A 144,179-nucleotide genomic window follows, 5' to 3' on the forward strand; every position below is an offset into this window, starting at 1 on the left:
TGTCTCAAGGCGCTGTACGCATACCGCTGTGGAACCCCTCCTGGCTTTTCCCTGTGAGGCACCCACTTCTGGGCAACCCCCAGGGTGAAGCCAGGCATCCAAGCGCTGTCAGGGACGTTGTGGAGATTAAGCAAGCTATTGCCCAGAGTTACAGAGTGGGACCCATTAATTAGATTAGACACCGAGGCGAGAATTATCTGGTCCAAGGGGATTGAGCCCAAGACCCGCCGAGGCAGGAATTGAACCCTGGTCCTGGGCCAGATCTCTGCATTAGGGTCCCAGCTTTCAGGAACAGGCAGACGTGAATCAGAAAACCACATTTTTTAACACAATTTTGGCATTTTACTGGGACATACCCTATTTTTACTATTTTTTTTGCTTTCAGCCTCCTTCCAGTTAGTCACAGAAATGGGTGTGAAAAAATGCTAGATCCTGGACAGCTAAACATTTCTGAAAAGTAGACAAAATTCGAAATTCAGCAAGGGGTCATGTGTGTAGATCCTTCAAGGTTTTCTTACAGAAAGTAACAGCTAAAATAAAAAAATATTGAAATTGAGGTAAAAAAAGAGCAATTTCTGTCCACGTTTTCTTCAATAACTTTTTTCAGCTATGGCAGATTTTTGAAAGCAATATACCATTACGTCTGCTGGACTATTCTAGTTGCGGTGATATTAGGACTTGTAGGTTCATCAAGAACCCTAGGTACCCAGAGCCAATAAATGAGCTGCACCTTGCAATGGGTTTTCATTGTATATAGGGTATACAGCAATCTATTTGGTGAAATATAATGAGTGAAAAATAGGTGGCAAGGAAACCTTTGTATTTCCAAAATGGGCACAAGATAAGGTGTTGAGAAAAAGTGGTTATTTGCACATCTCAGAATTTTGGGCTCTCCATACTATTATGTGAATTACAGGGCATTTCTGAAATAGACTTCTTTTTTATACACTGTCTTACATTTGGAAGGAAACAATGTAGAGAAAGACAAGGGGCAAAAACACTTGTTCTTCTAGTCTGTGTTCCCCCAAGTCTCCCGATAAAAATGGTAACCCACTTGTGTGGGTAGGCCTAGTGCCCGCGACAGGAAACGCAACATGTACACATCACATTTTTACATTGAAATCTGACGTGTTTTTTGGAAAGTGCCTAGCTGTGGATTTTAGCCTCTATATCAGCCGGCACCTAGGGAAACCTACCAAACCTGTGCATTTTTTAAAACTAGACTCCTCAGGGAATCCACAATGGGTTGACTTGTGGGGCTCTCACCAGGTTCTGTTACCCAGAATCTTTTGCAAACCTCAAAATTAGCAAAAAAATGATTTTTTCCCACATTTCGGTGATAGAAAGTTCTGGAATCTGAGAGGAGCCACAAATTTCCTTCCACTCAGCATTCCCCTAAGCCTCCCAATAAAAATGGTACATGTGGGTAGGCCTAGTCCAGGCAATAGGAAATGCCCCAAAACACAACATGGACACATCACATTTTCCCAAAGCAAACTGACCTGTTTTTGCAAAGTGCCTAGCTGTGGAGTTTGGCCTCTAGCTCAGCCAGCACCTACGGAAACCTAGCAAACCTATACATTTCTGAAACCTAGACACCTAGGGGAATTCAGAATGGAGTGACTTGTGGGACACTCACCAGGTTCTGTTACCTAGAATCCTTTGCAAACCTCAAAATGTGCCAAAAAACACTTTTCTTTTTCCTCACATTTCGGTGATAGAAAGTTCTGGAATCTGAGAGGAGCCACGAATTTCCTTCCTCCCAGCATTTCCCCAAGTCTCCCGATAAAAATGGTACCTCACTTGTGTTGGTAGGCCTAGTGCCCGCTACAGGAAACGCCCCAAAACACTACGTGGACACATCAAAATTATCAATTACAAAACTACCTGTTTTTACAGGGGGGAGGCAACCTGTGTTTTTAGCCCTGGGCTCAGCAGCCATCTAGGGAAACCTACCAAACCCAGACATTTCTGAAAACTAGACACCCAAGGGCGTGGATCTACCAGTGATTTCTTACCCAGAATCCTCTGCAAACCTCAAATTTAGCTAAACAAAAATCACATTTTCCCCACATTTCTGTGTGGGATCACCACACCGGCACAAATTTCCTACAACCCAACGTTCCCCTCAGTCTCCCCATAAAAATGATACCTCACTTGTGTAGGTGGGCCAAGTGCCTATGACAGGGAAGAGCCAAAAACATGTCAAAATTGAGGGGAAACCAAAGCGGGTCCGAAAGGGTAGTTTGAAAAAAAAACACTTTTAGGCTGACAAGTGGGGCAGAATTTTTATCGGTATAGATGTGACAATGCTGGGTGGTAGGAATTTTATGGATTCCTGCAGATTCCAGAAGGTTCCGTTACAAAAATGTGGGAATAATTTGTGATTTCAAGCAAAGCTGGAGGTTTGCAGGACATTGTGGGTAAGAAAATGGTGCGGGTGCATGTAAAGCACACCACCCTCGACTCACCCAGAGTTTTCAGTTGTCTAGGTCTCGTAGATTTTTCTACATGGGAGCATCCCAAAGTACAAAAAGTGCAGCCCTCACCATTCCAAGTGGGATAATTTTGAGAGTTAGACAAGCTCTCATGGCTTAAATCTAAAACCAAAACCCCAAAAAACCAAATGTCCTCTTGCTTGCTATTGGGATAAGATCTTTTAGTGTGCAGGGGGAGCGCTGAAAGACTGTTACCCCCTTCAGTTGTGGTGGGAGCATAACCATGCCCAAACTGGTTGGTAGCCACCACCCCACTATTTTTTTTTTATTCCCTGGCATCTAGTAGGCTTTCTGCCCTCCCAACCCCAGGGAGTGGATTTGGGGTAATTGCCCCATCTTCCCACCGGTGGGCAGAACAACTTTGTCCCCATTTATTTGGGATGAGGGTATGGCCATACCCCCTGTTGGGGGAGGAGGGGTGGTGCCAGGGCGTAATAGTTATGTCCGTGGCGCTCCAGCCCTGCGCCGCAGTACGTAACCATAACGCCCGTGGCACCCAAAAGTTTACAGAAAAAACAATTACATTTTAAAATCTTTCTCATGTTGTGTTCTTACACTTTGTGCAGTTTACATCCCAAATATTTTGAAAGTTCTATGTGTACTTGAAACTTAGAGATAACCCAGTTCAGTGGTCTGGATTTTGCTAAATTACAAAACCATTTTAAGACATGGACAGAGCGGGCAATTGCATTGCACAACCTTGCAAGTGGTCTGGCCACTGCTCACTCTTTACAAGCACGAACAGAGGACCATTGCTCTAGAAGAGTTTGCCAGGTTGGGTTGGTGCTGCTTGTTCAACTACTTGACAAAGCCTCTTCTTTTTCACTCTTCTCTGCAGAGACAACTCCCCAGGTATGCAATACCTTCTGATAGTCTTGGTGAACCCATCATATCTTATTTTAGGAATTGTCCGACCTTGTTTAACAAGCCTTTGAATCAGTTGCCTTGGATCTCCAATTTGATCTCATTTTCATTCTTCTCTTTTATTATTTTTGATTGGTAGTCGGGGTTCCCAGTTCTGAGATAAATGTAGAGTCCCGGAATTACACTCTAGTGCTGTGAGACTACAGACACTTTGTGGGTACCTCATGTCCTGATATTAGGTGTGAGACTGTCGCCCACACCATCTGCTCTGTCTCATTGAAGTTTTTTTAGGTTGAAAGTCCATTGGAGGTTGAGGTGAGTCAGATGTTTTTCTTCTACCTGTTTAAACTAGCATAAGGTTACTTACCTCAATGTTTCCAAAACTGTTGCCATGGGAGTTCAAATGTTTAGAAACATAATCAAAGTGTTGCTGTAATTTTCTTTCCAATCAATCAATCAAACATATTTCTTAAGCGCACTACTCACCCCGTAGGGTCTCAAGGCGCTGGGGGAGAGGGGTTACTGCTCAAAAAGCGATGTTTTGAGGTGCTTTCTGAAGGTTAGGAGGTCCTGGGTCTTGCGTAGGTTGGTGGGGAGGGAGTTCCAGGTCTTGGTGGCGAGGTGGGAGAAGGATCTGCCACCGGAGGTGGTATGTTGGATGCAGGGACTGTAGCGAGGGCGAGGTCAGCAGAGCGGACCTGTCGAGTTGGTTTGTGGAAGTTGATTCGTTTGTTAAGGTAGGCTGGTCCTGTGTCGTGGAGGGCTTTGTGAGCGTGGACAAGGATTTTGAAGATGATCCTCTTGTTGGTGGGCAGCCAGTGTAGGGATCTGAGGTGGGCGGAGATGTGTTCATGGCGGGGAAAGTTGAGGATGAGACGTGCGGCTGCGTTCTGGATTCACTGGAGTTTTCTCTGAAGCTTGGCTGTGGTCCCTGTGTAGAGGGCATTGCTGTAGTCCAGTCTGCTGCTTATGAGGGCGTGAGTGACCGTTCTTCTTGTTTCTAAAGGAGTCCATTTAAAAGTCTTGCGTAGCATGTGAAGGGTGTTGAAGCAGGAGGATGATATGGTGTTGATTTGCTGTGTCATGGAGAGAGATGAGTCCAGTATGATGCCAAGATTGCGTGCGTGGGCGGTGGGTGTTGGGGGGGGGGGGTCCAAGGGTGGTGGGCCACCAACAGTCGTTCAATGCTGTCTTGTTGGGGCCTAAGATGATGATCTTGGTTTCTTCTGAGTTCAATTTGAGGTGGCTTGCTGTCATCCAGTTAGCGATGGCGAGGAGTCCGGTGTGTAGGTTATTCTTGGCAGTAGATGAGTTCCTCGTGAGGGAGATGATGAACTGGGTGTTGTCAGCATTTGAAATGATGGTGAAGCCATGGGGGTGGATGATTTTGGTGAGAGGAGCCATGTAGATATTGAAAATGGTGGGGCTGAGGGAGGATCCTTGGGGGACCCCACAGATGGTCTTGGTGGCTGTAGACCAGAAAGGAGGGAGGCGAACTCTTTGGGTTCTTTCGGAGAGGAAGGAGGTGAGCCAGTCCGGGCCTTTGTGGCAAATTCTGGCGTCGAAGAGGCGTGTGCGGAGGGTTTGGTGGCATACTGTGTCAAAAGCTTCGGAGAGGTCTAGGAGGATGAGGGCGACGGTCTTGCCCTTGTCCAATCTGGTTCTGATGTCGTCTGTACAGGCGATGAGGGCGGTCTTGGTGCTGTGGTTTTTGCAGAATCCAGACTGGGAGACGTTGAGAATGTTGTTGTCTTCTAGGAAGCGAGACAGTTGTATGTTTACTATCTTCTCTATGACCTTTGGTGTGAAGGGGAGTAGAGAGATGGGTCGGTAGTTTGTGAGGTCTTCAGGGTTTGCTTTGGGTTTTTTGAGAAGCGGGTTGACTTCGTTGTGTGTTTCCAAATATCTGGGAAGGTTGTGGTCTTGAAGGAACTGTTGATGACGGCCCGGAGCTGGGGAGCGATGATTTGGCTGGCCTTGTTGAAGCTGTGGTGGGGGCAAGGGTCTGTTGTGGAGCCTGAGTGGATGGAGCTCATGGTTTTGCCGATTTCTTCGTTGTTGGTGGGGGTCCAGGTGTTCAGTAGGATGGTGCGGCAGGATGTAGTGGTGTTGGTTGTGTTGGTGGTGGTGATGGTGGGTGAACACGATGTGAAGCTGTCGTGTATGTCTGCGATCTTGCAGTGGAAGTAGTTGGAGAGGGACTTGCTTGCAGAGGTCTTGGGAGTGTGGAGGGTCGATGGTGCAGGATTTGGGTTGGTTGAGTTCTTTGATGATCGCAAAAAGTTGCTTGCTGTTGTGTGTGTTGTTGTCTATGCGTTCTTTGTAGAAGGATCGTTTGGAGGTCCGGATGAGTTGGTGATGTTTGTATTTGAGGGAAAGATTGGGTAGATTTGGGTAGGGGTCATGGAGTTGATACAGAGAAGGGCATTAATTTACTATTGAACAAGTATGTAATGTGACATCTGAATGTTGTATTCCAGTAGACAATCACAAGAAGACCACAGTGAATAAATAATGCTATGTTAAAAAGGAGAAAATAAATGCACTGATAACATAATGGAGTATGGCCTCAATTGGGTGTGTCTGTAAAACTGACGTTTGTTCTTGAATTATTGTCCTGAATTTTGACCCTTCGACCTGAAATTTTGTCCTGAATTTTGACCCTTTGTCCTGAATGTTTTACAGGCCTGTCCAGAATTTCCCTCACTGCCAGGTGGTCACCCTAGGTCACCGGTACTCAAAGTACGGCCCGCGGGCCGCCAGCGGCCCCACGGACCTAACTTGGCGGCCCGCGACCGCGAGACGCACACCAAACGCAATAAACAATGGCCGCCGTATGTAAACATAGAGGAGGGCCGCGGGAGCATGCTCCCGCGGCCCTCCTCTATGTTTACATACGGCGGCCATTGTTTATTGCGTTGCCCTGACGATCTGTGGAAGCCAAAGCCCCATAAAAGTCAGCGCTTGCAGCTAACTTTTATGGGGCTTTGGTCGTCTGCTTCCTGTCACCGGCTCCACGTCTGCTGCCCGCCTGCCTGCCTGCTGTTCCAGATTTGTGGCATCTTTACAGTGCTTTGAGTCAGGTAAGGCTCTTTGGTTATTTATTTATTTGTTTTTAATGTAGTGTGTGTTACTGGGGTAGGCGTGTGAGCAGATTGCGCTGTGTGTGTGCGCTGTGTGTGTGTTTTACTGGGGTGGGGTGAGAGCAGATGGCGCTGTGTGTGTGCGCGCTGTGTGTGTTACTGGGGTAGGGGTGAGAGCAGATGGCGCTGTGTGTGTGCGCGCTGTGTGTGTTACTGGGGTAGGGGTGAGAGCAGATGGCGCTGTGTGTGTGCGCTGTGTGTGTGTGTTACTGGGGTAGGCGTGAGAGCAGATGGCGCTGTGTGTGTGCGCGCTGTGTGTGTTACTGGGGTAGGCGTGAGAGCAGATGGCGCTGTGTGTGTGCGCTGTGTGTGTGTGTTACTGGGGTAGGCGTGAGAGCAGATGGCGCTGTGTGTGTGCGCTGTGTGTGTGTGTTACTGGGGTAGGCGTGAGAGCAGATGGCGCTGTGTGTGTGCGCGCTGTGTGTGTTACTGGGGTAGGCGTGAGAGCAGATGGCGCTGTGTGTGTGCGCTGTGTGTGTGTGTTACTGGGGTAGGCGTGAGAGCAGATGGCGCTGTGTGTGTGCGCTGTGTGTGTGTGTTACTGGGGTAGGGGTGAGAGCAGATGGCGCTGTGTGCAGATGGCGCTGTGTGTGTTACTGGGGTAGGCGTGAGAGCAGATGGCGCTGTGTGTGTGCGCGCTGTGTGTGTTACTGGGGTGGGGTGAGAGCAGATGGCGCTGTGTGTGTGCGCGCTGTGTGTGTTACTGGGGTAGGCGTGAGAGCAGATGGCGCTGTGTGTGTGCGCTGTGTGTGTGTGTTACTGGGGTAGGCGTGAGAGCAGATGGCGCTGTGTGTGTGCGCTGTGTGTGTGTGTTACTGGGGTAGGGGTGAGAGCAGATGGCGCTGTGTGCAGATGGCGCTGTGTGTGTTACTGGGGTAGGCGTGAGAGCAGATGGCGCTGTGTGTGTGCGCGCTGTGTGTGTTACTGGGGTGGGGTGAGAGCAGATGGCGCTGTGTGTGTGCGCGCTGTGTGTGTTACTGGGGTAGGGGTGAGAGCAGATGGCGCTGTATGTGTGCGCGCTGTGTGTGTTACTGGGGTAGGGGTGAGAGCAGATGGCGCTGTGTGTGTGCGCTGTGTGTGTGTGTTACTGGGGTAGGCGTGAGAGCAGATGGCGCTGTGTGTGTGCGCTGTGTGTGTGTGTTACTGGGGTAGGGGTGAGAGCAGATGGCGCTGTGTGCAGATGGCGCTGTGTGTGTTACTGGGGTAGGCGTGAGAGCAGATGGCGCTGTGTGTGTGCGCGCTGTGTGTGTTACTGGGGTGGGGTGAGAGCAGATGGCGCTGTGTGTGTGCGCGCTGTGTGTGTTACTGGGGTAGGGGTGAGAGCAGATGGCGCTGTATGTGTGCGCGCTGTGTGTGTTACTGGGGTAGGGGTGAGAGCAGATGGCGCTGTGTGTGTGCGCGCTGTGTGTGTTACTGGGGTAGGGGTGAGAGCAGATGGCGCTGTGTGTGTGCGCTGTGTGTGTGTGTTACTGGGGTAGGCGTGAGAGCAGATGGCGCTGTGTGTGTGCGCGCTGTGTGTGTTACTGGGGTAGGCGTGAGAGCAGATGGCGCTGTGTGTGTGCGCTGTGTGTGTGTGTTACTGGGGTAGGCGTGAGAGCAGATGGCGCTGTGTGTGTGCGCTGTGTGTGTGTGTTACTGGGGTAGGCGTGAGAGCAGATGGCGCTGTGTGTGTGCGCGCTGTGTGTGTTACTGGGGTAGGCGTGAGAGCAGATGGCGCTGTGTGTGTGCGCTGTGTGTGTGTGTTACTGGGGTAGGCGTGAGAGCAGATGGCGCTGTGTGTGTGCGCTGTGTGTGTGTGTTACTGGGGTAGGGGTGAGAGCAGATGGCGCTGTGTGGGTGCGCTGTGTGTGTGTGTTACTGGGGTAGGGGTGAGAGCAGATGGCGCTGTATGTGTGCGCGCTGTGTGTGTTACTGGGGTAGGGGTGAGAGCAGATGGCGCTGTGTGTGCGCGCTGTGTGTGTTACTGGGGTAGGGGTGAGAGCAGATGGCGCTGTGTGTGTGCGCTGTGTGTGTGTGTTACTGGGGTAGGGGTGAGAGCAGATGGCGCTGTATGTGTGCGCGCTGTGTGTGTTACTGGGGTAGGGGCATTGTTTTGAAAAAGGGGGTGGGGTGGTTGTTCCCCCTCTAAGCCCCGCCCCCTCTAAGCCCCGCCCCCCGCTGTCACTTCAGTGCGGCCCTCGGCCGCAAACCATACTGCAATTTTGGCCCCCGAGAAAAAGTTTGTGAGTACCCATGCCCTAGGTACAGGGGATGTGTCATGAGGAGGCTCACAAACCCAGCCCTGGCTCTCTTCTACCGGGCATCTGGTCGCCCTCCATCCTGTTTCAAACACTGCCCTTTCCAGTTTTACATAGACAACTACCCTGTGTACAGATTAACATGCTTATTGGCAGAGCATAGTCAGTAACCACCTGCTCTCCGCTTCACCCCGCCCTCTGCGCATCTCCGAGGTTTACGTCTACGCGGCTCCTCCACGCCCCACCCGCCGCTCTCACTTCCGCTGCAGCTGCGCGGCAGGTCTCGTCGTCAGCAGGTGCTGCGACGACGTTTCCGGGCATGAGCTGTCCGCAGGAAGAAGAGGCGGTGTCAGGGGGAGCGTAGTTCTTCCGTGGGTATCTCCCGGCTTCATGCGTGCCAGAACCCTTTCCTTGGAGTTTAATTGCTTAGAATGTTTGCATGGCATGGGCTTAAAGCAGGCCGGGCCCAACACTTCAAGTGTCCTTAATTCAGCCTAAGTGCAGCGTATATCTGTGATATTTGGGCTGGGGTGTCCCTCGTCACGTTTGCCGAGAGGGGTGAGAGCGACTCAACGTTTTATTTTGCATTGTATAGAAGAGTAGCTTCCGTGAGCCTGGAAGTGTACTAGAACTGTAGCCTGTTATCTGCACCAGTGCGTGGTGGTCGGCGTGCTCTTTGATGACAGGTCGGGTATGCTGCTGCCTACTGCTGAGATTCCGCGCGGTTTGGAATAGTTTGAATTTTGTGAGCCTAGCGTCGGAGGCTAAAATTTCTAGTACATTGTCAGGTCAACGGCATATGCAGGTGGTGGTAATCCAGGGCGGTTTAGACTGGCAGGATATGCTGGTCTATACAGGACAGTGGACTAGACTCCAAGTCTTTTCTGGGAGCTGTCCTGTGGTTGTGAGTCTAGCAGTGCCTGCTGGGGATTGTAGTCTGGTGCATAAACGACGGCAGTGCATTCTAGCGTTTGTACTTCAGTCGGTATGGGTATAGTGCATGTTTGGAATAGTGGTCTAGGGCGTGATGTCAGCATTCCATGTCGGTTCAGAGAGCGCAGATAATTCACTCCACACAAGTAAATTGAAGAAGGCTGCTTTATAAGCGCAGGCCTGGGCGTTAAATAACAACACGGTAGGCAAACACCTTACAGACCAAAAACGCATCCTCAAAATGGGGGTGGTTGCACACTACCCCACAGCCCAGCACTCCGTTTGCTTCAATGCATGTATCTGTTCCTGGATTTAGTTCTTCATTAGTCAAGTCCAACAAGTCTGTTTGGGGGTGCTGGAAATTCTGCCCAAAGTCTTCTCAGGTCTTTGTATCACTTGCTGGGCCCAGGTGCATCAACCAGGTGCATCAACCAGAGCATATCTGGTCATTAGCTCAAGTAAGATTTTTCAAACAAAAGGTGGGTGGGCGCACATTGCCTCGCATCCATAATACATATTCTAATTTTGATCACCACCAACCAGGAAAACCATGAGAATGAGTTTGCTTGCCCCTCCTCCCCTCTTTTTAGGCGTCGCCTGCGATAGGGCATTCACTCTCACAAGAGTTATTGTATACAACAAGGAGCTCACAGCTCTCCCATTGCTTATCATTTGTTGGCTACACTGTCACTCTTATTTGCTACCCTCTAATTGGCCAACATGTGCTGGTTTCACTTTCTCTTTTGGATGGAGCATGGACAAGTATTGTTTGCTTCACCTTGATTGCTGTCCTTCCACTGATCACGCTGTGATTGAGGTACTACTTTTATTTTTCTTTCTTGCCTGTCATCATTCTTGAACCTCTTGCTGCTATGTCTTACCATTTAACACACATCAAAGAAGTCGTCCTTTTCTCTTTTAAAACGGATTTTTATTGTGGCAACGTGTTATCTGCTTTTATTGTGACAACAGATGTTATTTACTTCCAAATGTTTTTCACTAAGATATGCACATAGGTGCAGTTTCTTTCTTTTTGTGTGTGTTATTTTTAATCTTTCTCACACATGGGGAGATTAAATGATCTGCTTAGAATCACAGGGGTGTTTGCCGAGACCTAACCAGCACTGGCAAAGCCAGTAGATCTCGCCTTTGAGACTATTGGCTCTGCCATTGCTGCCTTTTGTTCATGCTGTATAGCATGGGCATGGCCACTTTGGCAATGGTTTGTAGCCATGCTGTAAGGCAATGTGGCTGCTTTATAGCCTGGCTAAAATAATAACAATAAAAAAGCAGTAGGATGCATAATGCATCCTATGCCTAGGCACTTAAAAAAGAAAAAAAAAAAAGCACGTTAGCCCTGGCTGTGTCATAGCACTTTATTAAATTTATTTTAGCCACACTGCAAAGCTTCTGAGGTGATGTATAGCATGGAATGGCTACAAAATATTGCCAAAGCCATTAGCTGTCATATTGGCTTTGCAAATGCTTGTTTGATTTTTACCAACTTCATCCTCACAAACGCTCCCCCAAAATCGGTTATCGGCCACAACTTATTCACGTAATAATAATCACCCAACTTGAATACCTGTATCCTATCCTGCCAAAATATTTTTCGATTCTTTTGAACAATGTCAATATGTCTTAAAATATGAATGCCCAAACTGGCACAAAGTTCTCCTTGTTTATCTTCTACATTTGTTTCTCACTTGCACTCGGTTCCCTAGATCCCCTCCAAATGCTTCTTTGTTCAGTCTCTGTCCACAAAACCTGGGTTACTGACCATTCACATCTTTTGGGCAGAAAATATCACTTTTCATGCTTTTTAACAAGTACATGGCTGTTATCTGTAGAAAGTCACTTTCAACTCATGGGGTACCAATAGATGTGGGCAGCCTCTTCCTGCAAAGTATTTTGCTAAACAAAGAAGTAATTGTCCTTCAGGCTTATCCTGCTGCTTCCCCACCAAGAATACCATAACACATGCTTAAAAAATAACAGGTTTCTTGCCGAAAGGCCAGGTCTCTGGTTGCTCTACCATCCAAAGAGCAAATTAATGCATGACAATCCAGACTGATGGGAGCACACAATGGGGCTTTGCCACATAACCTATGACAGTACTAACAAGAAAACATGCCTCCTAACCTTTGTAAAACTTGACTGAGTTAGTGTACTGATCCGGACATACATCTGTTGGATATGCCCCTTTTTGCAGGGTTATCCCCAAATATTGGCACTTTACTACTGCCGACCAGTGCTAACATGCAAGTGCTCTATGTCTAAATGGTATTGGTGATTGGTTTATCCATGATTGGCATATCTGATTTGCCACCAGGTGTATCCAGGGTCTGTAAATCAAATGCTACTTGTGGGCCTGCAGCACTAATTGTGCCACCCACATGAGTGAGTATCCCTGTAAATATGTCTCAGGCCTGCCATTGCAGTGCCTGTGTGTGCAGTTTCCTTCCCATTTAGTACATGTAAGTCACTCCTAAGGTAGACCCAAGGCAGCCGTGGGCAGGGATCAGTGTACTTAAAAGGTAGGATATGTACTGGTGTGTTTTGCATGTCCTGATATTTAAATACTGTTAAATTCGGTTTTCACTATTGCAAGGCCTGTCTCTCCCATAGATAGTGTAATATAGGGATTGCAATTAGATATCTTTTAATTGTAATTTCCAGCAGTTAGAGATATGGAGATTGGGGTCTCTTAACTCACAATTTAAAAATACATATTTTCGTGAAGTTGTTTTTTAAATTGTAAGTTTGAAAATGCCACTTTTAGAATGTGGACATTTCCTTACCTAACCATTCTGTACCTCTGCCTGTCTGTGGAACACACGTCTGGGTCAGAATGACAGTTGGGCTGTTTGTGAATTCTCTCGACAGTCTGACAAAGGGAGCTGAGGTGAGCCCTGCATATCCTGATGGGTCTTCCTCAGCTAGAGTGGTGGGAGGAGCTGACACCTGAATAGGGCTGCGCGCGTCCTTACACAAAGGAGTCTACAACCCCTTGGACTATGTCTGGGGCCAGGGCAGGAAAGGCAGGATCTTGTGCACTACAAATACTTTTTTTGAAGTTTGCCTACTTCAAAGTCAGAAATGGGTACAAGTACTGGACCTTTGACACCACAAAGTTAGTATCCGTATCAACTGAGGACATTTTGCCAGGAAGAAGAGATGGATGCTGTTGGAGGGACTGCCGCTTTGCCTGTTACTTTGCTGTGCTGGCCTGCTGCTTCCTGGGAGTGAAAGGACTGGACTTTGTTTTCTACATCCTGCTTCCAAAGGTTCTTCAAGGACTTGGACTGAGCTTGTCTGCTGTTAAGAAGTCTCAGGGACATCAACAACTTCATCTGCCAGTATCTGGGCTCTCTTGTTGAGAGTCTGGACTTGCCAAGTGGTGCCACATCCAGTTCCTAGACCCTTGGGAGTGAGTTCTGGTATAACCAAGAAGAAACATGCACATTTACTCCAGAGTGACTTCGGAAGCAGTGCTGCTGTCTGACTTTGCATTTCTGCCTGCACTGGAGCCATGGTCCCCGCTGAGTGAACAACCGCGACCAATGCTGCAGAACTGATGCCACCAGAGCACCTTTGAAGTCCTGCCACAGCGTGAGTCCTGAGTGCCTTGTCACTGACATCTGTGACACCCGACTCTGCTGCAGCACCTGTGGGCCCCTTGGTGCGATCATGACACTGCAAAGTGAACGCCTCATGTCTTGAACTTCTGGATTCATTGACCCCGCCTTATCGTAAGGAACCAACGCCACTGAGGCCGCATCACATATCCTGCAACCATAAGGAACCAACGCATTAAATCCCCTGCCTAGCAGTAAAGAATTGACGCTTCACCTCCCCGGTAGCCTCTGAGATAAGCCTGACCGCTTGAGTCAAGTTACCAAGGGGGTGAGCTGGGGTTATCTTAGCTGTGTGGCGCTCTTACCCTGACTAGAGTGAGAGTTCCCACTTGGACAGCGAGAGACCCCATTTCTAACATCTCACAGCATTTGGACTTCCACATGCCTATGCTCTTCACCTTCTCCTCAGACATACCCAAACAAGACGCCTTTGTAGCAGCTCTGGTTCTAAAAGTATGTGTCTCAAAATCATCAGCATTAAGCCCAGTTAAAACTTTCCTCAGGACCTAAATCACTTGAAATTGCTTCAAAGGCAAGCCGTTATCGTGCTGAAATATCCTTCCCTCAGTCGCCTCTCAACTTCAAGAACAACTACCACACAAACCACTGGAAGAGCAATATTGTCCAACAAGCAGCTGCACAGGTGTTAGTGCCTAGAGTGTAAGGATACAGCACTCCACCTCCCAGTGGTCCTATTGCTCAGAGACCATATACCTAGTACCAAAATCCACACATAAAAGGGAGTGCTCAGGTAGTTCAAAGAAATCTCCTTGAGTGTTCAAAAATCTAGTAACGCTAGAACATTTCTTATGAGTCTTATCATATAGAAATACAGCCTTTCTTAAAAATCCAGTGAAGCGGGAACCATGACATTGTGTTTCAGTCCAAAATTGTTTCTTTATTCGAGTAATGATCATTCAGCATCAACCCAACCAATGCGCTTCGTCCCCAGAAGGGACTTCACCAGGGCTGAAAAAAAAAAACCATACATATATGTATAAATTACAAACAATAAGGCAAAAGCAAAAATGTATAAAACAACAACGTGCACACAGTTTACCAAATCCACCTTTATCAAGATACAATAAAACATATCACCCCCTTCATTTAATGTCAACAGAGAAAAGCATTATTATAAAACATCATAAATTTACGCATACCTAACATACTTAATCTCCTAAATAAATATCCATACCCATCTTTTTCAAATGTAACCCATTATTATTTACATCAGGCAATACGTATCATACACATGTTAAACATTTACAATAAACAAGTATACCCATAATGTCCAAATATAGAAATTCAGATTTAGTGTATCCTACACAACCATTAAAACATTCAACACATTTTGTAACATGAGTATTTGTAACTAATACTAGGAATCTTACAATATTCTTTTGAGCTAAAAGAAATACCTAATCTGTCCCTCACTCACTTTTTATTCACTAATTTTTATTTTATGTTTTTAACTGTTTCTCTGTTGATTCTTCTTCTGTAGCTCATGTCAAACAATGCTCATGTTTTATTTTCTGTATTGGGACCTGAGAGATCAGATAGATAACAGGACATACTTTCAGATCCTAGCCTTTTGTAATATAACACATTAATCCACCACTCAGAAGAATCCCAATATCCTAAGGGAGGGTAACTACCTAATAAGTCAACAAGCTCAACAGTAAATAACCCCAGTTTCCTAGATAGGTAGATAACAAATAGGCAACAGGGCATACTTTCAGATCCTGACCTTTCATAATTTGACAAATGAATCCCCCATTCAGATAAAATTCCAATCTCTTAAGGGAGAGTACCTGTCTATTAAGTCAACCAGCGCAACAGTAACTAACCTCAATTTCCCCAAATCAAAGGTTAAAAAGTGAGTCTCCCCACACCCAAAAAAAACACTGTTTCTGGTGCCATATTCTATCAGAGCAATAGCCTGAAAGCAATGACCCCTGGCATGTCCATGTTGCAAAGAAGGACGCAATATCTCCTCTCCACGGAGCCTCCCTGTGTACCCTTCAACATCCTTCCTCAGGCAAAATTCTAACCACTCATAATGCTATAAAATTAAAATTACCAAATCTCTCAGTCCTTACCCACCTGTTAGCCATTTGCCGATTCCAGACCAGAAAGGAAACCGTGAAAATCTAACAACCCAATAGGATAAACACATCATCCAGTGGCCATTCCCCAAAACTGGCATGAAGAATGGCATTACCATTGGATGACCTTACGTTCCAATCAACTGTCATTAGCCTAGAACCACATAACAGAATTGTATTGAGTTCAATCATAGACATCTGGCATGCAGACCAGAGAGGAAACCGTTGGTCTTACTTACTGATTGGGCAATATATTATTCAATCACAAAAGGAGATATCAATGATGCACACTACTGTAGAGAATGACATTTCCATTGGCTGAGGTTAACCTCCAATCAACTGCCATTAGCATAGAACCACATAGCAGAATGGTCTTGAGTTCAAGCACTGACATCTGGCATGCAGACCAGAGAGGAAACCATTGGTCTTGCATCCTGATTGGACAATATACTATCCAATCACAAAAGGAGATATCAATACTGCACATGAGTGACTGTCACCAAAAAAGGAATTACCTTTGCGCCTCCCAAATGAAAAGTAGAAGCTTAAAAAAAGACAGTTTTCTTCCCCGCAACAGACCAAAGGGGAACCTGTTCAAGCCAGCCAAATCATCACTCCCCAGATCCGGGCCGTCATCAACAGCTGCAACCTTCCCAGATATTTGGAAACATGCCGAAGTCAAAGCTCTTCTCAAAAAATCCCAAAGCAGACCCTGAAGACCTCACAAACTACCGACCTATCTATCTACTCCCCTTCCCCGCAAAAGTCATAGAAAAGATAGTAAAACTACAACTCGTTCGCTTCCTAGAAGACAACAACATACTCAACGTCTCCCAGTCTGGATTCTGCAAAAACCACAGCACCGAGACCGCCCTCATCGCCTGTACTGATGACATCAGGACCAGATTGGACAAGGGCAATACCGTCACCCTTATCCTCCTAGACCTCTCTGCACCTTTCGACACCGTATGCCACCAAACCCTTCGCACACGCCTCTTCGACGCCAGAATTCACCACAGAGCCCTGGACTGGCTCACCTCCTTCCTCTACGAAAGAACTCAAAGAGTTCTCCTCCCTCCTTTCCGGTCTACAGCCACCATGACCATCTGTGGGGTTCCCCAAGGATCCTCCCTCAGCCCCACCCTCTTCAATATCTACATAGCTCCACTCGCCAACATCATCCGCCCCCACGGCCTCATAATCATTTCATACCCTGACGACACCGAGCTCATCAGCTCCCTCACGAGGAACCCATCTACCGCCAAGAATAACCTACACGACTCCTCGCCATCGATAACTGGATGACAGCAAGCCACCTCAAATTGAACTATGAAAAAAACGAGATCATCATCTTCGGTCCCAACAAGACAGCATGGAACAACTCTTGGTGGCCCACCACCCTTGGACCACCCCCAACCCCACCACCCACGCAATCTCGGCATCATACTGGACTTATCTCTCTCCATGACTCGGCAAATCAGCGCCATATCATCCTACTGCTTCAACACCCGTTGCATGCTACGCACGACTTTCAAATGGATTCCTTTAGAAAAAACAAGAACGGTCACCCACGCCATCATAAGCAGCAGAGTGGACTACGGCAATGCCCTCTACGCTGGGATCACAGCCAAGCTTCAGAGAAAACTCCAGCGCATCCAGAACACAGCCGCACGTCGCTTCCTCAATCTCCCTCGCCACAAACACATCTCCACCCATCTCAGATCCCTACACTTGCTGCCCATCAACAAAAGGATCATTTTCAAAATCCTTGCCCACGCTCACAAAGCCCTCCACGACACCGGACTGGCCTACCTCAACGAACAAATCAACTTCCACAAACTAACTCGACAGCTCCGCTCCGCCAAGCTTGCCCTCGCTACAGTCCCCTGCATCCAACGCACCACCTCCGGCGGCAGATCCTTCTCCCACCTCGCCACCAAAACCTGGAACTCCCTCCCCACCAACCTACCCAAGACCCAGAACCTCCTAACCTTCAGAAAGCACCTCACAACATGGCTCTTCGAGCTGTGACCCCCAGCACCTTGAGACCCTATCAGGCGAGTAGTGCGCTTAAGAAATTTATTTGATTGATTGATTGATTGATTGTTAATCTAACTACTCAATTAAGTAAAAACCCTTTCCTAGCCAAAGGGCCCTATGTGTTTAATTACCAAACAATAGTGGACCAGAGAGGAGACCGTTAGTCTCGCGTTCTGATTGGGCAACATATTATTCAATCTGATTGGGCAATATATTATCCAATCGCAGAAGGAGAAATCAATACAACACTCGAACCAATGAAGTAACCATCATTAAAGAAGGAATTTCTGTTGTGCCTCCAATATTGACAGTGAAAACAAGCTTACAAAATGTAATGCATCTCATTTTCAACATTCATCCCCCATCTCTACTGCTTTCAATTTGTTACTCCATCTTGCTTCTGCTTGGCGAAGTCTCAATACTAAGCCCCCCTCCCCTCTGGGATCGATCTCAGTTGTTTCTATTCCATGAATTCTAAAAATCAATTGTAGCTTGATGACATTGCTTCATATGCTCTGACAGTGGGGATTTAACATCCTGATGTTTTACTACCCTCCTGCGTTCCACTATCTTAGATTTTAGTGTTCTTTTCGTTCTACCTACATAAATGTTATCATAATTACATACTATGACATATGCTACCAGCTGACTATTGTAATTGATAAGCTGCTGAATAAGGTGTATCCTCTTTGTATTGTAACAAAATCCCTGTGTCCTATTCAGTCCAATTGGACAAATACTATAGTCCCCACAAACATGAAAACGTTTTGTAAGGCCTCGTAGCCAATTGCCACTACGTTCCACAGTAGGTTTGGAAAAATTCTTAGTAACCCTATCCTTTACTATATGATTCCTTGGTAAGTGATAATTGGTTTATCTGTGATATCTCCTGCTAACCCAGAAACAGCAGTAAGTAATGGCAAGTTTTTGTTAAGAATTTTATGTATTTTCATGGTCTCTATTTATGTAGTGACCAGGGCTAATCTGCTATTCCTCTTTCCTCTATTTTTAGCAACTAGCGCATCAGACCTGTCAATTCCAAGAACCCTATTCTCGGCTTGTTCCAATAGGTCTTTGTCATAGCCTCATCTGCACAGTCTAATCTTCAAGTCCTCAAGTCCCTCTTTGAAGTCTCCATCTAGGCTACAATTCCTGCGCAATCTCACAAATACCACACCTTCACAGGGCAGTGCACTTCTTCACCAGATTTTCACAAACTCATTTTCTGCCCCTACTCCCATTGGTTGATCTTATTCTTTTTGTAACCAAATGATAAGCCTATCCTCTTCATTAGCCACATGCTCTGTATTTAAAGTGTTTACCCTTTACCCCCAACATTTCTGAAACCCAACCCAAAATTCACCCACAACATGCAGAGTGCAGACTCACAGTGAGGAAAGCAAAATAAATATGAAGATAAGACATCAGCGATGAGAAATCCCAGAATAGGATGTCTCTTGCTGCAATGCCAGGCTCTCTCCTTCGCCCAGCCTGCTAAAACATATGACTTACTTCACCAGCCACAGGGTCATAGCTCCAAAAGCACTTACCATAGAAATAAATTCCTGCTAGCTTAACCTGATATGGTGACTTTTGAGAAACCTTTATGTATCCGTTCTATGATAAAACAAACAACATTGTCATATCTGTTTACTGGCCCTTCTTTCGTCATAATCCTTTTCTTTGCACGGCTAGACAAAATTCCTTCCATGCCAGCATGTAGGTTTTTGTGGTAGAAGATGCAGCATATCTTTCTACTAACTCCAGCACCCTCATTCCCCAGCTCACAGAGGTCTTGTGGCATGCTGGTCTTCTCCTTGTCTGCTCTGTTGCAAACCCACACAACCAAGGCACTGTGAACGAGACCGGTACATACCATGGTCTGCAAGATAGACTGAATTTAAGTCCACTTAATAAGAAAATCCTTAGCAATCTTAAAACAACTCACTCGTCTTTTGCTTTTTTGTGAATTAACCAATGTCATCACTGCTTGAGTGTCCACATTAAAATAAATCCTCCTGTCACCTAACAAATTTCCCCAACAAAACCATAACAACAACTGGAGGGAAGAAATCTAAAATTCTTTGCTCCTCTTTTGTCTTCAGCCCTCCTCCAGCCAAGATTCTTCAGCCCAGCTACAGTCCCTAAATCCATTGAACCAGACGCGTCTGAACATTTATTTTAATTTGCCACAGCCATTCATTCCATAATAACAAGTTAACGTCATTGAACTCTCTCAAAAACGTAATCCAAACTCTCAAACCCTCACTCCCATTTTGATGAGGCAACATTGCCGAACCACTTAAAAACCTAACTGCCTGCAGAAGGCCCTGCCAGCCTGTACTGCTCTATATGCAAAACTCAGGTGATCAAGCAAAGCTTGAAAGATTGCTTCTTCAAGTAACTGCAGCAGTTTCTCTTCTGTATTGCGGCAGCATGATCTCCACTGGTATAGTGTCTGGCTCAGCACCTAGAAAGGTTAATACCTTCCCAGAACCTTCAATTTTATCTTGAGCCAAAGGTCATGCCCAAATCCTGCATAACGACTTCAAATGCTTGTAAAGCTGCATCACAACCATCTTGATAGTTTCCCAACAAGCAACAACTATCTAAACAATGGGTCACTCTAGAGAAGCCAGACCAAATACTAAAAACCCACTGCAAAAATGGGCTAAACAACTCAAACAGCAAACAAGAAACTTAACATCCCACCAGTAGCATTCTGTCTTCAAAAATGTGCCCTTCAAACTGTAAACGTAATGAAAAATTATCAGGATGAATCCGCAGTAATCTGAAAGCGGACTTAATATCTGACTTTGTTAATTCACCCTCCTCCCGCAATGCCTCACCAGTGTAATGGCATTGTCAACTGATGCACATTTGACCCCAAAGTTCTCTGTTGCAGTAAAATCATTGATAGTCACCCTAAGATGAAGATAAATGATGAATAAATCTAAACTCACTGTTGCTTCTTTGGCACCATTCTTATCAATCAATCAGTCGTGATTTGTAAAGAGCAGCTCATCACCCTGGAGGGTATCAAGGCGCTGTGGGTGGTTGCTGCGAACTGGGAGCTATTCGTCGAAGAGCCAGTTCTAAGTCTTCTTCCTAAAGTCGGGGAGGGCGTGGGTGGTACATAGGCAGGGGTAGGGGTGTGGGGGAGGTCGTTCCATATCTTGGTGGCAAGGTGGGAGAAGGAGCGTCCACTGTAGCAGCTGCGATGGTCTCTGGGTGGAGGATTGGAGCTCCCTGGTGGGATGTAGGGGAAACAGCCAGTTTCTTCATGGGCTAATATGACAAAGGACCCACAATTCTCAATTCTTGCAACTCTTTGCTTAGCTTTTTGTGCACCACGGTTGGATTCAGCAAATTTCAATTCTTTGCCTAAGCCTTGCTTTTGGAGCTTGGCCATACGACTGAAAATGTGCTTTACAACCCCAGTACCATGCTTTTGCATCCCTTTTGCACAGATGCAGCCTGCAGCTTTAGCCAACATGTGTGAGGCATGACTGGATGTTTCCTTCTGCAACTGGCACAATAATGCCTGAACCTATATTGTGCCCTGGTGTAACTCCCTCTATTAAATGACCAACTTACTCTGTTCTGCGACAGCAACTGCCTCCCAAAATCTCCCACCCCAGACTAGACGGGATGCCCATGAAAGGGATAATATATGGCATTGGTTTACCACTAACTGTGTGTAATGATGGCACCAGCTGCATTAGCGCCATCCACTGCAACCATAATTCGCTATCAACTTCCTACTGTTTCTTCTCATGGTTAACCACCATTCGCTCCTTGAACACTTCAATGTACAGCAGCCAAGGGATACTGCCATAATCCATCTGTGTATTTGTATAAATACAGCTTTGCGTAGCATTAACAGTATACACTTGCATATATTGAAAAGGCACATGTCCAGTTCTCTACTGTCATGTGAACCTTAGGTTGCCTACCTAATTTCACTTCTGTTGCTTGAAACCTTCCTTTGCTTGAATTTGCCTGTGGGGCAGTTTGAAAACAGAAATAGTAATTACTCATTCCAATTCTTATCCTTAGTTGTCTGCATTAGTTGCACTCCTAGAGGCACTGTAATGCCTATATAAAGTAATGTCTTTGTTTAGGGCCCTTTTTTAAAGTATTGCCTGGTACCGCAACCACCTTCCCTGTACCCCTTCTTTATTATCATAACTTTTCTTAGATTCTAGTGGTGTAGGTTCTACTTCAGGCTGACCTTCTACTCCTTCCCTTGAGTCAGTGCTTTCCTTCATAACTGTCCTACAATTAATCTTCACCCACTGCAACCGAAACTGGCCACTACACTTTACAGTCCTCTTCTCCTCCACCTGGGGGTGCTGACTATTTACACATACCTGCTTTGAGGGTAAACTGCTCCTTCTTTCCATCTTTAGTACTGTCATCTTCGTCTCCCATTCCACCGTCCTCCATCGACTGCTGTATTTTTGTTGCCTTCAATGTCACGGAGGCTGCCTCTTGACTCCCTCACTTTTGACCAACATCTACAAGCCACCCTGAACTTGGCCAGTATCTGGAGACCACCACCAACTGCCATCACTGGAATTGTGCTGGCACTTCCATCCTGGCCACCCAGCTACACCACCCAAGAGATTACCACCTGGCTGCGACTCTTGGCTGCTCTTCATCTTTCATCTTTGTGCTACTCTTGAGCCTCTAGCCACTCCCAAAGAGTTCCACCTGTTTTCCCACATCCATACTGGCCCTACGATGGGCAGTGAATAAGCTACCACTGCTGTAGCAACCCCTCTAGCCAACAGTCTTTTGGGGCGCTGTAACCAGCCCCTTGCCTGCACTAACACGCCTTGGTTAAATATGTTCTCCCTTACCTCCCCCTGTAGAACTTTTAATGCCTCTACTATCCTCAGCCTAGCACCAAACATTCCCCTCCCCCCTTGGCCTAAGCCCTATTAACTGGCTGCTGCCCAAAATGTATCCCACCAGCCCCATGTGTGGCAACAGCCAAATTGGCTATGCCACACTTCCCTCACAAACAAAAACCCACCTCCACAAGCTCCACCACACTAGCTACCCATTCACCCACTCAATAACCAGAAATAATTTACAGCAGTTTTCAGCCTAGTTATGAATGGCAGTGAGAGTCACAGAGTAGAAGGAAATGGAATAACACTTTATGTTGTAAAATATAGGGTAGCTGTTGGACTAGCAATGCACACTAAGGGTGTGAAGTCTAGTTTTGCAGTTGTCCGTGTGTACTTGAAATTGCAGCCTGGTAGGCATAAGGCTGCAGATGCATGCCAGGAGCTGTTGTTGGTGTTTGAGGTTAACTGTGTATGCTGGGAATTCCATTGTGGTAATTGGTGGTCTAAAACTACATGATGGAACCTGTAATCAGTGGGGTCTGAGATTGGCAATGTGTGCTGTGGTGCGCAACAGTGGCTGTGAGTCTAGCAGTGTTTGCTGGCAGCTGAACTGTGGTTGTGAGTCTAGTGGTGCTTACTGGGGTTGTTACCTGGTGAATGTAAGCCTAGCAGTGTATACTATACTAATTTGTACCTCATTGAGTTTGAACGCAGCAGTCTCAAAAAACCAGGGGCATAAATGGCAATTAAAAAAAAAAAAAAAATCTTCAATGTATTATTTTCCCTTACAGAAAACACTGTTGGCCAGCATGTGTTTTGTGATGTAAGGTTGCTTCATCATGGCCACAATACCAGTGTTTGTACTTTAGTACTAAAAAGACAAGCATTTGCACTGCAATAGGTCTCGCGTTTACTTGAGTTGGAGCTAATGGCATTGTAAATGCATTACTGGACTTTTTTTGCCACATTAATTGGTCAGCCTTGACGCATATTTTGATCCTTTCTGTCACATAATTCCAGTGGCCCTGCATATTACTAAGAGGCTAGTTGGCCTACTGGAATATTTTTTTAAACAAGGCCTTTAAAACACCAACTACTTCCAGGTGCAAAACATATTTACTTGGCAGTTGGTACAGGCGACATTGCCCGCAGGGCAATGAATAAAAAATTGTACTCCAAGAATGAATGCTTACTGGATCACTGTCCCTTTACTACAGTCTGGAGAATCGAACAAAATGCCCCTGGTTTTTCACATGGGTGAGGAGAGCCACCTCACATGATATTAATGATCCTGAGTCAGTTGTGTACTGAAATATTAGTTATAACATATTGACCATTGTACTACATAATCAACTGTAAGCTCTCCACAAGGTGAGTTTTATAAATACAGGCACAAACAGCTCAAGTATCACAGACTCAGACGTGTTTAGTTCATCTAGTCAGGTTTCTGTTTGTATTCGCAGCTTCTATCATGTTATAAAAATAAAACTACAAGTCCTAGAATGAAAAACGGGAACATAAAGTAAATGAGTGAATCACGCCACCCACCGGGGAGCTACACAATTCTATGAATACTACTCCAAGGGTTGGTTGACAGCTTGTATCACATTATAAAAATAAAACTACAAGTTTCAGGATGATTATGTGTGCTGCAAAGAACGTGTACTAAGCAGATCAGAGTGCATAAAATGTCAAAATAACTCTGGCGATTGATATTCTTTTTGGACAGAGAAAGTACTTTTGTCTAGTGGAAGTTTGGACTTATTATAAGGTAGCACAGAGGGTTAATGTTCTTTCTGGAGAGAGAACATACTTTTGTCTAGTGGAAGCTTGGACTCATTATAAGATAGCGTAGAGGGTTGATATGCCTGCTGCAAATACTGTGTGCTAGGCAAATCACAAAGTGCTTATAATGTAAAAATTTCAAAATAACTAAATGGTGATTTATGTTCTTTCTGGGTAGAGAGTGTACTTTTGTCTAGTGGAAGCTTGGAGTCATCATAAGGTAGCGCACAAGGTTAATATGCCTGCTGCAAAAAGTGTACTAAGCAGATTAGAGTGCATTTAATGTAAAAACGATACCGCCGATCGAGTTCAAGCTCTGAGCGCTGTGAGCACCATGGCAGCCAACAGAACGTACTTTTGTCTAGTGGAAGCTTGGAGTCATCATAAAGTAGCGCACAGGGTTATTGGGCCTTCTGCAAACAACATGTACTAGGCAAATCACAAAGTGCACGTAATGTAAAAGTGTCAAAATAACTCTGGTGATTTATGTTCTTTCTAGAGAGAGAGAGAGCGTACTTTTGTCTAGTGGAAGCTTGAAGTCATCATAAGGTAGCGCAGAGAGGTAATATGTCTGCTGCTGCAAAGAACGTGTACTAGGCAAATCACAAAGTGCATGTAATGTATAAATGTCAAAATAACTGGCTATTTTATGTTCTTTCTGGAGAGAGAATGTACTTTTGTCTAGTGGAAGCTTTGAGTCATACGTTAGTGCACAGGGTTGACATGTCTGCTGTAAAGAACGTGTGCTAAGCAGGTCAGAGTGCATATAATGTAAAAACGATACGCAGATCAAGTTCGCACTGTGAGCGCCATGGCAGCCAAGAGAACGTACTTTTGTCTAGTGGAAGCTTGAAGTCATCATAAGGTAGCGCCAGGGTTAATATGCCTGCTGCAAAGAATGTGTACTAGGCAAATCACAAAGTGCATGTAATGTAAAAATGTCAAAATAACTCTGGTGATTTATGTTCTTTCTGGAGAGAGAACATACTTTTGTCTAGTGGAAGCTTGGAGTCATCATAAGGTAGTGCACAGGGTTAATATGCCTGCTGCCAAGAACGTGTACTGAGCAGATCAGAGGGCATATAATGTGAAAATGGTACCACCGATCGAGTTTGCGCTGTGATCGCTGTGAGCCCCATGGCAGCCAAGAGAAAGTACTTTTGTCTAGTGGAAGCTTGGAGTCATCATAAGGTAGTGTACAGGGTTAATATGCCTACTGCAAAGAATGTGTACTAAGCAGATCAGAGTGCATATAATGTAAAAAAAATAAAAAAAACGCCAATCAGGTTCACGCTGTGAGCACCATGGCAGCGCAGACAAAAGAAAAAAGTAGGTCGCCCACCCTGAAGTATATCGGCATCGTGCAATTATCCCTGTAACGGGGTCGGTGTCCAAGGTGGTAACCAAACTGCCCCAAGGCGGGACAAACAGAAAGCATTTACCAATAACATCAAGTGATTTTTGAAAGGCTGGCCAACGAACGAAAGAAAGTGATGGGCGTGCTTAAAAGCCCACAATACTTACAACTGGTCAAAGTGCTTTCCCATTTGAACTAATAAAAACAAGAAAAAAATGGTGTTTTAAAAACTATGCACACAAACACATTGGCACATGTGATTCCAGATTGCATTCCATGATATTCATTTTAAACTAAATGCTTGTAAATGCATATCTCTCTGTATGCCAATACAAATTATACATCGTAACCCTTATCATGATTCAGATATTTCACTCCATAAAATAAGTCTGGTTATATTTCTTGATACCTCCGGGATAGTACCATAACAGTTTATAATCATTCTATACATTTACTTTTATTATTCATGTTTCATAAGTGTTCATCTCTTATCTTTATCTTAATTCGACAGTGATATTACCTCTATCTTTAGGGTTCAGTACCTATTGTTTGATTATAATTCAAACTCATCTATGAATGATGTGAATGCTCCCCCCCCTTCCCTTCCTCACACCTCGCTACACTCTGCCTAGTGCATGAGGCACTATTTTCAGCTCATTCGTCCCTTAAACCTCTCTTAACTTTCTATTGTTCTTTCAATTCGCCATATCACACATTTCAATGTAGAAGTTTGTCTCGTAGTTTTAATAGTTACACCTCATACCATTACTCCTGGTAATCATACTACTGCGCACATGTGGTTTAATAGCGCTGAAACCATCTCTCCACAGTAACAGCACGCTCCATGCTTTATAACTGCTTCCACGCGACCTAACATTAGTCGAAACTGGAATTAGCTTCCCTTAGCAACTCCTCATATCATGTCCGCACAATCTCAAAGCACACAGCTTTTCTGATTTTACCTTTATTTCCCATTTACATATATTCAGACTGCGATCCAGAATTGTGCGTTAGCATCCAATCTATAGTCTAAATTAACTTCTTGTATGAAAAAGACAAAAAGTAGCCAGCTCGTTCTGTCACACCAAAGTCCACTTGCCATCGCCATGTCACTCACTTCTCGATTAGGCTTTTTTCGAAACTCTATAGTCGTCTTCTCAATGACCGATACATGGTAATTACTAAAGCCACATTTCTGCCTTTTAGTATAGAATGTCTTTTCACCTTGAAAATAATAAGTCATATTAAATACAGTGAAAACCCAAAGTGTGAAAAACCTTTCAAAATAGAATTTTCAAACTTTCTATTGTGCTTTCAGAATTATTTATATTCCTGATAAGGTCTCAAACACACTTCAGAATGACTTCTCACCAAGGTTATCCTTCCAGTACCTATCACTATCCTAGCTTTCGTTCGTGACATCACAAACATTTGTAGTCCTCCATAATGTCTCCGACCATCTCACGTTTGACTGGTTGCTAACTAGAGGGAGCATACGTCGGCCCATAGCTGTGATTTGCCCCTTTGGAAATATTACGAAGACAGCACATGCTTGGAATACAGGTATAGACTGTGATTCAAGCATTTCGTTTTGAGATGTACAGAAGCTGGGAGGCCAGTTGTGAATAGTGAAATTCCTGGGATATGGAATAGCACTGCATGTTGTAAAATGTAGGGTGGTTGTTGCTGAGCTGGCAGTGCATGCTAAGGCATGCAGTCTTGTTTTGAGCCTACCAGTGCTTGTTGGGACTTGCAGCCAGTATGCCCGAGGCTTCCACAGTATACAAGGAATTGTAGTCTAGTTGCAAGGCATGCTGGGAGCTGCTCTCCGTATTTGAAGGTAACAGTGCATGGTAGGAATTGTAATTCAGCTCTTCCGAGTCTCGCAGTTTGTGGTGAGAATTGTAGTCTGATGTGTGACTAGCAGTATGTGGTGCCATTTTCTGTCCAATGTCTAAGAAGCAGTGCATGCTAGAAGTTGCAGTCAAACAGCAGAGGTTGGCTTTGCCTGCTGTGAAATGTAATCCGGTGGAAAGAAAGGCTGTTGATGCATTCTGACAATTTTAGGCTGTCCTGGTTGTGTCTGACGAGGGGTTGAGTAAGCAATGCGTGCTGGAACCTCCAGTTCAGCCTGGCTTCGTTGTAGGTGGCAGGACAATGGATTGCTTCAGTAACATGCACACCAAAATATCACTAGAGGATTCCAGTCGCTAGAAGCTGCCTGTTGGTCCCAGACCATCTGTGTGAGATGTCCTCTCTCCCTTGGTGATATCTGGGGTTCTGTGATGTATGCCTTCCCCTTCCTTGCTCTCATTCAGATGATAAGCATGTGTTTGGGATCTGACACGTTCTCTGAAGGCAAGACACAGGCCGGGGGGGGGGGGCTGAATCCTGTACGAAACTCAACGCTTCCTAGTTGCCGGACTTCTACTTTACATAGATTTTCAGGCACCTTTCTACATGAAAACCCAGGAGTATCCATAGAAGGAACTATCAGGCTTTTTAGGACCCTGTTTCTTTTACTGCTCACTGTTAGAACGAAGAGGAGAGACATATCCAGCGATACAAGCTTTTTTCCTAACCACTGAAGTCACAACCACAAGAGGCACAGACATGAGAGATTCTCCTGTCCTGTGCCCAAAGATGTGCCCTCTAATCCTACAAGGCCTCAGTTTATGCTTCTGGACCCTTCTGCTTTGAATGCTATGACTGAAATTAAATAATTCCTGCTCCCACATCTCTATTGAGTGCAACAGCTGGCTATAATTCACCTATGCCAGCCAGTATTCCTTGGATTTTAGGTGACGTTGGGGATATAGTCGTAGGAGGTTCAGTGGATGCTGACGATTTTGTCTCTTGCATGAAGGAAAGTGATTGTACTAACTTACGGGAAAATTTAAATATATAAAATAGGTCCTTTTATGCAGAAGTAACTTATATTAATCACGGACATTGCTTCAGATACTTTGAAAGCTTCATCCCTATGAATGGTTTCAGTGGTGGCAGCTAGATGGGGACCTCCTGATTTTGTACTTGGAAGGAAGAGCCTTGCCAGAAATCTCCTTTCCTAAAACTACCTTTTCTAGGACAGCATCTTTTTGGTCCACATATGGAGGAGTTGGTCAAGCTCGCAGCTTAAAAATCAGGAAACTGGCTATTCCCTTTTTTCTATGCTTTCCGTTTTCATCATGGCAGAAACCTTCCATGGATCCTCTCAGTCCCTTTCTTCTGCAGCCACTTGCGGACATCATTTTAGAGAATCTCCAGGCAAAGGTTATGGATCTTCTCGAGGTTATACCCATTATAGGATGACCACCCGTCTGTAATTTTTTACGAACTGCACCTAATTTCGCCCTGCTGTCCGTTGTCTGTGGTGAAAGGTTTAACGGACAGCATTTGCCTGTAATTTTAGCCTTTCACCTAAAGGAAAAAATGGACAAAATGTAATTGGGACAGATCCGTTTCCCAGCTGGATTGGAAGGCAGGGAGTCTACTGGCCTCAGAGGAGGGGCAGACAGATGAGAAAAGGCCTTCTTGCCAGGGGGTCTCCTCCCCTAAGGAAATGCAAAAGTGCGCAACTGGTAAATCTGCAAATGTAAAGGGGCTTGGAAACCTGTATTGACTTTAATCAAAGGAGTCACTTGAAGCTTTCTGATGACAAAGATATTTTCTTTTAGAGAGGCACTGTAAGGGTGTTGTTCCAAGGTGAGCTGTGGAATGTGTGGTTTTAATGGACTGTTATAAAAAATGTTTGCACTAGGTATAATCTGTACATTAATGAAATTTGTAATTTAGAAGGACTTTTTTATTTAACCTAAATGTATTTGCACATTCTGTAGCAGTCTATATTATGATGTGTGTAATACATTTTTAAAATAAGGACTTACAAATTCACAGTTCTTTCAGGGACCTCAGTGCCTCATAGTACTAACAAACATTGGCAAAGCCAATAGGCCTTATCTACCAATGTGTTTTAGCCATGTTATACGCCAGAGTGTCTGCTTTTCAGCATGACTAAAAGTTACTGGCATAGAGGAGAGAGCAAACTATTGCAGAATATAATGACAAAGAGTGGAGTAGAGTGCTGTACAGTGGAGTGGCAGATAGTGTCTTGTTTAGGAGTAGCATACAATGGAGTTGAGTAGAGTGGCATATATAGTGGGGTGCTATGCAGTGGAGCTGACTGATGTAGAGTGCATTGATGTACGGTTGCAGATATAGTGGTGTAGAGTGAAGTGGCATTTAATGCAGCGACATAGAATTCAGCTGCGTACTGTATAGTGTCATGGAATGCAGAGGCATAGATTAACGTGGTGCACAGTAGATTGTAGGGGTGCAGTGTGGAGTGGCGCAGAGTAGAGTGGCATAGAGTAGAGTGGCATAGAGTAGAGTGGCATAGAGTGCAGCGGAGCAGCATGGAGTAGGGTGACGTACAATAGACTGGCAGTGTGTGCAGTAGCGTAGAGAGCAGCATAGACTATAGTGGCAGAGAGAGAGTGTAGAGTGGTGCAGTGCAGGGTAGAGTATAGTGCTGTAGAGTGCAGTGGCATAGAGTGGAGTGATGCAGAGTAAAGTGGCATAGAGTGCAGTGGTGTAGAGTATATTGGTGTAAAATGCAGTAGTACAGCGTAAAGTGGTGTAGGGTACAGTGGCAGAGAGTGCAATGTTGCAGAGTAGAATGTCAGTGCAGTGGTGTGAAGTAGAGTGGCATAGAAAGCAGTGACGAAGATTACAGTGGTGCAAAGTAGAGTGCAGTGCCGTACAGTGCATTGGCGTAGAGTGCAGTGGTTTAGAGTGCAGTGGCAGAGTGGCATGGGGCAGAGTAGAGTGGCATAGAATGGAGTAGAGTGGCGTACAATAGAGTGGCAGAGAGTGCAGTGGGATAGAGTGCAGAATAGACTCGAGAGGCATAGAGTGCAGTGGTACAGAGTGGAGTGGAGTAGTGTAGAGTGGTGCAGTGTGGAGTTATGCTAATTGGAGTGGTAAAGAGTGCAGAATGCAGTAGTAGATAGTACAGTGATGTAGAGTATAGTGACGGTAAGTGCAGTGTTGCAAAGTAGACTGCCATAGAGTGCAGTGGTCGCATAGTGGAGTAGAGTTGCATAGAGTACAGTGGTGCAAAGTAGAGTGCAGTGGCCTATAGTGCAGCGGCGTAGAGTGCAGTTACGTAGAGTAGATTATTTCAGAGTAGAGGGCAGTGGCATAGAGTGAGATTTGCAGGGTAGAGTGCAGTACCATAGAATGCAGTGGTGTAAAGTAGATTGTTTCACAGTAGAGTGAAGTGGCGTAGAGTGGAGAGGTGCAGGGTAGAGTGGAGTTGCGTAGAGTGGCATAGAGTAAAGTGGTGAAGAGTGCTGTGACGTACAGTGTATTGATGTAGAGTGCAGGGGCATAGAGTTGAGTATTACAGAGTAAAGTGTATTGGCATAGAGTGCAGTGGCATTGAGTGCAGGTTTGCAGAACAGCGTAGAGTGGAGTTGTGCAGAGTAGATTGGTGTTGCCTAGACCGGTATAGGGCGCAGAGGAGCAGAGTGGTGTAGAGAAGAGAGGCATAGTGTGAAGTAGCATAGAGTGCAGTGGCATAGAGTGGTGTGGTTCAGAGTGGAGAAGAGTGCAGTGGCATGGAGTGGTGTAAAGTGAAGCAGTGCAGAGTAGAGTGGGGTATGCATGGTGTGGTAACACGTTCTTGATTGAAATGACCATTAAATTTGCACAGACATACAGTTTTTCAAATAAAACTATACAGTGCACGGACGATGATGTGTGCAAACTGCATCACCTAATGTAAGGATTTGTGTTAATCATATAAAGGTATTTGTTTATAGAACAGTTCAGAATTAACAAAAATATGCTTCACTTGTGCTCCTAATTCTGATACATTCTGAAATCCTTGCCCAGTTTATTTAAATGTCATGTGATAGAAAAAAACTCTTTCCTACCCCCAGTATCAAGCAAGATTGTCGCATAAATCCTCTCACCTTGAAGTCAGAAAAAGTTAAGTAAAAACTGAGTTCCCACCGAAGACAGAGCCTGATATTTGACCTTGTTCTTTAATTACACAGCAAATGTGACAAGATAATGTTAGAAACGGGGTCTTGGTTTTGTCAGTCAGGTTACCCCCTGTCCGAGCAAGGCCCGTGAGGGTAAAAGAGAATCACCCTCAGCTAACCCCTTCTTGCCCCCTTGGTAGCTTGGCACGAGCAGTAGACTTAACTTCAGAGTGCTAGGTGTAAAGTATTTGTACCAACACACAGAGTAACTTAAGGAAATCACTACAAAATCACACAACACAGGTTTAGAAAAATAGAAATTATTTATCTAAACAAAACGAGACCAGAACGACAAAAATCCACAATACACAAGTCAAGTTATCAATTAAAAAGCTAAAAGAGTCTTATTGTAGTTTTAAACACACACTAACACTGTTAGCGTGAAAATGTACCTTGGGTGCATCAAAAATAACCCCGCACGGGTGAGTGTGCGTCAAAAAGGGCTTGCGATGCATCGATTTCACTCACGACCGAGACCTTGCGTTGTTTCTCCTTTCGTCGGGTCGGGCGCGTCATTTCTTCTCTCTGCAGGAGAGCGATGCGTTGATCCGGTCAGCACTCTCGGGTCCAGACAGGCCTTGCGTTGTTTTTACACACCCAGCGGTGTTTGCGTCGGAAATCCAGTCGCACGATGGTCCGAAAACCACACATCGCGGGTTGTGATCTCACCAGCCTCCGTCAGCGATGATGCGTGTCGTTTCTCCAGCTCGTGCGTCTATCCTTCGGTCCCGTTACAGGCGAGCGTTGATTTTCGGCCTCGAAGCCGGCGGCGCGGCGATTTCTCAGCCGCAGATCGGAGTTGCGCCGATCTTTTCCCCGCACGCCATTCTAGGCTGCCAGCTTCTCCTTTCAGGGTCCCAGGAACTGGATGGGCACCACAGGGCAGAGTAGGAGTCTCTCCAGAGACTGCAGGTTCTGGCAGAGAGAAGTCTTTGCTGTCCCTGAGACGTCAAACAACAGGAGGCAAGCTCTAAATCAAGCCCTTGGAGATCTTCACAAGATGGAAGGCACACAAAGTCCAGTCTTTGCCCTCTTACTCTGGCAGAAGCAGCAACTGCAGGATAGCCCCACAAAGCACAGTCACAGACAGGGCAGCTCTTCTTCCTCAGCTCTTCAGTTCTTCTCCAGGCAGAGGTTCCTCTTGGTTTCCAGAAGTGTTCTAAAGTCTGTGGTTTTGGGTGCCCTTCTTATACCCATTTTCTCCTTTGAAGTAGGCCTACTTCAAAGTAAAGTCTCTTTGAATGTGAAATCCTGCCTTGCCCAGGCCAGGCCCCAGATACGCTCCTGGGGGTTGAAGACTGCATTGTATGAGGGCAGGCACAGCCCTTTCAGGTGTGAGTGACCACTCCTCCCCTCCCTCCTAGCACAGATGGCTCATCGGAAAATGCAGACTACACCCCAGCTCCCTTTGTGTCACTGTCTAGTGTGAGGTGCAACTAGCCCAACTGTCAAACTGACCCAGACAGGGAATCCACAAACAGGCAGAGTCACAGAAATGGTTTAAGCAAGAAAACGCTCACTTCCTAAAAACAGCATTTTCAAACACACAGTCTTAAAATCAACTTTACTGAAAGATGTATAATTAAATTGTGAGCTCAGAGACCCAAACCTCCACATGTCCATCCGCTCCCAAAGAGAATCAACACTTTAATCAGATTTAAGGTAGCCCCCATGTTAACCTATGAGAGGGACAGGCCTTGCAACAGTGGAAACAAATTTAGCAATATTTCGCTGTTAGGACATATAAAACACATTACTATATGTCCTACCTTAACCATACACTACATCCTGCCCTTGGGGCTACCTAGGGCCTACCTTAGGGGTGCCTCACATGTAAGAAAAGGGAATGTTTAGGCCTGGCAAGTGGGCACTGTAGGAGGCTGGACTGGCTTGTAGTGAGTACCAAGGGGTACTTACACCTTGCACCAGGCCCAGGTATCCCTTATTAGTGTATAGGGTGTCTAGCAGCTTAGGCTGATAGATAATGGTAGCTTAGAAGAGCAGCTTAGGCTGAACTAGGAGACGAGTGAAGCTCCTACAGTACCACTAGTGTCATATGCACAATATCATAAGAAAACACAATACACAGATACACTAAAAATAAAGGTACTTTATTTTTATGACAATATGCCAAAAGTATCTCAGTGAGTACCCTCAGTATGAGGATAGCAAATATACACAAGATATATGTACACAATACCAAAAATATGCAGTATAGTATTAGAAAACATGTGCAAACAATGTATAGTTACAATAGGATGCAATGGGGACACATAGGGATAGGGGCAACACAAACCATATACTCCAAAAGTGGAATGCGAACCACGAATGGACCCCAAACCTATGTGACCTTGTAGAGGGTCGCTGGGACTGTAAGAAAACAGTGAGGGTTAGAAAAATAGCCCACCCCAAGACCTTGAAAAGTGAGTGCAAAGTGCACTAAAGTTCCCCAAAGAGCACAGAAGTCGTGATAGGGGAATTCTGCAGGAAAGACACAAACCAGCAATGCAACAACAATGGATTTCCAAACGAGGGTACCTGTGGAACAAGGGGACCAAGTCCAAAAGTCACAAGCAAGTCGGAGATGGGCAGATGCCCAGGAAATGCCAGCTGTGGGTGCAAAGAAGCTGCTACTGGACAGTAGAAGCTGAGGATTCTGCAGGAACGACAAAGGCTAGAAACTTCCCCTTTGGAGGATGGATGCCCCACGCCGTGGAGAGTCGTGCAGAAGTGTTTTCCTGAAGAAAGACCGCAAACAAGCCTTGCTACCTGCAAGTCGTGCGGTTAGGGTTTTTGGATGCTGCTGTGGCCCAGGAGGGACCAGGATGTCGCCAATTGCGTCAGGGGACAGAGGGGGCGCCCAGCAGGACGAGGAGCCCTCTCAGAAGCAGGCAGCACCCGCAGAAGTGCCGGAACAGGCACTACGAAGAGGAGTGAAACGGTGCTCACCCGAAGTTACACAAAGGAGTCCCACGTCGCCGGAGGACAACTCAGGAGGTCGTGCAATGCAGGTTAGAGTGCCGTGGACCCAGGCTTGGCTGTGCACAAAGGATTTCCGCCGGAAGTGCACAGAGGCCGGAGTAGCTGCAAAAGATGCGGTTCCCAGCAATGTAGTCTGGCGTGGGGAGGCAAGGACTTACCTCCACCAAACTTGGACTGAAGAGTCACTGGACTGTGGGAGTCACTTGGACAGAGTTGCTGGATTCAAGGGACCTCGCTCGTCGTGCTGAGAGGAGACCCAGGGGACCGGTGATGCAGTTCTTTGGTGCCTGCGGTAGCAGGGGGAAGATTCCGTCGACCCACTGGAGATTTCTTCGGAGCTTCTAGTGCAGAGAGGAGGCAGACTACCCCCACAGCATGCACCACCAGGAAAACAGTCGAGAAGGCGGCAGGATCAGCGTTACAGAGTTGCAGTAGTCGTCTTCGCTACTTTGTTGCAGTTTTGCAGGCTTCCAGCGCGGTCAGCAGTCGATTCCTTGGCAGAAGGTGAAGAGAGAGATGCAGAGGAACTCTGATGAGCTCTTGCATTCGTTATCTAAGGAATTCCCCAAAGCAGAGACCCTAAATAGCCAGAAAAGAGGGTTTGGCTACTTAGGAGAGAAGATAGGCTAGCAACACCTGAAGGAGCCTATCAGGAGGAGTCTCTGACGTCACCTGCTTGCCCTGGACACTCAGAGCAGTCCAGTGTGCCAGCAGCACCTCTGTTTCCAAGATGGCAGAGGTCTGGAGCACACTGGAGGAGCTCTGGGCACCTCCCAGGGGAGGTGCAGGTCAGGGGAGTGGTCACTCCCCTTTCCTTTGTCCAGTTTCGCGCCAGAGCAGGGCTGAGGGGTCCCTGAACCGGTGTAGACTGGCTTATGCAGAAATGGGCACCATGTGTGCCCATGAAAGCATTTCCAGAGGCTGGGGGAGGCTACTCCTCCCCTGCCTTCACACCATTTTCCAAAGGGAGAGGGTGTAACACCCTCTCTCTGAGGAAGTCCTTTGTTCTGCCTTCCTGGGCCAAGCCTGGCTGGACCCCAGGAGGGCAGAAACCTGTCTGAGGGGTTGGCAGCAGCTGCAGTGAAACCCCTGAATAGGCAGTTTGGCTGTACCCGGGTCTGTGCTACAGACCCGTGGGATCATGGGATTGTGCCAACAATGCCAGGATGGCATAGAGGGGGCAATTCCATGATCATAGACATGTTACATGGCCATATTCGGAGTTACCATTGTGAAGCTACACATAGGTAGTGACCTATATGTAGTGCACGCGTGTAATGGTGTCCCCGCACTCACAAAGTCCGGTGAATTGGCCTTGAACAATGTGGGGGCACCTTGGCTAGTGCCAGGGTGCCCACACACTAAGTAACTTAGCACCCAACCTTTACCAGGTAAAGGTTAGACATATAGGTGACTTATAAGTTACTTAAGTGCAGTGTAAAATGGCTGTGAAATAACGTGGACGTTATTTCACTCAGGCTGCAGTGGCAGTCCTGTGTAAGAATTGTCAGAGCTCCCTATGGGTGGCAAAAGAAATGCTGCAGCCCATAGAGATCTCCTGGAACCCCAATACCCTGGGTACCTCAGTACCATATACTAGGGAATTATAAGGGTGTTCGAGTATGCCAATGTAAATTGGTAAAATTGGTCACTAGCCTGTTAGTGACAATTTGAAAGAAATGAGAGAGCATAACCACTGAGGTTCTGGTTAGCAGAGCCTCAGTGAGACAGTTAGTCATAACACAGGTAACAGATACAGGGCACACTTATGAGCACTGGGGCCCTGGCTGGCAGGGACCAAGTGACACATACAACTAAAACAACATAAACAACATATATACAGTGAAATATGGGGGTAACATGCCAGGCAAGATGGTACTTTCCTACACAACCCCCCCCACCCCCCAAACGAAGGACAATAAGACTAGCCATGACCTGCTGAGTCTTCATTGTCTAAGTGGAAATATCTGGAGAGTCCATCTGCATTGGAGTGGGTACTCCCAGGTCTATGTTCCACTGTATATTCCATTCCCTGTAGGGATATAGACCACCTCAACAATTTAGGATTTTCACCTTTCATTTGTTTTAGCCAAAGTAGAGGTTTGTGGTCTGTCTGAACAATGAAGTGAGTGCCAAACAGGTATGGCCTTAACTTCTTCAGTGTCCAGACCACAGCAAAGGCCTCCCTCTCTATGGCAGACCAATGCTTTTCTCTAGGTGGCAACCTCCTGCTGATAAAAGCAACAGGTTGATCCTGGCCCTCAGAATTAAGTTGTGAAAGGACTGCCCCTACCCCTAATTCAGATGCATCAGTTTGGACAATGAATTTTTTGGAGTAACAGGGGCTTTTCAGGACAGGTGCAGAGCACATGGCCTGCTTCAGCTCCTCAAAAGCTTTCTGACAGCTAGCTGTCCACAATACCTTTTTAGGCATTTTCTTGGAGGTGAGGTCATAAAGAGGGGCTGCAATGGAGCCATAGTTCTTAATGAACCTCCTGTAATACCCAGTGAGGCCTAAGAAGGCTCTCACCTGGGTCTGAGTTGTAGGGGGAACCCAATCTATAATAGTTTGGATTTTCCCCTGAAGTGGTGCAATCTGTTCTCCACCAACCAGGTGTCCCAGATAAACCACCTTTCCCTGCCCTATCTGGCACTTTGAAGCCTTGATAGTGAGGCCTGCCTTTTGCAGGGCCTCCAAAACTTTCCATAGGTGGACCAGGTGATCATCCCAACTGGAGCTAAAGACAGCTATATCGTCCAGATATGCTGCACTAAAAGCCTCCAGCCCTTGCAGGACTGTATTCACCAACCTTTGAAAAGTGGCAGGTGCATTTTTCAATCCAAAAGGCATTACTGTGAATTGGTAATGGCCTCCAATGGTTGAAAATGCAGTTTTTGCTTTTGCATCTTCTGATAATTTGATCTGCCAATACCCTGCAGTCAAGTCAAAAGTGCTTAGATACTTGGCAGATGCCAGTGTATCTATTAGCTCATCTGCCCTGGGTATAGGGTGAGCATCAGTTTTGGTTACTTGGTTGAGACCTCTATAGTCTACACAAAACCGCATTTCCTTCTTTCCATCCTTGGAATGAGGTTTTGGTACAAGTACCACAGGAGAGGCCCATGGACTTTCAGAGTGCTCAACCACTCCCAGTTCAAGCATTTTCTGAACTTCTTGTTTTATGCAGTCTCTGACATGGTCAGGCTGCCTATAGATCTTACTTTTCACAGGCAAGCTGTCTCCAGTATCTATAGTGTGCTCACACCAAGAAGTGGTGCCTGGCACAGTAGAGAAGAGTTCAGAAAACTGACCCAGGAGATTTATGCAGTGGTCTTTCTGCTCAGCAGTAAGACAATCTGCCAGTACTACACCTTCCACTAGAGGATCTTGTTCTGTGGAAGAGAAGAGATCAGGGAGAGGGTCACTCTCTTCTTCCTGTCCCTCATCTGTTGCCATGAGCAGGGTGAGATCAGCCCTGTCATAGTAGGGTTTCAGGCGATTGACATGGAGCACCCTAAGGGGACTCCTGGCAGTGCCTAAGTCAACCAAGTAGGTGACTTCTCCCTTCTTTTCAACAATAATGTGGGGTCCACTCCATTTGTCTTGGAGTGCTCTCGGGGCCACAGGCTCCAAGACCCACACTTTCTGCCCTGGTTGGTAGTGAACCAAAACAGCCTTCTGGTCATGCCATTGCTTTTGGAGCTCTTGGCTGGCCTGAAGGTTTTTACTGGCCTTTTTCATGTACTCAGCCATCCTTGATCTGAGGCCAAGTACATAGTCCACTATGTCTTGCTTTGGAGCTTTTAAAGGTTGTTCCCAACCCTCCTTAACAAGTGTTAGAGGACCTCTCACAGGGTGCCCAAATAGGAGTTCAAAGGAGCTGAAGCCCACTCCTTTCTGGGGTACCTCCCTGTAAGCAAAAAGGAGGCATGGTAAAAGGATATCCCATCTCCTGCGGAGTTTTTCAGGGAGTCCCATAATCATGCCTTTGAGAGTTTTGTTAAATCTCTCCACCAGTCCATTTGTTTGTGGATGATAGGGTGTGGTGAACTTGTATGTAACACCACACTCCTTCCACATGGCCTTTAAGTAAGCAGACATGAAATTGCTTCCCCTGTCTGATACCACCTCTTTTGGGAAGCCCACCCTGGAAAAGATTCCCAGGAGGGCCTTTGCCACTGCAGGAGCTGTAGTGGTCCTTAGAGGAATTGCTTCAGGATATCTGGTGGCATGGTCCACTACCACCAAGATAAACCTATTGCCTGAAGCAGTAGGAGGGTCAAGGGGGGCAACTATGTCAACCCCTACCCTTTCAAAGGGAACCCCAACCACAGGCAGTGGGATAAGGGGTGCCTTTGGGGTGCCACCTGTCTTGCCACTGGCTTGACAGGTTTCACAGGACTTACACAATTTCTTTGTGTCCTCTGACATTCTAGGCCAATGAAACAAGGGAACAAGCCTGTCCCAAGTTTTCATTTGCCCCAAATATCCAGCTAGGGGAATGTCGTGGGCTAGAGTTAGGAGGAACTTTCTGTACTCCTGAGGAATCACCAATCTCCTGGCAGCTCCAGGTTTTGGATCCCTTGCTTCAGTGTACAAGAGGTTGTCCTCCCAGTAAAATCTGTGAGAGTCACTGACATCCCCATTAGCTTGTTTGACAGCTTGCTGCCTTAGACCCTCTAGTGTGGGACAGGTTTGCTGTGCCACACTCAGCTCCTCCCTGGCAGGCCCCCTTCACCCAAAAGCTCAGCAGTGTCTGCTTCCAGCTCCTCTGGTGTAGGTTCTGCACAGGGTGGAAATTCTTCTTCCTCAGAAGAAGAATCCACTGTAGAGGGAGGGATAGTAGGTAGTGCTTTACTTCTACTAGCCCTAGCTTTAGGGAGCACTTGGTCCATTCTTCCAGGATCCAAGTCACCCTGTCTTTTTTGCTTTTTGGCCTGAGGCCTTGTCAAAGCAAAAATATGCCCTGGAATGCCCAGCATTGCTGCATGGGCCTCCAACTCCACATCTGACCAAGCTGATGTCTCTAAATCATTTCCAAGTAGACAGTCTACAGGTAAATCTGAGGCAACCACAACTTTCTTTGGACCAGTAACCCCCCCCTCCCCCCCCCAGTTGAGATTTACAACAGCCATGGGGTGGCTAAGTGTGTTGTTGTGAGCATCGGTTACTTGGTACTGGTGACCAAGTAGGTGTTGTTCAGGGTGGACCAGTTTCTCTATTACCATTGTAAGACTGGCACCTGTGTCCCTGTAGGCCTGAACCTCAACACCATTTATTAGGGGTAGTTGCTTGTAGTTATCCATGTTAAGGGGACAAGCAACTAAGGTGGCTAAATCTTTAGCCCCCTCAGAGACTAACACAGCCTCTGTGGTCTCCCTAACAAGACCAAGCCCAACTAAGTTACCAAAAGTGAGCCCAGCTACTCCCTTGGATTGGCTATTAGTAGGTTTGCTCCCACCACCACTGCTATTAGTAGGGACACTAGGTGTAGCAGTAGGGGTTGTAGTGGTAGGAGGCTTGGTGCTTTTCTTTGGACAACTGGGATCTGTTGTCCAATGGCCTTTTATTTTACATAAATAGCACCATGGTTTCTTTCCTTTGTTTTGATTTGAAGAGGATTTGGACCCACCACCCCCACCAGAGTGTTTTTGTGGGCCTGATGAAGACTCGTTTTTAGATTTGTCCCCACCCTTGTCAGAAGACTTACCATCCTTCTTCTTGCCATCTTTGTCACCCCCTGTATGAACTTTTCTGTTCACCCTTGTTCTGACCCATTTGTCTGCCTTCTTTCCCAATTCTTGGGGAGAGGTCAGATCAGAGTCCACCAGGTACTGGTGCAACAAATCAGACACACAGTTATTAAGTATATGCTCTCTCAGGATTAAGTTATACGGGCTTTCATAATCAGTAACTTTACTGCCATGTAACCACCCCTCCAAGGCCTTCACTGAATGGTCAACAAAGTCTACCCAGTCTTGTGAAGACTCCTTTTTGGTTTCTCTGAACTTCATCCTGTATTGTTCAGTGGTTAAGCCATAACCATCTAGGAGTGCATTCTTAAGAACTGCAAAATTATTGGCATCACTTTCTTTCACAGTAAGGAGCCTATCCCTACCCTTTCCACTAAATGATAGCCATAGGATAGCAGCCCACTGACTTTGAGGGACATCTTGTACAACACAGGCCCTCTCAAGTGCAGCAAACCACTTGTTAATGTCATCCCCCTCCTTGTAAGGGGGAACTATCTTGTGGAGATTCCTAGAGTCATGCTCTTTTGCAGGATGACTATGGGGAATACTGCTGCTGCCACCATGGGTTTCTAAACCCAATTTCTGTCTTTCTCTTTCCACCTCTAAGGACTGCCTATCTAAATCCAGCTGTTGCTTCTTGAGCTTCAGTCTGGTTTGTTCCACTCTCAATCTATTGAGCTCCCTTTCTAACACTCTGTCATCAGGGTGGGTGGGTGGGTGGGTGAGGCGAGGCATGTCTAGAGACAGAAGTATGCTGAGATTGAACAGAAGGGGACCTGGCCCTAACAGATGGCACCCTAATAGCTTGACTAACAGAAACAGCACTTCTACTATGATGAGAAGGGATACTCTTACTGTGATGTGAGACAACACTATCAGTATGGTCTGACTCTACATCAGTACCAGCTATGCTAGGTGGCTTGCTAGGGGGCAGGCTTGGAAGTTTCCCTCCCACATCTTTTGCTAGAGGTGCCCTAGAATCAGAGTGGGAACCATCAGCTAACTTTTCAACAGGAGTGCCAGCTCTGGCCTTATCCTGTTCAACAAGCATATTCACCAACAGTTCTCTAGGGGGATTCTTCCCTACACTTAAACCTCTTTCTATGCAGAGACTCCTTGCTCCTTTCCAGCTAAGGTGATCATAAGCAAGTTTGGACAGATCAACAGTTTGGCCTGTGCCAGACATTTTAGAAAGTGTTTAAGTGATAGAAAAAGTGAGAAAAAAGTTTTTCAGAACTTTTAGAAAGACAGAAAAAAAAACTTTTTAAACTTTTAAAGAACTTTTTAGAAAGTTAAAGTTACTTTTCAGCACTTTAGAAAAGAAGTGAGAAAAGAAATGCAAAACTTTTTGGTTAGGTGTACATACACTGAACTTGTTTTGTATATTTTTCTCTTATGAAAAGTACAATGACAAAAGTGGTAAGTAGTTACAAAGTACTTATCCCACCGCTGCACCACCAATGTAGGAGGCTGGACTGGCTTGTAGTGAGTACCAAGGGGTACTTACACCTTGCACCAGGCCCAAGTATCCCTTATTAGTGTATAGGGTGTCTAGCAGCTTAGGCTGATAGATAATGGTAGCTTAGCAGAGCAGCTTAGGCTGAACTAGGAGACGAGTGAAGCTCCTACAGTACCACTAGTGTCATATGCACAATATCATAAGAAAACACAATACACAGATATACTAAAAATAAAGGTACTTTATTTTTATGACAATATGCCAAAAGTATCTCAGTGAGTACCCTCAGTATGAGGATAGCAAATATACACAAGATATATGTACACAATACCAAAAATATGCAGTATAGTATTAGAAAACAGTGCAAACAATGTATAGTTACAATAGGATGCAATGGGGACACATAGGGATAGGGGCAACACAAACCATATACTCCAAAAGTGGAATGCGAACCACGAATGGACCCCAAACCTATGTGACCTTGTAGAGGGTCGCTGGGACTGTAAGAAAACAGTGAGGGTTAGAAAAATAGCCCACCCCAAGACCCTGAAAAGTGAAGGCAAAGTGCACTAAAGTTCCCCAAAGAGCACAGAAGTCGTGATAGGGGAATTCTGCAGGAAAGACACAAACCAGCAATGCAACAACGATGGATTTCCAAACGAGGGTACCTGTGGAACAAGGGGACCAAGTCCAAAAGTCACAAGCAAGTCGGAGATGGGCAGATGCCCAGGAAATGCCAGCTGTGGGTGCAAAGAAGCTGCTACTGCACAGTAGAAGCTGAGGATTGTGCAAGAACGACAAAGGCTAGAAACTTCCCCTGTGGAGGATGGATGCCCCACGCCGTGGAGAGTCGTGCAGAAGTGTTTTCCTGAAGAAAGACCGCAAACAAGCCTTGCTAGCTGCAAGTCGTGCGGTTAGGGTTTTTGGATGCTGCTGTGGCCCAGGAGGGACCAGGGTGTCGCCAATTGCGTCAGGGGACAGAGGGGGCACCCAGCAGGACGAGGAGCCCTCTCAGAAGCAGGCAGCACCCGCAGAAGTGCCGGAACAGGCACTACGAAGAGGAGTGAAACGGTGCTCACCCGAAGTTACACAAAGGAGTCCCACGTCGCCGGAGGACAACTCAGGAGGTCGTGCAATGCAGGTTAGAGTGCCGTGGACCCAGGCTTGGCTGTGCACAAAGGATTTCCGCCGGAAGTGCACAGAGGCCGGAGTAGCTGCAAAAGATGCGGTTCCCAGCAATGTAGTCTGGCGTGGGGAGGCAAGGACTTACCTCCACCAAACTTGGACTGAAGAGTCACTGGACTGTGGGAGTCACTTGGACAGAGTTGCTGGATTCAAGGGACCTCGCTCGTCGTGCTGAGAGGAGACCCAGAGGACCAGTGATGCAGTTCTTTGGTGCCTGCGGTAGCAGGGGGAAGATTCCGTCGACCCACGGGAGATTTCTTCGGAGCTTCTAGTGCAGAGAGGAGGCAGACTACCCCCACAGCATGCACCACCAGGATAACAGTCGAGAAGGCGGCAGGATCAGCGTTACAGAGTTGCAGTAGTCGTCTTCGCTACTTTGTTGCAGTTTTGCAGTCTTCCAGCGCGGTCAGCAGTCGATTCCTTGGCAGAAGGTGAAGAGAGAAATGCAGAGGAACTCTGATGAGCTCTTGCATTCGTTATCTAAGGAATTCCCCACAGCAGAGACCCTAAATAGCCAGAAAAGAGGGTTTGGCTACTTAGGAGAGAAGATAGGCTAGCAACACCTGAAGGAGCCTATCAAGAGGAGTCTCTGACGTCACCTGCTGGCCCTGGCCACTCAGAGCAGTCCAGTGTGCCAGCAGCACCTCTTTTTCCAAGATGGCAGAGGTCTGGAGCACACTGGAGGAGCTCTGGGCACCTCCCAGGGGAGGTGCAGGTCAGGGGAGTGGTCACTCCCCTTTCCTTTGTCCAGTTTCGCGCCAGAGCAGGGCTGAGGGGTCCCTGAACCGGTGTAGACTGGCTTATGCAGAAATGGGCACCATGTGTGCCCATGAAAGCATTTCCAGAGGCTGGGGGAGGCTACTCCTCCCCTGCCTTCACACCATTTTCCAAAGGGAGTCCTTTGTTCTGCCTTCCTGGGCCAAGCCTGGCTGGACCCCAGGAGGGCAGAAACCTGTCTGAGGGGTTGGCAGCAGCAGCTGCAGTGAAACCCCTGAAAAGGCAGTTTGGCAGTACCCGGGTCTGTGCTACAGACCTGTGGGATCATGGGATTGTGCCAACAATGCCAGGATGGCATAGAGGGGGCAATTCCATGATCATAGACATGTTACATGGCCATATTCGGAGTTACCATTGTGAAGCTACACATAGGTAGTGACCTATATGTAGTGCACGCGTGTAATGGTGTCCCCGCACTCACAAAGTCCGGGGAATTGGCCCTGAACAATGTGGGGGCACCTTGGCTAGTGCCAGGGTGCCCACACACTAAGTAACTTAGCACCCAACCTTTACCAGGTAAAGGTTAGACATATAGGTGACTTATAAGTTACTTAAGTGCAGTGTAAAATGGCTGTGAAATAACGTGGACGTTATTTCACTCAGGCTGCAGTGGCAGTCCTGTGTAAGAATTGTCAGAGCTCCCTATGGGTGGCAAAAGAAATGCTGCAGCCCATAGGGATCTTCTGGAACCCCAATACCCTGGGTACCTCAGTACCATATACTAGGGAATTATGAGGGTGTTCCAGTATGCCAATGTAAATTGGTAAAATTGGTCACTAGCCTGTTAGTGACAATTTGAAAGAAATGAGAGAGCATAACCACTGAGGTTTTGGTTAGCAGAGCCTCAGTGAGACAATTAGTCATAACACAGGTAACACATACAGGGCACACTTATGAGCACTGGGGCCCTGGCTGGCAGGGACCCAGTGACACATACAACTAAAACAACATATATACAGTGAAATATGGGGGTAACATGCCAGGCAAGATGGTACTTTCCTACAGGCACACTTGCCCAGTCGAATTTACAGGTAAAACTGCACGCACAGACACTGCAGTGGCAGGTCTGAGACATGATCACAGAGCTACTAATGTGGGTGGCACAACCAGTGCTCCAGGCCCACTAGTATCATTTGATTTACAGGCCCTGGGTACCTCTAGTGCACTGTACTAGGGATTTAGGGAAGTATGCCAATCATGGATAAGCCAATCACATACACATTTTGTAAAGGAGCACTTGCGCTTTAGCACTGGTTAGCAGTGGTAAAGTGCCCAGAGTAACAAAAACAGCAAAATCAGAGTGCAGCACACATCAACAACCTGGGAAACAGAGGCAAAAAGTTAAGGGAGACCACGCCAAGGATGAAAAGGCTAACAGATAAGAACAAGATTTACAGGCCTATTTGCTGAAAGGAAGCACTCAGAAAGATTCTGTAAATAAGGTTTGGGCAAAGGAAGGGACGAACTCAAGCTGGATAGCCTAAAACAAATAAAGCCAGCAAATTGAAAGCAACAAAATGTGTTATAAACCACAAAGCCAATGGCAATCAATGGGCGGAATGCATTCCCAAGGAAGCTCTATGAATGTACTTAATGTGACAGCCGTGGGATCCTTTGTGGGGAAAGTCCAGCATTTTTGTCCTTTCCGTATTTTGCAGAGGTTTGGCCACATCAATCACCCAGGTAGTATGACAAGAAGACCTGGTGTGGTCTCTATGTTGCAGGAACGGTCTACACTCATCTTATCAGTTTGCTGCCAGTCCCTATGGTGTTGAGCTTCTGGCACACCTCATGTAGGGTTAGTGTTGGGTGGCAGAAATTAAATAGGGCATTTAATGATTGTTTAAGGGGGTTGTAAGTAAGGATTGACCGGGATGAAGAAATCAGAAAAAAAGACCAAAAAGCAAACTCGGCTCGGAGGGACCATGGCGCTCTGCTGAGATTTCCATCCTGCAAATAAATGGGGAAATTGTATATATTAATCACTAGGTATCGAACGGTAACTGGTTCCCAGTTCAATCTGAGGTCTGATTGTATATAAAGGGGAAAACAGTACCATATGTTAAAGAAACACCTATTACATTTTATAATTGTTCTCATATTCTTCCATTTTATTTGTGCAGTTTACATCCAAAATATTTTTAAGATTCTATGTCTACTTGACACTTAGAGATAACCCAGATCACTGGTTTGGATTTTGCTCAATTGTAAAACCATTTTAAGACATGGGCAGAGTGGGCAATTGCCTTGCACAACCTTGCATGGGGTCTGGCCCCTGCACACCCTTTACAAGCACAAACAGCGGACCATTGCACTGGAACATTTGCCTGGGTTAGGTTGGTGCTGCTTGTTCAACTAATTGACAGTGCCTCTTCTGTTTCTGCCCTGCCTGCAGAGACAACTTCCCAGGTACGCAATACCTTCCGATAGTCTTGGTGAACCCATTTTGTCTGATTTTAGGAATTTTCCAACCTTGTCCTTCTCTTCCTTTTTTATCCAGTTCTTAGCAACGATCCTTTGCCGTGGATCTCCCATTTGATCTCCAATTCATCCTTGTCTTTTATTATTTTTGATTGGTAGTCCAGGCTCCCAGTTCTGAGATAAATGTAGAGTCCTGGACTTACACTCTAGTGCTGTGACACCTCAGACAAATTGTAGGTACCTCGCATCCTGATATTAGGTGTGAGACTGTCACCCACACCATCTGCTATGTGTCATTACATTTTTTTTTAGGTTGAAAGTCCATTGGAGTTTGAGGTGAGCCAGATGTTTTTGTTCAACCTGTTTAAACTAGCATAATGTTACTTAAATTTTTCCCAAACTTTTGCCATGGGTTTTAAAATGTTTACAAACATAATCAAAATGTTGCTGTTGCCTTCTCTCCTAGAAAGATTAGGTAGATTTGGGTAGGGGTGAGGCCTTGATACAGAGCCGAAGGGTATTATTTTACTACTGAACAAGGTCGTAATGTGACACCTGAATGTAGCTTACCGGGAGGCAATCACAAAAAGACCACAGTGAATAAATAGTGTTATGTTAAAAAAGAGAAAATAAGTACACTGATAACGTAATGGGGTATGGCCTCTCTGGGGTGTGTCTGTAAACCTGATGTTTGTTCTTGAATTTTTGCCCTGAATTTTGACCCTTTGTCTTGAACTTTTTACAGTCATGTCCAGAATTTGCCTCGATGCCAGGTGGTCACACTAACCCATTCTCTTTCGATACACAGCATTTCCAACAATGCCAGCATATTTTATCCCAAGAAGTCAGAATCTGGGACCTTCTTCTTGGAGGCAGTATTTATTTTTGCTCCAGTATGTTTTAAAAGGTGGTTATTGGGCATTATGACTCAACAGAATCTACCAAGCCTTTTTCTGATATCTTCTGGATAAGTGAATACACCAAGGTGGTCAAGAAAGAGGTGATTTGGGCTGGGGTAGAGGATCTGCTCAAGAAGGGGGCAGTGGTCACTTCCTGCCAAGCAAGGTGCTGGTACCTATTTAGTCATGTTGCTTGTGCCGAAAACATCTAGTACATTTTGACCCCAGTGGAATTGAAGGATGTAAATTCATGGGTCCAGTCATTAACTCTCAGGATGGAACCTTTTCAGCTCACAATACCTGTGGGGATGCCAGGGGATTTAGACAAGACATCTTTAATTTCACATCAGAACCTATGATTTGCGCTTTCAAATCAGCATTTCCAATTTCAAGTTTTCCATTTTGGACTAAAGTTGGTTCCTGAGTTCACACATGTGCCCCACTGTTATCAGTGGAGCCTTTTAAAACATGCCCCAGACCTGCCGCTGCAGCCTGTGGTGCATCTTTAAACTGCCATTTCAACCTGCCAAAATAAACCTATTGGGAAGCCTAAACCTTCCTTTTTAATCCAGGTAGGCCTTAAAGGTTCATAGGGCAGAGTGAATTATATTTAAAATGAGGTACATGCGTCCCAAGGTTTTACATGTCCTGGCAATGAAACTCTGATAGTCATTTTTCACTGCTGTAAGGCTTATCTCTCTCGTTGACTACCACTGGGTTACCTTATTATAGTTAATAATTGATACCTTGAAATTGCAAGCAGATAGAGCTATGATGTTTGCACTCAAAGTAATTAAAGTCCTCTTTAATGCTTAAGTCAGATTTTAAGTAACAGTTCTGAAAATCCCACTTTTAGGAAGTTGGTATTCTTTTTTCACAACCATTTGTGCCTCCTGCTAGTGTCTGGATCAAATGATTGTGATTGGCTCTGCTGTTGGGGTTTGTGTATTGCTTCCAGACAGTGACACAAATGGGGTTTAGGTGTGAACAGGATGGGCCTCCCTGGCAGAATGTCTATGAGGGGCTGTACCCAGCCGACTTTCAGAGGGCTTTGCCTCCTGCACACACAAAGGTATCTGTTACCAGGCTTCCCTGCCTTTTGTCACCCCCAGACAGTTTGGATCCTCTCTACCCCACACGAAGGCTGGCAACAGGTATAAATATTGGATTTCCAGAACCACTCTAAAGAACAGTTTAGAACCTGTTGAGGTTATAGAAGAAGGACTGCCCTGCTGGCAGAGGGCTGCCCTGTTGCTGAGGACTGCTTTCTGTCTGAGAAGAAAGACTGCTTATCTTCATCCCTGGTCAACCCAGAGTGTCCCCTGTGGTCAGTTGGCTGATCTCCTTTGTGAGCTAAAGGGACACAACCCGCTTCAGAGGCGCCCATCCAGCTGCCCAGCTGACCTGCTGCATTGGACCTGCAACTGTACCTGCCTGAGCCCTGCTGCTAGCCTCTGCCTGGAGTGAGTCCTGATCCTAAGTGGTGCCCCCCAGGTCTTCGACCTTTGACTGACATCAGAGTATATTCCTCCCTGTCTAACTGTGGTTCCATCAAAGTCGACGCAGTTTGACGCAGGGCCTTGCATCGCAGCAACTCGCAGCTCTTGATCGACACCCTCATCAGAACGGATACAGCGCGAAGCAACTCGATACAAGACCTTGCATTGCAGCCCTCACAGCTCCTGATCAGAACCAATACAGGGCAGCACAGAACGATGCAGGGCTTCACGTTGCAGCACCACGCAGCCATGCCAAGCAAAACAAAGCCTCACATGAACGTTATATGGTACAAATCTCAGCACGGCTAACCTCGTCCCTGTATATGGCTCACTCTCACAGTTGGCCTGAACTTGTGACTTTGTCCTAGCCCAGTGTGGCCAGATGACCACAGTTGGCCTGTTGTGCTTTTAGGCTCCATTTTCACTTAAAACTTTGAAATTGAATATCTCCATTTATACTGATTGGATTTTTGTCATTGTGGTATTGTTTTATTAAAATGTACTCTATTTTTCTAAATTGGTTTGGGATTTTTCTTGTGTTGTGTTTTCACTTTATTACTGTTTGTGTGCTGCATAAATACTTTACATGTTGCCTCTGAGTTAAGGCTGACTGCTTTGTGCCAAGCTTCTAGAGGGTTAAGCATAGGTTAATTTAGTGACTTTTGGAGCTCACCCTGACAAGGATTGTGGCTGTTGCCAGAGTGGAGATTCCACCTTCCTCAACTAATAAGTCATTTCTTACATCTATTTTATCTATGCAAACATTAACTCCAGATCCGCCTTGCCAGGTCCCTTGAGAAAAGATCAGCACCAGCTTGTTGGCAGCTCCAAGTTGAAGGGGAAATGGCTCCCTCTGTCTTTTTAGTACCATGGACAAGGTGTCATAAGAAAACTTACTTGTGAGCTTCTTCATTGGTGCCCAGCTTCGGCAGATCTGGAAGTGTGGTTCATGTCAAGCTGGTTCCAATCAAGCTGGTGGTTAATCTTGGAGAAGATCTGGCACCCCCCTATTCCATTATTTGTGACAGTAGATACCCGCGTGACAGGCTGAGTGGCAACCCTAGGAACTCTGAATACACATGTCTTTGGAAACTGGAGGAGGCACTAAGACCACAGAACTGGAAGTCAGTGATGCATCAGTTTTTTCTGTTTTTGCCCCATTCATCATGAACCAGTCAGTCTCCATAAAGACAGGAAGTTGCGTTGCCATGACACATTAGCCACCAGGGGAAAGTGAGATCACATTTTGTAGTAGTAGAGGCGCACAAGATTTGCTCATGGATGGAATCTTATCTGTTGTCCCTGAATGCCAGCTACATTCTGGGGATAGAAAATGTGACAGTAGATTCAGCATGTTGCACTCAGTTTCCCTGAATGTGAAACTTTTTTAGTACAGCTGTAATCAACTAGGTCAATCCCTGAAAAGTCTGTTTACAAACCACAGGGATGCTCAGTTGCTTGTGTACTTTACAAGGAGTACAGACAAAAAGGTGATAGGGGTGGATGTTTTGGTAGCCCCTTAATTTCCCCTTCCTTTGGTTGAGTTTTTCCCCATTTCCCTCTTTAGAGAAGTTTCTCTTCAGAGTTCTGGGAGAGAAAGCACAGGTAATCGTAGTATCTCCAGCACTGAACCTGGAATCTTGGTTGCCTCTCCTTTGAGAAATGCCCATGAGTCCAGAGTGGCTTTTGCCTTGTATCCCTGATCTTCTCATATGGCCAGTCATGTCCCATCCCTCACTCCAACATTTGCACTTCATGGCATGGAGATTGACTGGAGGTTCTCTTTTGGAGTTGCTCTCTCTGTCCAACAGTGTGCAGTCCTTCCACCTTTGAATCTTCTAATTGACATTTATGCTCTTTCTCTGATTGATCTCATGGAGACCTGGTTCCTCTGTCCTGTAACCTGTTGACGTGTTTGGATTTTGTTAACAATTGTTTTAGTTTCAGTCTTCGTGTCTCCTCTTATAGATCTCAGTTGCCTACTTTTTAGTGCCTTCAGACCTTTTGATAGTGGATTTAATAAAATGAATGTCCTAGCTCTGCTCTTAGAAGCTTTGAGCTTGCCTTCCTCAAGTACGTCGTTTGGTTCCCCTATGGAATCTTCCTCTTGCCTTTAGTCTGCTACATAATCCACCTTCTAAGTCTCTGGAAGAAGCTTCTCTTTAGATGTATCGACCAAAGCCCTTTTTATAGTATCAATTACATCTGTTTGCCGTCGTGGAGAAACTGGAGCTTTAAGTGCTCTGATCCATGTCTCCATTCTTCTCTTGAAGGTTTAGTACTTCAGCCTTCATTAGATTTTGACCCTTAAATGTTTGCTGACTTTAGTCTTGCTTGTCCTTCTTCGGGATAAAAAGCTCTCCACACCCTTGATGTGGGTAGAGCAGTATATATTTACCTTAAGCACACTACTTGCTTTTCGGTGTCTCATTTTTCTTTCATCGCTTTTGGTATGAATCAACAGGGTCACAAGCAAATAGCAGGATTCAAAAGGTGCCTTTCTCTCCTACTGGGTTTAAAGGCCAAATGTAGTGTCATTCAGGTGTCTTCAACTTACTGCCTCATAGTTCATGTGTTCATCTGGTTTCTAAGCGGCTCCTTGCTTTCAGTCCCCTGTGTCCGGCTTGCATGAAGTGTATCAGGATGGCCGTGGGGAATATATCTTCTGGTGGTTCCATGCCAACCTATTACCTGGTTGGGCCCGTGCCCAATTGAATTGCTCCAGCAGAAACACTGTGCTGCTGTACTCCTGGGGTCATGGGCTAGAAGCCTAACCTCTTGGGCTGCCATCTGGCAGCTTCCAGCAGGCTCTTTCCTAAAACACTCCTCTGACTGCCCCATATGTTCACAGTGCTCTTGCAACCATGTAATCAGGAAGACTATCCTCCCCACTCCAGTCAAACTTACACCCATGTCAGTAGAGAAGGAGTACCTACGTTATGATTGTGACATGGTTACAAATTTGGTGACTGGTAAGCCTTATCAAAAGGTCTCCTGAGTACTAAGGACATAATGCACCTTAGGTCACATTGGGGTCATGTGTGTTTGGGTTAGAAACAGGGGGAGATGAGGTGCAGAACTTTCATTCAGCCATTAGTAACTCTGTCTCTTTTCTCTTGCTCCACAGCTAACTGCTTTCGAGACAGCAGCACTATGGGGTCTGAAGCGCTGGAGGTGGAACGGAAATTTGTCTTTGGCCCTGAGACTGAGGCACAACTGTTAGCCCTGGGTGCCAGCCTGACTAGGCGTCATGTGTTCCGTGACACCTATTACGATACAGCATGCCATGCTCTGACGCTGCAAGACCACTGGCTGCGACAGCGTGAGGAAGGCTGGGAACTTAAGCGACCTGTGTCACTGACAGGCGGTCATGGCGGATCTGCTACACAATATTGCGAAGTGACAGAGCATGCGGCGATTGTGTCCCATTTGTGCCAGGCCCTTGGAGTAGCACCAATGATAAGCCCCTCAAGTATGGACGAGCTTCTGGGCCTGCTTGGGCTGGAGGCCTTTGCTACATATGTAACAGATCGTAGGAGCTATGCTTTGCCAAGTGGCCAGGTGCACGTAGACCTGGATGAGGCTGACTTTGACTTTGCGATCGGCGAGGTTGAGGTGGTAGTGGATGCTGCAGACAGGGTGGAAGAGGCACTGAAGAAAGTGAATCAGCTGTGCACAAAACTAGGTGAGACACTGGAAGTTTCTTACACATGCTACACTAAATCACTGCATCACTTTTGGGAGATTTTATAACAGAGTTTTGTGCAATGGAAAATTGCAAAACTGAGAGGTGAAGATATAGAGTCAGTCAGATTTCCTTCCCTGTCTCATATTTTTGGTAATACCATAATAAAAAAATTGAGGTGGAAAGACAGCATCTCTCCATGGAGGCCCCTTCTTTCTTCCTACTTTCCCATATTTCATTGTAGAGATGCATCAGGGATTCACCTGGAATACACAGGGGGGTTGATGGGACCACTTGGTTATATTTACAGGGCTGTGCTGGAGTTCAGCCAGACCTGGAAGGTCTGGCAAAGGGATCTGTTCCTTCACCTGCCTGCTGTGCAAGCTGTCAAGCAGGTTAGGAGGGAACCTTCTGGGATTCTATGAGGAATAGAAAGTCCTCACAACTTGGTTAATTAGACCTACTGGGGTCTCACTGGGTGAGAAAGACTAGGTGGATGTTAGCTGAGGTGTGAACAGTCTCAGATGTCCCCTTATTAAAGAATACACAATGTTGTTGCTTTTGGGAAAGGAAGACTCACTGCATTGCCACTGGCATGGGTACAGTTTTTCAGTGGGATGAATTGACTTGTTTGAGTCCCACTGAGGATAAAAAGACTCATGTTCTACTGAGATGAGAAAGCCATCGGTAGACCACAATAGCATTGAAAGTGTATTTAGATTTCCAGTTAGGATGAGGAGACTCTGAGGTCTCACATGGAAGGGAAAGAATCTTTTGGGTCCCGTTTAGTTTGGGAAGGTATGTTCCGTGGAAGATGCTGGGTGCTCTTGTGCAAGATAGGGAGACACTTTGAGGTATTGCTGGGAATGTAGAGACCAGCTAGAGAATGGAGGACTGTCCGAATTCCCACTGGGAGTGGGAAAACCCTCTGAAGCCTCTGGTTAGTCATGAGACAACAGTCAGGTTTCCTGGTGATTGGCAGATTATTTGAGAACTTATTGGGGTGGAAAGAAGCTTGGGGAGTGTGTTACGGTTGTTTAACCAGTGCCCTCTCTTCCACAGTTGAACTGGAAAAATCATCAAACTCCTGGTTCATTGGGAAAGCGATTGGAAGCCCTAGTTGGCTTGGAGTGCCATTACGGCCTTAGCTGGTTGGAGATGGTATGAGGATGACAGTGGTATGTTAAGATATCCTAGGTGGATGGGAAGGCCCTCAAATATCCTGGGTGGTTAGAAAGATTCTAAGTTATTTAATGGTTGGAAAGGTATTCGGCAAATGGTTAAATGGAACACTACCATATGGTTAATTTGAATCAACTAGCCCTAAAATGTTACTTGAAGTAAACTATCAGTTGAAAGACTCAGAAATTAGTATGATTTAATTAAAACTCTGAGTCACTTAGTAGCTGAGGAAAGTGGGATCTGAAAGCCAAATTGGAGTGAGGGGTGAGAATACGAAGGTGAGCAAAATGCTAGTCCGATTTAATTAAAATAAACTAAATTGTACCTTCAAACTGTTTCAGTTCAATTGAACTGGTCAGGAAACTGTAATATGAACAACATTGATTTGCAGTAGTAGCATTGGCTATACTCCTTCATCCCGTTTAATTCCCAGTTTTGGTATGGGTTCCGATTATTAGGTGCCAGTTCCCTCTTGATTGGTTTCGTTGGGTCCAGGTTTTGTACTTTTTTTTTGTGGGTCAGTTCTAGTTAGGTGTGTGTTAGCTCACAATTCGTTTCAGTGGGCCCCAGTTTGATCCTTGTTCTGGTAAAGTGTGTGTTGGCTTCAGCATTTCATTGGCCTCATGTTTGGTCCAGAATCATGTAGGGCTCTTACATCTATGGGTATCTTCTGGTTAGGTGATGGTTGGCTCCAGATCGGTTTGATTGGACCTAGGTTTGGTCTTGATTTGCAGGGGTGATGAGTCCTGAATGTATCATATTATTTGTCTAGTTCTTACCTCCCCTGTATGAGGCACTCATGCATTTACCCACACAGATATCAAACGACACCGTGTAGTGTGTGCAATGATGTTATTTTTGAAGACCCTATGTGGGAAGTATTTTAATGTGCGTGACGTCCATGGAGGTGAGTTCATGTGCTGTGATGGGTGAAGGTTCGTGTGAAATTGGAGCACAAATTATTACTGTTATAAGGGCTAAAGTTTATAGGCAGCTACACACACCAATAACATAGGCATAGGGACGGTGGGATGCTGCATGCATGTACATCAAAAAAAGGGGTAATCAAAAAGGCCTAATCCATATGGCAAGAGGCTCCAGTCAGCAATGCTGTTTAATGAGTAAAAGAATGACAAAAGTGTAAGAATGGGGATTGATGACCTGGGCAATAGTATCCTGTGTGTTCCCATTCCATGCATGTCTGAGCTGGTGCCTAGAATACTGAGTACAAATCATTTAATAGAGTGATGTTGTGTGGTCTGCTGAGGAAGCTAGGAAGCAGGCACAGTTAGTGGGAGAATGGAGTCCTCCTGACATAACTTACATGCTATTGCTGTAACCGAGGCGCCTAACATGAAAAAAAGAACTTACCTTCAACCTAAATGGCACCAGACTGTGGTATGAAGACTCTACCATCTAACAAATGCAACATTGTATTTTATTATTATTGTTTGTTAAAGGCATGTATAATGCCTACTGCCGAATAGGTCTGGGTGAAATGTGCTTAGTTTCCTTTGCAGAAATTACATGGAATGCCAAAAGTTGTGCATTATTATGTGAAATGCCAGCTTTGGCATTTTTGCACTATTTTCAAGCGTGAAAAGAGTCCCCACATCCATTTTTGACACAAGGAAACTTTTGGCAGTTTTAAAAAGTGCAAAATTGTTCGTGATGCACATGGTAATCCCAACTGGTTTGTTTGATTTCGTCCCATGCTCCCACTGTTTGATTTTACCCAAATTAAGTCTCTATTACATGGTGTGGCATTTCAGGTAACGGATGTAACATGAAGTGCTGGCAATTACGCAGGATTATGCTGCTGTGAATGACATTTTTCCTGGGCCTACTGCTGATCAGATACACCCATGAAGGAGGATGGAAGTGTAGTGCAAGCAAGGCTGGCAGCCCGACCAAAAGCTACGCAATCTTTAAAAAAACAAAAGCTCAGATTCTGCTTACTCATGCTAGGCCTGAGGAAGCCAAAATGTTGATCTGGTGTTTACACCCAAAGACACAGCAAGCCCTAGTCGGGTCATGGCTCAGACCCTTGGCAGATTGGCACATTGTACATGTGCGGGTGAGCGATGGAGTGACTCTTCCTCTGGCAGCAACATGTCTCTTGATTGTTCTGGATGGGTTTTAGTTGGGCCGTGATTGTGTCCATGTTAGGTTTCCATTGGCCTCAGATTGGATTCGCTGTGCCAGGTTTGGGCTAAAATGGGTTTGAATTACGTGAAGGTGGTCATCTTTCGGCAGATATAAAATGGAGGATCAATTCACACTGGTTGAATGATGGTTCACACATTTTTTATGTGACATTCCCGGTGAGGAGCCCCTCCTGCTGCATCTTGTGGCACGAGCGGTGGACGCGGCTCTGTGCGCGTGCCCCCACCCCAGGGGTTCGATTTCAGGTGTCAGCGCTGCTTTGCTGATTCGGGATTCTTGTACATTAAATTGGTTGCTGTAGAATATGGGGAAAGGGAGAGGAAAATGAAGGTGGAGAGATGGTGGATCAGGCGGGGGAGGGGCGGGTGCCCTCTGCTCATACTCCTTACCCTCCCCCGGGCGCTGGTTCTTAGCCTCTTATTCAAAATGTTTAACCTTATTAGCGCAATTGTTGTTTGTGATCAGTATACATGTTAGCCTTTTGATATGATGTTCATCATCATTATCATTATTACTTTTTATATGTTTTATTTCATATAATAGTTGTTTAAAACACGCAGAGACAAAGAATAGCAGAAGCTGTGATGAAAAATTACAGACGGAGATCAGTAACGCATAGCACACGTAATTAAACACTGAAGGGAAGGTGCCAAGCAACAAATATCTGCAAAATGAAGTGCCCGAAAAGGTGTTAATTTTAGCGTGATTTAGTTACAGCACATTTGTTTCTAGAATAATACTGCATAAAGTTATCTAAAAACCGTGTCCATTGTCAAGAGAAAAAAGCTGGTAATAAGTGCTTTCACAGAAATGCTGATAACGTGCAGTTAGTGGTCTGTTTAGGGGTGCTTCAGGGGCGTAATGCAGGTCCTAAGCCCATGCAGTGCAGTGAGGACGCCTGTTCAGAGTCCCCCATACTCTTCGAAGGTCCCATCCCACTTGAGCTCAATGGGTGTCAGAGATATGAGACGCAGGAGCCCCTCTTCACATTCTGGAGGAGGAGCCCATCATTTTGCGTTACGCCAGTAAAGTAGTTTTTAGTGCGGACACATAAGGGGCCACAGATGAAACTGGTGGGGCCATCTACAAAGGACGACTGAGAAAAGTGTGCGCGTGTGTGTATGCAGATTTTATATATATCCGTAGATAAACTTAAATGTGTGTGTGATTGACTAAAATGTTTAAATATAAATGCGTATATGTGTGTGTATCTTTATGTAGCTATGTGTGTGCGTGTAAATATACATGCACATATCTATGTGGCCTCATGTAGTGTCTCAAAGGATTTCTGCTTCGCAGTAAAAGGCAGTTAGATATATCAGTTTGTGTTGCATGGTGCAGTCGCCTGCTTGTCTCCCTGTGCCGCCCCTGGCTCCTTGCACAGAGCAGTAGGACTCGGAAGCCGCCAGCAGGCCCTTACCCCACACCGGTCATACACCAACCGACAAGACAATAATTTAGTTGGAAGAAGTATTTATTTTATTTTATATACTTTGATTAAAATCAAATACATTAATCATTTTATGCCAATCATCTTATGCAAAACACTCTAGTAAACGTTTCACTGCAAATCCAAATTTAATATCTACTGTTATACGTACTTTTTACATTTGTAACCATAAATCATTTTTGACAGGATATCTTCCTGTCCTGAACCTCCTTTGGACCACACAGGGACTGATCGTCACCTGTATCCCTAGGGGGGGCGGTACCCCTGCTTCCTCTGTTCCTTGCCCACATGCTCAGGGTTCCACCCCCTCTCCAAACACCAATCAGCCAAGGGGTGTACCGGGGCGGCCCAGGGCATGAGCCCCGTGACCACCCTAGTGATCTGGGCTCCCTACCCCCTATCTGGTGTGTCCATCCGCAGGTTGGTCCAGGACTTCAGGATCCTATCTCTGTTGTTATACCGGGGCCCCACCCTTGGGGACCCCTCTGTTGCTTCAGGTTACTTTAGTACCTCTTCTTCCGCCTAATATTAAGGAGAGGGTGGGTGGATCAACGCGAAGCCTGCCCGTTCAGGCCGCCGCGTCCAGAGAAACAAGGCCAAGCCTTCTGGGGGGGGGGGGGGAGGTGCTTATAAGCCCCCCCCCAACTGGCTCGCGGTGGCCGAAACCGGTCCGGCTCCCACGTCGCGCCAACGTTCACCGAGGCGCTACTTCCACCCCCACGCCTCGCGAGGCGTGTAGGCGGAAGCAGCTGGCCAGCCTGCGCACCACTAGTGCGAGGGTCCGGCCCACGGCGTCCCCAACCCCTAAGGTGCCGCGCTCCCCCCATGTTGGGGGGGCGCTTTTCCAAAGTCTAACACTGATGCTGATGCACAAGAGGGAGCCAAGGCGAATGGAGCTGGGACACGGACCATCTGCCCCTCTATGAGGTCAGTAAAGACTCGTAGTAAACAAATCCCTGAGGCCAGGGCTTTAAGTGTGGCAGGTGCGCCTGTAGTTAAAACTGACTTTGAAACGTGTCCATATCGGGATGTGCATTTATGACCTTAATTTTACCAGCAAACAGTCTGTTTGATTTCGCAGGAATTCGTATATAAAAATCATTGTTATAACATGTCAGAGATGCAATCCTTGTTTACATTTAACATTTTACTTGTTGAATTCCCCACAAGTATTTGATTTGTTTGAAGATGTGTTCCTGTAGTTTATTTCATATAGCATATGATTATTTCATAGTATTTATCGTAATCTGAGTTGCTTTTAGGTGTCTGGTGAGTTCAGGTTCTGGGTGGGTGTTTGTGACTGCGCACGATTGAGTTCTCTGAAGTTAAAGTAGATTGCAGCGTTAGTTTTTCACAGTGCCTACCAGTGGGCATGAAGTTGCGCTGAATACATGCACATCTAATTCTTGCCCTTTTGCCGAGCGCACAGAGTGAAAGTCACATATGCGCCTGTGGTAATTGTGGGAAAGTGTGAGATATGCAGATGGGGATTTCAGAAAGATGTGGAGAGAAAACATTTTATAAATGACTTCCAGAGAGACTCCAGAAGCAAGTGATGTGAAAGGGGAACAGGGGTGTCTGAGACTCTACAAAGGCAACTACCACTTCCACAGACTTTAGAAATGTTAAAAAATCACAATCACATGCTTTCAGAATTGAAACATTTTCAGTTCACAACCAAATCATTTTTTATAATTTATCTGATACAAAGCTAATAGGTCATTTATCTGGTACAAAAACAATATGTCTGATTTGTTTTAGGTGCATGCGTTTGTTGTGTGACATATCTGGATGCAGTAACAAAAAAATATATCGTGAGGCACCCTGCTCCTGGTTAGGAGACCAGCTGCGTGATGCACAGAATTTTATTTTATGTTTTAAGCCACACCCTTAAGTAAATAGGCATGCCTCTTGGAAAGGATTCCTGGCTATGCCTTTTTGGCTATTTCCTTTTTATAGAGTCCACCTTTGCCATCCCACTTAAAGCATCTAGAAGTTATTCACCAGTCATTCTGGTCCTCCCACACGTCCTTACCCTAACATAATTACTGCATCATGGTAATACCCCTCGTTTAGCACGGACGTCTTGAGGTTGTGTGGTGAAGTGGCCCAACAAAGGCTCCTCCCAAAGGCTGAGGAGTGACTCGAAACATTACCCTGGCCCTCCAGACCCTGGATAGTTTAGTTTCAAATTGTTGACTTTGGGATATGGTAAAATATATCGGCACTAAATGGTAATTTTTTCTTCCAGAGCGCTCAAGATTCCCAGGGCATTGTGGGAGTAGCTCTTACAATCCAGATATTTTTCATTTCATTCCGGTATTTGTAGTCTTATTTGTCCCATGATCAAATCGGGACTACGGTTCCCATAATACAAAGAGAAAAAGAGGGACTCGTGCGTGGACTTGGAGAATCTTGAGATCTCAGAGAGCTACCTCAGTGAGTTAAGGTTTCCAGTACAGATACATTGGTAACCTGTTTTAGCTGTTACAGCAGCAGTGACATTGATTCTGGATTTTAATTAACCTGCTGCTAAGATCGCAGAGGCAAGCATTTAACACACTGAGCCTCACGGGGCCCCTCAAACTCACCTCTTTTCAGAGCGATCTGAAACCTCTAGATCAAGATGGTTGACCAAGCCACCAGCTCGTGCCTGAATTAAACACTGTCTGCTCTGGTCACAGAAGTAACGGTCACATTCTTTCTTCCATCTGAACTTCTATTACCCAGTTTCTGGATGGGACAAATTATATTTTAGCAGCCCTTTTTATACGAGTAATCAGCTCGCCATATTTCTGGTTGTTTGTCACCTAGTTCCCCCTGAGCTGGTATAATACACCTGTAAGCGCTCGATGTTGATCTCGTATGTATTACAGTATACCACTAGGTGTTCAATAGGTCAGTACGGTTTATTGGTCTATTAATAATAAGAGATAAATTACTTGTATTTATTTGGTTGTTTTACGGCGCTGTAAAGCTTTTTTATGCGCCGATTGCAATGATTTTTTTTAAATTGTGCAAATAAATTCAAATCCTGTAGTTCACAGAGGTCAAACCCAGTGATACAGCTCAGGCAGTTAATGAACCTGTTGCTGCACAGAGCGGTGTGCAGTCCGGCAGGCATTACGTTTGAATTCCATTACAATAGCTCACTGGGTTAATCTGCGCTTAAAACGTGCCTCGGTTCTAATTCCAGGACTGTCTCAGCCATTCAGCGTTCCAATAGTAATCAGTGCCGATAGCCGTCAGCTTCCTGTTCCACCAGCTATTTTCGAGCTACATCTGGGTTCGGGACTGGCCTCAGGAAATCGTCCTGACTTTTTTTTCCCCAGGCAGTAGCGCTGTCACTGGCACACGCGGCAGCAGCTGTGCATTTCCAGTGCGTATGTCTACATTTTTACACGTGATGACGTTTGTATATATGCAAACCTAACTGGAAAGGAGCTGAATGCTGAACAGTGCAAAGAATGCAGTGGAACAATATAATTACTATTAGGCAGTCACATGTATGTTCTAGTGTGTGTGCCATGGGGCGAGGCAGGTAATGCTCATTGAAGAGGCGTTTTCTGTTTCTTCTTAAGTTGTAGGAGTCAGGGCAGTTCTGATGTTAATGGGGACATTGTTTCAGATCCTGTGTGCAAATGAAGACAGCCTGCCATCTGTTTTTTCCCCCTTCTGGCCTCTCCACTCACTGAGCCTGGTGGAGTGATCTCAACTAGAAGTGGTTATTTCTTGGCGAGGTATGTAAGTGCATTGTTTCTGATGGCAAGGTGTGTGATGCAGCTGCTTTTGAAGTTGGTATGGGCCTGTCGAGGAAGCTCTTGATGATATGAGGCACAGTTCGCAGGAGGGCTTTTAGGGGCACATGAGTGGTGGTGTCTGGGATGCCCGTCTCTGCTCACAGGCCTCTATCTGGGAGTTGACCAGAACTTGCACTGTTGCTCTGAGCTGGCTTCTGAAAAAATAGGGTTTCACTTTCTTCAGGTGACAGCTAGTATAATGCGGTCTTTTATTTTCCCGGTGGTGGATCTGTGGGATTTAGAAGTGTCAGTCAGCTGGGAGGAAGAGTAGATTTAAGGCATCTAGATTCATAAACCCTGCCAAGTGTCACACATCACACGTTAGGGTAATGTAATGCATTTAAGTGCTATTCCTACATTACCTCCCGTCTGTGATGCTGATCTTTTTTCTTAGCTGCCAGCGTATCCTTTTCTTTCAATATCCCCTCCAGTCCAAAGATTACGGTTACACAGGTATTCCATTCACAGCATTATAGAGCAGGCCCTATTCCGAGGCTCTTTGGAAAGGAGTTCGTGCAAGTATTTAATTCGGTACGTCTGTGGATGATGGCACCGAGACAGCAAAACACTGCATGGAGTCACTTACTGCTGTTTTTATTGTGTGCCTTTGTGTCCTAGGGCACAGACCTGGCCACCCCAGGCAGCCCATTCCTAGCTCTAGCAGGCAGTCGCATACTAAGGTGAGCTGGGACTTTAGGCAGGTTGCTAAGGAGGCCACCTTTTCAGTTTTATGCACGGTGGGACGGACATGGAGCCTCACTCTGGGAGCTGAGGCCGTGGCAGAAGATAGCTATGTATATTTTTGCTAGAGGAGTGAGGAGAAAGACACCAGGGAGGAGATTATGAGAAGTAGACGAGTTAGATTAGAGGCGAGAGAAGCAGAGAAACAGAAGAGGGCGCCGGGTGAGAATGGAAGCGAGGGAGAAAGGGAGGCGGCTGGGTGAGAAGGTAGAGGGTGACAAAAGAAGGGATTGGAATTGGAGGGAAGAGACAAAGGAAGCTGAGTGAATGAGTGGGGGAGAAAGATTTACAAAGGAACAATGGCGAGGGTAACAGGAATACCAGGGTAGACAATAGTAGGAATGAGACAAGTACAAGGAGAGGAATGAGACATGGGTGGAAGGGAAACAGGACTGGGAGTGAGAGACAAAAAGCAGAGGAGAGGGGGGAGAGATGATAGGGAAAGAAGAAAAGTAGCAGAAGGAGAGACAGAGAAGCAGAGAGATGGAGTGAGCAGAGGAGAAGCAATTAGTAGAAGGAGAAAGGGAGATGAGGATGACGACAAAGATATAAAGGGCCAAGAGGGGATTGGGGAGAACAAGAAATTGGAAATAACAGAGAAACTGAGAGTCGAGGAGAATAATAGGGTGGAGTACAACAAGAAAGGGGTGGCAAGTGAAAGTGAAGAGTTGGGAGACAACAAAGAGAAGGAGTGAACCGCGGAGAGAAGGATGAGAGAGATGGAATGCCCTTCACCTCAATGATAGTATGATGAAGTAAATGCCACCAGTCTCCCCTCCCCTGGTTTTAGCTTTTCTTCAGAAATTAGAGGATTTTAGTTAGTACCGCATGACTTTGCTGCATCGCTTTCATGTGTCATGCAAGTCATTTGCAGCACCTGGATATCGGTCAATAAATGTATGTTGGGAATGGTCCACACTTCCAAATGTTGGAGTTTGCAGTTCAACCTTCTGTGGCTGAAACACTAAACTGTGGCTGCACAGTGATGGGGCAGGTGCTCAGTCTGGTAGTGGAAAGTGAATACACCGGGGCTAATAATGTTGGATTGGGATTGCATGGGGTTTTGCATAATATTATGGGAAGTTATACTTCAGATAAGACCACCTCACTGGAAGGAGTGGAGAATTCAATAGTGGCCGATCTTATTTTTGGTGTACTGCTGATGACTGATAGAGAAGAGTTTAACCTCCCTGTCACAAGTTAGGAGATACACTGGGCCATTATGGGTATGCCCTCTGGAAAGACCCTGGCCCCAAAAAGATTCCCGCTAGAGTCCCTTAAGAGATATGCCTCGCTGCTGTTGCCACACATCCAAGCTTTGTTTTCGAAGGTGCGTACATTAGACTTCTTCCCATGAGATCTGCTGGGTGCCCTAATCACAGTGCTTCCGAAGTCTGGTAAACCCCAGTGAATGCTTCTCCTTCCAGCAGCATCTTTAATAAATGTTGTAGTAAAACTCTTGGCCAAAATTCTAACCCCTAGATTTGCTAAGGTGATTGTCACCTTGGTCCATAGTGATCAGAAATGCTTTATGCCAGGAAGGGGCACCAGAGATTGCCGGCATTGTCTACAGGTAGCGCTGGCGCTCGTTACACTTGATGGGCGGGTTGTTCTGTTGTCACTGGACTTTGAAAAGGCTTTTGACACAGTCCATTGGTCTTTTATGCACAAAATAATGAGGAGGATGGCAGTTGGAGCATGATTTCTGAAATATGTGGCACTTGTTTGTTGCACACTTGTACCCAGGTGAGAGTGACTGGGGTGTTGATTGGCTCTTTTTCAAAGGAGCGAGGTACGTGGCAGTGCTAGCCACTCTCACCCCTATTGCCCGCTCTTGTGATTGAGCCTCTGACAGAGTGGCTGCTTTGGGATGCGCAGCTGGCAGGTTTCAGACAGAGGAATGGGATAGAGAGCTGAGTATCTCTGTATGTCGGTGATTCACTTCTCTATGTCCAACAGTCCGACTGCTCCATCCCCTGCATAATAGAGATGCTGAGGGTCAATGGGGATGACTCAGGGTAAACTATGAGAAGTCGGTATATACATCACTAAAGAATGGGCCTAGTAGGCCACAACTGGGACCTATTTACCCGTAGCGGGTGACCCCTTTAAGTACCTGGGTATGATGACATCAGGAGGTGAGAAGAGGTACTGGGATTTAAATATCACCCTGTTGCTCCAGCAGGCAAAGTGTGACCAGAAGGGATGGGCCGCCTGCCCTGAACTATTATGGGGAGGTGCACCATATTCAAGATGATTACTTTGCCACGTTTTTTATTTATCATGCAGAACTAACCTTATCCACTCTCAGTGCATTTCTTCCAGCCACTACAGCCACTGATCTGTAATTTCCTAAGAGTTGGAAAAACACTCCAGAGTTTCACTTGAAAAATGTGTGCAGAGGACATATAAGCATGGGCTGGAGGTGCTGATGTCCAACAGTAATATTGGGGCTTCCAACAGATCCCAAACAACGAGTGACTCTTCTGCGATAGAGATGATTCAGTGATGAGAATTGTATTAGAACTGCTAGAGCTGCATGACCTTTATGACTTGCAAGCCCTGTACAGAGCGCCCATTCCACATGTCCTGCTGCCCATTACAAAAACACCTCCACTGTGCTGGGTGGCAGCTTTAAGATGGATTAAATGGCAAGGGAAGCTGATCAATAAAACTCCCATTTGGGATGGGAGGTGTCTTCCCAGGTTCTGACCTGCAGGCATTTCAGTCATGGGATCTTATTGGTATCTACATTTTGAGGGATGTTTGGGCATATAGCCAGTTTAAAGCATGCACTCAGCTGGCAAGAGAATATGGTTTTCTCAAGATCCAATTTTTTAGATATTCACAAGAATGTTCACACTTGAGATGTACAGAGAGCAACTAGTGGCGGTCCCTGAGTTTAACCACATGGAAGCCAAATTAAAATGGAAGCACTTGGACAAAAAGGCATATCTAGTGACTAGCCGGCACTACTACTCAATGCACCGGATCCTTTTTGCATCTTGGAGAGAGATGGGAGCCTGATCTGGGGAAACTTGATGCTAAGTATTCGGAGTTGCAGATGACCCTCGAGTGTTGGCCATCCATTTGCAACTCAGGAAAGTCTAATTCAAATACTTCCATAGAGTGCACTATCATCTGGCCAGGGCAGAGTGCCTTCCCATGACTGGCTGCTATATGAGAACTCTTTTTCTACATGTGATCTGGACCTGCCCAGGTACTGGTAATTATTGGAAACCACTTTACCTGGAACTGCATGCTATGTGGAACATCCTGTGGCTTTAGTATCTAAAGCCTCAATTCTGGGTGTTATAGATGATTGGGAGGGAACTAGTGGAACCAAAACACTAGTGAGGTTCCTAGCGACTAAGTGTAATATAGTGCAGAAGTGAAGAATTGCAAACCCTTACTTTGGCAGAGTGTCACATAGGCATGGATTGATGTGCCACTTTACACAGAGGGTAGGAGTATGATGAAATGCCAGGAGGCTGGGTTGCACGGACTGGTACAGTGAAGCATGTGTCAAGATAAATGTTCTTTGTCTGATTTTTAGTTTTAGGATCTTAGGGAAAATGGGCCAAATTGAAGGAATCCTTTGGATTAGTATTATTGAATACTTTTTTTTTGTATACTGTTGTATCCTTCAGGTGTGTATACGATACTTGCATTGTTTTGGAAAAAAGCAGAATAAAAATGAAGTTATTAAACATAATGTAAAAGTGTGTTCAGCAAAGCAGGCTCTTAAGATTTCTTTGCAGGCGTTGATTGCTGCAAACCTTGGCAATAGCCATCGGTTATCAGAGTTACAGGTTTTTTGTAGGCGTACATGTAACACGGGGCACAGTACATCTCTGGTCAGAACCCAGTGTACTGCAGCGCTTCACCGTCAAAGGCGCTGAATCCTCTCAGATACATAAATGTAGATCAGCAGTAAAACAGTACTCTTTGTTCAGGGTTGAGGTTCACATTTTAAAAAACAGTGATTTACTTATTTCCTTTCTACTACTAAAGTACGGTGGAAGTTTATCTTGATGAACAGGAGTGCCTCTATTACAGTTTTTCAGCGCCCCCAGGATCTGAATGTCTTGCATGAATATTCAACAGTCTCATGCTAGACTGTTAAACTTATTGTTTGTTTTTCCATTATAAATGTGTGACTACCAGGATGCAAATTAAAAAATAGAATGTCTTGAGACGTGTTATTTAACAGTGGAGGCAAGGAGTTGTGTGTTTCACTGATATTTACTGGTTCAGCTGTTTGCCATGGTCTGTGCTCCCTCCCTTTGACTGTTTGTCTCAGACATAAAAGAGAAGAGGCAATGGCAGCCTCACTGACAATAGACAGTCTCAGGCTGGCAGGTCAGACCTGACTGTCCTTGGTGCCAGGAGGCAGGCTGTTGGGCCCTGCTGGTCTGGGCTGCTCTAGGCTGCCTCTGTGCTACTCTCTTGTGTCTGGCTCTTGAAAGAATACAGTAAAGCTAGACAGAACAGGGGCAGTCTCATAAACTGAAAGTGGGTGTCTGTCACAAATACTACATACTCTGCCTGCCTGTGTCAATAGCTGGTCTTATTGGAGATACTGTGGTCGTCTTTTGGTGGAGATAGGACCTGCTGTTTTCATCCTTTTTCTCAAAATTCTGGATAAGGCACAGGGAATGTCAAGCTGAGAGAGAAAAGGAGGACCAGGCTGGATATTCTTGGTGGGAACTTGATATCCAATTCTGTATTAGTTTGAGGCTGGATTTAAATTGGTGTGTTTTGTTGACTAAGGGTTTTAGAGGTAAAGTATCTTGAACGTATTGATGAATCTCGATGAGGAGGGTGAATACAGATCAGAGGGGTCCCATGTAGACGATGAAGATGACATAGGGGATGGAATTGTGTGGTACTCCAGAGTACTTGGGGAGTTTCTGGGATCTTGTGGTTCCAATCTGTACAAGCTGGTGGTAGTTGGGAAGGGAGGAGGTGAACCACTTCATGACTGTGCCAGAGAAGACCAGGTGTGTTGCCAGCGTGTGGATCAGTGCTTGAGGGAACTATCTTGAAGATTTCATGGAAGCTGAGCAGGATGGGGGGCAGGCAAGGGCAGAAGTAAAACATCTTCTTGCATTGGGAAAAAAACTTCTTCCCGAGTTGGGGAAAAAGGGGTGTGAGGGAAAGTGAACTTGTAAATGCTCAACAGATTTTTGCATGAGCAAATCTACACATGCACATTTGCTCATAGTTAAAAGAAGTTCATAAATATTTTCAAGGAGTACGATTTCCTGGCCTACCTCTTCTTGTGAAATCATGAAAGCCGTAAATCTGCACTAATGTAAAGACAAATACCATGGGTGCACCTTTGGGACTCTTTACGAATCAAGGTCCATATGTACAAACCATTTTTGCGGTCAGAAACAGCATGATGGAGCCGTTTCCGACTGCAAAAATGCTTTTTCGTTTGTACAAACAAATTGCGATTCAATAACATGTTACAGAATTGCAACATGGAATTGCACATATGTACGTATTAAGTATTTGGAATGGGCGCGTTAAGAGCGTCCTTTTAAATACAGAATCACAGTGTTTTTCTGAGTGCTTTGCGACTGCTTTACAGTTTCAAAACATTCATTTTTTTACCAGCATCTCAAGGGTGGTTTTAGCTATTCGCTAATGGGAAGGGGGGTCCCCATGTGACCCCTACCCCTTTGTGAATATTGAAACAAATATTTTCAAGAGCAAGCCAATGGACCACTGTATACGCTTAAAAAATTAAACAAACGTTTCATTTTAGTTTTTGGAATGCATCCTATTTTCCTTTAGGAAAAACAGGCTGCATTGGGGAAAAAAAGACTGCTTTATTAAGGGGCAATTGCAGACCTGGTGGTCTGCTGACCCCAGCAGGTCATCATCCCTGTGGGTCGCAAACTGCAAGCTACCACATTAATATTCATGAGGTAGGTTGATTTGTGACCAACTAGGAATCATTATATGAAACTAAGAGTTTCATACATCAGGGGTAGTGATTTCCTAATTACAATTCACAGAGAATCACAGTTAGGAGAAATCTATCCCTAAAATCTGTACATATGGCCCCAAGTCTAGTGTTAACCAAGATTTTTTGTTTTATTAAAATATTATCTTTGTTTGCTGGTTTCACTGTAAGTCTCTGCATTCTGCTCTTCCTCAAGGAGCATATCGGCACACAAAGTTGTTTTTTTTCCATGCCAAGGAATACCGTGGCAATGTCAGCAGTAGTTTAGCAAAACGTTTCTTTTCATTAAACTTTGCAAACATGTGTACACATGTTTTACACTGGAACCAGTGTCAGTAGTGCAGTCCAAGCTTTTTTGAACTGTTGTTCCTTAAAGCTCCTACCCTAATAATAAAGGCTTTGATTTAATGAACCATGAATACAAATTTGAACAGTTTTAACATAGGGACACAAATATTACCTTCACTGCAGACTGTGCCCTTCTCTGATCCATAATATTGTACTGTAAACTGGCAGCCAAAAGGATTATGCATGAGTTTTTTGGCTATCTTCTGAGGTGGCAGGATTTCCTGTGTTACCACTGCTCTTCAAGCTGAAGCCTCTGTTTTTTCCCCCAGCTATAGCCCCTGGGGTTCCACAGATTAGTGCTTCTCACAAATCAGAAGTGTAATAGTTTATCAAAAATCCCAAGCACTTAACTTCATTGCTTCTCTCTGAAGATGTAAAAAGTGGCACTTCCCCAGTGGTACACGATGGTAAAAAGGACTACTCAGGAGACGTAGAATGTTTTATTGGCCTTTTATTTAGATCTGCTACATGGATAAAATGCTATACAGCAGTAGTTTGTGGTGCCCTCCTCTTCACTTGGCTCTGTCCTTCTCTTTGCTCCCTTTCTCGTCGTTTCATTGCCTCCTCCAAACCACTTCTTGTCCCCACCTAAAGAGGCAAGGACCACTATATAGGAGGACCTTGGATTGTGTGGACATGACATCTTGTCCTCCCTTGAAATGAGTTTGTGCAGTTTTGCAGCTGGCTGTTTAAACATCTTTCTCTTAAACTTGTTCAAATGTATGCTAGGCTTCTTCATGATTTGTGTTGAGCATTAGTCTGTTGTGGTCTGTTGCTCCACTCTGACCATGCTATTATGTCTTTTGGGCACTTAGACGTCGTGATTTGAAGATGCAATATTTTCACAGTTTCTGATGCATGTTTGTTGGGGAGGGGGGTCAGCTCTACTGATGGTACCTTTTGAGTCACTTATATCTTAATTACTGGCTGTTATGGTTCCATTTAGACTGATCACCTCTATCAGTCGGTTCAGGTATCTGGTATCCTACTTATTTTGTTACTGTTTGACTAGTACCCAGACTTGCACGGTGAAAATACGTCCTTGACCCATCTTTGGGTCGGCATGGCTCTTCATGTGCCTTTCTGCTGTTGATCATGTTTTCGTACTTCACCATCACTTAGGGATCCTCCGCATATTGAGTGCTCATGACACACTCCAGTATGAGCGTGGAAAGGCATTTCCTGTGGTGCTATGTGTGGTGTTTCAGTACGCTCAAAGTACAGTGTCAAGAGCCTGCTGGAGTGGCACCTTATCAGTCTCTGCTGTTGCATTATCGTCAAGGGGCCATGAATTGCTCCATCATGCCTATTAGCTGGGGCTATAATGGTGTGATGTTTCGGCTGGTTGAATTCTGGATGTGCTGTAAATTCTGCAAAGTCGTGTCTGTCAAAAGGTGGTCCATTGCCTGTCTTGATAGTTTCAGGTATGCCCCAGACAGCGAAGATTTCTTTGAGTGCTTGCACCACCACAGGTCTACAATACTTCACTAACCAGTTGGAATGCTGAGTATTCATCCATAATAAACATAAGTTATTTGCCTGTCTTCAAAGATCAAAAGAGGTCAAACGTTGGAAAAATTCTAAAGAAGGTCTGGGCTAGCAGGGTGAAGGCAGTGGTCACGTTCCCTAACGCACAAGGGTCCTGTTAGGAATTATATCGGGCATGACACTACATTTTTTACCTCTTCATATCATGGGCTAGGTGAAGGATTGGGATACTTGCCGTGATCATCTCTGTGGAAGCCAAAAAGCCTCTTGATTCTCTGGAATGGCAGAATCTGTACAGGGGCCAAGATGATGCCAACAATTGTATTGGCATCTGTGTTCTGCACCAACCCATGGCAAAAGCTAAGACAGGATTGTGTTCCTGGGAGACAGGAAATTTAGGAGAGCTAGGGACAAGACAGCTCATTGTCACTGGTCCCCTTTGCTCCGGCAGAAGCATTACTGGAACAAATCCTGCCCAGAAGCACACCAGATACACCTCTCACGTATTCAGTGTTATTCTCCTTTATTCAGAGGACCTTCTAGTACATGGTAGTAACTGGAGCTAGTGAGTGACATGATAGGATCAATGTCTGATGACTTTGCATTTGTCCCCTACTAAAACCATATATATATATATATATATATATATATATATATATATATATATATATATGTATATGTGTATAAATATATATATATATATATATATGTGTGTGTGTATATATATGTGTGTGTGTGAAACCTATATTTATAAAATATCCTTTCAGACAGCTTTTTTCATTTGTTTTTATTTGACTTGTTCTTCTGCTCGCTGCAGCATGGGGAGGGTGAGCCGTTGGCTATGTTCACTGTGAGTAACAGCATTCTCTTCTTTCATAAAGAGCACCAGATGCACACAAAGTAGCCCCTTCCCTTCTAAAGCCTACTATGGCAATTTGTGTTTTTTTTTTATATTAAAACAATGCTGTTAGTCAGTCTGTGTGTGTGTTTTTTGTATTGCGAGGGCCCAGCAGCTCTCAAGACACAGTTTTACAAAAAAACAGGATAAAACAAGCATTGCCAAAGCCAAAAGGCTGGCACCAATGCCAGGCCTATTGGCTTTGCCAGTGCATGTTAATTGATTATGTGGTGCACAGGTCTGTCTGTTTCATTTCTTGCATAATTCTTTCTTTTTCTTAACTGGTACGCAGGTAAATGCCATAAAGGAGTGATGCAGGAGGTTTCGTCTTGGAAACGTGAGAACCTGAAGTGAAAATAACTGTGCTACTCAAATTTACAATAATGGCTGGAGTACATCTTTTTCCCAGCAATTATAAGGCATAACTTGATAAACATGCATAGTTTCAGCACCTGATGGTGTTGGGCTGCTTGTCTATCAACCCAGAGTTACTATTTCTCTTTATATTTAGACTTTCCCGCATCCAGACCCGTGTGGTGATAGCGCATTGTGATCAGATCTCTCGAGTGAAACAAGTGTCAGCAGCCTCAGTGAAAGGACTCTTATTTGAAACAGAAGGGATAACTTGAAGGGATTTCTTTTGAAAATAGGAACATAATGAAACAACACATACCATGTAATTCAAACCGTTTCCTGGGCAACCTGAAGAAGTACAATCCAAAACATTGCAATTATTCCAACTCTGTACTGATAAACCTGTGGATGAGGACTAGGATACTGATGTGGTTAGGATGGGGGGGGGGGAGCGACAGAATAATTCCAACCTCAAACTAGCACTTACAACCCACATGCAGAACCGATCAAGGCCGGATAGATGTGCAGACTTCTTTTTATAGAAAATTGTAACAACCTCACTTCAGGTCTCCCGATTCTATTGGTGGAAACTGAAAAATGCGGGCTAATTGTTGGATTACAATTCCACAGAGTGAATCTGTCAATATTAACTACTAGAGCCTGAAACGATGATTCTAGCATGCCTCCCTGTGCACTGACGTAGGACTTTGTGTTGAGAAGGAAGTCCTGTGCGTGGCTTTGTGAACTTCTGCCCTTGTATGTTTCTGGACATACCTTTTGTGTTTTTGTCCCATGGGCTCTGAATCCTGCGAGCCTACTAGAGGGTCTTGCCTTAAACTGAATTTTAGAGCTGAGCTTCAGTGTCGAGCATCGTCCAGAAACCCAGGCCATGGGGGATTGATAGTGGATGGAAGGTGCAATCTAGTCAGGGGCATCGGAATTTATACCCGTCTTTCAGTAGGTGGACTTCTTACTTGCTCCACCTTGTAAGAGATCTCCAGTCTCACATGATGGTTCCTTGCCCCACAGACATGTATGAAGAATGCCTGTGTTGTAGGTGCATGCGTGTGATTTTAAATATGTGCTTCTGCGGATGAGTGCTAGAGCACAAAATTTGTGTCTGCTGCACAAGAGGATAGACTCCTTTCTGATGGTCTGCCAACAGCCATCTTCTGCGTTGAGGCCTGCAAGTACACATCCCTTTTCCTTTCCTGAAACCAATTGTAAGCGATGGGTGGGGTGAGGTAGAACGGCTGATTTTTGTTGTAGCAGAAATTGAGAGATTCCCTTGATAGAGTGAGGCTTACCCGTCACCCATTCTGGCTGTGACTAACATTTCCTTTGAAAAGGGTCCCCAGCAGAGAGCCCGTAAAAACGAGACACGAGCTGGACAAGTGCACCCCCCAGGATTTGGGGCACACCTGGGATTTTTGAAAAGTACACCCTGGTCATCGAAGGAGGATGTGTGTTGACCTCCTTAGCCAGTACTTTATTTAATGCTTGAATCATCACCGAGGACATTCTGTACAGAAGGAGGCAAGAGGAAGGGATCAGCCAGGTACGGAAGCCCTGCTTAATTGCCACTCACCATCCAGACTGGGGAAACCTTTGGAGTCATCTTGTTGTGCCACCTGCTGAGAGAAGAAAGACATGCCTGCATGCATGACGCTCTGGATTGCAGCTGCCAGGAGAAAGTGGCTTTAGCCGTGGCACAGCTGAGTGGAAGAACCTAAATGTACAGTGTGCCTAGGAGCCCAGAGGTAGCACCATCCCAGCTGGCCAGGACAAGCTAGAAAGACTTCTCAGGAAAAGAGCTGCTTCATCGCCTTCACAAGTTGAGAAGGCTGAGCTATCCCAACCATCTCCCTGCGGTGCTTGGACCTCCAGAGGGCTGGTTGTTAATCTGCTCTGTGGGGATCCTTCACATCAGCTTGAAGTGGCTTCCCTGGATCTAGACTACTCATCCTAGCCATTGTGGCTGTGTGCGTATCACAGCTAAATGTCATAATCACCTTTTCCTCCCACCGGACCAATGTCTAATGGCCACTACCAGTGGATGCCACTGGATCCATGGGACACCACTGGATAGTAAATGGTAGATTCTGAGAGACATGCTCCTGCAAAAAAATAAAAACACATTTTGGGACAAATGGTGGGAACAGACATACTAGTTCGCAAACAGGCCCAAATAAGACTCTAAGAGAACTGAGAACTGTAATGATATGTATTATGACCCTTAGTGTTCACATGTGGCTAGCCTTCTCGCCACCCAAGCTCAGCAAGAAAGTGTCAAGGATTCCCAAAGGCAAGAATCCGGTTGTTTGGGTGGTGTTTGTTATCGGATAGCCATATTTAAGGCTATAGGATAAACTCAATTGTTAGTGGTGTATTAGACCTGGCAGCTTTTTTGCAGGTCTCCCCTGTCTTTTTGCCTTCTGACCTCCTGTTTTTATGGTATACTGGACTCTGTTATGGTATACTGGACTCTGTTTTTGCTGGTTTATTGTTTCTGCACACTTTACCACTGCTAATCAGTGACACAAAGGGAGCTGGGGTGTAGCCTGCATATCCTGATGGGCCATCTGGGCTAGATTGGAGGGAGGATTGGTCACTTCCTCATGAAAGGGCTGTGCCTGCCCTCACACAATGTAGTCTGTAACCTCCTGGAGTGTATCTGGGGCCAGGCCTGGGGAAGGCAGGATCTTGTTAATAACAGAGACTTTGCAGTATGCTTACTTTAAAGGCAGAAAGGAGTATAACTAGTGGAACCAAAACCCCAGACATTTAGAATCTTTCTGGATCAAGAGAAACCTCTCCCAAGGAGAAGAGCTGGAGGACCCTCCGCCCCTTTGCTGTGTTGCTGTGCTGGGTTATCCTGCAGTTGCTGCTTCTGCCTTAAGAGAGTAAAGGGTGAACTTTGCTGTGTATCCTGCTTGCGGGAGTTCTCCAAGGGCTTGAAGTAGAGCTTGCCTCTTGTTGAAAGTCTCAGGGACGCCAAATACTTCAGTTTCATCTGCCTACAGCACTGGGAACTGTATGCTTGTGCTGTTCAAGAAGAAAAACCACTGCGATGCTGCCAAAGACGCTGCTGGCCTGCACCGTGACCTACTGATGCCGTCCTGAGCCGCACTGCCCCGCTTCGCACCACAACCCTGGGCTCACTGATGCCACCATCTGACGCCACCACCGAGCCGCTGCTTGCACCGTGACCTGTGGGCCTGCACTCCGACATCGCCTTGCTCACACCACAGCCTGTGCATCCCCAACGCCACTGCTCCTGCTGATACCGGTGCCGCTGCCTGCACCATGGCCTGTGGACACTGCTCGTGAGGTACCTGAAGCACCATCCCATTTTGCACCGCAGTCCCGGTCCACCGACGCCAGCATCATCGACTCCAGTGTCGTCACCAAGTGTCCCTGCCTGCACCGCAACCCGTGGACGCCGCATGGAGCCTGTCTGGCTCCGCCTTGCCGACTTGGGCCTACCTATGACAGCTCTTCAGCAACAATGATGCTGCTGCCTGCACTGTGACCTGATGACACCGCACGTCCCACCGCCCCGCTTCATACTGCCGCACTGGTCTCACCCGACGCCGCTGGATACAGTCACCGAGCCGCTGCCTGCACCGTGAGCTGTGGGCACCACACGTCGCATCGTCCCGCTTCACACCACAGCCCCGACGCCATCCACGCCAGCACTCCTGGCTTCATCAGCTCAGAGTTTGATCTGCAACGCGTGTGACTTCAAGGGCCCGACGACACCCGCACCGACCTCCAGAGCTGACACCAGCGACGCCGCTTTCCGGATCTTATTGCAAGGATCACAACGCCCTACAATTCCAAGGCACTGTTTGTGGGTCTCCCCGACACTGTAGCTGGCCCGAGGCACCGCAGCCGGCATGAACTGTTAGTTTTGTTGATCACGACGCCGTGATAGACCCAGGTGGAGCGATCAACTTCAAGAAACTCTTTTTAAGTAAATTTTGCTGAATTCATATATTTATTACTGTATGTTGGATTTTTATCGTATTTGGTCTTGTTTTATATTGATAAATATTGGCTATTTTTCTAAAACTGGTGTGGTATCCTTTTGTAGTGTTTCACTGTATTACTGTGTGTTACCTGCAAATGCTTTACCCGTTGCTTCTGAGATAAGCCTGACTTCTCGTGCCAAGCTACCAAGAAGGTTAGCAGGGGTTATCTGAGCGGGTATCTCTCTTATCCTGACTAGAGTGAGGGTCCTTGCTTGGACAGGGTGCAAACCCACTGCCAACTAGAGACCCCATTTCTAACATGGTGCCTCCTTTTTATTCAGAACATCCTTCTGTCGTATTTGTGAGCATGTTGTAATTTACTTTTCTTTAAAAAATAAAAAGTCCTTTTCATCTTAAACATGATGAAGTGATTGAAAGTTCACGTTATTAACTGTTGACTAACGTTTTGCACTGTTTCTAAGGTTCTAAACCTCTACCTTGAGAATGCCAAATGCTTAAAGGGGGCCCTTGTTTCTTTATTCAGTTTGAGAGCAATATAGCAGTAAATTACATTAGGTATAACAATTATTACTCATTCAGGCCTAACAGTTATTGACCAGTCAGTTCTGACTGCATTGGGACTCTCAAAAAGACGCACATTGAGGATCCCACACTTTTTTAAAGCAATGAACTTCTTGCCAGGTGCCTTGTTCATCTGAGAGGCCCCTAATTTAACTGTCCCTTTTGAATTTTTAGAGAGCTGTACAAGGCAGTTGGTCTTGGGAAGTGGCAGACACAGGTCTGTGAATGGAAATCTAGATGCAGTAATCCACGACCACCTCTCTCGTACAGTTGCTTTAGAGTTCTGCATTGAGGTAATCCAACTGCAGTTCAGTGCAGTATGATCTATTAATGCACACATGCCTTTGTTGGTCATGCGGCATTGGCCTATGGTACGAGTATTCATTTTTTCTGCTTTCTTCACAGTGGACTTGCACATTCCTGAGTGGAGTTGAAGTGTTTTTCTGGTTGCCATTAGTTTTCTGGTAGAGCCTTTCAAGGGTACTTCTGGTTGATTTAAATGATTTTACGTTGATTATGAACCAGCCATGAGCCTTTCACAAGTCTTACAATGCTTAATTGCTGAAGTGAGTTTGAGTGGTGTAAGCTCATCAGAAACCGTTGTCAAACAGTGATAATGTTGAGTTATTGTTGCTCTGCTGTTGATTAAATAAGACTAAAGGCAGGGCTAAAGACTGAGATCCAAATTCTTCCATGATCTGATAATTGGTGGTTTGAGTGGTGCGAACCCTTAGTGGTATAAGTGTGGAGAGACTGAAATCACATAATGATTGGTCCCAGTGTCTGGGCGGGACTCTTACTGAGATCACGTTGGGAGAGTCAAATATGGCATGTATAGTATGTGCTACCAAATGGAGTGGTCCAGAGACTAGTTGGAGAAAATTAAGATTGAATTTTACAGAGTAGGATTTGGCTTGACACAAGTTAACGTATTTAAGTGTACATTAATTAGAGTGCTTTAAGGCAATCTCCACAATGGTGCGAAAGGAACGGATTAGCACATTTTAGGTTGTTGGATTGGGTATGTAGATCAATAGAAAGCGCAGATATAAGTTAATGGTGGAGAGCATTGTGCATATACTGGTTTACATTGACTGGCTTGGATATTGTCTCTTTATTTGGTCTGTGTTGGAAATGGCCCTTTTTGAAGGGTTATCCCCAAACTGTTTGCCTTCTTCCTCCTATTTTTTCAGGTCTGTTTTTGCTGGTTTATTATCTCTACACACTTTACCACTGCTAATCAGTGCTAAAGTGCAAGTGCTCCCTATAGACATTGTACTGTTGACTGGTTTATCCATGATTGGCATATTTTATTTACTGGTAGGTCCTTAGTAAAGTGCACTAGAGGTGCCCAGGGCCTGTAAATCAAACGCTACTAGTGGGCCTGCAGCACTGGTTGTGCCACCCACATTAATAGCCCTGTAACCATGTCTCAGACCTGCCACAGCAGAGTCTGTGTGTGCAATTTTAAACTGCCAATTCGACTTGGCAAGTATACCCACTTGCCAGGCCTAAACCTACCCTTTTTATACATGTAAGGCACCCCTAGGGTAGGCCCTGGACAGCCCCATGGGCAGGGTGCAATGTATGTTTAAGGTAAGACATGTACTGGTGTGTTTTACATGTCCTTACAGTGAAATACTGCCAAATATGGTTTTCACTGTTGCAATGCCTATCTGTCTCATAGGTTAACATGGGGGCTGCCTTTAAATAACTTTAAATCGCAGATTCCCTTTGGGAGCAGATAGAAATTTGGAGTTTAGGGTCTCTGATACACCTTTTAGTGAAGTTGGTTTTTAGATTGTTAGTTTGAAAATGCCACTTTTAGAAAGAAGGCATTTTCTTGCTTAATCCATTATGTGACTGCCTGTTTGTGGATTGCCCATCTGGGTCAGTGTGACAGTTGGGCTGTTCACACCTCTCCTCTAGACAGTGACAAAGGGGGCTGGGGTGTAGCCTGCATATCCTGATGAGCCATCTGTGCTGGAAGGGAGGGGAGAAGTGGTCACTCACACCTGAAAGGACTGTGCCTGCCCTCACACAATGCAGACTCCGACCCTCTGGTGTGTGTCTGGGGCTGGCCTGGACCAGGAATGATCTTGCAAGCACGTGAGACTTTGCTTTGAGGCTTGCCAACTTCAAAGGCAGAAAGGGGTAGAAGAAGAAGACCTAAAACCCCAGACTTTTAGAATCTTTCTGGAATCAAGAGGAACCTCTGCCAATGGGAAGACCTGGAAAACGAGTACTGTCCTTTTGCTCTGCTGCTTTGCTGGACTGGCCTGCAGTTGCTGCTTCTGACTGAAAGCAGTGCCGAGGGTGAACTTTGCTGTGTGTCCTGCTTGAGAAAGTTCTCAAAGGGCTTGGAGTACAGCTTGCCTCTTGTTGGAAGTCTCAGGGACACCAAAGACTTCAGTTTCCTCGACTTGCAGCACTGGGAACTGTGTGTTTTGTGCTGTTCAAGAGGAGAAACCAGTGCGATGCCACCAGTGACACAGCTGTCCTGCACCGTGACCTGCAGACGCAGCATGGAGTCACATTGCCCCGCTTCGCACCGCGACCCTGGTCTCACCAACGCCATCATCGGACGACTTCACCGAGCCACTGCTCGCACCGTGACCTGTGGGCCCCGTACTCTGGCATTGCCTGCTCACACTGAGGCCTGGGCATCCCCCACGCCGCCGCTCCTGCTGATGCCGGCTCCGCTGCCTGCACCGTGGCCTGTGGACGCCGTTCGTGAGGAGCACGAAGCACTGTCCTGTCCTGCACTTCAGCCCCAGTCCACTGACCCCAGCATCATCGACTCCAGGTTCATCACCAGGCATCCTGCCCGCATGGTGGCCTGTGGACACCGCTCGTGAGGATCACGAAGCACCGACCCGCACCTCTGGCTTGGACCTACCGACGACAGCACTTCAGTAACGACAACACTGCTTCCTGCATTGTGACCTGGTGACACTGTACGTCGCACTGCCCTGCTTCACACCTCAGCCCTGGTCTCACCAATGCCATGACCGAGCCTCTGACTGCACCATGACCTGTGAGCGTCCCCTGTCCCACCTCACCCCAACGCCATCCACGCCAGCACTCCTGACTTCATCAGCCCAGAGTTCAATCTGCAAAGTGTGTGACTTCAAGGGCCCAAAGACTTCAGCACCGAATCTGGAACCAACACCGCGACTCCAGTGACACCGCTCTCCAAAGCTTGCTGCGAGGATCACGACGCTCTGCAAAACCAAGGTACTGTTTGTGGGTCTTCCCGACACTGTAGCTGGCCCGCGATGCCATGGCCGGCCTGAACTGTTGGTTTTGTTGATCACGACACCGGGATAACCCCAGGGGGAGCTATCGACTTCAAGGAACTGTATTTTTAAAATAAATGTTACAAAATTCATACCTTTATTACTGTATGTTGGATTCTTATTCTTTTGGTCTTGTTTTACACAGATAAATATTGGCTGTTTTTCTAAAACTAGTGTGGTGTTCTTTTGTAGTGTTTTCACTTAATACTGTGTGTTAGGTGCAAATGCTTGACACATTACTTCTGAGATAAGCTGACTGCTCGTGCTAAGCTACCAAGGGGGTGAGCAGGGGTTATCTGAGCGGTTATCCCCCTTATCCTGACTAGAGTGAGGGTCCCTACTTGGACAGGGTGCAAATCCACTGCCAACTAAGAGACCCCATTTCTAACAGTCTGAATGGCTATATCATGGGCAATGGCTAGTCCACCTCCAGATAAGTCATTTTACTTGGACAGTTCTTCTACAGTACCTTTTATCCATTAGGGATGGTTTCATACATAATTGGTAGTGCTTCTTCACTAGGCCAAGTTTCTGTTACAAATAGCAGGTCAAAGCAGTGCTAGTATGTAATTTTACCTTACAATACATGGTCACACCATTACCTTTCCCCCAAACAGCTTAAATCAGCGGTTCCCAACCTTTTGACTTTTAGGGACCCCCACTTTATCAATATTGGAACCTGGGGACCCCCACTGAATCATTATTGGAATCTGGGGACCCCCTACTGAGTCATTACTGAAAGCTGGGGATGTAATCTGTTAAAATTATAAAATGTTCTAAGGCGCGGACTCCCTGAGGAGGCTTCGTGGACCCCAAGGGGTTCCCGGACTACACGTTGGGAACCACTGGCTTAAATCATTTATGTCTTTCTCTTTCATTTTCATTGTAGACAAAAAAATAAAAGCTGAATCTGTAGTGCAAAATTAATTACATCAAAAACATTTAGTATTTTTTGCAAAACGATATTAGAAACCGTATAAAGTCAGTTATCTAGATTATCCAGAGATAGGGCAAATTATAGGGCATGCTCCGTGGTAGTATGACATTGGTGTACGATGTAGCCACAGAGCGAAATAACACGATTCACAGTCACCATTGTCCATTATTTTCACAAGAACTTATAAATAAACCCTAACCATTCCAATGCCAATCAGTGTCCTTCCTTAGCTGAACTTTGAAGACTTCTGCCTTTTCAAGCTAAGCTTCCCAAATAAATATGCAAATTAAAAAAAAAGATCATGAGTAACACGTGTAATATAGTCCTCCACTTTGTGGTGTATGTTATCTGAACACCTAGATGCAAAAATGGACCATATGACACAGTTACCTGTTATGCTTTCTCTATTGTTTGTGGTTGTGTATATATTAAAATACTTTTGTATGTTTGGCTGCTCTTATGGCACAACATGCCCTAGTATAAAAACTATTATTTCATAATAAACTTAAATATTTTACAGTTCCATGTTGAAATAAGGATTTCATCATCATAATGATAGCTCCCAAACTACTCTTTAGAACTTTAACATGTTTGGGCTACTAGGTTTATGCAGCATGGTTAACCAAATTACGCAACTAGGTGTTTCTAAATTACGTGGCAAAAAATGCAAGTTATGAAGTACATTCCCTGGTAGCATCATTTCCATCTATTTAGTAAAAAATATTCTGGGGCAAATTTAGGAAATTGTGACGTGGTAACTCATACTTATCTGGTCAACAGTACAGCCACAGAATCTCATAAAGCCTCTGATCTTCACCGCTTTCCATTGGTGTATGCACAATGAATCATGAGAGGCACACCTACACATTCTACTTCGAGTGAACATTGTTAACTACACTTTGAAGGAAAACAGCTTTTTCAAGTTAACTACTGCAGTAATATATAGCAGGTAACGTGTAATATGGTCCTATATGCGGTACTGGTGACGTTAAAACTCTACCTTCACACACGTACACACGTACACACACACACACACACACACACACACCTATACACACACCTACACACACCTATACACACACCTATACACACACACACCTATAATAAACAACAAGGTAGAGAGGTTTGTAAATGTCACCTGAGACGACAATATAGGGTTATGTATCAGTGTCATCAATTTTGTGTTTTTTTTTCATATTTCCAGATTTATTAATTGATATTGGTATTTTGTAGTTATGTCGGTAACATTTATCAGCACACTTTCTTTAAATTGTGATGTATATTGTTTTCCTGAGAACGAAGATCTGTTGTTTTGACAAAGTTCAGGTATTTCTTTCTTAGAAAGAACGAAAAAAAAGAGTTAATATTAAAAATGTGAGTTTATGCATCTGCGTCTATTAGTGAAATGCGAAAAGGAAAGCAGCTTTTTACGGAAAGAATGCAAACATTGGTTTTCCGACATTTTCAAGTAGTTGAAGCTGACACTAGTATTATGCATTCACATATCAGCGTTTGATAAGGTGAACCGAAACATTTTAGAGATGCCGCTTTCATTTCCATCATTACAGTTGCAGATTGTACCAAGGCGTTTCTTGTTTTATTTCGGGAGCAATTGCTTTCGTTTTTAGAGTAAACTACATTGATTGAATGGTGCGCTCGAAAGATACCTGTGTTTGCTTTTATATATAATTCTGTAAAGAATGTCTCTGTACGATGTGAAGCAGCTGGATTGTGCCATGTGAGGATTGGAATTCGTGCAATACTATAAGCTGAACAGCGCTTGCTTCTGGATTGGTTTGCCATTGACAATGTGCATTGTCGCACAGCACACAAGATCGGTTGCTCCATGCTGCCCCAGAGATTCGGTTTCACCTTTCCAGGGGTCGGTAACAGAGGCATGTTTTAATGGTCTCAAACGTATTTTAAATAGCAAGGATGAGAATAATTTAGGATCAATTTCCCTCTGAAATTATTTTAGGGAAGCTGCATTTTATGCTGTTTGTCATCCCTGGGAAATATTTCAGAGGGATCGTGTTATTGCTGCGAAATATAGGTTTTGAAATCACTGGGAAGCATTCCGTAAACAAGCACATTATGATATTAAACAGTTGCTATGGAACCAAATGCAGATCTCCGCTACATCCATTGTTAGCTTTGTGTTCTTCCGTAGAACTTAAATCAAGAGACGTTTTTAGAGGCTCGATAAAATAGTTTGTCTCTTAGTTCACATGCATCAAACAGACATTCATTTAATTATTTATCTTATTGTTGTTACTTCAGTATCAGAAATGTGTGTGATAGGAGCAGTGGCATTTACTAGTTCATAATTGCAAGAAATTGCGATATTAGTTGAGGGGGTGAGAACCCACTGCAAATAATAATCCCAATCTTTGTCAGGGTGAACCATAAAAATCAATAAATAAACACGTGTTTAGCCCTCTGGTAGCTTGGCACAAAAGCTTAAATTTAGAGGTAATGTGTACTGTATTTATGCAGTACTAAAACAGTAATTACATCAAAATTTAGAACAATGAAGATCCCAAAACAAAATAGAAAAAACACCAAACTGACAAAAATCCAATAGGAGAAAGCAATCTTATCATTTTTTAAAGATTTGATTAAAAAATATTGCAAAAAATAGTCAATGGTTGTGGTAGAACCGGACCTAGAAGTGATTTGACGCTGACCGAGAGGGACCACAGGTCAAAGATTTTACCTTCTGACTTTAGTCCTTCAAGACCCAACCCACCATGGGACTGCACTCCTTAAGCCCTCAGGAGAGACACTTTAAGACTCAGAGGGTGGCAGGTAGAGGCCAAGCGGGGTCCAGTCCTGGACGGTTGTAGGAAAAGGCCTTTTGCAGCTTGTTGTGTCCCTGTAGCTTTAACAAGAGGTCAGTCAGCTGACCTTGGTGCCCGTTCTGGGGGCCTGTGTTCACGGCAAGCAGGTCCAATGTTCTTCTTCAAAGAGCAGGGGAGTCCTCCTTCTGAATCTTCTCAGGATCAGGAGTGTTCTGATTTCAGATTCTGAGGGTGTGACTTTTATATCCAGTGCCAGCCTGTGGGTATGGGACAATCCTTTGTCTTCCGTCCAAAACTAGTTCTGATCAGTGTGCCCCTCTTTCCTGTGTTTGACTCCAGCCTGGCTGGTGAAACAAAAAGCTGGGGCAGTCCTGGTGTCATGTTCTTGCTGTGTGCTTGAAGTGTAATCAGGATAGGGCACAGCCTCTCCCCAGCCACCCCATCAGGAAAATCCACTCCCCTCTACACCCAGGCCTTTTGTCCACTGTCTGGCTCAAATACACATTTCTCTGTAGGGGGTGGGGCATCAACAGCCCAGGGGCAGCTGCCCACTGACAGAAAGGGCCCAGAAGCTTTAGGCAGGGAAATGCCAACTTTCTAGAAGTGGCATTTCAAAAATAATAATTCAAAATCTGACTTTACCATTAAAGGGGAGTTTATATTAGAATGGGTGTCTCTAGCTGCCCCCAAACTGGTTTTATCACATAATAAATGTAATAAGGTAAAGTAGCATTAGCAAATAGGAGGCTAGTCTTGCCATATTGAAGGACACAGTAATTGAGGCTGTATTTATTGCAAAGACATGTAAAACATTAAACACCATGCACCCTCCCTCTGAGCGTCAAGGGCCTACATTAAGGGTGATTTATAAACATTAAAAATGAAGGTTAAGGCCTGTCAAACTGTTGATTTTGCTAGGTCAGAATGGCAATTTTAAAACTGCACATGTATGCTACAGTGGCAGGCCTGAGACATGTTTTACAGTGCTACTGTTAGTGGGTGGCACAATGAGTGCTGCACTTTCTAGTAGCATTTGAGTCACAAGCACTGGGTGCATATAGTCAATGGTGTAAGAAAATGTGACGGGCCCCCTGCAAGATATGCTGAAGGGGGCCCCACACTCGTATCAATAGGGGCTGAGAGGGGCCCCTCCAGTATGGGTAGGGCCTGGGGGCTCCCTGGCACTACAGGCACTGTGGAGGCCTCTGTTACACTCCTGCATATAGTACCATGTACTAGGGAATTATGAGTAAATTAAATGTACCAATCAAGGGTGTACTAGTTTTACTATGTTTAGAAGGAAGAGCACAAGCACTTTACTACTGATTTAGAAGAAGTAAAGTGTGCAGAGTACTTGCCAACAAAAACAGGTTCAGCTACAGGAGGCAAAAATCTGACCCTGCAGAAATGACATATTTTTCAACAGTAATCATAAGATCTTTTTCAAAACTGTTTTTCACTTGTTATGTGAGATATTTTATGAACAGATAATTTAAGAAAATGTGTTAAACCGAAAGGCAAATAAGACAGAGTGTAATAGAATGCAATGAAGGGTGCAGAAAAGGTGATGTGTGATCGAGCGAACACTGCAGCGTTGTGAAGTATCCCTTCATTTACGTTCATTGTACTTATTAGTCTAACACACCTGTGTCTAACACACCTGAGATCAGTGATTTGTAAGTGAGATGTTCTGAACTGGAGTCTGTGTCCGTAAAGACCTTGAGTGAGGTTGTCACCTGTCAAGATAGGAGGCTGAATCTGCAAGCTATTAGGTATACATCTTAATCCCTCTATTTACTTCCACTTCTGGACAGGCAGAAGTGTCCAGGTTCACAGAGGAGTCCTTGGCTTTCCGGCAGAATGAGGGTCTGACAAGTGCTTGACATCACACTTAGGCCCAGATTTATGAAAAGTGGTGCTGCAACTAGTGTAGCACCACTTTTTTGTGTGCCTCTTACGCCCCTCTAACGCCACCATGTCTGCGCCGTATTTAAAATATGGCGCACCATGGAGGTAGTTAGGGTGACTAGCGTCATAATTTTTTGTACTAGTCTGGCACTTTGCAGGACTAGCATCACAAATTATGACTCATTCTGCAAAGCACCCAGAGGCTAATTGAGCACAATGGGAGCCTTAGCAGGCGTTAAAAATGCCAATAAAAATGGCACAAAGGAATCTCATAGATCCCTTTGCTCTATTTTTGCAGCCCCCCCCCCAGCACCGGAACGCCCCTCTTGCATACATTATGCCTGGCGCAGGCATAAAGTGGCGCAAGGGGTTACAAAGTGGCGCACTTTAAGCACTGTGCCACTTTGTAAATATGGCGCAGTGTTTTTTACCCTTCCAACACCACATTAACTTTAAAAAAATGGCACTAATGTGGCGTTGGAATTGCGCTAGGCCCCTATGAATCTGGGCCTTACTGCATGTGCAGGAATTGTGGTGCATTTTATAGGGAGTTTTTGCTTTTGGACAACAAAAGGAGACTGCTTTGTAAGGCATGATCCTTAAAACCAGAGATCTCATAGGAGAGCAGTAGAAGATAATGTTTTCAACAGATACATCACTCTGGCTTAGCATACCGCACCCCACACTGTGGGAGAGAGGTTTAAATGGATCATCTAGTCCAGTGGTTCCCAACCTGTGGTCCGGGGACACCTGGGGGTCCGTGAAGCCTCCACAGGGGGTCCGCGACTGCTTGGAAAATTAAATAATTTTAACAGATTAGGTCCCAGCAGTCAGTGGAGGGGGTCCTTGGATTCTAATAAGGATTCAATGGGGGTCCCTAGGTTCCAGTAATGATAAAGAGGGGGTCCACAGAAGTCAAAAGGTTGAGAACTACTGATCTAGTCAATGATTGTAGGAATCTGGCTCCTTATTGCAGTAAGCCCCCCACCCACCCACCTACCCACACACACACTTTTTGCCTGATATTTGATGCTAACTTGACTGAGTGTGTGCTGAGATCCTGAAACAAAGCCTTGACTGGGTGACTGCATCGCTTGGTGGTGAGCAGCAAAGGCTTTTGATTCACCTCCCTAGGGCACTCCAGCTAGTAGAGATGCTCCCCTAAAACACCCCGATACCAGGCCCCACTTTTGTCTGCAGGTCCGGCGGGAAAATTAGTAAACACCAGGAGGGGTGTCCACCCCACCTGGGACCACCACTAGGGTGCCCAGAGCTGAGGTGAACCCCTCCTGACTGAATCATCCATTTTGCTTTGAAGGTTGTTAGCCTATAGGGTTAGGAATGTGCCCTCCTCCCAAAAGGGAGTGGGCACACGAAGGGCATAGCCACCCTCAGGGACAGTAGCCATTGGTTACTGCCCTCTGACCCCTGTAACGCCTCTAAATCTAGTATTTAGGGGCACCTCTGAACCTTGCTCTTCAGATTCTAGGCGACCTGAAAAGAAGGAGGACTGAAAGTCTGTACCAGCAGAGAAGACTGCAGATGACAACTGACTTGGCCCCAGCCCTACAGCTTCAAGACTCCTTCTACAAGAAGACGACTCGTTCTACAGGACCAGCGACCTCTACAAACCCCGAGAGGAATGCCTGTCTTCTCAACGTCCAAGATCTCCCGAGGACAGCGGCCTTGTCCACAAAGAAAGGTCCAAGAAGGACTCCAGAGCTGTTCCAGATCCAGGAGTCCTGCCCACTCTGCACCCGACACCCATGGCCCGTGTCCAGGTGGCCCACCAGACTAGAGAAGGTCCCCAGGCGATTCCGACCTCGAGTCCACCCTGGATTGATCTCTTCTGACCAACACGACAACGCTTACAGCCTACATCCAGAGGACTCCCCTTGACTGCGACCGGCTCCATTGAAGATTTCCCAGTGCCTAAAGGTATTCCTGCACCTGCAGTCCCTGGCCTTGTGGAACCTAACCAATGGTCCAGCAACATCCAATGGGCTTTCTGCTTACCTGTCCAGCAGTTGTTTTTCTTAAGTTGACTCCCTGGGCAATGCCTCCCCCCCCCCCCCCCCCCCCCCTTCACCCCCACCCCCACCCTACCCCACCCCACTCCATGGAAAAGCATTGGGTGCCTATCGCTGTGTTTGAACCCTGCACCCGGCCGCCCCTGTGCCGCTGAGAGTGTATGTTTCGTGCTAACCTACGGTCCCCCCAGAGCTGATCTAAACCCCCAGGTCTGTGCCCTGAAGTCACAGGTACTTACCTGCAAGCTGTTCCTTTCTAAGTGTCCCCTGTCTCCTTAGGATTCCATTGGCCGCCTACACCAACTTTTTCCTCTGCACTTGGCCGGCTCCAATGCTGGTGGTGGTGCACTCTTGGTGTATTCCTCAACTTTGCTCTGTGGACACCGTAACCCCCAAAAACATGGGATTGTAAGTCAAGTATTTACCTGCAAATTGTTTTGTTACTTTTCCTCCCCTAGGACTGCATTGTTTTCTGTGAGAATTTGCAGTGTACACCCTTGAAACTGAAAAGTATTACTTACCTGTAAACTGTTTTATCCGTGAATTCTAAACAAAGTGCATTTGATACTTGAAAGTGATATATTCTTGAAACTGTATTTCCCTGCAACAAAGATCCTTTTGGTTATATTTTTGATATATAAAGTTAGTCATTGAGTGTGTGCCTAATTTCTTGACTGTGTGTGTACAACAAATGCTTAGCACTACCCTCTGATAAGCCTAACTGCTCAACCACACTATCACAAAAGAGAGCATTAGTGTTATCTACTCTCGCCTCTGTAGATTCTCTGGGGATCCACTGGACTCTGTGCACACTATACCTTACTTTGATATAGTATATACAGAGCCAGCTTCCTACAATGATGTCACAATAGGTTTTACAGCCCTACCAGACAAAGGGACATACTAGAGCGCTTATTGTTGGTGACTGCTGATGATGTACAATTGGTTAGGCTTTTCACTTTGCATTGCATGGCCCTTTTAGGAGTTTTGGACCTGTAGAAGTGTGAGTGCCCTTTCTGCATAAGATGTTAGAGTCCTAGGTCTGTATGAGTGTGTAAAAGTATTCGTTCCGTGGGAAGGTGTTATAGGAAAGTGTGAGTGAATTGGTTCTGCTGAATGGTGTTAGAGTACTGATTTTGTGGTGAGCTGCAAGTGGGTTTGCTTTGTTGGGGGGGGAGTTCCTGATCTCTAAGTGGGTGTAAGTGCAATAATTCATTGAGAGGTTGCAAGAGTGCTAGTACTGGGAATAGTGAGGGTGGTGTACGTAGTCTGATTTATGGCATAAGAGCACTGGTGCTGTGTGGTGTTAAAGTGCTGGCTGTGTGGGATGGTGTAAGATCCCTGGTTCTAAAAACTGTAAGAAGAGCTCTCTTTCTCTACGATGGCGTTAGAGTGGTTGTTCTGTGGACTGGTTCTCATTCTTTGACAAGATTTAAGCATGTTAGGTATGTGTCATCACATAATGAGTGCTGGCTATTTAGGATAGTGTGAGTGCTTGCACTTTGGGAGGGTGTACGTTGTGTGGGAAGTTGTAAAAGTGATTGTTCTTTGGGAGGGTGTAAGAGCTACTTCTGTGGTATGTTATGAGTGTTGTGGTTTTGTCAGATGTGTGAGAGTGTTTGCTATATGGGGGCGGTAAAAAGTGCTCGTGCTGTGAAAAGTGTAAAGTGTTGGTCGTACTGGAACCCTGGTCCTCTGAAATGGTGAGAACTCTGATTTATCCGAATGGTGTATGAGCAAATGCTCTTTGGGATGGATTAAAAGTGCTTGTACTTTGTCAGGTTGTAAAAGTTCTGTGTTTTTGCGAAGAGCTCTGGTTTAGTAGGTAGGATACGATTGATTGCTCTTTAGGAGTGATTAAAAGTGTTGGATCTGTGAAAGGTCGTAAAGGTTCTGGTTTTATACAATAGTATAAGCCATTTGGTTTTGTAGATGGTGTCATAGTGCTGTTTGAGAAGTTGTGAAAGTGCTAGTTCTGTGGGATAGTGTGAAAGGTCTGGTTCTGTGGGTTGGTGTAAATGTTTGCTGGTTCTGGTGGAAAGTGAACTAACTCATTCTGTGGGAGAGCGTAGGAGCACTGGTTTTGTAGGATGGTGTACGAGGACTTGAGTTCTGGGAATGGTGTAGAGTGTGGGTGCTGTGACATGGTATATGATCTCTGGTTTAATGGCATGGTGTAAGGGTGCTTGCTCTTTGGACCGGTGTAAAAGAGCTAGTTTTCGAGTAGGGAGAAATAATGTGTCTTGTTTTGGGGGTGTAAGAGTGCTGTTACTGGTTTAGTGGGAGGCTTTTCTATCAAAACCATCAGTCTCTTTTGGAACAAATTCCGCCCTGTTCTCTTGACATCATAAAAACATTGCCTGAGCAGTAATCGTTCAGTCTTGTGTTGCGTTAGCCATGGGACTCATTCCATAGCCCAGAGACTTACCTGAGGTCATGGGCGACATCAGGCATGTTGCGGCCTTTATCATAGGAAAATACTGAACATCTGTTCACATTCTGAATTTCTGGAAGTGAAGGGAGTAGATAGTTGGAGAACATTTTATGTAAAGTCTTCTGTATTCCTTTTTAACATGGCAACTCTGTGTTCGAAGTAGTAATCATCTAGGAATAGGTTGGAAAGTTATTAAATGTTTTACAGTGATGTATTTTTGGATTTGCTGTTTTAAATACATAGCTCACAAGAAAAAAAATACTGGTTTTGCCAGTCTTTTTTTTTAACTGGTCGGTAAAATACTGACCGGGTTGTAAACATGGCAGACTCTGAAGTCACTTTTGGGGTATATATGGGGTAATCTTAGTCTGTAGATGCAGGGCGACGTGTAATGCATGATAGATTGGTAGAGCGTCGCTTGTCACCCGTGAGGGTATTGTGAGCTAGCTGGGAATCCAGGTGTGTGGGTGAGGGTATCCAGGTGTGTGTCCTTTGTCACGGGCTTTCACCCCACGCCCCCCCCCAAAAAAAAATTTTGGGCTGTAGAATCCCTTAAGAGTATTCTGTTAGTATTTTGAGCTTGAAATATTGTGCTAAAGATAGATAAGATAAGTGTACCTAAGTACTTATAATCAGGGTCACTGGAATTATGAGGCCGGGAAGAGGCACATTATCCAGCAGTTAAGGGAATTATGCGTCAAGAAAAGGCTAATTATATGGCGTAATGCAGCACATTTTATGATAGTATCACTTCATTATTTTGTCATTTGTATGTTGAGCACACAACTGCTCTGGCCTGTTGTAATCTATTGGTGGGCTTTTAACTACTCCCACCACACGTATATCGCTATCACTAGTTCATGGGCTTGCCTTTCAAATATCCTTTGTTATCATTGGTAAATGGTTTTTGTTTGTCCCTCATTGGGGCAGTTTTGTTACCGCCTTGGCCATCGACCCTGTTTCATGGGTAAAGCATGTTTGCCGATACGTTTGACTGCGTGCTAACTTATTTTTCCTTTTTTGTCTCTCCTTCGTGCTCACGCTCATGGCGGCTGTGGCGCTTTGAATCGGCTCGCTTAGGACAACTGTTTTACTTTTCTTTTTCAATTTATGTGGCAAGAAAAGTCCAGTTAGGAATATACAATGCTAATAGCTCGAACTCGAGCAAACACGAGACCCATTGCATTGCAAATGCTTGTTACAGCCTGGGCATTGGTTGCACCTCATTAGTACCAGTTTAAGACCAATATACAGCAGTAAGGAACAGAAGGGTGACCAATCAAGTTTTGCAAATGGCCTCCCACTGCGTAGCAACATGTCACTTTGTCTTTCCTAACATTTTGGTTGCTAAAAAATGCACATTGTTTAGCAGATGATGGATTATGTGGCAAATGCGGCAAATCTATAATGTCGCGAAAAAATACTGCAGCTGCAAAATCGTTTAACTTAAATGGCCCTTCTTATAATACTCAGGTGTACATTGACAATACATATCTTCAAAGTGCTTAGATGTGGAAGTAAGAAAAGTGTGTGTATTCATGCCTTGATATTTTGGTGCGGTTTGTTGTAACATACGACCTCCTCAGCGGCTCTTCCTGTTTTCTCCCCAGGAGTCACTGACAGTCGCCGCGTCCCCGGGAAGATGAGCGCCTACCTTCAGCGCTTCCGCCCCGCGCACTACCAGCGGCTCCTGGAGGCAGGGGTGCTGGGAGGCGCGAGGTGAGCTGTGCAGCGGAGGGGAGCGGCGCGGTGCAGAGCCGACGGTGCCGTTAACAGCACCACACCTCGCACCAGTAACACCGACCCCCAGAACGAGAGAACCGAAGCCAGGAAGAGGAGCCCAGAGGGATAGCGCTTCTGTTCATGGCTTCGAGGCGCGAATGACGACGCTGATCCTGTGTGTGGAAGGCAAGCCGAGGAATCCATCAGTTCCTAGAGGCCCAGATTTGGGGGTCATATTTATGCAACTTGTCTTGCACGAAAGGATAGTTCTGCTTGCAAAATCTCGAACTAATCCAGATTGTGTGAAGATTAGGGGCCTCTGGCTTCACCTCGCGCTGGATTCTTTGGGACCTTGACAAATGCAGCGTGTTAACAGCAGCGCCATTGGGTACAGGAGAGGGGCATAAATCGGCACCATTGCTTTAAATGGGGAAAAAGAAATGCAGGCGTTCACCAAAGAGCGTGGCAGCTGTGGGCGTGGCTTGGTGTATGGCTACGAGGCAGGTGTCTAATGACATCAGCGAGTTTGGTGTACTTCAATGTATAGAGATCGTTGAGCCAAATGGTACCTTTTACAGCCCAGTTGCCCCTACATTCACAAATAAGCAATAAGTTCTGAAAGGGTATTAATGAAATATTCCAGTACTTAATGGCGTTGAAAGCAAATATCCCCCACCCCAGGTGTGCTAGAGATTTACCCATCCCATAAAAGTGTTGCGAAATTGTACATTTTAAGTACAATTTCCTAATGCAGTGGTCAAAAGTCGAAGGGTGTACAGGCAGTCCAGAAAATGCTCCTTTTCATGGTCTCTCATTTGTCATAGCATTCATCTGTATCTGTAAATTTGAGTTCCTTTAATTTTTCCATCCTGCACCTTCCACGTACAGGTTTAATCGCATGTTGAGTCCGACTTGAATAATAAACAAATTACACAAATCTCACAATCTCAGGCACCACAGCTAGACAGATGTTTCACAGTCCTCCAGCAATGTTTTCTCTCAAGTTACAAGGTTATCAATGAAATATAAGGAATGCAAGAATTCCGTTGGCAAACATCAGCCTACCAGTTAACAAAAATACATGCAGTTTACTTTCAAATACAAGCTTTCAGTTTTGAAAAAAAAATTAACTTGGTTCTCTCAAACAAAATGTTAACGTTGTCACTCGTTAATAATACAGTTTGTGACATGAAATAGCAGCGTTTCTCTTGAGTAAATAAGTATTGGTGCCTGCGCATTGATTTGTAATTTTCAACAAGCACGCGTACGTACTAATGCCACACATGGGTTAATTCTGTCTTGCCGGGTCAATACACATGTATCACGATCGTATACTGTAGATGCCTTCATAGCCTTCATTATACCAGCAATGCCCACAATATGCCAGCCAGTACCATCTTTATCCCAGAACCAGCATTACATGAAGCTTAGGCAGCATCACTCCATTGGTGCCCAACATACGTAAGGAATGTGTTAGGGTTGGCATCACTATGCCACAGTGCCGACAGTGTTATTAATTACCACCTTACCCTCTGGGCCGGAAGGATATCAAGTGTGGACAGCCATGTACTGTGGGTGCCTACTCTAAGGCAGGAAATACCACCACTGTGCCAGAGACACCCCCAGGAGGGACGCTGTGGCAGTGGTTTGCAACAGCCCCAGCCTGAGATTGTGACTGCAGGTAAGTGAAAGCAATGGAGATGAAGGGAACATCAGACGGACAAATGCTGAAATAGACATCATGAGACACGCTCTGAATGCATGCACACACTTTCATTTTCTCTCTCTCTCACACACACACACTATAGATATGTAACTACCATCTGTTTACTAACATGCTTAAAAGTATCAAAATGTTATACATAAGATAGATTATTCATACCTTGCTAAGGAGTGTACATGTGCACCGTGCAGAGCTGCTCTCACGAGTACTACTGTGGTTAGAGTCAAGACACTGCTCATTTTTTTGCATGCTATAAATGTGTCTTGTATTTAATAAACAAAGTTTATTTAATTATAGCAAACCACGCCATGGAAAGTATCACCGCACGACAGTGTATTAAAACAACAACCATTGCAAAGCTCTTGAAGCTTCGCAGTGCTGTTATAGTGTTATAAAAAGTATTTCGATGGTAATTATTGGTCAGATTGGGAAAGTGAAAGAATGAAGCGGACCTCCCTGGGTTCTAAAGCAGATGTCTGCACCAGGTGCACTAACCCTCTGAGCTTTCTTGTCTGCAGTAATGGCTATTAGAATCACAGGTGTTGAGATAAATGCCACTGGAATGCCGTATGGTTAAGCAGGCTTTATTCTAGATAACAGCCCCGACCGCAATACACAAATACACTGCTACATATCCACTCCCGTACCGACCAACTGCCACCCTCGAATCCTCCCACCACATTCCATTCCAAACTGTCCCTCGCTCGCGTGGGTTACACAGAGGAGCCCAGCTGTTAACAATCCATCCCTGTTATAACACAGCTCCCCCTTTACATTTGTGCAACCTCTATATATACATATTTACCAAAAAAAACTTTGCATTATAGCACTATAGCTCTAAAAAAAAAAAAAAAAAAAAAAACACCTTTAACGACCTATAAGGGAAATGTGCCATACACGAATGTTAACATGTAGAGAGTGAACATGTTCTTGCAGCATCACAAGGATTCGATAACACCGCACCATACGCACTCCAGAGCTAGCACAGAGTGTGTCTGTCTCTCCTCTACTCACTGCTTTCCTGCAAAGCGAGCCCTCGTCTTACGTGGAGCTTCATTTCTCGGCTTTAAGTGGAACGAGAAGCTCTCTTCTTGAGCATGCATGTGCAGTCTGCCTCTCACACACAATGCACTTTAAAGCATACTTGATTCCGCCCCAGGCACGCGTTCCTCCCTGGCTGGCATGTACTCTTGTTTCCTCCCTTGAGCCCACTTCGGAGTACCCCCACGCACTCCATTCCGAAAGCCTCGTCGCACTTGCATTGCACACAGCAGTACCCCTGCGCCTGCCCGGCTGCCCTTATGGGAACCGGCACTCTCCGAGACTGAGGAGAGAACATTCAGAAGTGCGGGTACTTCGTACCGGTGGGTTCCGGCCCACTTTAAGCATTGAGCGGCACAGAACCCTGACACCAGTGGGAGCTGGGCAAGCTGGTGGTGTAAAGGGCAGGACGCCTACTGCCACCAGGGTGGGCGGAGTATAAAAGAGAGGCCCAGTAACGTGGGGTGCATGAAACAGGGACGGCCCTGGTACATACACACTACTGCGGGGACGTAGACAGCAGCAGCACCGGCGCACAGTGGGGTGAACGGTGTGTTTAACATTGCCCCAGCCTTTCCGGTCCGTATGTAAAGCCAGGGGAGGGGCAGGACCTGGACATAAGGAAGAGCCAGCCGGGGGCACCCCTAAAATCACAGGGCGCAGAAGATGGACATGGGAAATAAAGAGCACCCATGGGGTGCAGGAAACGTGCACCCGGAGTGAAAGGAGTGCCCATGGGGTACAGGAGATGGATATATGCAGCGTACACTGCGGACGCCCTGGGGCAGGGGAGATGGACATGTCTAGGGTGTGAGGAACACCTTGGTACCCCTAAGGTGTGCACGGTATCCAGGGGCGAAGCTGTCAGTAGTGCAGCAGGTGCAGTGCCACCCGGGCTCGGGGCTGTGAGGAGCTTAGTGAACCTCAGACCTGGCAGGATATTTTCCTCGTTTCCCTAGGAGTTCATGGCACCCTTGTTCCGCCACTGATGAAATCCCCTAAATATTTACTACAGAAGGTAAAACGTCAGTGGTATAAAGAACAGCACCCCGGTGGCACATCATGGGTTGCAGGAAATGGGGCGATGATCAGGGCATCCACGAATCCTGTCCGTCGAATGGGGCTGCTTGGTTGGCGTGGTCCACCTGTCTAGGTGTGTGTTTGGTGGGGAGGAGCGGGCATTGGTGAGGTCCTGCAGACCGGCACCCAATCAGGTGAGCCGGGAGTAGGTGCCACAGATATAGGGTATCGCCACAAGGGGCGCTAAACATAAATGTAATTACCTAGAGGGGCAGTAAAGATGCAGACAGAACACACAGGAGCTACTACACACAGGCTCATCTATAGGGGACACTACAGATATAGGGACAACACCTATAGCTGGGCTTAGCTAGGGGAAACTGCAGTAAGAGCTATACAGATAGGTGCCAATCACTATGGGACTGGGCCAAAAGAGAGCAGTGATGACGCGACAGCACCTAAGGCGGTAATGCATGTAAGGGACACCACTTCTAGGGGCTTTACAATAGGAAGGCACAACCGAAAGCAGCTTTGCAGCTGGAAGCATGCCGTTTGGGAACCCGACAGTCCAGAATTAGAGATATAATACATTCGGGGCACGCCGCCTATATGGGCACTACCTATTTGTCTTGAGTGTTTGTATGGTGCTTCCCACCACCAAGTAGCCTCGGACCGCTTGAGCTGGAGAGTCATACCCGATCAGAGGAAACCGTTCACGGCCCAGCAGCAGGATGCAGACTGCCTGTGGAGGTCTCTGCTCCGTAGGAGTTGGTGGACCACACTCAGAGCCTTGGCGTGGACGGACGGCAGAGTGCAGGTGCGTCGTGTGGAACGAGAGGAACAAAGCGCCAGTTTTAGGCCTTTGATTAGTGGATCAATTGGAAAACAGCTGTTTACAGATCGGGGGATTCCTAGTGAAGAGGGGTCTAACCGTAGGCCCTCACAACGGTGAAGGTTTGAGTTCCTTCTGAACTAGAGGGAGTCGTCTTGGCTACAGTGATGAGCTCTGGGCTCGACGGCATCTTCCATCAGATCTTACATTGTAAGTGACCGTCCCGTGACTTGCTGATTGATGAGTAGCTTCTAGGGGACTGGTGGGCAATTGTCAATTGTTTACGCTGATCAGTCATGTATAGCTTTTAAAAAAAAAACTTTTTATTTGCAGTTTCCACATAGAACATGCAGTGCATGTTCATCACACAACTCGGACAGTTGTACTTCTCACCTATATGACAGCGCAAAACTATCCCTGACAACTCCAAACAAGATAAAGAACCCCCCGATCTCGAGCATTGTTCAGGCAGTTTCGGGAGGGTGGGGTCTTTCATTCGGCATCGCTAGATATCCAGTGTGTGAGATATCGAATGCTCCCGCGAACATCAGCAAGGAGCCCTGTCTAGAGCCCCATCCTATCTGCATCTCCTCCGACAGTGCGCCATTCACTCGCACCGAGGCCACTGGGTTTCCATATAGCAGTTTGACTCACTCCATGAGAAAACGTCCAAGGCCCATCTTCTTTAGGACTGACCACAAGTACGGCCATTCCAGGGAGTCCAACTCCTTTTCGGTGTCCAGTGACAAGAGCGTCGCTGGTTCTCCGATCCTACCACTGCATGTCAAGCAGCCAAACAAGCGCCTAAGATTATGACATGTTGCTCTATGTGCCATGAAGCCTGTGCCATGAAGCCATGTGGTCAGCCGCCACCAGAAACTCCACAACTTTGATCGTGTGAGCTGCAAGGACCCGCACCAGCACCTTTACCTCCACTTTGAGTAACACATTCGGGCAGTAGGATGCGCAGCCATCCCGCTGCTTCTTTTCCTTATGTACGGGAATGATCAGAGCCCGGCTCGGATCTTCCAGCAGGGTCCCTTCCCTCCTTGCACTATGAAACTGCTCCCCACGTGAGACACTACCTGCGTTCTGAGACATTTAAAGAACTCCAGAGGGAAACCATTGGATCCCGGCGCCCCCAATCTCTTCAGATGGGTCAAGGCCTCCTCAGTCTCCGAGTCTGATATCTCAGCCTCAAGAGTTTCTCTTTCCTCATCTCCAATAGAGAGGGTTGGGAGAACTCGTACAAAATCGAACAGTTCCTCACACCATTGGTAGTGCATGGACTGTAGCCATCCTACAAGTAGGCTCCATCTCTTAGGCTATGCCCTCTGGTGTCACTTCTACGGCCCCATCTCTCCCCAGGGGTCTGTGTATCCACTTCTGCCCTTCGTCCTGCTTAGCCAGCTAGGTCAGGAGTTTCCCGGCATTATTGTAAAATTCATATACCTGCCCTTGTTTCGCCCTGAAACTGGCCCTAACCTCCTGTTGCATCAGTTGTATATAGTCCTCGCTGGTCTTTTCAAGTCTGATTGCTAAATTGGGCATTGGCGAGGAGACATAATCCACCTCTCCTTTCTCCAGTTTCGTTTCCAGGTCTAGACATTCCCTTTCCCTCTCCTATTTTACCCAGAGATCAATTGCAGCCATGTCCAGTTTTGTGGATGAGAATGAACATATTTTGTTGGTGACCAATGGAGGAATCTCCTTGCTGATATGATGTGCTCATACCTTATTAGTCCAAACAAAAGATGTAGAGCATTGTTGGTGACCTGTTTGAGAGACCTGTGTCGGTGATAGTATAATAATGCCCATACAGACCATACAATGTTTAAATTTACAGTTGCCAATGTAATAGGAAAAGACCCTTATCAGAACCTCTTTCAGAGGGCCAGGGGGCAAGCAGAAGACACGGGGCCCATACATGGCAGTTGAGTAGTGGTCGAAGTGCATTCTAAAGAGTATGGGAACTGTGATGTTGCATGCAATGGAGCTGGGTCAGCAGGTGTGGGGGTGGAGTCAAAGGTATGGCTAAAAAAAAATATTCTGTAAGTTGTTTTAGTCTTTCACCGTCGTGTAGCTACATATGAAAAACAAGCACATTAATTGAAAAATAAATGTAAAAAGTTGTTACTCAGTGGGAAATGCAGTATTGTACGTTAGGAAACATCTGTTAGTTAGTGCACTGCACAGGTGTGTGTGTGACCCGAGAGCCACAGAATTAAATGTTGCAGGGACAGTGGAGAATAGTGAGTTGTGTACTTGTAGTGCTACGAGGTCCCAGACTGTAACAGAATGCACTATGAATATTAAGTCATTATTTTAGACTTGCATTACACACAGCATAAGCTTGACTGCCACAAAATGAGCAAAAAGGTTTAAGATAAAGTGGCGCTTCCAAAATATAAATTTTAGTATTATCCAGACTGTATGTAATGCATTTTTTTTTACATAACTGTGCTTACAACTCCTCCTCATGGGGTAGTAAGCGAAATACAATTAGAATTAAAAGCACACACTTCACAGCTCTCTTGTTGACTCTTTACACTACCACTCAAAAATAATAAATATTTGTCATCACAAAGCTTAGAGTGATTCGATCAATTAAAGTAAGTACCGGCTCCCAAGTATACTTTAAATTTGCAGATTACTTTTTACATTTGCAGATTAACCCGTTGCACACATTTGCATTTCTTTCAGGCAAGCTGGCAGCTTGTGTAGCTGTCTGCCGGCTTCAGTTTTACAGTACTGAAGACTGACTGAATGACACTTCACCTTAAGCATTTAAACCATCAGAATTGACCATGTTGGGGCGGTTGTCTTTTAACAAAAAGTAGGGGAACAGTGTTTCATAAATAAGAAGAGTATGGGCACATCATGCTCCTCCGATCGTGCCTGCTTCGTGCACTGGAATTGAGTCATTTTGTTCCCGATGTCCTGGGGCCAAACCTACTTTGGGTCCTGAGTAACTGGCCCAAGCCTACCCCTTTCAGCACTTGACTCTCAGTGGTAATGCAGATGAGCAGTCCAAGGCTCTTTGAGGGGGGTATGTGTGAGGCATACACAAGCTGAAGACTCAAAGTACACACAGTAACAACTATGAGATGATTGTCTAGCCAAATACTTGCTGCTATAAACAAGCATTGGCAAAGCCAATAGGTTTTGCCTATACGAGATCTATTAGCTTTGGCAATGTTTTTTTCAAGTACAAGGAGGTAGGTAAAATAACAGAGAACAGGAGGTGGTGGGTTAAAAACAAGGTTGGTTGTTAAAAACAATGATGGTGGGCGGGGTGGGTTAACACAACTAATGTATGTCGAGGTCTGAGCTGCTGACTGGGGAACTCGGTTTCAGTCTCAGCGTTGACTCAACATCCTGTGATAGTGGGCAAATCGCTTAATCCTCTTGTGTGTAATTTAAAAAATATAAATGGTGTTTATGTAAAGCACCACAATGCCTTTGGGTTGAGGTTGCACTATTTAAACTGCAACTCACCTGCTGGATTTTTTGTGAATTCAACCATCCCATGGGGGCGAGGCCTTGGTGAAGTGAACAAAAGCCCAGGTAGACTTTTATTGAGAGAATTCTAGCAACTTGAGATCCACAGCTGATAAATAAAATGAAAGAAAGGCTGTATGAAGTACCGTCATGTCCATGCCCCTGTGCCAGCCACAGAGCTTGCAGCAGCAGACGCCCTTCCCAGAAGTCTCTCTGGGGAGGAGGCGGCCTACATCTAGTGTCCAGGTGCGCTTCCCCTCAGTACCAGCAGTGTCACAGTGGCGAGGTGTGCACGGCTGAAACTTGTTAGTGCTCCTAACTCCCGCACTAGAAAGGCTCCAGTTCCTTTAAGGTACATCAGTATTATCTTAATATAAAAAAAAAAAACTCTTACATAATTGTGGGCTGTACAAAGGCCACAATTTGTATTCAAGCATGGATGATTTCAAACGCAAATGTTCGTTATTAACTTTAGTTATTAACTTTAGTGAGCTACAAAGCAAAATTAGTCATATTAACCACGCAAGTCATAAATCATTGCCAACAAGGTCATAAATCAATCATAATTGACAGGCCATCAACATTATACATTTGCTGTTGGGTCATAACCACAAGGGTGACATATCTCAGTCCAGTCCTAACCTCTGCTTGGCCTGTTTTCTGTCTCTTTCCTTGATAGACAATCATACATGCCGCTTGAGGGGATGTCCTTGGCGTATTGTTGGTTTTGTCAATTCTTCCCCTTTCTTACCACCACGACGCCCGTGTGGCTAGCTTCTCCAGGCGGCTCCCCCAGGTGTTTCATCTTTTTTCTTTATATGACACCCGCTTGGACCATGGGTGCCCATAGATTCTCCCAGAAAATCTCCATGCCTCTCTCTGAGACATGTACTCAATCTGGGGTGAATAGCTCCGGGCACCTTGGGTGAATGAGGCGGTGTCTGATGCTCTCCAACCCCTTGCCTCTGCAGTATTTGCTGACTGGGATATTTAGCTTTCGCCTAGAACAGTGATACTCAAAGTACAGCCCGGGGTCGCATGCGGCCCTCCTGACCTTTACATGTGGCCCTCTGGCCAACAGCAGCAGTGGGCTGCTTTTTATTAGACTTAGCACTGAAGTTTTAAAAAAAATGTTAACTAAACAGCTTTCAGGTTAATTGAAGTTAAGAAAAGGATTTAACTAGGTTGTCTTGCTCCATTTAACATTAGGAACACTTTCATTTGTGAAGACAACTTGCAGCAAAATTGTAAAATTATGATAAGGGCTCTTCAGAATTCAAAAAGTGAACTTCATTAGCATGCAGAACCGTTTCACCTTAGTAAATCAGATTAATCGGTGCATTGAGATTTTTTTTTTTTGTTTAAACAAAAATTGCTGATTTTTTAAACATGTATTTGGAAACATTCATTCTTTCCCTACCATAGCAACCCCACCCCTGATAAAATTACCCAACCACAACTGCCACCCTGTTGGCATCAGTGAAACCTCGGTCACATCACAGACCAAAATGTTGCCCCCTGGGAAAATCTTTGTGAGTACCCATGGCCTAGAGTTATCCACTGCGCTGTTGGACCTGGCCCCTTGCCACTTGATACTGCGTATGATCTCTGACCACATTATGGTGACCTGGCCAAAAGCTTCACTGTGTCTGTTAAGCCCTACCTTATGTCGTTTAGGAGGTCTTTTATGCCCAATTGGGCCAGATTGTTGCCCCCTAAGTGAATGATGAACACATCCGGCTGTGTTTTTGATGCCACCCATAGCCATTTAAGGGTTGCTGGCAGCTGGGCCCATTTCATTCCTGGGTACCCCCACCATTTGATGTCTGTTGCCTTCGGACACTTCCTTTGATCACTGCCTTGGTTCCACCATGCCCCCATTCTATGGATGAATGAATGCCCGACCACCCACACCGTTCCGGGCTGGCTTCCTGTCAAACAAAACAAAAATGCTGTCATTTGTCAAGATGGGGCCCATGCTGTGCTCATAGCCATTGGGTGCGTATATATATTTTGTAGGCAGAGGAGCGCCATCTGCCCACTGCCATGATGTCTTCTTCTAGCAGCCCATGATGGCCGGCTGTTGTGGCTGCCCCGATCCTGAATGAATGGGGCCCGAAAAAATTGAGGGGGCATAGCCTATCCGACTTAGAGCTTTGCGCATGACTGCAGTGAATTGGTATTTGCTCATCAGGTCACCATTACTGTGTATGAAAAGGAGTCCCTCCCTCCCTGGGTTGACTGCCAAGTAGTCTTGTAAGCAGCAAACTGGGCAGTATTTTGTATTTTCTATGTAGTTGAGGTTCACCCACACTCCTTTACCTGTCTGGTCTGTCTTGGATCTCCTAAGTAGCAGATGGGCTTTACCTTCATCCAACTTAATGTCCTGCGCCTGAAGGCAGGATATCCCTGCTTCCCTCTTTGCTAGTGCCGCTATCCCGTTGATCCTGAAGGCCCCGAAGAAATCGGTTGCGAAAGCTGCTCTGAATAGACCCCATTCATAGCGATTTTCTGCCACCCCTTCCATTGCGTCAAATATTCCCCTCAGTTTTGAAAAATCTAAAGGGCGCCTCGTGTCCTGTTTCTTTCCTTCAGGCCGTTTCCATCCTTTCATGGTAGTCTTGATGTAATGAGAAGCCGTAGGGTCTCTACCTGTGGCTAATTTTGAAAAGTAGGTTATAGCCGCTAGGTGCCCTTTTGCCCATGACTTTCTCTTTTTATGAAGGTATGCCCACTCAATGAATCACTCCACAGCCAGCGCCGTGGCTTCTGGGTTGCGAAGAGACTGTAATCCTCTAACTGCATCACCCTGTTAATGTGTGTGTTGTAGCGCTTGGCAGTGTCTTGTGCGAGGGCATTTTCCACTAGAACAAAGAGGTCTGCTCGGTGAGTTCCCATAGCTCCTCTGCAAAGGGTGTCATTTCCTTCCGGGCCTCGGACGCTAACCTTCTGAACCTGTCCATCTGGGAACGAGAGAGAGCATCTGCTGTTGAGTTCTTTATGCCTTGAACGTGCCTGGCCCTAATATCCAGCTTACCCTCCAGTTGTAATCTCACAAACAACCTCATGAGCCTTAGAATATCTGGGGATGCCTCTGACCCTCTGTTAATGGCTAGCACCACCCTCTCGTCGTCTGACCACAGAGTGATTTTCTTGTCTCGCAGTTAACTCTTCCACACTGAGAGGGCCACCGCTATAGGGAGAAGCTCCAAAAATGTAATGTTCTTTTTAATGCCCAACTGATGCTACCTGGCTGGCCATTGTCCTGCGCACCATTCATCTCCTAGGATGGTGCCAAAACTGCAGCTGCCCGCTGCGTCTGTGAAGACAACTATTTGTTTTGCTGTCACCCAACCTTCTCTCCATATGAGGAGGCAATTGAAATGGGCCAGGAAGGCATCCCACATATGCAAGTCTCTTTTCACCCCTTGGCCCAGCCTGACATGGTGGTGCTTCTCCCTTAGCCCCTCTGTTAGTCTTGTTAATCTCCTTGCAAAAATCCGCCCTGCAGGTATGATCCTTGCTGCAAAGTTGAGTTTGACAATCATGCATTGTAACTCTCTAAGGGTCGCTTTCTCTTTGCTGGATACGGCCCTGATCGCCTCCTTCAGTTCTGTCACCTTATTCAGTGGCAACCTGGAATTCCCGGCTACAGTGTCTAGTTCGATGCCCAGAAAAACTAGTCTTGTGGTGGGACCTACCGTTTTTTCTGCCGCTAGAGGTATTTCTAGCTCTTTTGCTAGCTCTTGAAATGCCTCTAATGTGCTTGCGCATTCACCTCATCCTTCTTGCGCTTCGAACAGGAAGTCATCCAGGTAATGCAGTTTGCTGCCTTGTGGGTGCCTCTTATGTAAGGCCCATTCCAGAAAGGTGCTGAAATGCTCGAAATATGCACAAGAGATGAAGCAACCCATTGGCATGGCTTTGTCAAAGTACACCTGGCCTCTATGTAGGAAACCTAGTAAATGGAAACTGTCAGGGTGTACTGGGAGGGGCGGAAGGCGGACTCAATGTCTGCTTTTGCCATCTTTTACTATGTCGATCACATCATCTACTGTAGCGTAGCCCACCGAGCAAGCCTCTGGCTCTATGCAGTCATTTACAGATGCTCCCTCTGGGAAGGAGAGGTGATGAATCAGTCTGAACTGCCCTGGTTCTTTTTTTTGGGACAACCCCCAAGGGGAAGATTACCAAGTCGGCAGGGTGCGGCGTGCTCAGGGGGACTTCAATGCGACCCATCCCCTTTTATTTTTCTATCTTTTGTTGGACCACCTCTGGATGTTCCTCTGCAGATTTCAGGTTCTTGCCCGAGCTCCCTGGAATGTTGCCCTTAAAAGGTATCTTAAAGCCTTCTTCAAAGCCCTCCACTAATAGCCTTGCATCTTCCTTATTGGTGTAAACATTATCCAGTGTCCTAAGCAAGTGCGTGTTGATGAGTGATTTGGCTACCTGAAAGTCTGACCATTTCTTTGCTCTCCCCGCCCCCCCCCCACCCTTTGTGACCTCTTCTCCCTATGACCTCTTCTGCTTCTCTTTTTTGTCTGACCGGTGTTTAAGTTTGCAACCCGATGCCAGGTGGTCCCCCCCCACCCCCCACAGGATGAGCATGCATGCCTGATTTTGCATCCCGCCCCCCACGTGCATTGGTCTGACTTGTATTTCCAACATATTGCTGGAGGGCCCCTATCCACAGAGGCCTTCCACTGTGGCTTGGTTTATAACTGTGTGCTGGTCAAAACTTCTGTTTCCATTTAAAAGAAGTGCTCCGAAAGGGCTGCTCAACCTTCCCGGCCCATGCTTATACCTCCTTTGCCACCATCATTTTATGGATGGAGCTAAACACATCCTCTTCGTTCCATTCCAGGATGTGCCTGCATCTTTAGTCTGAAACCCTTATCATATTCAAGCCACACATCCCCAGGGAATTGCCTATGTGCTTCATGAATTTTGGATTCATATAATCACAGATCTGCTGCACACGGGGGGAATTTCTCAACTACCACACATGCCATCACTTTAAATGCATCCAACCAGTTATCAAAGTTCCTCTCTATCCTGGCTTTCTTCCTTTCGCGCCTGTCCTTCTCTTTTTTGGCGCACCGAGTAAGATCTAGCCCTACCACCGGAATCTCCAACAATGTGAATATGTCACTGAATTCCCTCCTCCATATCCTCTCTTTCACTGCTAATGGGATAGCATTTGCTAGGCCAGTGGCCCTTGTGATCATAGTTGGATGACTTAACGAGGGCCTAGTATATGCCTCAGGTGCCAAGCCTGCTGCCGGGGAGCTTTTAGCGGTGTGCCCCCTGTTTCCACATGTTGCGCTGAAACCAGTGTAGGTGACCCTGTTTGGGCCTGGTTGGCTCTGCTCCTCTGCTTTTGTAAGTCGTGCGTGCCACTGGGGTTGGTACAGCCTTCTCCATTGCCCTCGGTAGCCTTACTTTGCGCTGCGGCAGGGGGTTTAAATAGCAACGGTGCAAAGGATTTAAAGCATTCTTTTATGATAGCAGTAATATGCTCACCCTCTGCCGTCTTCTCCAATCCTCTACTGCTGTACCCTGCAGCTATGGTGATAGTTTGAGGCTCCTTCCTTTTCGTTACTTTCTTTGATATCTCTCCTCTGATGCTTCTTAGGGTTCTCTAGGGTAGGTCCCTCCTTGCTGGGTCTTTCTGCTGCGTCGTACCCCTCTGCCCTTTTTTGTTGCAGCCCCTCGTTTCGGCTTCTTTCCTTATTTTGGCTATCATCTCTTCAATGTCGTCTGTTTGCGGTTGCTCCTCCATGCTTGGAATGTATTTGCTGCCCCTTTTTTGTATATTTTTTTTTTTGAATGATGCTCTTCTTTAATGTGTCTGCCCCGATGAGGTGACTAACTGTTTAGGACCCCACCGCCTTCCTCAGGCTGCCAGTACCACACCAGTTCAGCATTGCTCCGCCCCTGTGCACATGTTGTGCCCAGGTTATTAAGTTTCTTTTAGTTTGTTTAAATCACTGCCATTAAAAACACAGCGGTCCACTGTGCTGCCGCCTCGCTTCTTCGTTTCTCAGTGTCGCGTTGCTGCCGATAAATCAGCAGCGATCCACTATGCTTCTTCGCTTCATGCACTGCTTCCTGTTTGGCACATCCGCGACGCGCTCACGCAGGCCTCTGTCACCTGCTTGCAAGGTGGCCCCCTGCATCTCTCTCTGGCTCCCTGTTCCGACCGCGCAACTAAAGCACAGGGTTGCGTCACCACTGTTGCAGTGGTCCCCCGCGCCTTGCCCGCCACTGCAGCCCGGAAACCTGCTTTACGACTTGGTAAGTGGCGGCAAGACTGTGGCAGCGAGTGCGCTTCTTAGAAAATGTTCTGCTGGCACAGGGTCTCATCACCTTTGTTTAGTGGTCCCCCATGCCTCTGCTGACCCTTAGTTCTCCAAAATTGGCCATTCGGCAAGGGGTCGCATCACCCTAGTTTCCGTGGTCCCCCGTACCTCTGCCGATGCCTTAGACCTTTGCATCACCTGTGCGTGTGGCAGCTATCAGAAATCGCCAGTTGGTGCAAGGTTGCGTCACTGCCGCTGCAGTGGTCACCCACGCATCACCCACTGGGGCTCCTGATGCCAAGCCCTTACGGGAAAACGTTTTGCGGGGTGGGTGCAAAACCTCCAATCTTCTTTTGCTTTGTTGATGTGTTGCGCACTGTCCGTGGTCTTCCTGCATTCAACCTCTGGTGGGGGGGACAGTGCTCCTTATACACACGTGAAAACTCCCCAGTCCACTTTTCTGCCCCCATATTGGGGGATTTAAACCAATACCTGTTACCCTCTTGGCCCCAGTAACTTGTCGCTTTTGGCGCTCAGGGGGGTTTTGGAGGAAGTGAGATGTAGGTGCCATTCCTTTTGAAGTGGCTGCCGCCGGCCACCAGTCCAGTCAAACCAGTTTTTTTGAGTCCCAGGCAGCCTTTAAGTCGCCGGCCCTCGATGCCCCCTTTGGTTGCGGCCTCTGCCCAAGCCTCGGGCTTCCTGCTAGCGAGCCTTAATAACTTGAGGAGTAGGAGTGCACACATTTGGATATGGCTCATCAGAGCGGATGAGGGTAGCCTTTTTTTTTTTTAAGATGGCTTGGCAATAAAGCAGCCAGGCAGCTAGCTGATCAATAGCCACATATAGTATGGGACCGTTTTCCCGTTCATCGGCTTGAGAGGACACATCGAGCTGGCTGCAGCCCTGGAATTAGACAGTTTGTGGACACATTTCCTCCAAGCAAGCCAGCTTTAGAAGCAGCATGGTGATCAATGGAGAAAAGGAAACCCCAAATGAATTAATGAGGACAAATTATGGCGCTGCAGGCGCACCGACAGTTGGAAAGGAAGTAAAAAACAAAGTACATCAGAAGCCCGCGGCATGTGACAGGGACCGGGGGCCAGCCACTAATCGCCAACCGGAAGAATGTTTTCGGCCAAGCTCCAGAGAACAGCCGAAGTCTTACCCACCCGGATGGCAGCCCACAGTCCTGGGCGGACCGGGATGCTTGTTTGCGAGCCCCAGTGTCCCAATGCTGAGGGCCATCGATGTCTTGTGGTCTTTTCCTGATGATGCTTCGGCCTACTCAGTCATTGGATGTCCTCACCTATTTCCTGCAGTGATCGATAAGTGTTTCTCCAGGTCTCCTCTTCAGGACGAGCCACAGCAATGGCCCTGACATCTGGTGGCTCCCTTCCTCATTGTAGGAAAGTACCCTCTTTTTGGCATGTTACCCCCAGTTTCTGCCTGATGTCAGTGTGTTTGACTGTGTCACTGGGATCCTGCTAACCAGGACCCCAGTGCTTATGCTCTCTCTCTCCTCTAAATGTTGCCATTGCATACTGGTAACCCAGTATTTCACCCAAAATTAGCATACTGGTCACCCCTTATAAGTCACTAGTATATGGTACCTAGGTAGCCAGGGCATTGGGGTTCCAGGGGATCCCTATGGGCTGCAGCATTTCTTTTGCCACGCATAGGGAGCCCATGCAAAGGCATCTACAAGACTGCCATTGTAGCCTGTGTAAAATGGTGCATGCAGCCTTTTACTGCCATTTACACTACACCAGGTCACTTATAAGTCACCCATATGTCAGGCCTTCCAACCCTGAAGGCTGGGTGCAGAGTACCTGTGTGTGAGGGCACCCCTGCACTAGCAGAGGTCGTTCAGGACCATTTTCCCGGACTTCGTGAGTCCGGAGACGGCATTTTATGCGTGCACTATACATAGGTAACTACCTATGTACAGCTTCACAATGGTAACTCCGAATATGGCCATGTTTGGTGTTCAACATGTTGGAATCATACCCCAAGGCTTTTGCAAGCAGTGGTTGTATGATTCCATGCACCCTGGGGGCTCCTTAGAGGACCCTCAGTACTGCCATTACAGCCTTCTGAGGTTTTCCAGGCAGTCCCAGCTGCTGCAACCTCAGGCAGGCTTCTGCCCTCCTGTTGCTTGAGCAGCTCAAGCCCAGCAAGGTAAAACAAAGCGTTTCCTTTGGGAGAGGGATGTTACACCCTCTCCCCTTGGAAATAGGTGTTATAGGCATGGGAGGGATAGCCAAGCGTCTGGAAATGCCTTGAAGGGCATAGATGGTGCCTTCCTTGCATAATCCAGTCTACACTGGTTCAGAGACCCCCAGTCCTTGCTCTAGTGTGAAACTGGACAAAGGAAAGGGGAGTGACCACTCCCCTGTCCATCACCACCCCAGAGGTGGTGCTCAGAGCTCCTCCAGAGGGTGCCTGGGTTTTGTCATCTTGGATTCCATGGTGGTAGGGAAATCTGGGAGCATCTGAGTGGTCAGTGCAACCACATGACATCAGAGCCCTCCCCTGATAGCTGCTTACCCCTGTAGCTGACCAATCCCCCTTTCAGGGCTATTTAGGGTCTCTCCTCTTGGAGTTTCCTCAGATTTGGATTGTAAAACTCCAGCAGGAATCCTCTGCATACTTTACTTCACCTTCTTACAGAAGAAACTGCTTCTGGACCCTCCAGGAACTCTACAACTGCAACTAAGAAGCCAGGTCGACTTCTGCAACATTGTATCTTCAGCTCCTGCCAGCAACTGCAACTGTTTCCTGGTCGTGCATCCTCAAAGGACAGCCTGTCTTCAGCCTGCACCAGAAGGACGAAGAAATCTCCCTTGGAGTGAAGGAGTCACTCCCCTGCTTCAGCAGGCACCTCTGTCCAACGACGACCGGTTGTGTGGGACCCCTCTCCTGGTCCCAGGCAGCGCCATTTTCCACTAACCACGAGCTTTGCGTATGCCAAGGCTTGTTGGCGGAATCCAGCAACGCAAACCAGACTGCAATCATCCATCCGGCGTGGGACATCATCTGCACCAACCGGGAACCTGCATCCGTCTTCTCAGGTGCAGTTCTGACTGTTCTTCACTGGTGGTTCTTCTTTTGCACCTTTATCCGGGTTAGAAGGCGCTCCTGTTCTCCCTGGACTCTTCAATGCTTCTTGGACTTGGTTCCCTTCTTCCACATGTCTTCAGGACCAGGAATCCATTGTTGGTGTCTTGCAGTCTCTTCTGGTTCTTGCATAATCTTCTTTCTCATGTTCCTGTATGTTCTAGGAAATTTTGTGTCACCAAAATAAAGTGCCTTTAATTTTGTAACACTGAGTACTCTCTTTAATTTGTGTGACTGCTGTGTGACTACAGTGGTATTGTATGAGCTTTGCATGTCTCCTAGTTAGGCCTTGGCTGCTCATCCAAACTACCCCTAGAAAGCCTAACTTCTAGACACTGACTACATTTCACTTATAAAGGTTAACTGGACCTATTATAAGTTGTAAGTACCTTTGGTACCCACTACAAACCAAGCCAGCCTCCTAAATTAGTGGTGCAGCGGTGGGATAAGTACTTGAAATTGCTTTATCACTCTGTCACCGGTGCTTTCCACAGGAAAGAGTACTCTGTACCTAGAGCTATACATACATATACCTAGTTACAGGGTCTAGTCTCTTACCTTCCTTTCTAAGAGACTAGAAGTTGGGTAGAGTAGGTTTTCTCACTTACACTACACTAACACTCACACTACACTATGGCCCTCATTCTGACCTTGGCGGTCTTTTCGCAAGACCGCCGAGTTACCGCCGCGGTAAAGACCGCCGACCGCGGCGGTATGCCGCTGCGCGTATTCCGACCGCTGGGAGCGTTCTGCCAGAAAACCGCCAGCAGCCACACTGGCGGTCGGCGGGAAAGTGGAGACTGGTCAACCTCCACCGCCACGCCAGCAGAACACCGCCCCCAGAATTACGACCCACATTTCTGTGTGGCGGTCTTCTGTTGGCGGTCTTCTGTTGGCGGTCACGTCCCTATGGCTCCCGTCGCCTCCCGGAGGACCAACGCACAAGGTAAGTTGATCGTCTGTGAGGGGAAGGGGTGGGGGGGTGTTGTGTGATGTGTGCGTGCATGGGGGTGTGTAGAGGGGGTGTGTGAGTGCGTGCATGCGGGCGGGGGGTGCTGCTGTGCCTATGGGCAATGTGTGTAGTTCGGCGGGTGCGCATGTTGGCATGTATGTGTGCGGGTATGTGCCCCCGTTGTGTATGTGTGTGTGTAGGGGGTGTGCATATGTGCATGTTGGGGGTGCGTGCATGTCGGGGTGCGTGTATGTGCATGTCGGGGTGGGGGGGGCAGGGGGTTCGTACCACCTCTGGGGGGGTGGAGGGTGTGGGGGGAGGACTCGTGGGGGGTAGTGGGGGGTGGGGGAGACCCCTATCAGTGCCAGGGAAGGAATTCCCTGGCCCCGATAGTGCCTACCGCCATGGTTCGCATGGCGGTTCCCGACCGCCAAAAACCGCGGCGGTAAGCAGGGTCATGATACGGTTGGCGGTCTTGGGTCGACCGCCGGGCCGGAGTGCGCAAACTCCAGCCCGTCGGTCATGACCGCCGTGGCGGTCGGAGTGGGAAAGTGGCGGTCGATCGCGGCGGTGACCGCCGCGGTCAGAATGCCATTTTTTGGACCGCCGGTCTGTTCGCGGTCCGACCGCCGCCTCTCCGCCGACCGCCAAGGTCATAATGAGGGCCTATGTCTACTGCTGGGCCTATGTAGGAAAGTACCATCTTGCCCGGCATGTTACCCCCATTTTTACTGTATGTATGTTTGTTTTTGCCAATGTGTCACTGGGATCCTGCTAGCCAGGACCCCAGGGCTCATAAAGTATGCCCTGTATGGGTTCCCTGTGTGGTGCCTAACTGTATCACTGAGGCTCTGCTAACCAGAAACTCAGTGTTTATGCTCTCTGCTTTTAAAATTGCCAATGCAGGCTAGTGACTAATTTTACCAATTCTGATTGGCACACTGGAACACCCTTGTAATTCCCTAGTATATGGTACCTAGGTACCCAGGGTATTGGGGGTCCAGGAGATCCCTATGGGCTGCAGCATTTCTTTTGCCACCCATAGGGAGCTCAGGAAATTCTTACACAGGACTGCCACTGCAGCCTGAGTGAAATAACGTCCACGTTATTTCACAGCCATTTTACACTGCACTTAAGTAACTTATAAGTCACCTATATGTCTAACCCTCACTTAGTGAAGGTTAGGTGCAAAGTTACTTAGTGTGTGGGCACCCTGGCACTAGCCACGGTGCCCCCACATTGTTCAGGGCAAATTCCCCGGACTTTGTGAGTGCGGGGACACCATTACACACGTGAACTACATATAGGTCAATACCTATATGTAGCGTCACAATGGTAACTCCGAACATGACCATGTAACATGTCTAGGATCATGGAATTGTCCCCCCAATAACATTCTGGTATTAGGGGGACATCTCCATGCATCCCCTGGTCTCCGGCATAGAGCCCAGGTACTGCCAAACTAGCTTTCCGGGGTCTCCTCTGCAGCTACCGCTGCTGCCAACCCCTCAGACAGGTTTCTGTCCCCCTGGGACCTGGGCAGCCTGGTCCCAGGAAGGCAGAACAAAGGATTTCCTCTGAGAGAGGGTGTTACACCCTCTCCCTTTGGAAATAGGTGTGAAGGGCCTGGGAGGCGTAGCCTCTCCTGGCCTCTGGAAATGCTTTGAAGGGCACAGATGGTGCCCTCCTTGCATAAGCCAGTCTACACTGGTTCAAGGATTCCCCCAGCCCTGCTCTGGTGTGAAACTGGACAAAGGAAAGGGGAGTGACCACTCCCCTGACCAGCACCTCTCAGGGGAGGTGCCCAGAGCTCCTCCAGTTGAGACACACAGTTATTCCTGGTGCTTCCTGGGCCCTGGCAGCACCCAAAATCGTCAACCTCTTGCAGCTAGCAAGGGTTGTTTGCGATCTTTTTGCGTGGAAACAACTCTGCATCCTCCAGCATGCTGTGGGACATCTTCTGACCAAATGAGAAGTTCCTGGCACCTTCCGTTGTTGCAGAATCTTCGGCTACTTCCACCCGGAGGCAGCCCTTTTGCACCTTCATCCGGGGTTTAGTTGGCTCCTGCCCCCCGTGGACACTTGCGTGATTCTTGGACTTGGTCCCCTTCCTTTACAGGTCCTCAGGTCCAGGAATCCGTCTTCAGTGCTTTGTAGTCAGTTTTTGTTCTTGCAGAATCCCCTATCTCGACTTTACTGTCTTTCTGTGGTAGTAGGGTAACTTCAATCCTACTTTTCAGGGTCTTGGGGTGGGGTATCTTGGACACCCTTAGTGGTTTCTTACACTCCCAGCGACCCTCTACACACTACATTAGGCCTGGGCTCCATTCGTGGTTCGCATTCCACTTTTGGAGTATATGGTTTGTGTTGCCCCTAGGCCTATTTCTCCCTATTGCATTCTATTGTGTTCTACAGTGTTTGCACTACTTTTCTAACGGTTTACTTACCTTATTTTGGTTTGTGTGTGTATATTTTATGTATAATACTTACCTCCTAACGGAGTATATCCTCTGAGATACTTTTGGCATATTGTCACTAAAATAAAATACCTTTATTTTTAGTAACTCTGAGCATTTTTTTTTTAATGATATAGTGCTAAGTGATATAAGTGGGATAGTAGGAGCTTTGCATGTCTCCTAGTTCAGCCTAAGCTGCTAGAACACCTCTAATCTACTAATAAGGAATAACTGGACCTGGCACAAGGTGTAAGTACCACAAGGTACCCACTATAAGCCAGGCCAACCTCCTACAGCCTAGCTCTGAGGTCATGGGCACTCCCTAGAGGGAATGGCCTTCAAAGAGCTGAAGGGGCTTTGTTCCGAGAGAAGCTTAGATGTAGGGAAGAACCCCAACAAGAATGTTCTGTTGAGCCTTCTCCTCCAGGATGATCAGGAGCATGCTGATAACCAGGAGGAGGAAGATTCTAACTCCTTAGAGTCAGGGAATCATCCTGTGGATTCAGGGAAGGGCTCTTCAAAAGATCATCCCCCTAGCAAACCTTCTAGTGTAGCTGACAGTGGGAGGGGTAGTCACTCTGGGAGGGCTCCCTTCCCACCTCGAGGTCAGGTTACTAGGGTTAACAAAGTTAGGGAAAGATCTACCTCTGCCCACTCTTATCCCCTCAGTTTCTGAGGGATCCCATGGTTCAACTCCAGGTGATGACTCCATAGATAGGGAGCTCAGGAAACTGAGACTGGAGGAGGCCAGGCTGAGGCTGCAGCAGCAACAGCTAGCCCTAGATATGGAGGCCTTGGCTGTGGAGAGAGAGAGAGAGGCAGGGGTTGGGATTAGGTGCCCATGGTGGCAGCAGCAGTTTCAGTAGTAATGGAGTTAGGAAGAACCCCAGAGACTCTAGAAAGGTGCATAAAATTGTTCCCCCATACAAGGTGGGGGATGACAACTACAAGTGGTTTGCTGCACTTGAGAGGGCATGCAAAGTTCAGAGGGTCCCTCAAAGGCAGTTGGCTGCTATTCTGTGGTTGTCCTTTTCTGACAAAGTGGGGGGTCGACTTCTCACTGTCAGAGAAGAAGATTCCAACAACTATGGTATTCTTAAAACTGCACTCTTGGATGGATTTGACTTAATCACTGCACAATACAGAATAAAGTTCAAAGAAACCAGAAAAGAGTCTTCACAAGATTGGATAGACTTTGGGGACTGTTCTGTGAAAGCTTTAGAAGCTTGGTTAGATGGCAGCAAAGTGTCTCACTATGTGGGTTTATATAATCTAATTTTGGGAGAGCATATTCTGAATAACTGTGTGTCTCATTTGTCACACCAATACTTGGTAGACTCAGATCTGACGTCTCCCCAAGAATTGGGAAAGAAGGCAGACAAATGGGTCAGAACAATGGTGAGCAGGAAAGCTCATACAGGGGGTGACAAAGACAAGAAGAAGGATGGTAAGTCACATGACAAAGGTAGGGACAAGGATAAAAAGCAAGAGTCTTCATCAGGCCCACATAAATCCTTTGGGGTGGATCTAAATCCTCTTCCAACCAACAGAATAAAAAGTCTCGGTGTTACATGTGTAAAAACAAAGGCCATTGGGCAAGTTATAGTACTTGTCCAAAGAAAAACACCAAAGCTCCCGCCACCACAACTCCCACTGCTTCCACTAGTGTCCCTAGTAATAGCAGTGGTGGTGGGGAAAACAACACTACAAATAGCCAGTCCAAGGGTGTAGCAGGGCTCACTCTGGGTAATGTAGTAGGGGGGGTTGGTTTAGTTAGGGAAACCACTGAGGCTGTTTTAGTCTCTGATGGTGGCATTGACCTTGCCGCCCTTGTTGCTTGTCCCCTTAATATGGATAAGTACAAGCAACAACCCCTAATAAATCATGTTCAGGTTGAGGCCTAGAGGGACACAGGTGCCAGTGTCACAACACCTACTTGGTCATCAGTACCAAGTGACTGACGCCAATAATTCACTGTTAGCCACCCCACGGCTGTTGTTAATCTCAACTGGGGGACGGTGGGGGTTACTGGTCCAAAGAAAGTTGTGGTATCCACACACCTACCTGTAGAGTGTCTACTAGGCAATGATCTAGAGACTTCAGCTTGGGCTAAGGTGGAGTTGGAGGCTCATGCAGCAATGCTGGGCATTCCTGGGCATATCTTTGCTTTAACCAGGGCTCAGGCCAAGAAGCAAAGAGGACCTGGAAACTTGGATCCTGGAACCATGAACCAAGAGCTCCCAGAAACTAGGGGTAGAAATGGTAAAAACATATCCACTATCCCTCCCTTCACTGAAGATTCCCCTTTTGAGGAGGAGGAGTCCACTTCCTGTGCAGAACCTACACCAGAGGAGCTTCAGGCTGACACAGCTGAGCTTTTGTGTGCAGGGGGACCTGCCAGTGAGGAGCTAAGTGTGGCTCAACAAACCTGTCCCACACTTGAGGGTTTAAGACAGCAAGCTGTCAAACAGAAAGCAGGGAATGTCAGTGACTCTCACAAAGTGTACTGGGAAAATAATCTCCTATATACAGAGGCAAGGGACCCAAAACCTGGTGCTATCAGGCGACTGGTCATTCCCTTGCAGTATGGGGAGTTTCTTCTGACACTAGCACATGGCATTCACCTTGCTGGACATCTGGGGCAAAGCAAGACTTGGGTCAGACTGGTCCCTCACTTTCACTGGCCTCACATGTCAGAAGACACAAAAGAGTTTTGTCGCTCTTGTGTCACTTGCCAGGCCAGTGGTACGACTGGTGGCACTCCAAGGCCCCCTTGATCCCACTGCCAGTGGTTGGGGTTCCCTTTGAATGGGTAGAGGTTGACATAGTTGGCTTCCTTGACCTTTCTACTGCTTCTGGCAATAGGTTTATTTTGGTGGTAGTAGACCATGCCACTAGATATCCAGAAGCAATTCCTCTGAGGACCACTACAGCTCCTGCAGTGGCAAAGGCCCCCCCGGGAATTTTTCCAAGGTGGGCTTTCCAAAAGAGGTGGTGTCAGACAGCGGTAGTAACTTCATGTCTGCATACCTAAAAGCAATGTGGAAAGAGTGTGGGGTAACCTACAAGTTCACCATACCTTACCATCCCCAGACAAATGAGTTTGTTGGGATATTTAATAGAACTTTCAAAGGTATGATTATGGGACTCTCTGAAAAGCTCAGAAGGAGGTGGGATGTTATGTTACCATGCCTCTTTTTTGCCTACAGGGGGGTACCACAGAAGGGGGTGGGCCACATCCCATTTGAACTCCTTTTTGGTCACCCTGTTAGGGGTCCATTAGCTCTTGTAAAAAAGGGGTGGAAGAAACATGCCCCCTAAACAAGATATAGTGGACCATGTACTTAGCCAAAGATCTAGAATGGCTGAGTACATGAATAGGGCCACCAAAACCCTTCAGGCCAGCCAAGAGTTACAAAAACAATGAATGACCAGAAGGCTGTTGTGTACCAACCAGGACAGAAGGTGTGGGTACTGGAGCCTGTGGCACCCAGGGCACTCCAGGGCAAATATAGTGGAAAAGAAGGGTGATGTCACTTATTTAGTGGACCTAGGTACTCCCAGAAGTCCTTTAAGAGTACTTCATGTGAACCTCCCTAAACCCTACTATGATAGGGCTGACTTAACCCTTCTCATAGCCACTGATAAGGGACAGAAAGATGAGTGACCCTCTGCCTGATCTCTTCTCCAACACTGCAGCTGATGGCTCAGTGGAAGGAGGTGTTCTTGCAGACTGTTTTTCTGAAGAGCAGAAGGAGGACTGTAGGAACCTCCTAGGACAATTTTCTTAACTTTTCTCTCTGACACCTGGTCAGACCACTTGGTGTGAGTACACAATAGATACTGGAGACAGTCTACCTGTCAAAAGTAAGATTTATAGACAGCCTGACCATGTCAGGGACTGCATTAAATCTGAGGTTCAGAAGATGTTGGACTTAGGAGTGATTGAGCACTCAGATAGCTCCTGGGCCAGCCCATTGGTGCTAGTACCCAAGTCACATTCTCAGAATGGGAAAAAAGAGATGAGGTTTTGTGTAGATTACAGAGGGCTCAACACAGTCGCTAAGACTGATGCTCACCCTATACCCAGGGCAGATGAGCTTATTGATCCACTAGCATCTGCCAAGTATCTCAGCACTTTTGACTTGACTGCAGGGTATAGGCACATCAAGCTATCAGAAGAGGCTAAACTCAAAAGAGCTTTCTCTACCATTGGAGGGCATTATCAGTTTAATGTTATGCCCTTTCGTTTAAAGAATGCACCTGCCACTTTTCAGAGGCTGGTGAACACAGTCTTCCAAGGTCTGGACGCTTTTAGTACAGCATTTCTTGATGATATTGCTGTCTTCAGCTCCACCTGGGATGACCATCTGGTCCACCTCTGGAAAGTTTTGGAGGCCCTGCAAAGGACAGGCCTCATTATCAAGGCTTCAAAGTACCAGATAGGGCAGGAGAAGGTGGTTTATCTGGGACACCTGGTAGGTGGAGAACAGATTGAACTACTACAAGGGAAGATCCAGACTATTTTAGACTGGTCTCCACCTAAAACATAGACCCAGGTCAGAGCCTTTCTTGGTCTCACTTGGTATTACAGGAGGTTCATTAAGAACAATGGCTTCATGTTGCCCTTCTTAATGACCTCACAGCCAAGAAGATGCCTAAAATGGTATTGTGGACAGCCAGCTGTCAGAAAGCTTTTGAGAAGCTTAAATGGGCTATGTGTAGTGCACCTGTCCTCAAAAAACCCAAACTACTCAAAGAAATGTATTGTCCAAACAGATGCTTCTGAGGTACAGGTTGGGGCAGTGCTATCACAACTTAATTCAGAGGGCCAGGATCAACCCGTTGCTTTTATTAGTAGACAGTTGACCCCTAGAGAAAAGTGTTGTTCAGCCATAGAGAGGGAGGCATTTGCTGTGGTCTGGGCCCTGAAGAAGTTGAGACCATACAGCTTTGGGACTCACTTCATAGTTCAGACAGACCACAAAGCTCTCTTAAGGTTAAAACAAATGAAAGATGAAAACCCTAAATTGTTAAGGTGGTCCATTTCCCTACAGGGGATGGACTTTACAGTGGAACATAGACCTGGAAGTAACCAATCCAATGCAGATGGACTCTCCAGATATTTCCACTTAGACAATGAAGACTCATCTGGGCAAGGTTAGCCTTATTTCCCTCGTTTGGGGGGGGGGGGGGGGGGGGTTGGTTAGGAAAGTGCCCTCTTTTGGCATGTTACCCCCAATTTCTGCCTGATGGCAGTGTGTTTGACTGTGTCACTGCGATCCTGCTAACCAGCACCTGAGTGCTTATGCTCTCCCTCCTCTAAATTTTGTCACTGCATACTGGTAACCCAGTATTTCACCCAAAATTGGCATACTTGTCACCCCTTAAAAGTCCCTAGTATATGGTACCTAGGTACCCAGGGCTTTTGAGTTCCAGGGGATCCCTATGGGCTGCAGCATTTCTTTTACTACCCACAGGGAGCCCATGCAAAGGCTTCTATAGGGCTGCCATTGCAGCCTGTGTGAAATGGTGCATGCACCCTTTCACTTCCATTTACACTGCACCAGGTTACTTAAAAGTCATCCTGAAGGCTGGGTGCAGAGTACCTGTGTTTGAGGGCACCTTTGCACTAGCGGAGGTGCCCTCACGCTGTCCAGGACCATTTTCCCGGACCTCGTCAGTGCAGAGAAGCCATTTTACGTGTGCACTATACATAGGTCGCTACCTATGTACAGCTTCACAATGGTAACATCCGAATATGGCCATGTTTGGTATCAACGATGTTGGAATCATACCCCAAGGCTTTTGCAAGCATTGTTTGTATGATTCCATGCACCTTGGGGGCTCCTTACAGGACCTCCAGTACTTCCATTACAGACTTCTGAGGTTTTCCAGGCCCCCCCAGCTGCTGCCACCTCGCAGACAGGTTTCTGCCCTCCTGTTACTTGAGGAGCTCAAGCCCAGGAAGGCAGAACAAAGGATTTTTTTGGGGAGAGAGATGTTACGCCTTCTCCCCTTGGAAATATGTGTTACAGGCATGGGAGAAGTAGCCTTCCAAAGCATCTGGAATTGCTTTGGAGGGCACAGATTGTGCCCTCTTTGCATAATCCAGTCTACACCGGTTCAGGGACCCCAAGTCCCTGCTCTGGCGCGAAACTGGACAAAGGAAAGGGAAGTGACCACTCCCCTGTCCATCACCACCCCATGGGTGGTGCTCAGAGCTCCTCCAGATGGTCCCTAGGTTTTGCCATCTTGGATTCCAAGGTGGTAGGGAACTCTGGGAGCATCTGAGGGGCCAGTGCCAGCGGGTCACGTCAGAGCCCTCCCCTGATAGGTGCTTACCTGTCACCAATCCCCCTTTAACAGCTATTTAGGGTTTCCTCAGATTTGGATTGCAAGACTCCAGCAGGAATCTTCTGCATCCTTTACTTCACCTTCTTACAGAAGAAACTGCATCTGGACCCTCCAGGAACTCTACAACTGCAACAAAAGAAGCAAAGTTAGCTTCTGCAACATTGTATCTTCATCTCCTGCCAGCAACTGCAAATGTTTCCCCGTCATGCATCCTCAGAGGAAAGCCTGTCTTCATAGCCACATGAGTGTCACCGACTTTGGCAAGATCAGATGGGTAGCCTTCAGTTGTGCAGTGGTCCCGACCGGCCTGGGAAAGTCAGATTTTACTCAACAGGATCCCTGCTGAGCATTGTTCCCTCCAGGCGCACTCCTCTCCCTTACAGGGTCCGCTTTTATTATCAGGCATGTAGAATAGAAGGCTGGTGCTCCAGAAAGTGTTTTGTACTTCCTGGGTGACAGCCTCTCACCTGGCAGAGTGACTGGCAGACCTCGGTCCCTAGCCATGGTTCCAACAGCTAGAAGTCTTTGCAATCGTCTTTCCCCTGATAAACAGTGTTGTTGAGCAACTTGTCTGTCTCACACTCACACCTTAATAGCCCAACTCAACACCAATGTGATTTAGTGTCTTATCCTTTGAAATTCGGGTTGTCAGTGTCAGCTTCTTTTAAGTGCTCACTCCTGTGCACTGCCCTTTGTCAAAGGGGCAGCCTGCCACAGTAGGAGTAACTCCATTTCTGATTGATCTGTAAGACCAAGGGAGTAACCAGGGTTCACACCTGGCTTTCAGCCTCCACTGAAATATGCCTCATAAAGGTTCAAAGGCCTAAGCCTTCCTCTCTATTAAGATTCCCTGGTCTACAGTGTTAACCTAATGAGTCCGATCATTTCCCTGACAATGAGCCTCGGCCCCACTGACTAGTAACTCTTTTTGGAACCAGAAACCTTTGATGTTCACAGAGGATGATCTGCTCCACTTCCTTCAGCGTGTGCTCCTGGACCAGACCTAAGGAATATCAGAAATACACACCTCCTGCCTGGGGGTCTCAGCCCTTACCTCTATTAACCTCTTCCGGCCCTGGGGTTCTAACATGGAACCCACAGCTGTCATTGTTATGCAACATACACAGGCACACACACATCCTAGCAGGCACATGTAAATATGGCGTGTTGTCTGGCACTACACACAATCCAAAGAGGCCATGGGTGAGCTTAGTAGACAGCCACAGAACTTTACATGAGTAGGACAGTAGGCGCCACTCCTGTGCCGTTGGTAAAAGGCTTGTTCACTATGAAACAAAACTGGGTATGCTGCCACCACCATGCTCACATTACTTAGCTCCTGGTAGGAGCAGTAGCCCTCTACCATCATGAGGGTAGTGCTTGACCCCCCCCCCTTCTGGTCAAACAATACCACATTGCCATGAGTCAAGCCTAGGTCATGGTGAACACGCGTTGACCCATGTCCATCCATGCCAAAAAACATTACTGAGGGACAGATATCCATGCGGCTGGGGCACTCAGGGCAGTTGTGCATGTCCATCAACATGAAGGGGATTTGTCTGCCCCAACAGCAGTCGCAGTGGCATTGCTAGTAGAGGCAGTACATCTAGGATACGGTGGTCCTAGGGTTGGGATGGGTAGAAGATAAACTGATAGACTCTACAGATGGGATAACGGACACAGGAGGCCACTGACTATAGGAAGGCCACATAAAAGTGCAGTACGGATAGGTTATTTTACCTGCATGGGGCTTTGTGTAGGAAACATAGTTTAGAAGGAACAAGTTTACAAGTCTCAAGGCTTCACCTTGAGAGGGAACTGCAGAAAGAAGACTGTATAGAAGGCCCTAGAGATTGCAGACTACATCAGTAGGGGGTTATATACAGAGATAACACATATGGGTTGCTAAACATAGGGTATCACCAACAGGTAGTACAGACTCAAGGTACTGAGATGCAGTGCCTGGAGGGGGGACTGAATATTGAGAACAGGTGACACAAAACACCGGAACACATGTGTCGGACAACAAAACAATTGCAGAGGGCAAAAGCAGAGGATCCTACAGAAAGGGAACACAGGAGACTGTGGGGCCACAAATAGGGCAGGTTGGAATATAGTAAACATTCAACTGGCGGATGTCCAATGACAGGCACAGGAGACTTCAAAAGAATGAGAACACCAGAGAGGGGTATGCCAAAGATAAATGTGATACCTTGACATCCCTAGGGCTATGGACATCTCTTGAACTGCTACCAATCATTACATTTATGGACAGCCTAGCTAGGGATGATTGAGCTAGAAGGGCCTCAGAGTTAGAGATCAGTAAATAAAAGGGGACACCAGGGATAGGTACACCAGACACAGGGGCAAAATATCAAGGATAGTGAGCAGCAACTGTGCACGTCTAGCTACAGGAGACATAGAAAGAAGACACCAGAGATAGGGTTGGTGAAGATAGGCTATAGCTCAGACGTGGGTCACAAGAGATAAGGTAGAAGATGTAGATGAACACGGAAGAGGGACAGCACCACAGCTTGGGGAATACTTGAGATGGGGTAGTATGATTAGGAAACAGGGCTAGTAGAGATGAGGCTAGTGCAGATAGAGGAACACCAGAGATACAGTAGCAAAGATGGGAGATGCCAGAGGTAGGAGACCGATAATATGTGAGAAGAGGTAGGAGAAGCATAGCAGCAGAGATGGGATAAAGTGTACATAAAAGACAGGGACAATGGATATTGGATACCGGCAGGAGGGTGATGTAGGAAAGTACCTCTTTTTGACATGGTCACCCCCACTTTTTGCTCGCTGTTACTGATGCTTTTGATTGAAAGTGCACTGGGTCTCTGCTAACCAGGCCCCAGTGCTGGTGCTCTTTCCCTAAAACCACCTAAATACCCAGTTATAACCCAATTGGCAAGGGCTTTAGCACCTCTGTAAGTTCCTGGTAAATGATACCCCTAGTCCTCAAGGGCTGCAGCATGTATTATGCCACTCAAAGGGACCCACACTCAAACTGCATGCAGACTGCCATCGCAGGATGCGTGAAATTGTGCAAATCATTCCGAAAACACAATATTGCACACACCCTGTGTGCAATACCAACTCTCACTGCATGCACTATATGTAAGTCACCCCTACAGCAGGCCTTGGAGCCCTGAGGCAGGGTGCGTTATATTACATGAGTGCAAATCCACATGGGCGGATGTACCTCTGTGATGCCTAGTTCCATTGCTAGACGTTGCAAGTGTTCTGGAAGCCATCTTGAGGACATGTACTGGGCACTGGTCATTGCAAGTTACCCAGCTACATGATAGCATCACTGCAAAACCTGGTGTTTTGGACCAAACACCTCATCTTAATAAATCTGTGCTGATGCTAGTATCAGATTTATTATGATATGCACCCAGTGGGCATCTTAGAGGTGTTCCCTGTAGCCCTACTAGTCACTTAGTGTGCTTACTAACTTGTATAGTCCAGCCTGCCACCACAGACTTGTTTCTGGCCCATGCTCTCAAGGCCAGTAAGAATGCCTGCTCAGCAGAAGGTTAACACCTCCTCCAGCAGAATGGCTAGGAATTTAGCATATCAAGGTCGGAGGCTTCAAAGCATCTGCCACCTTTGGAATACAGCTCTGGCTTGCCCCTCAGACCTGGGGAATGCCACCCTCTGCTCTGATGCCCATTTGGCACTAGAGCAGGTGGAAAATTAGATATTTAGGAGGTGTGTTTCACTTACAGACTAGTCACACCCCTAAGGTGGGCTACCTGAAGTGGACATCCAAAGAAGGGTTTCACCATCTTGGTTTCAGTGCAAATAGAGACTTCTGGGTCAAGGGTATGCCCCCTCCTCACAGAAAGTAGTCATATAGGGGGTGTAGTCACCCAGGGGAAGGTAGCCCATTGGCTACTACCTACCACTCACCTAAACACCACTAATTTGAGTATTCAGGCCTCCCCCGACAACAGATCGACAGATTTGACTACCTGGGAACTGAAGAAGGACAAAGAACGGCTGACACTGTGAGAACCGAGTGCCTGCACTGAAACTGGCACCAAACCCTGCCTTGCTGATTGCTCCTCAACAATTGCAAAGACCACACTCGTCCTGCGGCTGCGCATTCTCCCCGGCACTTGGAAGCCTGCCCGGCACTTTGACCACCATCTAGCATCACCCTTGGGGTGGAGGAGTCATGGCTATAGGAGGTCAACCCTGTCTCTCTGCCAAGTTGCGAGATGCTAGACCACCAGGACCCCCCTGCACTAATACTGAAGGTACCAGAGCACTTGCAGCAACCAAGGCTTGTTAGTGTCCAGCCCCGGGCACCACCACCATCAAACCTGACCTGCCCAACGAGGGACTTCAGGACCAATGAGACTCACACCGAGAGTGGCCCTGCTGTTGTATTTTCCTCTCCTCTACAGGTTGAACCGAGAACCATGAGAGCCTTCAACACAAGTGGCCAGCCAGCCAAACACCTCTGTGCCGAGCCCCCCAACCTCAGTTCACAACAACCGACTGCTCCCCCTTTTCCCAAGACAATCACGAGCGAAGCCACCTGTGGGTTCTGCTGGGCTTGTTCCCAAGTCCCCCCTTGCAACCTTTGTTTCAGGTGCCCATTGCTTTCTACTGTGCAGCGCTCAAGGCTACCAACCTCTTCAGCACCTCTGGACCCGGGCACAGCAGGGTAGGTAAACTAAAACTTCTGATCGTTCTTTGGACCTTGGCCCCTAGCAGCTTAAGTTACAAAGGGTACCCCTTGAACTTCAAAAACAAGTATATGTTTGCAGTATATATTATTCTTCCCATAGGATAAGATGACCACATTCGAGGCTCTCGCTTCAAACTGTTATTTGTGCATTTTATTGTATACTTATAAAATCATAACTCTGAAAGTGCTTACCTGATTGCAGTGATCTTGGTGTCTAAAACAATATACAAATCTGTGTTATTTTTATAAATTGGTCTGAGATTTCTTGACTGCAACCACCCCACAACCCACTGAGCACTACTTGAGTGACATAGATTTCAGGTAACAATCATTTTCGGAAACATCACAGGAATGATTTGTGGAGCCCAAGCCCACTGTTATAATTGAAAGGCATACTCAAGAACACCAGGAACAATGGCTATATTTTAAAGATATATTTTAGGTGTAAAATCCTATCCCAGTGCACACAATGTGAACCGCAACTATAATATAAACAAACGGAATAATAGCTGTAATGTTTACTGTAATTGTAAAGAGTAAAAAAATATTCTATCACTTGGAATGTGTTGTTTTGTATCAATCCCACCCTCATATATTTGGCTTACTACGCTGAACTCAGCACCAAAAGCAAAGCCTAGTTTGAGTTTCGAAGATGGTTCTCGCACTGCTATCTGCTTCGACAAGTTAAGTTACTCTTCTATATAACAGCAAGGTCTATTCTCATCTCCTTGGTAAGTCAGGCTGATATGCATGGCAAGTGAATGTTGAATGAGCCTTGCACTAGCCTTCAGCAGAAGTACGTGAAGCAATTCTGTATGGCCTGTCTCGTCTCAGTCATCAGGCACAAAGTTCCTTACTGGTCTTTCACTCTGCTCCTCATTTATATTAAATGATCTGGTCATTTTTAATCTTTCAGAATAAACCATTAGCATAAATAGGCCTGATGCCGATTTTGATTATTTTGATTTGTGAAACTGTGCTCTATAATATTAAACAAAATTATTAGGTTTCATATAACTTTGTTCACAATTCAGTAGCAATTATTTTAGAACACAAAATACAGCGAAGATTCTATGTCAGGACCGGAGGCTCAGATTATGCTATCTCTTTCTTTACTGACCCAAACACAGCAGACAATCAAAAAACAGTAAACAAAAAAACTTCACATCCCATGATGCTCTAAACCCAATATCACATGCTCCAATCACCGAGCGTGACCTTAGTCTATAATATACATGAACCTCAACGTCATATCCTCTTTCTTTGCTGCTTCGCAGCAGATAATTGCCATTTACTCTTCATGTTTCCATTGTACATTGTGTGTTATTTAACTCATATTGTTGCTAGACTTCAGCGATGCGATTTCGCTCGCTTTATTTCTCTGTGCGGGTCATTTCTTGGCAGTCTGCCGTTTTCAGTGCCTGTTATAGCCTGAGTTTGTGGAGCGGGAGCTCTGAACGCGCGTAGTCTGTTGTCTTTTTTTAACACGCTCTGCCGAGCCCGCGAGCCGATCTCTTTCCCCAAGTTTTATCTGGAGATCGGCTCATAATTTCACTTGCGTCTTGACATTTAGGTTTGATCTGTGTGCACAGACTCTAAAAGAGCCTCTCTGACTGCCAGATATTAAAATTCTGGGTTGTAAAATTTTATTAAGGCATTGCCTAGAGTGACTAACAGGCGGCTCCCTCCACTTATTATATTTAAGGGCTCTCCTGTCTCATTTTGGTGCCTGTAAGGGTTTTTTTCACTCCCCCTTTATTTTTTGGTTCACATAACTACATACACTATTTAGTGTTATGGCTCAATGGAGTGACCAAGACACAGGTTATTACCCTGAGGACAATGATAACCAACTTGAAGTTAATTTAGTGGAAGCACTTGACAGTAGAGTGCAGCAGTCAGCAAATGATGCCTTGGTGAGAGTGCTAGGTCCTTTTTCTGGACAATTGTTAGAATACGCTCATTCTCAAGGCTGGATGTCTGATAAATCACCTCCTATCCGTGAGGGGAATAATCCTAAAGTAGCCTCAAAATCCAAGGCTAAAACAAAGAATATTGAAAGTGAGGATCCCTCCGAGGACTTACATGCGGATGTGTTTGAGAGACTGTGCAAGAAATGAATTTCGGAGCATAATTATAGCACTTTAGGTAATTCCTCATCTTCAGGAGGCTCTTCTGATCAGGATTCAGACGATCTAAATACCCCAAGCCCTAGTAAGAAGGCGAAGAAGCACTCCACTTCCCACTTGTTAGATTTCGATCCTTCGGAGATTGTGCATCCTAGGTATTCCAATTGGCTCCCATCTTCAGAAGTTGCGCAGTATGTACATGCTAATATAAGGATAAGCTTTGATAAAGAGCTCCGTTCACGGCTCAGGGCAGAATGCCCTAGACCAGATTTAGATAATAGCGTGGCTGACACTCCTGAGATTGACCCTACAATGGTTACCTTCCTTAAAAAAAAAATCAAAGGACCCTACAAAAGGTTTGGATAGGGTGTGGCGTTTGTGTCAGGACAAGCTGCTCGACTTGTCAGGCCCCTTGACTAAGATTCTAGACTTGGCTGTCGTTTCTAAGGAGTCGGGCACCCCTGTTGATACAGATATATTATTAGGATGGGCGCAGAGCCATGTGCCAGTTAGGTAACACCAACTGTGCTATTTCTGCTGAGCGCAGAAAGTCCATACTTATGCGTATGGGTCCTAAACTAGTCGATTTAGCCTCTTCAGAAGTGAGGTCAGCGACAGAAGGTCTTCTGTTTGGATCATCCTTTATTAAAGAATTGGTGAAATTTTGTTCCACCTTTTCCACCCTTGACAAAGCGCAAATGTCCCTTGAAAAAGTTTTTAAGCAAGGCCTTTTGGTCAGGGCCGGGCGTTATGGTGGACGAATGCCCGGCCGGGGCTCTTTTGGAAGTCCCCAAAACTATTACCCTAGAGGTCGGGTAACTGGTCCGGAGATCAATCCGATGTCACCTTCTACCCACTCGTTCCAGAGGTGGTAGACCTAGATTCCGCCGGGGACATCGCAGAGGTCAACAAGGAGCGATTCAAGACTCCTACTCTGGTAAGCCTCATTCATCCTTCTCAAGTTATTCTTGGGGGAAGGGTGGGATTGTGTGTGGAAAACTGGAGAAAAATTTCTGGAGATCCTTGGATTCTTCAGACGGTATCAGGTTTTCATCAGGAGTTTATCAGCACTCCGTTTCAACCAACTCCCCATATGCAAATGATTTTTTCTCTAGAAAGTCAGAGGTTTATAGATGTAGAAGTGCAAGCGTTATTAGACAAAGGAGCAATAGTTTTCTCAACCCCTCTGGGTTTTGCAATCCCATTTTTGTGGTGGACAAGAAAGGAGGAGGTCATCGTTTAGTTCTGAATCTAAAAGACTTCACTTCTTGGATTGTGTACGGACACTTCAAGATGGAGGGGATTCACATGTTAAGAGATATCCTTCTAGAAGGAGACTGGATGGTAAGATTAGATCTAAAGGATGCGTACCTTTCAATTCCGATCTTTCCTCCTCAAAGGAGGTTTCTCCAATTCCAGTGGAGGGGTCATTATTTGGAATTCACAGCTCTCCCGTTCGGCCTGTCCTCAGCACCTTGGTGCTTCACAAAATTGTTGAGACCAGTGGTGGAAAGGTTGAGATCCAAGGGAGTACGTCTATTTATTTGGACGACATCTTAGTGATGGCGCAGGATCCACAGACTTTGCAGATGCACTTGAACTGGACAATCAGTCTATTACAAGATTTGGGTTTCCTTATCAATGCGCAGAAGTCATTGTTGAATCCAACCCAAGTGATAGAGTTTTTGGGTTTCAAGATCGACTCACTTCAGGCGCAGTTGATTCTTCACTCGTTAAAGATTCGCAATATCAAGAGGGAATTAAGATCAGCTTTAGCCAGTCCGACTATTTCTCTAAGGAGCCTTGCCCGATTGGTGGGTCTTTTGGCATCTTCCATTCAGGCAATCTTCCCTGCCCCCCTGCACTATCGAGCTCTACAGAGATTGAAGATCAGATACTTAAGACAGGGTCGGAGTTACTCGGCTTTGATTCAGTTATCCACAGAGGTCAAGGAAGAGATCCAGTGGTGGCTTCACCACATGGAGGTATGGAACGGCAGAGCCATATTCAGGTCCCATCCAGAGGTTGTGATAGAATCAGACACCAGTCAGTGGGGATGGGGAGCCCGCTGCGGGTCTGTAGTGACCGGGGGTCGCTGGTCAATGACGGAGCAAAATCTCCACATCAATTGTTTGGAACTCCTAGCGGGGTTTTTTGCGATAAAGACCTTGTCTCCTCTCAAGACAGGCTGCTGCATCCTTCTGAGAATGGAGAACAGCTCAGCAGTGTGATATGATAAGCTTGGGGGAACGAAGTCCAGGGTTCTAGCGGAGATAGCCAAGGAGTTTTGGCATTATTTCTTGAGTCACAGGTTGGTATTTCTAGCTGAATACCTGCCGGGAGTTCGGAACACAATTGCAGACTGGAACTCCAGATATCTGACAGACACCAGTGATTGGAGGCTGGATCCAATTATCTTCCAACAGATAGTCAGGGAATAGGGTCTTGCGAGATAGATCTTTTTGCGTCTCGCCTCAATACTCAGATTCTGAAATTCTTCAGCTGGAGACCGGACCCTCTGGCCTTACCGACAGATGCCTTCCTTCAGAATTGGTCCCCTTTTCGGGGTTATGCGTTCCCTCCGTTTCTATTGATTCTCAGGGTCCTGTCTCAGGTTCAGAGACAGAAATAAGACCTAGTCTTGGTGACTCCATTTTGGAGGTCTCAACCCTGGTTCCCTATTGCACTTCAGTTAGCTTGTGCTCTTCCGCTGCTCATTCCTCCATGTCAGAATCTATTATTGAGTCCGGAGGGCCTTCAACCTCCACTGATTTTATCAGGGACTCTTACGTTGATGGCATGGATGGTTTCAGGGCAAAATGGAAAACCCCAGGGCTTTCGCAGCAAGCTGAGAACTTTATCAAACAAGCCTGGGCCTCTAGCACTCACAAGAGATATGCATCTGCATGGCGTAGATGGGATAGTTGGTGCAATGGAAGGAGTATCAATCCCTTGGAGTCAAATATTGAACTGATTCTTAATTTTCTGGCAGAACTAGCTTTTTCAGGTCTGGCCTATAGGACTATTAATAATTTTAGATCAGCTATTTCTGCTGGGCATAAACATATTGATGGTAAACCAGTAGGTGAACATCCCCATGTTTGTAAGTTATTGAGAGGTATTCGATTTTCTAAGCCTCCTGAAGCCAAATATTCAGTGTTATGGGACGTGAACATTGTGTTAAAATTTTTAGATTCTTGGCCTAGTAACAGATTTTTATCCCGTAAACAGCTTTCAGCGAAGTTGGCTATCTTGTTATGTCTAATTTCCTGTAAGTGTGTTTCTGATGTCAAGGCCTTGAATTTATCTGGTAGAGTTTACTCTCCTAATGGTGTTACTTTTAATATTTCCAGAAGAACTAAAACCAATTGCAGGTCAGTAACTTACCCTTGGTATCCGGATAACTCAAAATTATGTGTGGTACAAAGCGTGAAAGGTTATGAACTGGTTACTGAAGAGTTTAGACAGACCATGGATGGTCAATTATTGAATTCTTTGCAGAAACCATTTAAACCAGTTTCTTGAGCCACGCTCTCGAGATGGATTAAAAGGTTAATGAGTGAAGCGGGTATTAATACCAGTCAATTTGGAGCCCATTCTGTTAGGGGAGCTATGGCTTCTAAATCTTATACTCTAGGCTCAAGTTTGGAGGATATTATGAAGACAGCAGACTGGTCTTCTGAATGTACTTTTCGTAAGTTTTATTTTAAACCTGTTGTAGATGTTGCCTCTGTTGTTATTGATCAGCTTTGAACTAGCATAATCTGAGCCTCCAGTCCTGACATAGAATAAAAAAAATTCTAGCTTACACGTCAAGAATTTTCAATTCTATTAAGGACACGGAGGCGAGGATTATCCCTCCCATATATCATTTATTGACTCAGATGTGTTCAACTTTTCGAATGTAATACTTTTATGCCCTCCCTTTGTTATCTTTAGAGAAATATTTAAAGAACGTTTTGCTGGATAACCTGGCAATATGAGGTATTATTATCTATTGTTGTTTATCCTAGGATCCAATCAGAAGAATTCCTGAGTTGTTATCACGATGATATTGGTGGGGGACGGTCTTTTACCTCAGCTCGTAAGATGTTTGATTCGACTTGCTGCTCCTGTTGAGTTATCTACAGACATCTGGTTTGGATGAGAAGAGTTTTTGAAACAGCATCTACAGAGGAAGTTTGTGAAAGAAGTTTAATGGTTATCTGTTTGGACAAAGAAAGAAGATAAGACGTTGAGGTTCATGTATATTATAGACTAAGGTCACGGTCGGTGATTGGAGCATGTGATATTGGGTTTAGAGCATCATGGGATGTGGAGGTTTTTGTTTACTGTTTTTTGATTGGCTGCTGTGTTTGGGTCAGTAAAGAAAGAGATAGCATAATCCTCGCCCCCGTGTCCTTAATAGAATTGAAAATTCTTGACGCGTAAGCTAGACATTTTTTTATTAAGTACTACTGACATTTTCGAGCAGACTTAATTTTCACATTGCAAAGTAACAAACATGCATTCTATATTTATAATTGATGCATACGTGACATAAAAAGGGGACTACCTAGAAGAGAAAACCATGATAGTTGTAACATGGGCACCATAGGTGGATACATCACCCATCATGTACACCAGAGAGGGGTCTCGGAGCAAGGTGGACATTAGAGAGGCACACCAGTACTATGGGCATATAGATGATGGATCTGTAGGATATGGGGATAATAGATGGAAGGTCACAGGCATGAAACATCAGAGCCAGGTGGTATTCATCCAGAGACACACCAGAGATAGAAGAGCAGAAATATAGGATGAGCCGTGGCTAGCAGAGACCAGGGGAAGTGGAGATCGAACACCATAGATAAGAGACAGAGACACGAGAGATAGGTGGGAGAGAGTCAGAATGTAAAATATGCATAATGGGTTCACGTCAGTGTTGTTATAACCTTACAGAGATAATCTATCCAACCTAACAAAACATTGCTTTTATAAATCCCACAAAAATATTTATATGATTCCTTTTTCAACAAGTCAGAAACTACGTAGTCAAGGTGCACTGATGAATAAAGGAAGTAAACATATTCTAGAGCCTATCCAATAAAGGAGAAATTAAAAATGTTCTACACTATAAAATGCTTAGAAGGCACATTCATTTACTGAAGTTATCAGATGTAAAACAAAGCACTATATCATTTAAGGAACAATACGGCAGCTTCCAGTTGTAAACCAATAACACATATATGACAGAAATAACTTTTTTTTTTCCTTCCGGGTGTTCTAAATCCACAGGGATCCTAAGGTGACACCAGGGATTAAAGTGGCCGGGTCGTGCCAGGTCTCAGACCCAGTAGTAATTAAGATATGACTTTGAAATGGGGCCCTATCAGGTCCTATATTCATGATCTCCATTTCAAAGGAAAGAACAGTCGCCGATTTCTCAACAGTAATTGTAAAAACCCTTAAAGTAATCCAGGTCAGCAATACAGTCTTTGTTTACATTTGTGATGATTACTCCATCTTGCATTACCTAAGAGCATTTGTTTTCCCCTATGTGTTGTGTTTCTGTAGTATTCTCAGTTCACGGTGTGCACTATACAACAGTAATTATGAGTCGCCGCCAGGCGTCTAGGTTGGTCAAGCTTGAGGACGGCTGTTCATGACTGGGTTTGATTGGGAGCTTAGATGCTGGGGCTCAAGGCATTTGGACTGCATGCACATCCTGTCCTTGGCCTCTTTACAGAGCAACAGTGATGGCCATATATGTGCCATGTGTGTTTCTCTAGGAACGTGTGAAAGTGGTGCATAGCTGTCCAGATATTGACAGCACCAGAAGAAAGGAAACTACAGTTCTTACTGTGAGTGGATGGGTTGTGTGTGTCGGGGGGGGGGGGGGGGGGGGGGGGACGGGCGGAGAAGTGCAAGAGGTGAAAGGACGTATGTGCAGAAGCAGAGAGTGAAAAGATGTGCTGAAGAGGAAAGTGATGGCGCGAGATATGCAGATGGGCTATTTCAGATTTGTGGGGGGTGGAAAGGGGCGCTGTAAGCTCCTGAATGTGTGAGTGGCTGCGGAGTGAAGTACTGGGGAGTGGACAACAGTTGAGTGAGATACCCCCGGGACTGCCACCCTTTCCACAGATTTCAGTATGTTTAATCCTCGGTCTCACATTTCCGAATTGAAACGTTTTTAGTTCTGATTATTATTAACAACAACACTGTTTTTGCTCATTTAATTGATTCTACAAACAGGCATTGCCCAACTCAGTAGGCCTGGTGGGAGCTTTAAGTGGGTGGGTCCTGTTGAGTCTTAGCACCGGCAGTAATTAAACAGGGTAAGTGAAACGTGCCCCTTTCGGGTTCTATATGTAGACCCTTGGTTTACTAATCCGAAAATACGATCAAAAACAGACAAACACACAGCACTTTTTCCTGAGTGACTAGGTGCAGTTGTATGGGTCACTGTTGCACTTCCTGGGGCCTGCACTGAACAGAAAAAAACAGAAGGGAGAAGGTCCGACATGATTTATTTTCTCTCTTTGCTGAAGACTAGGATGACCACCTGGCATTGAGGCAAATTCTGGACAGGACAGTAAAACATTCAGAACAATGGGTCAAAATTCAGGACAAAAATTCAAGAACAAACGTCAGTTTTACAGACACACCCGAGAGGCCATGCCTCACTATGTTGTCAGTGCATTTATTTACTCTTTTTTAACACAGCACTACTTATTCACCGTGGTCTTTTTGTAATTGCCTCCTGGTGTGCTACATTCAGGTGTCACATTACGTCCATGTTCAGTAGTAAATTAATGCCCTTCAGCACTGTGTCAAGGCCATCACCCCTACCCAAATCCACCAAATCTTTCTTAAAGAGAAAGTAACAACATTTTGATTATGTTTCTGAACATTTTAAAACCCCTGGCAAACAGTTTGGGAAACATTAAGGTAATCAACCAAATTGAACAAAAACATCTGGCTCACCCCAACCGCCCATGGACTTTCAACCAAAAAAATAATTGAATGAGGCAGGGTAGATGGTGTGGGCGACAGTCTCACACCTAATGTCAGGATGTGGGGAACCCACAACTTGTCTGTTGTCTCACAGCACTAGAGTGTACATCTGGGGCTCTACATTTATCTCAGAAATGGGAGCCCAGACTACAAATCAAAGATAATAAAAGAGGAGGAAGAAATCAAGATCAAATGTGAGATCCACAGTAAATGATGCAAAGGGTTGTTGCTAAGAACTGGATAAATAAGGAAGAGAAGAACAAGGTGGGACAATTCCTAAAATCAAACAAGATGGGTCCACCAAGACTATCGGAAGCTATTGGGTACCTGGGGAGTTGTCTCTCCACACAGGAGAGAAACACAAGAGGCACTGTCAAGTGGTAGAACAAGCAACACCCATCCACCTTGGCAAACTCTTCTGGTGCAATGGTCCGCTGTTCATGCTTGTGAAGGATGAGCAGGGGCCAGACCCCTTGCAAGGTTGTGCAAGGCAATTGCCCGCTTTGTCCATGTCTTTAAATGGTTTTGAAACTGAGCAAAAGCCAAACTAGTGATCTGGGTTATCCCTAAGTGTCAAGTACACACAGAATCTTCAAAATATTTGGGATGTAAATTGAAAAAACAAAATGTTAAAATATAATTAGTGTTTCTTTAACATTTGCCACTGTTTTCTCCTTTATATACAATTAGATCTCAGATTGAACTGGCAACCAGTTACATCTTGATACCTAGTGATTAATATCTACCACTCTTCCACTGATTTGCAGGATGGAAATCTCGGTAGAGCTCAGTTTGCTTTTTGGTCTTCTCTTCTGTTTTCTGTAGTGGGCCACGTGGCACTAGTGAAGATGGTGTGCTACACCAGTGATAGTATTATTTTTCAAACCTTCCCCTGCTCACCCTTCATTCCACAGACATGCCACACATCTGATTTGGTCGCTGCAGCGCCGTCGGGTAGCTCTTTCCACTCTAGTGCTACCCATGACTGCGAGTGGATTAGGTCTTCTGGACTTAGAATGCTATTATTCTGCTGCACAGGTCCAATGGGTGGCTCGCTGGCTTAGTGCCCACCTCCCTGCATGAGATAGGGTTTATCAGTAAATACTTTTAACGAAGGCTTAATGCATTGCTCATTGTTTCCTACTGACCATTCTACGGATCACCATCCAGGGTTATCATGCACAGCTTTCTCTTGCCTTGTTAGAACCTGTAAACTCACTGACATAAAGAAACCCTGTGCTCCTGCACAACCTTTGCTAAGCCTTCCGACTTGCACAGGATGGCTGTGCTCAGAGCAACTCCATCAGTGGCATGCTGCAGGTGTCGTAAAATTAGGGGATTTGTAGCTGGACGGCGAGCTACTAAATTTCCAAACCCTTGTGGTAGACTACCATCTTCACCCCGGTCAACTCCTTAATTACAACCACCTAAAATAATCATTAAATGCCCTATTTCATGTCTGCCACCTAGCACTAACCCTACAAGAGGTGTGCAGGAAGCTCTACACCATAAGAAATGGTTTGCAAATTGATAGAATGGGTGTACAGACCTTTCCTGCAACATGGAAACCACTCCAGGTCTTCTTGTCATACTACCTGGGTGATTGCTGTGGCCAAACCTCTGCAAGATACAAACTGGACTAAAATACTTGACTTTCCCCACAAAGTATCCCACAGCTGTCACTTTAAGTACATTCATAGTGCTTCCTTGGGAATGCATTACGCCAGTTGCTTGCCATTAGCCTTGTAGTTTGTAACTCACATTTTGTTGCTTTCAATTTGCTTGCTTTATTTGTTTTAGGCTATTCAGCTAGAGTTCGTCCCTTCCCTTGCCCAAACCTTATTTACAGTATCCTTCTGACCACTGCACTCTAGTTCAATGCACTCTACCCCACTGCATGCTGACACTCTGCTCTGCAACACTGCCCTGGCCGCCACTATACTCTACACCACTACTCTGTACTACTACACTCTGCACCAACACAGTCTAGTCCAGTGCACTCCATGCCACTCTACTCTGCCCCATGCTACTCTATGCCACTGCGCTGTACGCCAGTGCACTCGAAACAACTGCACTCTATGCCACTGCCCTTTACTCTGCACCACTTTACTCTATGCCACTGTTCTTTGTACCACTCTACACCACTATACTGACACTTTACTCTGCAACCCTGCACTTGACACCACTCTACTCTGTACCACTGCATTCTATGTCACTGTACTCTATGCCACTGCCATGTGCATCACTGCACTCTACAGCACTATACTCTACTCTGGACTGCACCACTATACACTATTCCACTTTACACCACTGCACCACTGTACACCACTGCACTCTCTGCCACTCTACTATATGCCCCTTTGCTCCACTGCACTCTATGCCACTATACTCTGTCCCACACCACTCCATTCCACTGCACTATAAATCACTGCACTCTACGCCAGTGCACTCTAAACAACTGCACTGTACTCTGCACCACTGTTCTCTACGCCACTGCTCCTATGCGACTCTACTCCACTCTTCACAACAATGCCACTAACTTTTAGCCATGCTGAACAGCAGCCACTCTGGTGTATAACATGGCTCAAACACATTGGCAAAGCCAATAACTCTTGCGTAGACGAGACCTATTGGCTTTACCAATGTTTGTTAGTACTATGAGGTACCAAGGTCACAGAAATAACTGTGAATGTGTAGTCCTTATTCTAAAGATGCATTTGACGCCTCGCCAGGGATAGTAAGCGCTATATAAATACAATTACATCATGATATAGGCTGCTACAAAATGCGCAAATACATTTAGGTTAAATAAAAAAAGTGCTTTTCAAATACAGGTTTGAATAATGTACAGTTTATACCTACTACTAACATTTTTTATAACACTCCATAAAACCACATACTCCACAGCACACCTTGGAACACCCTTACAGAACCTCTTTAAAAGAAAATATCTTTGCCATCAAAAACCTTCAAGTGACTCCTTTGATTAAAGTCAATGCATGTTTCCAAGCCCCTTTGCATTTACAGATTTAGCAATTGCACAAATTTGCATTTCTTTAGGGAAGGAGACACCCTGGCAAGCAGGTCTGTTTCTTATATGTCTGCCCATCCCTCCCTCAGAGCACAGGAGACTCCCTGCCTTTCGGTCCAGAATTTTGCCTTACTGTCCGTTGTCTTTTTCGTGAAAGGCTAAAATTACAGACAAATGCTGTCCGTTAAGCCTTTCATCACAGACAACGGACGGCAGGGCGAAATTATGGGCAGTCCATGAAATTTACGGACGGGTGGTCACTCTACTGAAGACAAGACTCCTCACCACCCAGGACTGAGAGCCATCGCATTCCACGCAGGGGCGTAACAAAGGCTCCCGCAGTCCCCGCTGTACGGGGGTGGACCTTCCAGTGCCCCCCCCCCCCTTAACACAGTGCCTGGCCTGAGCGAGTCCAGAGGTGGGGCGGTGCTCCATGTCCTGTGCTGGGGGATCCAGTTTCGTTATGTCACTGATTCCACGCAGGATGACCCGGACTTCTTTTGCTGGTGCATTTTATATTTGATATAGCGGTTTCTACCCCTCACATCAGCTGCTTTGAGTGCACATCTCATTCGCCATGCACATACCAGTGGTAATTAGTGAGCCATGGAGCCTGATGGCAGCATGTGTTTGCCTCTGCAAGAAGAAGATGGTCCTTTGCTGCTCTGGGCCGTACTTGGGGTGAGAAGGTAAATAATGTATCTGTGAAAGGAAGAACTCTGCCAGATCAGCAACACTAGATAGGGGCATTGGTGAAGTGGTACCAAGGGCATGAGTGGCTCAATGAATCCTACATATTGTGGCATTTTATAAATTAAACAGCATCCAGGGTTGCCCGTCTCCTTTTTTGCCCAGTGGCTCATGACACACTAATTTGGCTACTCCACTAGGTCCCATGCAGAAATGCAATAATGGAAATGTATTTATTCTTTTATTTTTTATAGTTTATTCTACCACATTCTGGAACATGACTGTGAGTGAGTGTCAAAAGCAAGAAGCCAAATGTGAATTTGGCAGCTCTGAAATGGGGTACAGTTAGGCGCTTTTCCTCCCTAGTGTTATTTTTTTCAGCCGTATCTTGAATATTTTCCGTTTCTGGGCTGCACTGTGGCGTCCTTGGACCTTCATACACCTCGGGCAGCAAGCTAACTTAAAATACATGAGCTGCACAATTCTAGATTCATTTGATCCTTAAATACACAGGCACGCCCCTTGTAAAGGAACATGGCCATGCCTCTTTCTCCAGGCCACTTTTACAGGCCCCCCCACACACACTTTATTTATCCGACATGAAGCCCCGGATCTGGTTCGTGTTATGTTGTGCTAGTATCTTGTTGCAATATCAGAAAGGTAACAGAAAGGTTCTCAAATACTGTTCAAGCAGCAGGTTGTGTGAAACACAGGATTTAGAAGACATGTTTCGGCCATGCCCTTAATTATTACATAGACCGCGCCTCTTGCAAGCATTCCTAGTTACAGTTCTTTGCCCCCGCCGCTTTCAGAGCCCCGCCCTCCATCTTTTCATCCCTCTAGAAAGCACTGGGTCACTTCCCACTCTCGGGCTCTTCCCTGTGCATGTCTGTCCGTCTCGCGCTTCCTCGCCACGGTACCCATCTCAGCTTCTCCCCACACTCCCATCCCCACAAGCTGTCGGAAGCACTTGTGTGAAGAGAACATCACTCGCCCTCGTGTTCCCTCCGACCCCAGCGCACTAAGAGCGCCCCATTGATTTCCCGCCGCTCTTTATCGGGTTTTCACTTAGTCACCGATCACCGCTTAAGTACTTTGAAATCCCGCCCGGCCTCCGGCGGGATCAATGCCATTGATCGGCTGCCACAGCCTAATCACGTAACAAGAGTGCGAGGGAACTCCGCGCGCTTCCAGTCCAGGGTCCCCCCCCCAGCCAATCAGGACCCAGCTCTCCACCCAACGGGGGTCCTACATCCCACCGCTAGGAAGTCCCCGCCCCACCCAATAGGATTTCAAGCCTGGGAGGCGGCTCCGCTCGCTGCCGGCGGGGGATCCCCAGGGAGTCACAGGGGGTTCCCCTTCCTAGCCAATAGGCATAGAGGTGTCGGTCCAGGGCGAGTAGCTCCGACATCCATCCCGTGGGAGTCATGCGGCCAGGGCACGCGGTCTGCAGGTGGGAACGCCCCACCCCGGCCAGCTTTCCACCCAGCAGGGCTGCATTTGAGGTCTTAAGTGGGGTTCTCACGCACGTTCTTTGGATGTATTCACGTATTTCTGGAGAAGTAAATTCTGAAATCTGACGCGTCTAGGCACTTCCATGTGACACACGAAAACCGATTCCCCCGCTGGTGAACAGTTATTAGCGGGGTATTTTGTTACGAAATTGAAAGTATAAATAGAAAGAGGAAAAATAAGAACTAGAGAGTGGAGAATGTTCCAAAGGAAGAGACAACGACGAAAATGGGACACACTCCCAGAAACCAGTAGAGCGTTCAAAGGTATCCGAAGATTCCAGATAAATGGAGACAATTTCAGAAGAGGAGGTTTAATATAATCCAGAAATGGATTAACCTTACACGTACTGTCTGTGGCAGAGGAGGTTCAGCACTCGCAGGAGATCGCACGTACAGTCAGTGACAGAGCAGGGTGAGTACTCGCCTGAAGTTCCACACTGAGTCTGTAACAGAGCAGGTTTGCACTCATCTGTGCTCACAGCTCTAGTATGTGGCTGAGCACTCGCCTAAGCTCACACATACAGTCTGTAGCAGAGCAGGTTCCATCAATCAGTATTTGTAAAGCGCGGCTATTCACCCATGAGGGTCTCAAGGCGCTGGCGGTGGGCCTCATCGTAAGAGCCACGTCTTGAGGTTCTTCCTGAAGATGGTGAGCGATGGGCTTTGTCTGAGGTGCAGGGGGAGGTTGTTCCAGCTTTTCGCTGCAGTGTAGGTAACAGATCGTCCTCAGGCGCTGGTTTAGCAGATGCTAGGGATGGTGGCCAGGGCCATCTGGGCGGAGCGGAGGGATCTGGCAGGGGTGTGGAAGGAGACGCAGTGGTTCAGGTAGGCTGGTTCTGTGTTGCGTATGGGCTTGTAAGTGTGGGTGAAAAGCTTGAAGGTGATTTGCTTCTCGACCGGTAGCCAGTGGGGGATCCTCAGGTGTTGAGAGATGTGTTCTTGGCGAGAGAGGTCCAGAATGAGTCTGGCGGTGGCATTATGGATGAGTTGAAGTTTTTTTATGTTCCTAGTTGAGGTGCCGGCGTAGAGGACATTGCCGTAGTCAAGCTTGCTCGTGACTAAGGCGTGGGTAACTGTCCTGCGACAGTCCGCTGGGATCCATCTGAAGATCTTCCGGAGTTTCTGGAGTGCGTGCCAGCAGAAGGAGGTGACAGAGTTTACCTGGCGGGTAATGGATAGGGAGAAGTCGAGGATGATTCCTAAGTTGCGGGCATGCTTGGTCGGCGCAGGGGGGACGCTGAGGGATGTGGGCCATCATGAGTCGTCCCAAGCTGCGGTGGCGTTTCCCAAGATGATGAGCTCCGTCTTGTTGGAGTTGAACTTGAGGCAGCTTTCTCTCATCCAGATGGTAACAGCTTTCATTCTTGCGTGAAAGTTCCTTTTGGGCATGTCCAGGCCTTCCGTGAGAGAAATGAGTTGTGTGTCTGGCACGATGACACAATGTTCATACCGTGGCTTCTGACAATGCAGCAACAGGGGACATGTATACGTTGAACAGTGTGGAACTCAGTGATGTGCCCTCGCCTGAGTTCACACGTACAGTTTGTGACTTAGAAGGCTGAAGACCTCGTCTGAAGTTACTTGTACAGTCTGTAGCACAGCAGGTTGAGCACTCGTCTGAGGTCACATGTACAGTCTGTAGTACAGCAGGTTAAACACTCGTCTGATGTCACACATACAGTCTGCAGCGGAGCAGGATGAGCACTCGCCTGAAATCACAGGTACAGTCTGTAGGAAAGTACCATCTTTCCTGGCATGTTACCCCCATATTTCACTGTATATATGTTGTTTTAGTCTATGTGTCACTGGGACCCTGCCAGGCAGGCCCCCAGTGCTCATAAGTATGTGCCCTGTATGTGTTCCCTGTGTGATGCCTAACTGTCTCACTGAGGCTCTGCTAACCAGAACCTCAGTGGTTATGCTCTCTTTGCTTTCCAAATTTGTCACTACAGGCTAGTGACTAAATTTACCAATTCACATTGGCATACTGGTACACCCATATAATTCCCTTATATATGGTACTGAGGTACCCAGGGTATTGGGGTTCCAGGAGATCCCTATGGGCTGCAGCATTTCTTTTGCCACCCATAGGGAGCTCTGACAATTCTTACACAGGCCTGCCACTGCAGCCTGAGTGAAATAATGCCCACATTATTTCACAGCCATTTTGCACTGCACATAAGTAACTTATAAGTCACCTATATGTCTAACCTTCACTTAGTGAAGGTTGGCTGCCAAGTTACTTAGTGTGTGGGCACCCTGGCACTAGCCAAGGTGCCCCCACATCGATCAGGGCAAATTCCCCAGACTTTGTGAGTGCGGGGACACCATTACACGTGTGCACTATACATAGGTCACTACCTATGTATAGCGTCACAATGGTAACTCCGAACATGGCCATGTAACATGTCTAAGATCATGGAATTGTCACCCCAATACCATTTTGGTATTGGGGGGACAATTCCATGATCCCCCGGGTCTCTAGCACAGAACCCGGGTACTGCCAAACTGCCTTTCCAGGGTTTCCACTGCAGCTGCTGCTGCTGCCAACCCCTCAGACAGGTTTCTGCCCTCCTGGGGTCCAGACAGCCCTGTCCCAGGAAGGCAGAACAAAGGATTTCCTCTGAGAGAGGGTGTTACACCCTCTCCCTTTGGAAATAGGTGTGAAGGGCTGGGGAGGAGTAGCCTCCTCCAGCCTCTGGAAATGCTTTGATGGGCAGAGATGGTGCCCATCTCTGGATAAGCCAGTCTACACCGGTTCAGGGATCCCCCAGCCCTGCTCTGGCGCAAAACTGGACAAAGGAAAGGTTAGTGACCACTCCCCTGACCAGCACCTCCCAGGGGAGGTGCCCAGAGCTCCTCCAGTGTGTCCCAGACCTCTGCCATCTTGGAAACAGAGGTGTTGGGGGCACACTTGACTGCTCTGAGTGGCCAGTGCCAGCAGGTGAAGTCAGAGACTCCTTCTGATAGGCTCTTACCTGTCTTGGTAGCCAATCCTCCTTTGTTGGTAGCCAAACCTCCTTTTCTGGCTATTTAGGGTCTCTGCTTTGGGGAATTCTGCAAATAACGAATGCAAGAGCTCACCAGAGTTCCTCTGCATCTCCCTCTTCACCTTCTACCAAGGATCGACCGCTGACTGCTCCAGGACGCCTGCAAAACAGCAACAAAGTAGCAAGACGACTACCAGCAACATTGTAGCGCCTAATCCTGCCGGCTTTCTCGACTGTTTCCTGGTGGTGCATGCTCTGGGGGTAGCCTTCACCCTGCACCAGAAGCTCCGAAGAAATCTCCCGTGGGTCGACGGAATCTTCCCCCTGCTAACGCAGGCACCAAAAGACTGCAAAACTGGTCCTCTGGGTCCCCTTTCATCCTGATGAGCGTGGTCCCTGGAACACAGCAACTCTGTCCAAGTGACTCCCACAGTCCAGTGACTCTTCAGTCCAAGTTTGGTGGACGTAAGTCCTTGCCTCCCCACGCTAGACTGCAAAGCTGTGTACCACGTGATTTGCAGCTGCTCCAGCTCCTGTGCACTCTTCCAGGATTTCCTTTGTGCACTGCCAAGCCTGGGTCCCCAGCACTCCATCCTGCAGTGCACAACCTTCTGAGTTGTCCTCCGGCGTCGTGGGACTCCCTTTTGTGACTTCGCGTGGACTCCGGTTCACTTTTCTTCTAAGTGCCTGTTGGGGTACTTCTGTGGGTGCTGCCTGCTTCTGTGAGGGTTCCCTGAGTTGCTGGGCGCCCCCTCTGTCTCCTCCTCCAAAAGGCAACATCCTGGTCCCTCCTGGGCCACAGCAGCACCCAAAAACCTCTACCGCGACCCTTGCAGCTAGCAAGGCTTGTTTGCGGTCTTTCTGCGTGGGAACACCTCTGCAAGCTTCATCGCGACGTGGGACATCTGTCTTCCAAAAGAAAAGTTCCTAGTCCTCTTCTTTCTTGCAGAACTCCAAGCTTCTTCCAACCGGGGGCAGCTTCCTTGCATCTTCAGCTAGCATTTCCTGGGCTCCTGCCCACTCTCGACACTGTTGCGACTATTGGACTTGGTCCCCTTGTCTGACAGGTACTCAGGTCGGGAAATCCACTGTTGTTGCATTGCTGGTGTTTGTTCTTCCTGCAGAATCCCCCTATCACGACTTCTGTGCTCTCTGGGGGTAGTAGGTGTACTTTACTCCTACTTTTCAGGGTCTTGGGGTGGGGTATTTTTCTAACCCTCACTGTTTTCTTACAGTCCCAGCGACCCTCTACAAGCTCACATAGGTCTGGGGTCCATTTGTGGTTCACATTCCACTTTTGGAGTATATGGTTTGTGTTGCCCCTATCCCTATGTGCTCCTATTGCAACCTATTGTTATTCTACACTGTTTGCATTACTTTTCTTGCTCTTACTTACCTAATTTTGGTTTGTGTACATATTACTTGTGTATAGTACTTACCTTCTTACTGAGGGTACTCACTGAGATACTTTTGGCATATTGTCATACCTTTATTTTTAGTAACTCTGTGTATTGTTTTCTTATGATATTGTGCATATGATATAAGTGGTATAGTAGGAGCTTTACATGTCTCCTAGTTCAGCCTATGCTGCTTTGCCATAGCTACCTTCTATCAGCCTAAGCTACTAGAAACACCTCTTCTACACTAATAAGGGATAACTGGACCTGGCACAAGGTGTAAGTACCTCTGGTACCCACTACAAGCCAGGCCAGCCTCCTACACAGTCTGTGGCAGAGTAGGTGAGCACTCGATTGAGGTCACCCGTACAGTTTTTGGTTTAGAAGGCTGAGAACTTGTCTGAAGTCACACGTACAGTCTGCAGCGGGACAGGTTGAGCACTCACCTGAGGTCACACACTGTCTGTGGCAGAGCAGGTTGAGCAGACGCCTGAGGTCACTCGTACAGTCTGCAGCGGAGCAGGATGAGCAGTCGCCTGCAGTCACAGGTACAGTCTGTGGCTGAGAAGGTGAGCACTCGCCTGAGGTCACACCTACAGTCTGGCAGAGCAGGTTGAGTACTCGACCGAAGTCTGTGGTACAGCTGACTGTGGTGGGAAGGAATACTGGGAGGACGAGCCGAGTGCCACAAGCACCGGATCTGGGGTGAAGCTATGAAGACCAGTAGCCCTAAATAATGTGGAGTGGCAATGGTGTCATTGCGGGTAGCCTTTCTTTCCGACGTGTTCAGGGTGTTAGTTATACACTTTAGTTTAAAGGAGAGTAAGGCAAAAACAGGCGCACAATGCACTGCACCGTGGCCTAGACTTACGCACATTCACACAACGCAGGGCAGGAAGTAGAGCTGCTGCAGTGTGTGAACTCGGAGAGCTGAGTAGCGTCCTGTCTACCAAGATATGGCGCTGTTCTACTCTCTCTGTGCTGGCGCACTCTTGGCGGCCATGTGCCAACGCAGATACCCTTGTGCCATAGTGCAAGATTGTGCTGTGGTAAACATAGTTTTTGTGCAGAAGCTTTCCCTCCCACTATAATACAACTATGCTTTGAGGCATTTCCCTCTTCGTATGTGTGCCGTAGAATGCAGAGGGAAAACATTTCTCCTTGTTACGCCTGCCTGTGGGAGACGCAAGAGTTTGCCACAAATTCCTGTTCAGGGTTATTTGTAGATAGGGATTTGCGTCAAAACTCATGGGTGGTTGCATGGGAACTCCCATGCATCACCCATGGAATACCCCTTGATGCAAAGTAATGCAAGGCAGTGCATTGCACAGCTTTGTGTTACTTCTGGTTACACTACACTCTGAGTGAGGTGTGGGTCAAAAAAGTAACTCCAATCTAACACAGTGTTTGTAAATCTGGGGCTTGGTGTGTGTAATTAATACTAGAAACCTCCCAAAGTCCTCAGACAATAGTAACAAAATAAGAATCAGTTCCCATCCACATTCATAAATGTTGTTCTGTCAATGGAGGGTCCAGCACCTCTGTAGTATAATCTTATCAGGTGGGTTTGTACATTTTTATTCACTTTTGCATTTGAATACCAACATATTTCATTCAGTTTATATAAGCATTTCCCAGGCTACATCGTACATAAACAGAAAGCCAATAAGTCTAACTTTTGGGCAGGGGGCGCGCACCACGGCATAGCGCGCCAGCAATACAGGTGCGGGCCGGATCGGACCGGTTTCGGCCGGCAGCCCAACTGGGGCTGCCGCGAAAATTTTTGAAAATCGCGCTCACCCCGAGGAGTGAGCCGATTGGCTGAAGGGGGTGTGGTGGGGGCTCCCAGGTAATCAGCAGGGGCAGCCCGAGTTAGTTAAAAGGGGGACTAAAGTCCCTCTAGGGTCAGGTTGTTTTCTTGACCCTGGGGCTGCCCCTGACGATCGACGCTCTCCTCCAGAGGACTGGAGGAATTCTTTCCCGCCCACCCATCCCCAAAGAATAGCAGGATTAGGAAGACCTTAGGAGGGAAGGAGTCATGTTTTGGCACAAAACAGGTGGATAACCTTGGCATCAAGAATACTAGTGCAGGCGAACTCAAGACGGTATCATGAGCTTGTTGGCTCAAACCAGGGTGGCGGTGCTGTGGGTTTAGGAAAGGGGCTTGGGACGACCGCTACCGCGAATGTCCATAGCTCCCCCCACGGTACTCCATTACATGGCCCTGGAATTTTTTAATTTGGGGGGATGAGACTGCGCCAGGGGACCAAGGTATGGCCCGGTTGCCCAGTATCATTCCCATTGGGTGCCAGGGGGGATCCCTTGCTTAGGGTTGGCTCTGGCATGGTTGGATTGGGGGACAGTTTTCATGCTGGCCCGCGCCCCCTCTATCTTGAGGGGGCAGGTGAGTCTCGCCTTGTGAAGCGTAATTGGTTTTGGGGGAAACACGGCCCCCAGTTTACAGACGATGCCACAGGTGCCTGGTGGGTGGACAACCATGACTCCTTTTTAAGATTTGAGATGTATATTGTAAATAATTATGGAAATTTAAGGATGAAAAGAAATACTGTACATATGATGATATTTTTATGTCGTGTTTATATGGTTGTGAATAAATACGGCCTGAGAATTGTTATATTCTCTATCGCAGGAAGGTTTCAGTCTGCTTTGTTTACTGTGAACATAAAGTATGTTGCTCCAAGTAGTGGATCATAGAGGGAAAACCAGTGTGAACTGTTTTTGTTTGTGGGTATCGATGCGGTCCCCCACCTGTTGCTAGTGGAAGTGTGTGGTAGTTGTTGGATGTCCCCAACCGTCCTTGAAATAAAATCCCGTAGTGAAGCTACCTCCTGCACTGCAGCATTATGATTCTTTGCAGATTTCAGCTGTACTCTTAAAGACGAGTGTTACCAAAAGGAGTCAGAGGATGGAGTTTGGGTGGTAAGCGGTGAACGTACAAGGCACGCACAGCAAAATCTTGCGTAGTAGACAATTCTGACTAAGTGTCAGTATTTGTGTTGCATCCTTAAGAGAACCTGTGTCCCTCTCTACTTTCTGAACAAAAAGCAGTATATCCAACATCATGGCATATCCAACATCATTCATGGCAGCAAAAGAAGAAAGGAATGCGCAAGAGCGGTAAGCGAATAGCACATTGTT

The 144,179-nt window shown here is 46.3% G+C and overlaps 1 protein-coding gene across 4 annotated transcripts; it reads left to right on the forward strand.

Annotated features, from left to right (window-relative positions):
- Positions 1-8,999: 8,999 nt before the first annotated feature.
- On the forward strand, positions 9,000-97,464 carry THTPA (thiamine triphosphatase). Of its 4 annotated transcripts, none has more exons than XM_069238175.1 (3): positions 9,000-9,113; positions 51,613-52,170; positions 90,150-97,464. In XM_069238175.1, the coding sequence occupies exons 2-3, from the start codon at positions 51,639-51,641 to the stop codon at positions 90,260-90,262; spliced, it is 645 nt and encodes a 214-aa protein (XP_069094276.1). In that variant the 5' UTR covers positions 9,000-9,113; positions 51,613-51,638; the 3' UTR covers positions 90,263-97,464. The 4 variants fall into 4 exon arrangements, with proteins under 4 accessions (XP_069094276.1, XP_069094277.1, XP_069094275.1 ...); XM_069238176.1 differs by having other exon boundaries at positions 9,025-9,300; XM_069238174.1 differs by having other exon boundaries at positions 9,094-9,428.
- The last annotated feature ends 46,715 nt before the right edge of the window (positions 97,465-144,179 follow it).

Source organism: Pleurodeles waltl, chromosome 6 (assembly GCF_031143425.1).
Source record: "Pleurodeles waltl isolate 20211129_DDA chromosome 6, aPleWal1.hap1.20221129, whole genome shotgun sequence".
NCBI classification, from domain to species: domain Eukaryota; kingdom Metazoa; phylum Chordata; class Amphibia; order Caudata; family Salamandridae; genus Pleurodeles; species Pleurodeles waltl.

Bases quoted from the DNA above. Each gene is read 5' to 3' on its own strand.
- THTPA (XM_069238174.1), top strand. The intron at 52,171-90,149 runs GTGAGACACTGG...TTTTCTCCCCAG, and splicing joins TCAGCTGTGCACAAAACTAG to GAGTCACTGACAGTCGCCGC.